Raw genomic sequence first — 121,896 nt, 5'->3', positions numbered from 1 at the left:
AGAGGAGGCATTTCTTTTTTTTTTTCTTCAAAGATTTTATTTATTTGTTCATGAGAGACACAGAAAGACAGAGAGAGGCAGAGAGAGAGGCAGGCTCCTCGCAGGGAGCCCAATGTGGGACTTGATCCCAGATTCTGGGATCACGTCCTGAGCTGAAGGCAGACACTCAACTGCTTAGCCAGCCAGGCGGCCCCCAGGAGGCATTTCTTTATTGTTGTGGGACTGACCAATCGGATGAGGAACGGCCTCTGCAACCTTCTGGAAGGCAAGGACACAGAGGGCCACTGGAAGCCTCTTGAGCGCAAGAGAGTTAAGATAATCTAAGTAAACTGCTAGCAAGGTGAAGCCATTTAAACCCCCCTCAGTTCATGAAGCCCCACCTGTCCTAGTATTGTGTTGGCTTCTGTAACTTTGGCTACATAGACAATCATCAAATCATTAAGTTTGCCCTTAAAAAGGACCAGGGTTCCTGTCATCTGATTTTCCATCTATACAATACTCCCCGGAGCACAGTTCTGATCACAGAATGAACTGGCCACACTAGATGCACCAGGGGAAAATTGAAACACCCCGTATTTCAGACAAGGGAGTTGTTCTGGTCTTCATCTCTCCAGGAGGGCTTGAGCCTTGCTGGGGGTTATGTTGTCTATAAAGGACCAAGTAAAACTTCAGTGGCATTTCTGGCATCTTCCTGATGCATCCTAAGGAGCTCCTCCCTACGTGGAGTGTTTTCTACTGCCCAGCAGGTGACACACAGGGTGAGGTGAGACCCAAGCCAGGTTGATAAGGAGGCGGACCCCAACCCCAGCCAGGGAGGGCCACCCCAAGTTCTTCTCTTGGAGTTGAGAAGACAAAACAATTATGGAGTGGGACGAGCTAAGGACAGCAGACCACAGAGCCACCCACATCCTCCACAGGCCAACGTTGGCTCTTTCAACTGCTTACCTCACCAATGTCCCCAGCTGCAACTGCATTTCTACACACTTTCAATCGTGATTATCCCACCCAGAGGGTTTTTTTCCTTTTTCTTTTCCTTTATGGTTTGTTTTAATAACACATTCCTCACAGTTACAAAAGTGATCCACCCTCATTGTAAAACAGAGAAATGTACGTTGTATACTAATATTGATCCACCCTGCCCACTAAAACACTATAATAAAAGATAGTTAATGGTAGGTGTGGTAAGGCCATGGAGACATTGCTGGTGGTTGGTACAGCTGCTTTGCAAAACAATTTCTAGAAAGGTTAAATGTGCAGTCATCGTATGACCCAACAATCCCGCTCTTAGGGATATACCTGGTAAAGGGGTATAAAAACGTATGTCCACACAGAGTTTATACACGAGTGTTCTTAGCAGAATTAGTCATAATAGCCAAAATGTGGAAGGACCTCAAATGTCCATCGATTGATGAAGAGACGAGAACATGATCTATCCATAAAATGGACATTAATCAGCAATAATAAGAAACGAAGTTCTGAGACACGTCACAACACGAATGGAGCTCGAAAATACTATGTGAAGTTATGTAGGTCCACTTTTATGAAATGCACAGAAGAAGCAAATCTATAGATAGAAAGTGGATTAGTGCTCGCCCACGGCTGAGGTGGATGGGATGGGAAGTGAGTACTAAGGGGTGTGGGGTTTCCTTGGGGGTTAAAAGAATGTTCTAAAATTGATTGTCGTAATGTCTGTATAACTATAAATATGCTAGGAATCATTGAGGTGTGCCCTTTAAATGAGCAAATTGTATGGTATATGAATTGTATCTCAATAAAACTTATAAAACAAACCATGTAAACTTATGTCCACACAAAACCCTGCACATGGATGTTTATAGCAGATTTATTAATTTATTTAAAGATTTTATTTACTTATTCATGAGAGACACAGAGAGAGAGGCAGAGACATAGGCAGAGGGAGAAGCAGGCTTCCTGTGGGGAGCCCAGGGCAGGACTCGATCCCAAGACCCCGGGATTACACCCCAAGCCAAAGGCAGACACTTAACCACTGAGCCACCCAGGCATCCCATATAGCAGCTTTATTTATAATTGCCAAAACATGGAAGGAGCCAAGATGTCCTTCAGGAGCTGAATGGGTAAACTGTGGTATGTCCAGACAATGGAATATTATTCTGCACTAACAAGAAAGGAGCTATCAGGCCATGAAAAGACTTGGAAGAAACTTAAATGCAGACGGCCAAGTGGAAGAAGCCAATCTGAGAAGGCCACATACTGTATGATTCTAACTAAATGACCTTCTGGAAAACACAAAATGATGAAGACAGTAAAAAGATCAGTGGTTGTCAGGGATTGGAGGGAAGTGGGAAGGAGAGATGAACAGAGTGAGCATAGAGGATTTTTAGGGCAATGAATCTATTCTGTATGATATTATAATGGTAGACACATATCATTATATATTTCTCCAAACCCATAGAATGTACAACACTAAGAGTGAACGCTCATATATCATGGACTCTGGGTGATAATGATGTGTCAGCGTGGGATCATTGATTGTGACAAATGTATCACTCTGTGGAGAATATTGTTGTTGGGGGAAGAGGACGTGGGGGCCAAGGGATATATGGGAACTCATATGGGAACTCATATGGGAACTCATTTCAATGGGAAAAATTGCCACACAATTTTTATGTGAATCTAAAACTCATCCTGAAAAATAAGGCCTAGGAGGCACCAGGGTAGCTCAGTCAGATGAGAGTCCGACTTGATTTTGGCTCAGGTCATGATTTCAGGGTCCTTGGATCCAGCCCCACTCAGCGCAGTCTGCTTGTCCTTCTCCTCTGCTCCTCCCCTCACTTGCGTGCTCTTGCCATCTCAGTAAACACTTTTTACACTAGTTTCATGTTATAGCATTTTAGCATTTTAGCCTGGTTTTCTTCATCTAACAATATACTATAAACTTTTTTCCATGTCAAAGAAGATTTTATTACATTATATGATATGTACATGGAAATCCATTGTGTAGATGAGCTACAATTGATTTAAACACTCCACATTCTCTTAATTTGTGCTGGTATAAATAACACTGTGATAAACATTGCATGTTCTTAGAAGAAATTCTTTTTTTTTTTAAAGATTTTATTTATTTATTTATTCATAGAGACACAGAGAGAATGAGAGGCAGAGACACAGGCAGAGGGAGAAGCAGGCTCCATGCAGGGAGCCTGACATGGGACTTGATCCCGAGTCTCCAGGATCACGCCCTGGGCTGCAGGCGGCGCTAAACCGCTGTGCCACCGGGGCTGCCCCAAGAAATTCTTAATGACAATGAAATAGTGAATATTTGATGGATGCTTCATAAGAGCCAGTGACTGTGTTGAGTGCTTCACAAATATCTGGATTAATGAACTCTCAGAGATCCTTAGGAAGCAGGTACTATAACTAATCCCATTTTATAGATAAAGTAACTGGTATTTGGAGATAGTAAATGCCTTGCCTGTGGAGAAACAGCTAGTAAATGGTCGAGGCTATACACTTAGGTTTATCTGATTCTATAACTTGAATAGTTAATCATTTCTGATGCCTAAACATACCAGATTAGTTTCTGTATCTTTTAATTCTTATGATACCTTTTGTTAAATAGCCCTCACGAAAATTAATGCTAATCGTCCCCACCAAAAATGCAGGAAAGTGTCATGACCCTCATCCACACTGATGTTATGGTTCTTCATAGTCTGCAAGCTAAAAATGGCCTCATGTTATTGTTTCACTTTGTAATTTTTAAGTTACTTGAGAGAATGCATACTTTTATATTTATTGGCTGTATGTGTTTATTTTCTCAAGAATCAATTTTTCATGTGCCTTTTTTCTCTTTCAATGGGCATTTCTTATTGATTTGCTTAGCAATATCCTAGCTGTCATATACTTTTCAAATATTTTTCACACTTCATGCTTTTTTGTGGTTATTATAACTTGACAATTTCCATTATTTCTTCATTGACTTTTAGGCTTTGACTTTGAAAGCGTTCCCTTGCTAACTCCTCCAGGCACACCTACGGAGGCAGTAGTTACACAGCCCAGAAAGCTGACACAGCCAGTCAGCCAGTGAGCCACCTCCTGAAATGCTTTAAAACCAATCTTTGCTCTTACTTTCTGATCAAATCCACAGTAAATATCCATAGTCTTGGCTCTCTGTCACAAAAGGTCAGGAGACATGTCAGATATAGAAGGCCAGTTGAAATTTGGTGTAAGATACAGAACAAATCATAGTAATGTTCTCCTTATACATTTGCTAATTGGTTAAAAAAATTTTATCAACGTTTTTCACAAACTACAAAATTCACTATTTAGAAGCGTAAAATTCAATGGCATTTTATTACAGTTCCAAGGTTGTACAACCATCCCCACTATCTAATTTTAGAAACTTGGGGGCACCTGGGTGGCCCAGTAGTTGAGCGTCTCCTTTGGCTCAGGTCGTGATCCCGGGGTCCTGGGATGAGTCCCCCATCGGGCTCCCTGCAAGGAGCCTGCTTCTCCCTCTGTCTGTGTCTCTGCCTCTCATGAATGAATAAATAAAATCTTTAAAAAGATTTTTCAGAAACTTTTCATCCCTCCAGAAAGGAACTCTATACCCATTAGCAGCCATTGCCTGTCCCCTCAAAGTCCAGCCCTGACAAACACTAATTGATTTTCTATCTCTCTGGATTAGCCCGTTCTGGACACCTCCTAGAAATGGAGCCATACATTGGGTCTGACTTCTTTCCCTGAGCATCATGTTTTGCAAAGCTCATCCATCCACGCCGTGGCACGCATCAGGGCTTCATTCCTTTCCAAAGCTGAATGACATTCCAGCATACGGAACCTTGCCTATCCATTTACTGTGGACGGACACTTGGTTGTTTCCAAATTTTGGCTATGTTGAATAATGCTGATATGAAAATCCATGTCCAAGCTTTTTATGCAGATCTATGTTTTCATTTCTCTTGGGTAGATGGCCAGGAGGGATGCTGCATCATTTGGTAGCTCTGTGGTTAATGCTTTGGGGGAACCGCTAGGCTGTTTTCCCAGCGCCTGTGCTACTTTTCATTCCCACCAGCAATGTGCAAGAGGTCCGATTTCCCCCACATCTCTGCTGGCACTTGTTAATTTTTAAGGTGTATTTATTTATTTTTATTATGGCCAGCCTCATGGGAGAGAGTTTTATACTGGGTGGACTCTGAGTCTAAAGTTTAAATAAAGACAAGCCTTTTGGAGCACCTGGGTGGCTCAGTCTGTTAGTGACTCTGGATTGCAGCTCAGGTTTTGATCTCAGATTTGTGAGTTTCAGCCCTGTGCTGGGCTCCACAACCAGTGTGGAACCCTAAAAACAAAATAACAAAAAACAAACGAACAACAACAACAAAAAAAAACCCCAAGCCTTTTGAGTGGGTCTTCAAGGGAACCAGAAGTCAGGTCAAAGATTGACAAGTCTTTGGGAATGATGTTTTGGAAGAATTTCAGTTCCCTTCTGTTCCATCCCGTACTGGAATGTGGACTTATTTTTCAAAGGCTCCTGCTGAGCTGGAGTGGAGGATGAGACCAGACCAAGTTAAAAACCAGAAATTATATTTTTATGCAAAATTCTCAGATTTTTAAAACACCCTTTGATGGTTCTAACTGAAAACACTTTTGGGTCAAAATCATCTGTGGGCCCCCATTAAAATCTTGGGCATCGGAAGAGGCGCAATAGGATGGTGCAGTAGAATGGGTTTTTCATTGTTTTAAAGCTGTAGAAAAATTTTGTCAGATAGAGTTCCATGTACCAAGGGACTTATGTAAAATATTTTACAATGCAAAGGCATAGGCACCTGCCCATCAGAACAGTCACAGGTCTTAGCTGTGCCAGGTGCTGCCCTTTGAGTGGCTGGATTGTGGGGAGATGGCAGGATGTCCAGGAGGGGGTTCCTCCAGGAGCAGCCTCCAGGGGACAGCTGCCACAGATTCACGGATAAAAGTGGAGCTTCTCTTGTTAAGTGGTGGTGGGAAAGGAGAAATTGCCTGCTGAGCCCTGCGGGGCCGCAGACCCTCCAGCTCAACATGCTGTGCCCTGATTCCCCTGACACCACCCTCTATACCCACCCACCCCCAATCCCTGGGCCTCCTCTGGGCCCCAAATTCCCTGTGACCCCATCCTCTGCGGTCTAGACTCTCTGACCCTCTTCTTCCTGGATCCCCCTTTTCCAGGATATCATGCACCACCTCTACCTCCTACCCTAGGGGGCCCCAGAGCTGTGGAGAGTTTAAAATGTCCCAATAAAGAATTGAGGCCAGCTGCCAGGCCTCCCTTGGTTTGAGCTTTTGGGTGTGTACCTCTCACTCTGTGGAGGGTGGGAAGCAGAAACTAGGGTGGCCTGCGGCATGGGGACGTGGCTCTAACACAAGGGTGGGGGCTCTCTGGGGTCTCCTCAATCCCAGCAAGGGTGGCTGCCCTTTCCTGGGGACCTGCAGGTGTGGTACTCCCACTGCTCCTCCAGGAAGGTCATGGGGCCCATGGGGCTGCTGGGGCTGCAGTGGGAACCTTCATTGCTGCAACCGCACCACTGCCATGGCTCCTGCAGGAGTGCTTCTGGGGGAGGAGTGTCTCCCTGGAGGGCCCACAATCTGTCTCCAGTCTCTCTTCGCAGTGCTCCAGCCGCACAAGTGATTCCACCCTCCTTGTGCACAAGATGCTGTCTTCCCCTGTTGTGTAGCCTGGCTTTGCTGAGTGCCCAGGTCTCCTGGATGGGTCCCTCTGAACCAGGTTCAGTCTCTGCTGGACAGAACTGGCTGACTTCCACGCTCCTGCCCCAGAAGGAAGCACCCCGGTCAATGCGAGCAGTGATTTTTCTTGGAAACAACCACGTCTCAACTCCCACAAGGAAGGCATATTCATCTGCTGGGTGTCTTGGACTCTGAGCCCTGAGAAACAAAAGCCTTGGCATTATTGAGGTTTTTACTCAGGAACCTCTGACTCCTGTCTGAGCCGGGTTTATACTGGGAGTCTCATCAGCTGACAACAGGCTCCTGGACTGTCTTATATGATTGGCACTGGTCCTGGCGGGATTGTTCTCTGCTGCCATTCTTCATTCGGCTTCAAGGGCAAGGGCTTTGATGTCAGCAAACTGGGTTCGATTGTCATTTCCACAGCTGCTGAGCAGTCTTAGGGGCTTGCCTGGCCTCTCTGGACCACAGACTCCTCAATCATGAAGGAGGAGGATCATAAGACTGTCTTCTTTGCTGGGAGGGTCAAGACAGGGCATGGCAAGTACCCAGCCTTCTCACCGGCTTGAGTAGGCCATCAACAAAAGTGGGCTTTATCTTCTGCACCCTTGATTGAATGAAGTCCATGCTGCCTGGAGAGGCCCATAGGAGGGTACGAGGCCCTGACCCTCCCTGCCCTGCCAGCCCTGTGTGCGCGTGGACAGCCCTGGGATCCAACTGGCAGACAGGCCCCAGCGCCGCAGGAAGGCTGCAGATGGAGCAGAGTGGCATCATGGTTCCCGGGGGGGTCTGAAGGCACACTGCCTGGGTTTGAATCCCCCTTCTGCCCCTTACCTAAGTGCTCCTTTGCACTTGCTGCTTTTCTGGTTAGTACTGTGCTAACTACTGTAGGTTAGCACCTACAGTACTTTAGTATCCAGATGTGGTAAGAAGCACCCAGAAACACAAACTAGTACTACCCGTCGTGACCCCTTGAGGCTGCCCTGAACATCTCACGAGACAACAGCATGTGGGCTCTCGGGGAGTTGTAAATGGCTATTTAAAATTAAGAGCTTGTCATTTGATCAAAACAACAGAGATGGAAAATGACCTCCTCCAGGATGGAACCCAGGGCTTGGGAGGCTGCCTTTGCGAGTCTAGACAGAGTTTGTGAGTGCCTGGAGAGACAATTCTAACTCCCAGTTGGGATCCTATTTCCACACTGAGATACAGCCTCAGCTTTTCAAATCGGGTCAATGGCTTGCTAGGGGGGATGATCTTGGTGCCTAATTAAATAGTTGGAAATAAAAGGACTTTTGCAAAGTGGAGGAGAGACTACATCACTATCAGGTCATCTATGTTAAAGTGACAGCTAATTAATGCCATTTTAATTAGGACATGACAGCAATTTAATTTGCAGTGACAGTAGGGTGCTCTCCCCAGGGTGTGGTGGGACACACCCAAAGCTGTGGGTCAGAGACCTGCGTTTGGGTGCCTCTGATCTCCATCGCCAGCTACGTGTGTCACCCAGAGCACGTCACCCAGTCTTTCCAGGGCTTGTTTTCCTTCACTGAAAGATGAGTATTCTTAAACCTACTTCAACCATTAAACCCGGTAATTGATGAGAACACAGTCTGGAAAGTATTAGGTCTAATCACATAGTGATCATTTCGCCCAGCTACCCAGGCTCTGGGAGCTCAGCTTTACCAGAGAGGGGAGATTTTTGTCTGTGTTCCTTAACCCTTTCCTGACCACCATTTTCCAACAAGGACTCAAAATAGCACATAGAAACACAGAGAGTACAGCATCATTCCAATAAATGCCCCAGCGAGTTTCAGGAGGCTGTTCATACAGGCTACGCAATGCTGTAACAGTAATTTTGGGGGGCCTCTTCTTCCCGCTTGATATGTTGAATGAATGAATGAGCAAATGGAAGATAATGAGTGGATATTAGCTTCAGGAAGATTCCTTTGCAGACCACAGCAGTAAAGTGAGTATCACAATAAAGCACGTCAAATTATTATTTTTTGCTTCCCAATGCATATAAAAGTTATATTTACACCATGCTGTGGTCTATGAAGGGTGCAATTGCATTATGTCTAAAAAATTTGTATACCTTAATTAAAAAATATTTTATTGCTAAAAAGTGCTATCATCTGAGCTTTTCAGTAAGTCATAATCACATCATCATAACAAATATAATAAATAATAATGAAAACATTTGAAATATTGTAAGGATTACCAAAATGTGACACACAGACAAAGCGAGCAGATGGTGTTAGAAGATGGTGCTGAGAGGATTGCTCGAGGCAGGGTTGCCACACACCTTCAATTAGTAACAACAACAAAAAAAAGAGTACCACAGTATCTGCGAAGCTCAGTAAAGCAAAGTGCAATAAGGTAAAGTATGTCTGTTCCAATTTTTGCAGGTTTGCAGGTCTGTGATAACCGATTGGATAATCTCTGCCATACAAGCATTAGCCAGTCACAAAGACATCATGGGAATGGGATCCCTTCTGTCCACCATCATCGGCTGTCGCCTTTATGACAAAGAAGCTGACATTCCAATTGACAGGAGCCAGGACTTTCACTGAAATAAGCGTCGGGATGTGGCGTGATCAGAGACCTGGTGAGACACGACTCCAACAGAATGGAGAAGAATCTCTGGTAAAGACGAAGACGCTTTATTTCTGAACACAAAGAAAACTGAGCAGAGCCCTGTTTGTGTGAGGCAGTTCTGCATCCAGTCAGGCTAGACAGCGTGGGATCATTTCATACCCAATTGCTGTGTCATCGCCTGTTGGGGCGACAGTGGTGGAGGGCAGTGCTGAGTGCAGTGTCCCAAAGGCTGGTCCACTTCATCAGAGGCTCCGTGCACCATGGTTCAAGACGCTGGGGGCCCATCGCAGATGCCTCCTGCTCTGCATGACACAGTTGTCCAAAGCCATTTAGGAAACATCCAGATGATGAGTTTAAAGAGAACCTCGAGGGAGCACTTAATGGCTGTATACATGAAAAGACATTAGGAAAATGTAGTCCATGTGAGAAAAAGTTTCCAAGTGCACCTGGGGAGTAGCCCTGAGTGGGGTCAGCCTGTTGTTGAAGAAGTGAATCCTGGGAAGAAAGGCTGCTAGGCACCTGAGCACCCCAGCCCAGGGATAACCTCCTCTGTTAAGGCCTGAATGTGTCTCCCACAAATTCAGATGTTAAAATCCTACCCCCCCACCCAAGTTGGGGCCTTTGGGAGGAAATTAGGTTATGAAGGTGGAGCCCTCATGAATGGGAAGAGTGCCTGGATTAGTGCCTAGATTCAAGGTTCTCCAGAAAGAGAGCCAATAGGAGATACATAGTTACCCACAAGAGGAGATCTACTAGGGGATTTGGCCCACACGGTAATGGAGAGCCGGAAGCCCCACAGTCTGGTCTGCAAGCTGGAGCACCAGGAGAGCTGAGTGTGTAATGCTGCCTGAGTCTGTGGCCGGAAGATGGAGGAGCTTGCTGGTTTTAAGTCCTGGGGGCTGAAGACCCAAGAACCAAGAGTTCCAGGCTTGAAGGGTAAGAGAACACAGACATCAAAACTTCTGGACAGAGAGAAGTCATGCTTCCTTCACCTTTTTGTTCCATGTGGGTTCTGCTTGGACTAGGTGATGCCCATCCACCCGTCTACTCAGCCCACCGAATCAAACGCTGTCTTCCAGGAACACTCACAGATAAATCCAGAAATAATGCTTTCCCAGCTACCTGAGTCCCTGAGCCCAGTCAAGTGGCCATGAGAAATGAACCATCACAGTTCCCTCATCAGCAAGCAGAGGCAGCAGAGAGCTTGCTCTCTCTCTCTCTCTCTCTCTCTCTCTCTCTGCTCTCCACCAGGCCAGGAGACAGGAAGCGGCCGTGGGAAAGCCAGGAAGGGGGTGCTCAGCAGATACCAGATGTGCCAACCTTCCAGCCTGCTGCACTCCACGCGGTGCTATGCTTGTTACAGCAGCCCACGGTAAGACAGTAAGGTGCTCCCCGAAGAGGCTCTCCTGGAGCCTGGCAGCCAAGGTCCTCCTTGGCAGGAGGGTTCAACCAGCTTTCCCAGCCAACTTCCTTCCACACATCCCGGAGCCCAGCTGACGTGGTGCCCGGCTCACACTCACTTGTCCTGCCCCTGACTTCACTCACCGGGGCTCTCTCAGTCTTCACCTGCCTACACCAGGCCCACCCTTTAAGGTCTGATGGTGACTCTTACGTGTCTGCCTGCTGTCTACCTCCCTTGTATTCTCTGCTAATGAACCCCTAACTTTGTTTGGGGCCAGTATGTTCAGACAACCGATGATGCTGGGTCTAAGCCACTATTTTTCAAACTATGGGACACAATCCATCACAAGATTATGGAAACAATTTAGTATGGTATGATCAGCATTTAAAAAATATAAACAGAAAATATTTGCAAAAATCAGAGTAAAGGTAGGCACTGTTTGGTAACAGTTTACTTTTTCAGACATATATGTGTGTGTCCATTGGAGTTTGATATAAAATATATATACTTCCTATTATGGGTCTCTATCCAAAATGTTGAAAAACACTGGTCTAGGGCAATCAGGAAGCTCCCAGGTCCCCATCCTCCTTCCCTACTTCCAGCTAACACTGAAAAAGAAAAATTAAAGATACAAGTATGCATGCCACTAAAATGAAAAATATCTAATAAATATATAGAAACATTTAATCACAGGCTTAAAAGTAGGTATCTTTTTTTTTTAATTTTTATTTATTTATGATAGTCACAGAGAGAGAGAGAGAGGCAGAGACATAGGCAGAGGGAGAAGCAGGCTCCATGCACCGGGAGCCTGATGTGGGATTCGATCCCGGGTCTCCAGGATCGCGCCCTGGGCCAAAGGCAGGCACCAAACCGCTGCACCACCCAGGGATCCCAGTAGGGATGTATCCTTTTTAAAACACTTGTAAAGTTGGCAAGGATTAGGACAGTCATTGACCCCAGGGCTGGTGAGACCATTCATATACTATGTGCCCCTGGAAGGTAATTTTGTGATAACACATCAGAAGTGATTTGGAGCCTTTGCCCAAGTAGTTCCAGTTCTAGGAATTTATCCTGAAGAAATAATCAGACAAATGTGCAACAAAAAGGAATTGGTTAAAGAAATTATGATATGGCCATATATGGAATTCTATGCAGGCATTCAAAATATTTTAAATTGTTGCATGGAAGCATTCCCACCAGATGTAAAGGAAATGAAGCAAGCTACAAATCAGCATGTAAAGTGTACTTGAAATATATTTACGTGTGGAATCCTATATCTGTGTGCATCTTTGCAGAAACAGTCTGAAAGAACATGCACCAAGTTAAATGGTAGCATTATAGGTATTCCTCTCTTCACCTCTTCTTTTTCTTAATAATGGCCTTCTGACATTCCAATAGTGAATGTGTATTACTTGAGGATTAAAACTAATAAAAAGCTTTTTAAAATGAGTGGTATCTGCCATTGCTGGAGCCAGGAAGGAGATGCTCCCCTCACTCCTTAGCAGGGGCCCGTAGTGCTGGGCACATTAGGACCATGTGGTTCACAAGTTCATGCCTGGTGCGTGGTGGGTGGTGGGGGGAAGGGGGGAGCGAAGGGGAAGGGGGTCTTCCTCAGTGGTCCAGGCACTGCATCCAAGTGCCTGGAAAATCAGGGCTCTGATTTCCTGGTTGACACGTGGACATCTCAATCGCTGTTGTATCCACCTTGCAGGGGTGAGTGAGAAGCTAAGGAGAGAAAACTTGAGAAGTACCAGCCATCACATAATCCACACTGTTATGTTTCATCATGATTCATCAGTAGGGAGAAATAAGGTGATTTTCTTTCTTTCTTCTTTTTCTTTCTTTCTTTCTTTCTTTCTTTCTTTCTTTCTTTCTTCTTTCTTTCTTCTTTTCTTTCTCTTCTTTCTTTCTCTTTTTCTTCTTTCTTTCTTTCTTTCTTTCTTTCTTTCTTTCTTTCTTTCTTTCTTCTTTCTTCTTTCTTTCTTTCTACTTTTTCCTTCCTTCCTTCCTTCCTTTTTCTTTCTTTCTTTCTTTCTTTCTTTCTTTCTTTCTTTCTTTCTTTCTTTCTTTCTTTCTTTCTTTTCTTTCTTCTTTCTCCTTCCTTCCTTCCTTCCTTTCTTTCTTTCTTTCTTTCTTTCTTTCTTTCTTTCTTTTTTCTTTCTTTCTTTCTTTCTTTCTTTCTTTCTTTCTTTCTTTCTTTCTCTTTCTTCTTTCTCCTTCCTTCCTTTCTTTCTTTCTTTCTTTCTTCTTTTCTTTCTCTTCTTTCTTTCTCTCTTTTTCTTCTTTCTTTCTTTCTTTCTTCTTTCTTCTTTCTTTCTACTTTTTCCTTCCTTCCTTCCTTCCTTCCTTCCTTCCTTCCTTCCTTCCTTTTTCTTTCTTTCTTTCTTTCTTTCTTTCTTTCTTTCTTTCTTTCTTTCTTCTTTCTTTCTTTCTTTCTCTTTCTTTCTTCTTTTTCCTTCCTTCCTTCCTTCCTTTTTCTTTCTTTCTTTCTTTCTTTCTTTCTTTTTTCTTTCTTTCTTTCTTTCTTTCTTTCTTTCTTTCTTTCTTTCTTTCTTTCTCTTTCTTCTTTCTCCTTTCTTTCTTTCTTTCTTTCTTTCTTTCTTTCTTTCTTTCTTTCTTTCTTTCTTCTTCTTCTCCTTCCTTCCTTCCTTCCTTCCTTCCTTCCTTCCTTCCTTCCTTCCTTCCTTCCTTCCTTTCTTTCTTTTCTTTCTTTCTTTCTTTCTTTCTTTCTTTCTTTCTTTCTTTCTTTCTTCTTTCTTTCTTCTTCTTTCTTTCTCTTTTACATTTATTTGAAAGGGGAAGAAAGAGCATGAGGTGGGGTTGGGGTGGGCAGAGGGAGATGGAGAAGCAGATTTCCCACCAAGCAGGGAGTCCCCAGTGGGGCTTGATCCCGGGACCCTGAGATGATGACCTGAGCCAAAATCAAGTCAGGTGCTTAACCAACTGAGCCGCCCAGGCCTTATTTTTTAAGTCAAGTTTCAGGTTCACATCAAAATTGTGTGGGAAGTACAGAGTTTCCATATATCCCCTGGCATCTTTTTAAAAAGACTGGATTAGGAATCATAGAATGTATATGCTCCTGAAGGGAGAATCACCTGCAATTATTATTTTTAACAAGCATGTTCTCATTTTGTTTTAGGTATGTCTGCATAAGAATGTAAACGCTGGGAAATTGCTATAATATCAAGGTTAACCAGATAAAATGAAATACAAAAAAATGCTACATATCTTGTAGGACTTGATTTATTTTTTAAGCCTTTATTTATTTATTTATTTGATTTTTATTTATTTATGATAGTCAGAGAGAGAGAAAGAGAGAGGCAGAGGCACAGGCTCCATGCACCGGGAGCCCGACGTGGGATTCGATCCCTGGTCTCCAGGATCGCGCCCTGGGTCAAAGGCAGGCACCAAACCGCTGCGCCACCCAGGGTTCCCCTAGGCCTTTATTTATTTGACAGAGAGAGCAAGAGAGCACAAGCAGAGGGCAGGGCAGAAGCAGGCTCCCCACGGAGCAGGGAGGCCGACACAGGGCTTGATCCCAGGACCTTGAGATCATGACCTGAGCTGAAGGCAGACACTTAACCTCCTGAGCCACCCAGGCACCCCAGAGAAGAGGTGGTTTTCAATAAGCAGAACTGGAACAATCCATTCATAATTGAAATCCTAAAATAGCACTCAGCAACGGCAGTCTAGGGAGGACTGGAATCATTCAAGACTCTGGAAAACGTGAACCAGAGGAGGTCAGAAGGAATCGAAGAGTGGTTATGCATACTTGTTAGAGAACTGCTCGACTAAGAGGCAGATCTCGGTTGTTGGGCAAAGCTGTCGCGCAGGGCTGCGCCGAGGTCCGAGCTCCCCCCACCCCCCCAGGTCTGAGCTCCGCGGATTGGGGAAGGGTCAAGGTTTTGCCGTCGCGGGGATGCGGCTTTGCATCTCGGCTCTGCTCCTCTCTAGCCGGGGACTGGAGGAGAGCGCGCCCTACCTCTGGCTTCCACATCTGTAAAATGGGGCCTTCGCAGGGCCATAGTGCAGAGTAAAGGGGGTATGAACTAAAAGGGCCTCATATGACGGTTTGTCGTGGATCCAGTCTAGGAAGTACTGCTTTTTTTTTTTTAAGATCTTATTTATTTATTCATGAGAGGGGCGGGGGCAGAGACAGAGGCAGAGGAAGAAGCGGGCCCCACGCAGGGAGCCCGATGGGGGACTCGATCTCGGAACCCCAGGATCACGCCCTTGGACCAGAGGCGGGCGCTAAACCGCTGAGCCCCCCAGGCGTCCCGTAGGTACTGCTTTTTAAGTCACTGCTATTACTATTATAGTTACTTCATGTCCCAGCTAGACGACGACATCTCAGGGGTGCGGGAGAAAGCAGCTTGGCCCTGGGGACAGGCCGGGTGCCCCGTGAGACCCCTTCCAGGCAGAGACGCGCCGGCCTGGCCGCGGGCCACCTCTGCACACGCGGTGTTTGAGGGCCGCAGGAACAGTGGCCACGTCCCTTATACTCACAAGGGAAAGTCATGTTCTTTCCAGCTGTTTCCATGCAAGGTGGACAGGATCTGCAGCCGCCTGGCTTTATTGCACCTGCCAGCGGCTTCGGCTTCTCCCCGCCCCAGGGCCAAGGCCGGAGAGCTGAGCCCCGCCGCCCAGCTGGGGGCCTGTGCGCCCCCCCACCCCCCCCACCCCGGCCATCCCGGCTCCGGGGCGGCCTCTGCGCGGCCGCGGCGCTGTCCAGCCCGCCCGGGGCGTCGTTGCCGCGGGGCAGCGGCCGAAGGCTGGTGGGCAGCGGGCGGCCTGGAGTCCGTGGAGCCCAGGCTGTCCCTCCAGGGGAGGCTTCGAGGTTCCTGCAGACGCGCCGGCGCTTCGCCCCCCGCAGGTGAAGGCCGCGAGGTGCCGGGGCCTGCGGCTGTGCCCTGCGCCGGCCTGAGCCAGGCCTGCCCGAGCCCGAGTTTCTCATCACCTTGTTTTCTCTAGAGTATCCGTTACCTTCTGCAAATACTCCGCTGTTCTCCTGTTTATTATCTGCTTTCCCCACAGGGATATTGGAATCTAAGCTTCCAAAGAGAAGGACCCTGCTTGCCCTGTCTGCTATGTCCCCAGCCCCTAGAGGAGTAGGGGTGCTCCCGAGAGCCAATCCGCCTCAGAAAGTCTGGAGCTCCGTTGCACCACGTAGTGGACTGTGCGTCTTTTCTTCCTCAGCTTTGGTGATTAAAGTGCTGGAGTCTCATGTGATACCTTGACCCTGTGCTTTATGATGTCTGCACGACTCATCTGTAAGATTCTAGTGCCAGGGGATGGGGGCAGAACCTTGAGGGTGTAATAGGCAGAAGAATGCCAAGTGAGGTTTGAGAAAGATCTAGAAGCCCCCGCGTCTAATCCCGCTCTCTTATCTGGCGGCCTGGCCTTAAGCAAGTGACATCAGTAAAATATAGATTTTAAATAAACTGTAGGTATATATGCTAAAGACCAAAATTCTGTTTTAACCTCTCCAATCTTTACCTTGGGAAATGCAGATGGTGTTGTTTGGGGCTCCATAATTCCGAGATCTAGATCCTAGAGAGTGATGGCTCTAGGCCTGGGTTCTCAAACTTAAGGAGCTTGTGAATCACCAGGAGAGCTGTAAAAACAGGTTGTTGGGCTGCAGCGTTTCTGTTCAGCAGGTCTGGGTGAGGGCAACATAATCTGCATTTCTAACATGTCCCCAGGTGATGGGATGCTGCTGGTGGGGAAGCACACTTCGAGGACCACTAATCTTGGCTGTGAGGCCTCGGGCAATGAGGGTCAACAACTTGGGTTTGCACAGTGCTATACCATTTACAGTTCCAGCGTCAGATGCACTTTTTTGGGAGGGGCAGGGGTGGAGGGAGAGAGAGAGAATCTTAAACAGACTCCATGCCCAGCGCAGAGCCCGACATGGGGCTCAATCTCAAAACCCTGAGATCATGACCTGAGCCAAAATCAAGAGTCGACGTTTAACCGACTGAGCAACCCAAGAACCCTGTCAGATGCACGCTTATTCCTCCCAACAACCCTGAGAAATGAGTATTATCAAGCCTGATCTACAGATTAGCAGCTTTGCAGTGTCACAGAGCAAGTCCCCATCTCCAGCCCCACACAGCCAGCTAGCCCTCCCTGAACTTCTCAAAGGGATAAACATCTTAGACACCCAACATCTGAAAAGTCACCATGCCCTACATCTGGTAAGTCCCATTCCTCTGGTGGGAATGGCCATGGTCTTGGGTCTCCTGGTCTCTTTCTCTCAAGAGCAGCACAGAGCACGGGCTTCCGAGTTACAGAAGAGATTTAGCTTTCCCCTCTGATATGTGCTGGCAAGTTACCTAACACTTGATAGTTTACAAGTAGCCTTTTAATTTTTTTTCCCATTTATCCTCTCATTTGATAGTTCCAATGATCCAATTTAAGATTCCATGTAAGCTCCCTCCATTGCCTGTAGGATCGAGTCCAAGATTCTTGTTAAGGCATTCAAAGTTCTCCAGATCCAGCTCCTGTCTCCTCCACCCTCCCTCTGGAGTGAAGCTCTTCCTTCTCGAATTCTCAGCATGATGGTTGGCACTCGGCAGGCATTCAGACATGTGAGGTCACGTGAGGTCACACGGTGCTTTCTTCCTTCGTCTGTGTCTGGCCCGCCCTTCCTTTCCTTCTTATCCATTTAATTCCTACTTTCTTTTCCAGGCAGTCCAAGTGCACTTTTCCCAAAATAGCCCCCATGTTTATTCATCCAGTAAGCATACATTGGCCACCTGCATGTGCCAGGAACTGTACCAGATAGATGCTGGGACCCCATCTGCGCCAGATGTTATGCTGCAACCGGTACCGTTTATGGCAGCACGTAGCTCACAGGACTGTAACTGCCAAGCCAGTTCAACCAACAGTCTGCCCACTAGGCCTTAGATAAGCTCTGTGAGCAAAGCAGGGCTTATTCACTTCAGTGCTTTCCATAGGGACTGCATACTTAATATTTGCTAAATCAAGCCCTACAAGGGGTGCCTGGGTGGCCCAGTCTGTTAAGTGTCAGCTCAGATCATGATCTCAAGGTCCTGGGATTGAGCCCCAGGTTGGGCTCCCTGCTTTGTGGGGAGCCCACTTCTTCCTCTCCCTCTGCCTCTCTTGTGCCCACTTGCTTGTCAAATAAAATCTTAAAAAAAAAATCAAGCCCTGCAAGATATGTTATGCATTTTTAAAAATTTCAGTTTATCTGGTTAGCCTGATATTATAGCAATTTCCCAGTGTTTACATTCTTATGCAGACATACCTAAAATGAAATGAGAATATGCTTATTAAAAATAATTGCAGGTGATTTACTCTTCAGGGGCATATATATTCTGTAATTTCCGATCCAATCTTTTATAAAAGGTGCCACCTGTACCCCAAGACCCCCTCCCTGCACCGCCCTTAACTTCCTCACCTGCCAAAAAGAAAGTTGAAAGCAAAATATATTGAGGATACTTAGCTTTTTCATTAAATATCAAACAACTTCCAATTCAGCTCTACTACACCATGCCAAAGTGTGCCTTTTACTAACTTGCCAATATGTTATCTTTTCTTATTGAAATTTAGAACAAGCAAGAGCTATTGAACATGAGCTGTTCCGTTAGCCAACTTTTCAGATCATTGAAACTCTCTTAGAATGCCAATTTCCTTAACAACTTCCTCCTCCATTGTAGACATGTCTCAATCAGATTAAACATGACCTAAACCATCCTAGATGTCTCAGGCACTCACCAATGCCACATATCATACTGAACACTAACACAGGGATATTTTGAGCAATCACTTGCTCAGAATCATTTGCCTCAATCTGGCCCCAGATGACTATATTTTTGCTGCTCTTTTGATGTATTAACTTCTTTGCTTCCACTTCTCTGTGCTCTTTGATTATATCCATGATCCACTCTTTCTGCACACAATTTCCTGAGCGATAAGGGGAAAGGCGCATCTGGTCAGCAGAGAACACGAACAAACATGACTTTGCCATTTATGAGCAAATTTAAGGTTCAGTTCAAGATGGCCAAGGGTGCTGGGAATCTGACCTCCGAATGAGTGGGACATAATCATCTTTATCTTTTCCTTACGAAGAGTACGTATGAGAATGGAGTGTTTTCACGAGTATGTTTTAGAGGTCAAACACCTCATTTATCTAAAGATCTCTAAGTAGACCCTTCCAGATTTCTTAGTGTATCAATTTGGGCTGTAATATAGACCCTCTAGATTTAGTAGCTATGATACAAAGGTGTTTATTCCTCTCTCATGTATAGTCTAAGCTGAGTGTCCCTCATCGATAGGCAACTCTGCTCGAGAGGCATTCAAGGACCCAGGATCCGCACCTCTGTGGCTCTGCCATCCTGTGGGCACAGCATTTACCTGCATGGTTGGGGCAAAGTCACACCTTCTTTGGGTTCCAGTTGGTGGGAAGGGAAGAGAGGGTGGAAGGGGATCCATAATGGCATATATCCTTCTGACTTCCATCCCTTGGTAGAAATGTCACTAGCCCAGAAGGAAGAGCAAGGACTCAGAGATGTAGTTCTGAACTGCCAAGGCAGCTTATGTGCTTGGCTGCAACTCTGTGTACAGAACAGAACAGAGTTTGGTGGACAACTGGCACTCTGTAGTGTAAAAAAAAAAAAAAAAAAAATCCTATTTCTATTTTATAGAAGTACTGTGAAACTGCTACATAATTCTTTTATTTTACAAAAATACAACCGCTGGGTGGCTCAGCGGTTGAGCGTCTGCCTTCAGCTCAGGGCCCGATCCTGGGGTCCTGGGATCGAGTCCCACACTGGGCTCCCTGCATGGAGCCTGCTTCTCCCTCTGCCTGTGTCTCTGCCTCTCTGTGTGTCTCTCATGAATAAATACATAAAATCTTCAAAAAAAAAAAAAAACACGGGAAAAAAGTAAGATTTCTATAAAATGTTAAAGAACCATATTTGTTTCAGACCAGGTTTTATGGTCATTAGGCAATGTGTCTGGAGGGGATGTTATTTCACTGAGTTGCTTACTGTTGGTCCTTCCAGAAGGGCTGGAGCTTGGTTCATTGCTGATTCCAGCATCTAGAAAAGCCCCAGACACATAAAATGATTCATAAATCCCTGTTGGAGGAATAGATATAAATCTGAAACATATCAAAATGTAGTGATTTTAAATTATTTTGTGAATTTATACCCTCCTCTGCTAGTTATCAGGAGTGGCAGAAATGTTTTGGGGATCTAACTACAACACGTTTCTTCCATGTATACATATAATGAATGTACAGTCTGAATGCTGGCCAAGGTACAGAAGTACAACGTACAAAGAAAATTTGGATAAACTCCTGAATGACCCTTGGGGTTTATACTGTTTAAATGATAAAGCAAATTAGAGTCTGACCTAAGTTGTGCCTTAATTTTAAAAAGCAGAGTACTGTCTTGAACTTGACTCTCAGATGTGAAAAACACACTGTGTGAGATTCAAAACACCTGTACATCCATTGGCTGATAGATATGAAATGTTCTATGATCAAGTACTAGCCTTTTCCACCCCAGGACAAAAATCCAACATTTTGCTACCATTAAGACTAAGAGAAGAAGTCATATTAAACAGTCTTGTCACTTGTAAATTAGAAGTAAAATTCTTATTACAGAGTGGGTATTTACTCCAGCAAATGTAACAGTAAACATTATTAAAATAAATTCAGTGACCTTTTTAAAAAAGATTACAAAATTGAATTTATTGAGTTTCACACAAGATGCACTTATAAAATTAGTACTGAATGCCATTTTAACAGAAGAAATGAACATCATTCCGAACTCCCAATAGGTTCTGCAAAGGAAATGAAATCTTCTGAAAATGACAGCACAATAACAACAGGATAATTCAAGCTGAATTGAAAGATAAACCCAAATCATATTCTTGCTCTGATCAGGGCTACGTTTGGCAAAGTTTTCCCCAAACTAGTCCATTCACGTGGATTCCGTTCCTTTTGGTGGCGAAGAGATGGATAGAAGAATAATTCTATGATGGGGCTTCATTGAAACATACACAAAACACAAATCTTTTCATTTTTAACTTAAAATACTTCCTGGTTTCACAAAAGCATTTAGGTAAGATTTCCTTTTACCCTAAGTGAACATTACCTTCAGATTTCTTTAGTTAGTGCAAAACGTTAAGATTTACTTCTGTACTTCTATGGAGGCCAAAGAAGCCAAAACATTAAAGCGTGCTTTGTATTTCACCCAGGAAAGAGATGAAGCCCCTAAAATTTACCTTTTGCATGTCATATACCCAAAGTATCAGCACAAGAGCCGAACTTCAACATGGAAACATCAAAGGAAATGACTGTTAACAGTAACATCTGCACATTTTGAAATGAGACACTGTAAAATTTTTATAAAAGTGCAGAAAGTTTTCTCAAGATAAAACTGTGATGGGAAATGACTTGTCCTATGATGCAGGCCACAAACTAGTAATTAAACAGAATAAATCTCAAAACCCAAAAGCACCTTTTCGTTCCTGTTCCCAGTGTCCATACACACATCTCCACACACACACCCCAGAGACACGGCCGCCTGTCCCCAGCTTGGGAACACCCCTGGACACTCCTGTCAGCAGGGCTCACGCCTTTTGCAAGCCCAAGCAAGACGCTGCCCAAATCGTTCAGAATATTTAAAGCTGTCACTTTAAAAACTCTGTTAAAGTTGACACCTTTGGATTTTGTACACCAACAAATTCTTCAGCCCCTTCAACACATCCTTTGAACTGCAACAATTTATGAAGCAATTAGTTTTAAAGCGAAACCCGTTAACTATACATTAAAAGTTAACACTGCTCTTTTTCAGTATAAAAGTGCCTTTTGTAAGGGTATTTCTATTTTATCCGTTGCAATTGAACAATACACAGCTCACATTTTGCTTTAAAGAGTAAACTGAAAAATTATGAAACATTTTCTCCGTGATGCATAACCACCTTCATTAAATGAATATTTTTTAAATAAACAAACCAGCTTAGGGGTTTTTTCCCTATAAAATGCTACTATTCATCATGAATTATTTTAGGTAGCCTTTTATTCTGATTAATTCAGACACATCTTCAAGGATTATTCTGGTGGTAAGAACATTTATCTTGACTTAAGTTTAATTACCATTTTTCTTTTTAATGCTTTGGCAGATGAAGTACAGTTTGAAAACTGTTTGTGGAAACAGTATGGGACTGGAAAGGTAATGTGGTAAAAGCTTCACAGTTTTCCAGGTACATCCTTGTACTGAGAGGCCTCGATGTTCCGGAAGCGCAGACGGACGAGCAGGGTGGTGCTGACGCTGCATCGCGGGCCTGGAAGTGACTGCTCCCGGCCACGCACGAGGGGCTCCTCCTGCCCGGCAGGTCCCCAGAGTCCAGGCTGGAGGCCGCCGAGGTTCTGTGACCCAACCTGCAGCCAGACTCCATCACTGGAAGAAAGATACTAAGATTCGCTTTCCATTAATAATTTAAGTTTTTAAATAAATATTTAAGTGCCATTTTCTGCACCTCCTGCCCGGGACCCGGCATCTTGGGCACGGGAGGCATGGAGTTCAGTCGATTCGGTTTCCACAGATTGTGAACCTGTCCACCTCTAACAAATCTTTCTTCGAGGATCTGTGCTTTAATTCAGAGCTCTCCTGCGTTATGTCCTTCTCATCGCCGTCTGGAGTCGTCAGAAACTGGTCAGAACTGCTCGCCACAAGGAACGGTACGACGCTTTCCTTGGGATGAACGGGCTGGCTGGTAACTGAAGCAGACAGGTTTTCTTCTGTGGAAAAGCAGATCCAGCTAATCAGAAAAGAATTTCCCCCCGACTTATAATAAGTTTACCAAAAGAGTGGGATGGAAAAAAGTGTCCATCATCCATCCTTTTAAGTAAAGCAAGTGACAACCAAAAAAGCACGCGGCATATAAGCGGCCATGGTTTATGTTGAAACTCAGTGGCTATGCCATTTGTTTGTTCAATTAAAATTTCATAGAAGGGCTGTTATGTGAACTGTGTCACATGGATAACACTACTACCTGATTTTGGAAAGATCAGGACTCCCATTTAACAAACTCCCTCCTACACGGCCAAGTCCAAACATGTCTGTGGCCTGAAAAATTAGCCTTGGCTCCTATACTCTGGACGGCAGGGACAAGCAGACTGTAGGGCATCCGACCTCTTCTGTGTAGTTGCCTGAGCAAGACTTAGCCTTTCACCTCTGGGAAGTCCAAAACAGAGGCAAAAACCAACCAACCAACAAAACCTGAATGTTTACTTTGGGTGCTGGGAATCCTGGAACCTGATCTGCGGGACAGCTGGGTTGGGGCCTGAACCGCACATTCTTCATCAGGGTAAAAATGACATCACGCCAAGTACACATACTTAAAATGAATCATCTGATGGGTGCTGACACATGTACACATCTGCAGAAACCACCCCCACGAGTGACAATGCACGCGGAGTCTCTTTTCCTGTGCCCTCACCCCGCTGCTGTCCTTTGCTTCTTCTAGAACATAACCAACACAATGCTGTTCTGAGAGCCGGCTCTTCTTTTCATCCTTGAATTGAACCTGAGCCACCTGACTTGCAAAACCTTCCTGATGGTGTCTGGTCTGTGGTCTCCTACCCTCCAGAACACCCTATACAGATACTCAGACACTCGCCCAAAATGCACTTAGTATGTGGCTCTGGATCCAATGGCCCTGAACTGAGACATGCACTTAAAGCTTTATCTCCCCGGCCCGTCAGACTGAAGGCTCCCCGACACCATGACAAACACGTACTCACGTGTTAAAGTGTCCAAGGGGCCTAGCTAGACAGAACACATGTGGACCACTATCCATCACCCAGTTGAAACGAAGGCAACCCCATATTACTAAGAGTATTTGCATGTTCTTTGTTATGAAAAAAACTATTTTCAAGTGGTCATACAAGACTTTTTACTCTTGGCTCTCTAGGAAGCACGCATGAGCGTGGCCCTCCCTTCAGTCTGGACTTGGCCCCTTCCCACAGCAAAAGTCACATCCAGAATACTGAGCTGCTACGTCCCTGGCTGCTTTTCAGGCCTCCAGATTCAGCTCATGCTGGTCCATTCCTGAAGTGTCCTCTCCCCCATCTTCACTGGGACCCACTTCTTCTGTTCTTTGAGATTCAGTTCAGACATCACCACCTCCAGGAAGGGGCCCTCTCCTGTCCTCTCCAAGCCTGTCTACAACTCACTCTCCTGTCTGGATTATCCACTTTTGCTATCTCCTCCGTCAGTCTGTGAGGCCCTGCAAGCACAATTTATTTACCTTTGTATCTCTAGCATCGAGTGTATTACCTGGCACACAGCAGCTCCACATATTTAAAATAAACCATTTAAATGAAAAGTCACGTGAACAGATAATCATGACAATAGGGAACTGCCATCTACTGACAAAAATGACATCAGTGTCCCACTTCTTCCTCCAAATCTTCCAGGCCAGCAGCTCTGGAATCATCCTTCACTTCTTGGGTCTCACACTGTAAAGCCTCATCAGCACACCCTGTGCTCTTCCAGGTCTCTCCGGAATCTGGCCAGCTCTCCTATTCACACCACTAAGCCCTGCTCTGAGCCAGGCAGCCTCCCCGCTGGCCCTTGCGCCTCTGCGCTCATTCCTCTTGAGTCCTCTTTCCACAAAGCTGGAGAATGATCCTTTTAAAATGTCAGCTGGGTCATGTCTCTGCTCCAAACCCTGAAACAGACCCCTCCCACACAGTGAAAGATAGTTCTCACGACAGGCAGCAGGGTGGCCTCTGATTCCTTCTCCAGTCCCTCTCCCATGGCACCTCTGCAGTCCCTCGACACACCCAGCAGGTTCCTCCCTCGGCCTTTGCATGTGCTGCTGGTGCTCCTCCTGGGAAGGTGCTGTCCCCTTGGCTGGGGGAGCTCCCGACTCCCAGTCACACTCCCCTTTTCAGATCCATCCGGCCTTAGTCTTCTCTACAGTATGACTGCCCCCTCACTTTCTCCACCCACCCTCCAAGTCAGAATCAGCACTGCCTTTCTTCCCTGTTGCTATACTCCTGGGTCTGTCATGTAATAGGTGTTCAACAATCATCTCCTGGACAATGAATAAATGTAAAAGCTCAGAGCACTGGGTTATGTGTCTCTGCAAGGAGATCTAAAATAAATATGCTAAAGACAACTCAGCAAAGTGAAACCAAATCTTGAAAGCATTGCTAAACATCCACCAGTGATTTTTTTTATCAGGTAGAATTTAGACCATTAACTCTTTGTTAAATGATTCACACAAGCGATGGGAGGAACCAAACATACCTTGAGAGGGTTTACATTTGTTCTGTGATTTATTAGGTGGTTTGCCTGGTGCACTGGCTGGAGGTGGATTAAATAGCTTCTCTTCCATCTTGGCCTCCTTCACATACTGGCATGATTTTCCCAACAGCACGATGCTATTAAGTACTTTCAGGGATATCAACCTACAAGCAGAAACAACCATGGTTGGGATTCATCTCCATCAATGCAAACGCTGTCTCCCCCGCTTCTTATAAGAGGGCCTGGGGCCAGGGGAGGTGCATGGCCCGGGAGCTAGAGGCCCCCGTTTTCTGGAATGGGCAAGTGTCCCGTGACGCTTCTTTACCACAAGGGAAAACGCTTGATCGATTCATTAGTTCTCATGACGAGAAGAAATTGTACCACTTAGAAATTTTACCTGGTACTAAATCATTTAACATTTATTCTTTCACCGCAAAACAAATATCTTTAGTAAATGTAGGTGAACAAGACAACTTATAATTCCATCCTCCAGCACTGCTCACTGTGACATGTGGTATACAATGTTTTGGTTGTTTTTGTGATGACTTTTATCGACTTTCCCACTGCTGGAAACGGGGTCTATTTTACAAAGCAGTAGGGGCTGGAGTTTGGGGCCAGGGCAGATTCTAGGCACCAAGTGTCTGGGTTCAAATCCTGACTCATCTCTTCGAACCTGTGTGGACCTGAGTGCACTTCTTAACCAGTAATCCAGAGATGACTCCAGTTGGTGCTCAGAACAGTTCTTGGCACACAGAGATGTCAACCAATTTTGCTATTAAATGCTATTGTTGTTTTACATAACTACGTATTATTATGAATATTTTCCTTACCAGTTAATGTTCCTCAAGGACGCTGTTATAACAAAGGCCCCCAAAGGCCTTAATTTCTGGATATTTGGGTTATTTCTAATATTTTGTTTCTATTTAAAAGTTTCTAATTCAGAAAACTTAGGCTAAATCTGTATTTCCTTAAGATAAATGCCTAGATAGCTACAGTTCCAGAAGTAGAATTTGTGGGAACCAAATGTATATATTTTAAGGTATTTGATACAAATATGGCAAAAAAATCCTGAAAAAATACTCTTCATGTTAGTATCTTCTCACAAAGGGAGGTCTTACAGGACAAAGCAGCAAGGACCTCACTGGCAGTGTTACAGTGAGTGCAGAGGCAGCTGCTGTCTTTATGGCTGAGATGAGATCTTGGCAATTACAGGAATCTGTGAGTCAGTGGGGGCGAGTCTGAGGAGGGGGTCAGGAAGAGGTCAAGCAAACAGGTCTCCTTCACTGTCCCCAGTTAAGAATGCAAACATCCAGGGAGGACCTCACCTGGATAACGGCCCAAGGATTCTCACGTGCAACCTCCTCCCCCAATTTACCCTCAGACCCAACTCTGCTTGCAACTCCTTACTCATACTTTGCCTTGCTTCCCCGACCTTGCACTGGGGATGGCTAATGGGATTTCAAATTTACTAAAGCCTGAACTCGATTCCAACGCAGCCTTGCAAAACAGAAAATTACACAAAATCACACCCGTGTGTGTTTCTTACAGGCTCCTCCATCATAATATGGCGATGCCACTACCCTAACTGCTTGGGTCCCAAACTCTGCAATCACACTTGATTCCTCTGGTTCCCTTACACCTCACATCCAGTCATTCACTGGCAAGTCCTGTCTGGCTCCCCTTTCAAAATATATACCAGATGACAAATTGTTAGCACTCCACTGCTACCACTAGAGTGGTGGCCATGGGCCTCTTTCCCAGGGAGGACCATAACCACTTCCTGACTTGGCCCAAGGTCTGCTTCTCCTCCTGCTACACTCCAGCCTATCCTTCACATAGCCGCCAGAGTGGTCCTGGCCAAGAGCCAGCTGGATCTTGGCCTTTTCGGCTTGGAAGCCTCCAGGGTTCCTCCTCCCCTCAGCTGGAACCTGAGCCCTTCCCGGGGTTGCAGGGTCCTCTTTGTGACGCTCTGTCTGGACTGCTGGACTCCAGCCTCCCAGGCTCCCCACTGTTGCTCCTGTCAGGCCTGTCCTGTGTTGCCTCTACTGCGCGTGCCATCCTCCCAGGCATCTGCGTGGCTCTCTCCCTCACTCCATCTGGTCTTCACCAAACACCAGCTCACCAGAGAGGCTCAGAGGCAGGCCCCTCTGTTGTTCGCCATCTCCTTCTACTACTCTATTTTTCTTCCTGAAGCTTACTGCCAACTGTCACTTTATGGAGATTTGCTTTTCTGGCTGTTGCCTATTTTTCCACTAGACTTGCAGGGCCACAAAGGCAGGGCCCCTGGTCCTGTACCCACGGGTGCTCACTGAGGAGGGCTGAACATATGAGGCGGGTGGAGGCTGCCAGCCACAGTAGGTCTGCAGGGAAAGAGGCTGAACTGGGCCATGGGGAAAAAGCACAGCACCAGGTACCAAGAGGCCCAACTGAGTTCTGACCTATCTGCACTGGAATGAGAGTCCTGGGCTGGGTGGGGTGAGAGAATAGAGACAGCTTCACTGACCAGGTGGTTTGGGTAAGATTCTCAAGAAGGGGACACTCGGGTACTACCCTGATTTGAGGCTCAGAGAGAGAAATTAGTCGAGTGGAAAGGTCAGTGAGCAGCTGTGCTTCTGTGGGCTACAGGGGGACCAGTGATGAGGTGTCGGGGTGGGGAGGCACGAATTTTCAGTCATTTAGATTAAAGCACGTCCACTGTGGTGAATTACACACACAACTATAACTAAACAAAGATTTTTCTAAGTTGCATATACATGCTTCACTTCCTAGTTTAAGTAAACACACACACACACACACACACACACAAGAATACTTTGTTAAACAAAGATGGAAGCGATTACAGCAACAGCCCTTGATGAACCAAGAACGTGGGAGCACTGTGTGAGCATCTGTACCACAGAAGGAGGGTCTTAGGTTTTTAAGGTCAAAACCCAAGGTCAGTCTATATGGTTCCTTGGGCTTTAGAATCTGTGAGTCAGTCCCCACAATATGAAGAAGGGGCAGGCTCTAGGAGAAATCAAGTCCTGGGCCCTCTGCCTCAACACAATTTCCTACGGGCCCAAACCAGAGCCACCAATCAAGGTACTGATGACATGGCTTGGGACACTGCAGGGACAGAGGCCTGATGGCTACGGGGGGCAGCCTAACTCCTAGAACCTGAGCAAAACCTTGGTGGGGAGAGCCCCATGGATCAACTCAGTTAAAGATGTTTTTAAACCCAGAAAAATGTCTGATTGTAATGGCAGATTTTACTGTGAAAGAAAAAGGAAAGCAACTGAAATCCTAAGCAGCAAGAGCTTTAACTGATTCTACTAAAGATTAAAATCAACCCTAAGGTGCCATTTACACTGGTACCAAAAAGCAGCATACATCACGGAGTCTCACCAAACTGCAAACCCACCTGGAGGTACGTGCTGTGAGGGGAGCCCTGGGACAGTAAGAAGGGGTGCAGGCTGACTTGGATGCTACTAGCTTCCATTACATCTTGCATATATGCTTTATGGTATAACCAAAAATATATTCAGGAACTGTTAATCTTACCCAAAATAGAAGAGTACGACACAGGCATAAGACAGAATTCCTTGCACTTTGATTGAGCTTGTTACGACTCTGATGAGCTAGCCAGAAACAAACAAAAACAACAAAAACACACAACCACAGAGTTATTAGTTAATATTTAAATATAAACTTCTCCATGCTGATTTCAACACTCTGGGCACACTCCTGTGGGCTTTGTCTAAATCCAAGTAGTTCTAGATTTGTCAATTCATATGAGAATATTTGGCTGCACGTGAAAACCTCTGTGTAGGCAAATCTAGGATGCCTATGGCTAATGCCCGGTTCAGCTGTCACTGACACTGAGGTCAGGCACTCTATCTGGGTTCGTGAATGACACGTGTAGTTGTACCTCACAGAGAGTCAAGTCAGCTGATTTTGAAAATGAAAAATCACTCTGGAAAATACAAATAGATTCATCTTGCTGCATCTGTCCCCACCAGAGCTAGCATTATGTGGTGGGCACTTCCCTTATTCTTGCTTTTTTTTTTTTGGTCTTTCCTTGACTCTTTTTAGGAACCCACAGTGACTAATGGGGAAGAGGGAAAAGGGAGCCTTAAGAGCTTTGTACTGTTTTAAAAAAACTAATATTACAAAATTCATTATTTAAAAGATGAAAATTTTCGGTCTCTTTGGTATAGTCATGGTTAAACACGTTTTCTTACTTATCTCACATAAATGTAGGAGGAACAGCACTGTCCTTGGAAGTGTGCTGAATAAATCTGGTGGGGCCTGTCACCGGAAAATATTTATACATCAGGTTCAGCTTAATAATGTACCCACACATCAGGGTCCAGGGGCTGCTACACAGAAATGCAAAGTCTGGGAAAATAAGGGGCCTTATCCAGCAAGGTTAGGTTATCATCAAGTGGAACTCTACTGAGGGGTCTTAAATAAATACCATAAGATACGTTTTAAACAACATTTTACAAATGCTTTTAGTGAAAGAATAACTAGGTGGAGAGAGAACTACTGTCTCGTGTTCAACAAAGGTCCCTATGAGAGGACTGACGTGGAAGTCCTCATCTCTGTCACATGCTGTACTGAGGAGACAACCTGCTGGACAAATGTTTGTGATGGATATTAACGTGGCCCTAGGATTTTACTGATTAATATGAAGGCAAGCCAGCTGCTGCATTCAAGGCTTAAATGATTTCACTTTTATCTAATATATTATTAGGGAATTTTAAAATACATATGTCTAAAGCGTAATTTCCATGAGACCTTAATGCATCATTTACTTTTCCTGGATATGAATTCATTTTAGGACATAAGGTAACATTTAGAGAGAAACACTGCCACTCATGGGCATTAAAGACTATTAATGGACTATTCCTCAAGACTCCTAGATGGCTGCCAAAGTTCAAGGTTACTTGAAGCTCTGAGAGAAGAGTGCTACAGGAGAAAACCCACTGGATCACTGTCTAACTGCAAGATCCCCTCTGAAAATGCAAGAGGTACTCCAGAAGCATTTCGTTAACCAATTACCAGTTAAGCTTAAATCTTTTGATAGAACAGCCATAAAAAGTCATTTCAGGAATAAAACAAAGGCTGGAGAAAATTTTAAAAATACTAAATTAAAAAAATCCATACTAATTACGAATAGAGTTTTCTGGCAAATAAATTACGAGACAGTCAATTACTTGGCAAAGCAGGGCCATATTTAAATCTAATCATTAACTAAACTTTTAAAAATAAAAAATCAGGCAACCTAGGTGTATCCTTACATTCTAAGTATCACATTTCCAGTTGTAGGAAACAAATGTAGAAATATTTAACATTTTATCAATCTCTTAAAAATAATTTACTCTTTAAAGTATTGTTTTCCCAAAACTTCTAGAAGCTCCTTTTCCCAAACAAAAGAAAGCCATATTATTATGTAACAAACAAGTTACTATAGAAAATATTTAGGATGTGGTTGTCTGGAGAGTCACAATGAAATTTACATAATATTAAATCTATTAATCTTCCGGTCTCTAAAAAAGGTCAGGCAAGCTGGTCTAGGATACAGCTGGCATCACTTACAATTTCTTTATACATCTCTTAGTTGACTTCATGACACTTTGCATCTACAGGAGAACTCTAGATGTCCACTGGCAAAAAGATGGTTGCATTTGTTTTGATGTGAGACTAGGTAGCCAACGAGGAACATAATCAAATACAGGTGCAGCCAGCAAATCTTAATTAACATTATTACAGCCCAATGTGGCTAGTAACTTTTTACAAGGCTGTTCCAAGCAATTCATTAAAATATTCAAAGTATATATATATTTTTTCTGAGCATAGCAGTAAAAATTTTCACTGTGAAAACTTTGGAAAAATTGTAAAAAGTAGTAACTATAATGGACAGAGACCATGTCTTCATTGGAGCACACCAAAATTTATTTAACCCATTTCATTTCTTTCCAAATTTTTATTATTATAAATGCCCCTGCAATGCATAATATTGCCTATAATTCATCATGTGCTTTTTATAACTATTTTCTTGGGATGAATTCCTAGAACTAGAATTACTACATCAAAGCATAATACTGTCAAACTAGAAATGTTGGATTGACTTCTTATACTTCCACTAATACATGCTTACATGATCACACCAATGCCTACCAGTAGCCATGTCTGTTCAAAAAGAAAAATCTTTGCCAAATGAATAAGCAAAAATGAGTACTCTCATGCTAGGAAAGCCATTACATAAAATGTTTGTTAAAATTACTTATCTATTAACAGCTCAAAATCCAAATGAATAATGACAAAATTTCCTTCCAAATTATTTACCTTTAGTTTTTAAAGTCTTTCTGAAATAAACTTCTTGATAATACATTTAATACTCTATCATGACAGCTATCTCACAGAAAAAAGCTATCTCATAGTAAAAAAGGAAAAAAAAGTATGAACTTACTAGAACAGCTAGTGGGAGAGGAATGAACCCCATCCTCCGTGCCACAGAGTCACTGTAATCAGTATATGCCTGCACAGAACAAGGAGAGAAGGATTTATGGCATTTAAAAAGTCTGCTTCCACTTATCACCAGCAAACATTCTCAATAGGTGGGGCTATGCATGAAAAGAAAACCTGGCAACTATTATGTAATTGAGTAAAATGATGTGGAAATCTACAGGTTCTTAAGAAGTCTTAAATAGAAAATTGTATAACTGTTACAATGCTACAGAAATCATATCTTATTTTAGTATTAAGTACTATCATTATTTTACTAAATTGTAAACAGTGTTGAGAACAGAGAAGTAGGAAGTTGAAGTTTATGGAACTTTCCCTTAACCAATATTCCATGCTAAATCAAATCACTGTTCAGGAGATTTCAGACTATGTCTTCGACACAATGCTCACATTTTTCTGTCGACTGCTAACAAGGTCAAAAGCAAGGCTGGCTCGATACTCACTGTAGACCTAAAGACAAACAAGTGAAATATTAAGTGATACAGTGCAAATATATAATGTGCAAAGATTTAATGGACTTTCTAGATGAAAACGTTTAATAATTAACCAGGAAAAAGGTGCTGCTAACCAAGCACACACCTGGGTAGTGTGCCTCTGTTTCCCTACATTAAGGGTAAGACAGCCTCAGCTCCAACTTTTAGGTTCACAAGCCTTTTACAGACTTCTCTTCAAAGAGATAGTCAATGGTTATGATCCTGAGAGTTCAGAATTTGGGGAAGAGTGGCTATTTTAAGTAGTATAATACATATAAAACATTTTTGAAATTTTAAATGCATAGTTTAAAAAATTATTAGTTTATATAAAGATAATGACACCTCATTTAAAAAATGGATGCTAAGCAAGATGCCAAATTGAGTTCCAGAACCTAAAGCTGCGAAGGCCCTATAAACTGTCATTTCACTACAAATTGCACTAAGTCCTTGAGGTAAGTTTATTTATTTTATTTTTTATTTTTTTAAAGATTTTATTTATTTATTTATGAGAGACACAGTGAGAGAGAGAGAGAGCGGCAGAGACACAGGCAGAGGGAGAAGGTTCCATGCAGGGAGCCCAATGTGGGACTTGATCCTAGGTCTCTAGGATCACACCCTGGGCTGAAGGCAGTGCTAAACCGCTGAGCCACCCGGGCTGCCCTTGAGGTAAGTTTATTAATTTTGACTTCAGATGCTGAGAAAATGACCCCATGAAAAGGAACCATTTTGCACTGAGGAAACCAGAAAGGAAAACGGTGAAATTACTTGATCGCTGCTTTACAAAAGAATGCAAAACCTTACTGTATTTAAGTACATTAAGGGGCAGCCCTGGTGGCTCAGCGGTTTAGTGCTGCCTTCAGCCCAGGGTGTGACCCTGGAGACCTGGGATCGAGTCCCAATCGGGCTCCCTGCATGGAGCCTGGTTCTCCCTCTGCCTGTGTCTCTGCCTCTCTTTCTGTATCTCCCATGAATAAATAAATAAAATCTTGGAAAAAAGAAAAAAAAGGAAATACAAAAAAAAAAGTATATTAAGGCATTCCGAAGCTCTTAATCAAATCATATTGTAGCAGTTGCAACCACATTAGATTTTAAATCTATGCCTTTTTAAAAAAGATTTTATTTATTTATTCATGAGAGACACAGAGAAAGAGAGAGAGAGAGAGAGGGAGAGGCAGAGAAACAGGCAGAGGAGAAGCAGGCTACATGCAGGGAGCCCGATGCGGGACTCGATCCCGGGTCTCCAGGACCACGCTCTGGGCCAAAGGCAGGCACTTAACCAGAGCCACCCAGGGATCCCCGATCTATGCCTTTTGAATAGTACCATGGTAAGACAAAGTACAACCCAAATAAAATCTAGGAAACTATCAAAATGAATATTCATTTTGGGGCTGAGGTAGGAATGTGGAAGGCACTCAGAACACCATGCTTTGTGGAGGATGAGCCTACAGCACATATCTATTTGCGGAAACTCCACAGAACAACTGGTTGAAACATAAAGCAAATCTGAATGCTTTCACCAAAAAATATAAGGCTTCTGTCTTGTAGGACTTTTCAGAAATCTATAATCATAGAAAAAAATCAATTTTTAAATATAAAATACTTTAAAAAAAAAACCTAGCCAGAGATAAAAGTTTTGATAGTCTGTGCTTAAATAGAAACAATGTGATTTTTAAAAGTTTAAGTAAATAGATTATGACAGTATTAACAGTTTATAATGATTCTGAGTTAGTGACACTCTGTTCTGACCTAAACTATTGGCCAATTTATACTGCTACCCAAAAGTATGAACCAGAACTGTTCAATATTGAAATAACATACTTTTTGTAGTACAATAATTTAAAATTTAAATTTAAATTATTTAGAAATTTAAAATAATATAATCTAACTTCAAAATAGTACTTTTAAGAAATAGAGTAAATCTAGGCTTATTTTACATCTTTATAATAATAAGCAGAAAACATTATTTTAGAAAATATCCTTTGTAATTATTTTTAAAATTTGAATTCAAGTTAGTTAACACATAGTGTAGTACCGGTTTCAGTAGAATTTAGTGATTTATCACTTACATATAACACCCAGTGCTCATCCCAACAAGTGCCCTCTTTAATACCCATTACTCATTTATCCCACCAGCCTCTGCTCACCTCCCCTCCAGCAACCCTCCATTTATTCCCTATAGTTAAGAGTCTCTTATGGTTTACTTCCCTCTTGGTTTTTATCTTGTTTTATTTTTCCTTTCCTTCTCCTATGTTCATCTGTTCTGTTTCTTAAATTCCACATGAGTGAAATCATATGGTATTTGTCTTTCTCTGACTTATCTCACTTAGAATAATATGTTCTAGTTCTATTCATGTGGTTCAAATGGCAAGATTTCATTCTTTGTGATGGTGGAGTAATATTCCCACGTGTACACACAAGAGCACATACATGCGCAACCCCCATCTTCTTTATCCATTCAAATGTCAATAGACATTTGCATTTTTTTCTAATTTGGCTATTATTGATGCTGCTGCTAAAAACATAAGGGTGCATGTGCCCCTTCGAATCAGTATTTCTGTATCCTTTGGATAAATACCTAATAGTGCAATTGCTGGGTCATAGGGTAGTTCTATTTTTAAGTTTTTGAGGAACCTCCATACTGTTTTCCAAAGTGGCTATACCAATTTGCAAAGAAGCCAACATTAAACACTGAATTGCTTATTAAAATACATACATCTGCAGTAATGTCATTGAACTTGGTGATAAAGGCGTGTTTTACAATATCCACAGCAGTTTCTGATGCAATCACCATACAGACATCTGGAAACAACACCCAGAGGTGATCTACAAAGTATAGGGAAAAAGAAACAATTAAATCTCTTAGTATGAATAGAATATCATATACTATAATATCATAGACTGCCACAAAAATCTGAAATCTCATGGAGGAGGGGCAAGATGGCGGAAGAGCAGGGTCCCCAAATCACCTGTCCCCACCAAATTACCTAGATAACCTTCAAATCATCCTGAAAATCTACAAATTCGCCCTGAGATTTAAAGAGAGAACAGCTGGAGTGCTACAGTGAGAAGAGTTCGCACTTCTATCAAGGTAGGAAGACGGGGGGGGGGGGGGGGGGGGGGGGGGGATAAACAAAAAACAAAAGGCATCCAAGGGGGAGGGGCCCCACGAGGAGCCGGGCTAAGGCCGGGGCGAGTGTCCCCAGGACAGGAGAGCCCCGTCCCAGAGAAGCAGGAGCTGCACCAACCTTCCCGGCGGAAAGGGGCCCGCAGGGAGTTAGAGCAGGTCCCCAGGAGGGCGGGGATGCCCTCAGGCTCCCTGGGACACTAACAGACACCTGCGCCCCGGGAGAGTGCGCCGAGCTCCCTAAGGGCTGCAGCGCGCACGGCGGGACCCAGAGCAGCTCGGAGGGGCTCGGGCTGCGGCTCCGCGGAGAGGCTGCTGTGCGGCCGGAGCGAGAATCCAACAGCGCAGGCCCCGGAGCACAGGGCGCCCAGGACACAGCCCAGGATCCGGCCTCCCCCCAAGGACAGGAAGAGGCCGGGAGGGCCCAGGACAGCAAGGACGCTCCTGCCCTGAGCTGAGCAGATCAGCGGCCCCGCCCCGGAGCCTCCAGGCCCTGCAGACGGAGAGCTCCGGAGTTACTGCGGGAGCTGAATCCAGGGCTCCAGAGCTGGCCCCACCACTGGGGTTGTTCCTCCTGGGGCCTCACCAGGTAAACAACCCCCACTGAGCCCTGCACCAGGCAGGGGGCAGAGCAGCTCCCCCAAGTGCTAACACCTGAAAATCAGCACAACAGGCCCCCCCCCCCCAGAAGACCAGCTAGACGGACCAGTTCCAGGGGAAGTCAAGGGACTTAAAGTATACAGAATCAGAAGATACTCCCCCGTGTTTTTTTTGTTTTGTTTTGTTTTTTTTTGCTTTTTGATTTCTGTTTGCTTCCCCCACCCCCCTTTTTTCCCCCTTTCTTTTTCTTTTTTTTCTTCCTTTTTTCTTTTTCTCTTTTCTTTCCTTCTTTCTCTCCTCTCTTTTTCTCCTTTTCCCAATACAACTTGTTTTTGGCCACTCTGCACTGAGCAAAATGACTAGAAGGAAAACCTCACCTCAAAAGAAAGAATCAGAAACAGTCCTCTCTCCCACAGTTACAAAATCTGGATTACAATTCAATGTCAGAAAGCCAATTCAGAAGCACTATTATACAGCTACTGGTGGCTCTAGAAAAAAGCATAAAGGACTCAAGAGACTTCATGACTGCAGAACTTAGATCTAATCAGGCAGACATTAAAAATCAATTGAATGAGATGCAATCCAAACTAGAAGTCCTAAGGACGAGGGTTAACGAGGTGGAAGAACGAGTGACATAGAAGACAAGTTGATGACAAAGAGGGAAACTGAGGAAAAAAGAGACAAACAATTAAAAGACCATGAGGATAGATTAAGGGAAATAAACGACAGCCTGAAGAAGAAAAACCTATGTTTAATTGGGGTTCCCGAGGGCGCCGAAAGGGACAGAGAGCCCGAATATGTAATTGAACAAATTCTAGCTGAAAACTTTCCTAATCTGGGAAGGGAAACAGGCATTCAGATCCAGGAAATAGAGACATCCCCCCCTAAAATCAATAAAAACCGTTCAACACCTCGACATTTAATAGTTAAGCTTGCAAATTCCAAAGATAAAGAGAAGATCCTTAAAGCAGCAAGAGACAAGAAATCCCTGACTTTTATGGGGAGGAGTATTTGGGTAACAGCAGACCTCTCCACAGAGACCTGGCAGGCCAGAAAGGGCTGGCAGGATATATTCAGGGTCCTAAATGAGAAGAACATGCAACCAAGAATACTTTATCCAGCAAGGCTCTCATTCAAAATGGAAGGAGAGATAAAGAGCTTCCAAGACAGGCAGGAACTGAAAGAATATGTGACCTCCAAACCAGCTCTGCAAGAAATTTTAAGGGGGACTCTTAAAATTCCCCTTTAAGAAGAAGTTCAGTGGAACAATCCAAAAAACAAGCACTGAATAGATATCATGATGACACTAAACTCATACCTTTCAATAGTAACTCTGAACGTGAACGGGCTTAAAAGGCGCAGGGTTTCAGACTGGATAAAAAAGCAAGACCCATCTATTTGCTGTCTACAAGAGACTCATTTTAGACAGAAGGACACCTACAACCTGAAAATAAAAGGTTGGAGAACCATTTACCATTCAAATGGTCTTCAAAAGAAAGCAGGGGTGGCCATCCTTGTATCAGATAAACTAAAATTTACCCCGAAGACTGTAGTGAGAGATGAAGAGGGACACTATATCATACTTAAAGGATCTATCCAACAAGAGGACTTAACAATCCTCAATATATATGCTCCGAATGTGGGAGCTGCCAAATATTTAAATCAATTAATAACCAAACTGAAGAAATACTTAGATAATAATACACTTATACTTGGTGACTTCAATGTAGCTCTTTCTATACTCGATAGGTCTTCTAAGCAAAACATCTCCAAAGAAACGAGAGCTTTAAATGATACACTGGACCAGATGGATTTCACAGATATCTACAGAACTTTACATCCAAACTCAACTGAATACACATTCTTCTCAAGCGCACATAGAACTTTCTCCAGAATAGACCACATACTGGGTCACAAATCAGGTCTGAACCAATACCAAAAGATTGGGATGGTCCCCTGCATATTCTCAGACCATAATGCCTTGAAATTAGAACTAAATCACAACAAGAAGTTTGGAAGGACCTCAAACACGTGGAGGTTAAGGACCATCCTGCTAAAAGATGAAAGGGTCAACCAGGAAATTAAGGAAGAATTAAAAAGATTCATGGAAACTAATGAGAATGAAGATACAACGGTTCAAAATCTTTGGAATGCAGCAAAAGCAGTCCTAAGAGGGAAATACATCGCAATACAAGCATCCATTCAAAAACTGGAAAGAACTCAAATACAAAAGCTAACCTTACACATAAAGGAGCTAGAGAAAAAACAGCAAATAGATCCTACACCCAGCAGAAGAAGAGAGTTAATTAAGATTCGAACAGAACTCAACGAAATCGAGACGAGAAGAACTGTGGAACAGATCAACAAAACCAGGAGTTGATTCTTTGAAAGAATTAATAAGATAGATAAACCATTAGCCAGCCTTATTAAAAAGAAGAGAGAGGGATCCCTGGGTGGCACAGCGGTTTAGCGCCTGCCTTTGGCCCAGGGCGCGATCCTGGAGACCCAGGATCGAATCCCACGTTGGGCTCCTGGTGCATGGAGCCTGCTTCTCCCTCTGCCTATGTCTCTGCCTCTCTCTCTCTCTCTCTCTCTCTGTGTGTGTGACTATCATAAATAAATAAAAATTTAAAAAAAATAAAATAAAATAAAAAGAAGAGAGAGCAGACTCAAATTAATAAAATCATGAATGAGAAAGGAGAGATCACTACCAACACCAAGGAAATACAAACGATTTTAAAAACATATTATGAACAGCATATGCCAATAAATTAGGCAATCTAGAAGAAATGGACGCATTCCGGGAAAGCCACAAACTACCAAAACTGGAACAGGAAGAAATAGAAAACCTGAACAGGCCAATAACCAGAGAGGAAATTGAAGCAGTCATCAAAAACCTCCCAAGACACAAAAGTCAGGGCCAGGTGGCTTCCCAGGGGAATTCTATCAAACGTTTAAAGAAGAAACCATACCTATTCTACTAAAGCTGTTTGGAAAGATAGAAAGAGATGGAGTACTTCCAAATTCGTTCTATGAGGCCATCATCACCTTAATTCCAAAACCAGACAAAGACCCCACCAAAAAGGAGAATTACAGACCAATATCCCTGATGAACATGGATGCAAAAATTCTCAACAAGATATTCGCCAATAGGATCCAACAGTACATTAAGAAAATTATTCACCATGACCAAGTAGGATTTATCCCCGGGACACAAGGCTGGTTCAACACTCGTAAAACAATCAATGTGATTCATCATATCAGCAAGAGAAAAACCAAGAACCATATGATCCTCTCATTAGATGCAGAGAAAGCATTTGACGAAATACAGCATCCATTCCTGATCAAAACTCTTCAGAGCGTAGGGATAGAGGGAACATTCCTCAACATCTTAAAAGCCATCTACGAAAAGCCCACAGCAAATATCATTCTCAATGGGGTAGCACTGGGAGCCTTTCCCCTAAGATCAGGAACAAGACAGGGATGTCCACTCTCACCACTGCTATTCAACATAGTACTGGAAGTCCTAGCCTCAGCAATCAGACAACAAAAAGACATTAAAGGCATTCAAATTGGCAAAGAAGAAGTCAAACTCTCCCTCTTCGCCGATGACATGATACTCTACATAGAAAACCCAAAAGCCTCCACCCCAAGATTGCTAGAACTCATACAGCAATTTGGCAGCATGGCAGGATACAAAATCAATGCCCAGAAATCAATGGCATTTCTATACACTAACAATGAGACTGAAGAAAGAGAAATTAAGGAGTCAATCCCATTTACAATTGCACCCAAAGGCATAAGATACCTAGGAATAAACCTAACCAAAGAGGTAAAGGATCTATACCCTAAAAACTATAGAACACTTCTGAAAGAAATTGAGGAAGACACAAAGAGATGGAAAAATATTCCATGCTCATGGATTGGCAGAATTAATATTGTGAAAATGTCAATGTTACCCAGGGCAATTTACACGTTTAATGCAATCCCTATCAAAATACCATGGACTTTCTTCAAAGAGTTAGAACAAATTATTTTAAGATTTGTGTGGAATCAGAAAAGACCCCGAATAGCCAGGGGAATTTTAAAAAAGAAAACCATATCTGGGGGCATCACAATGCCAGATTTCAGGTTGTACTACAAAGCTGTGGTCATCAAGACAGTGTGGTACTGGCACAAAAACAGACACATAGATCAATGGAACAGAATAGAGAACCCAGAAGTGGACCCTGAACTTTATGGTCAACTAATATTCGATAAGGGAGGAAAGACTACCCATTAGAAGAAAGACAGTCTCTTCAATAAATGGTGCTGGGAAAATTGGACATCCACATGCAGAAGAATGAAACTAGACCACTCTCTTTCACCATACACAAAGATAAACTCAAAATGGATGAAAGATCTAAATGTGAGACAAGATTCCATCAAAATCCTAGAGGAGAACACAGGCAACACCCTTTTTGAACTCAGCCACAGTAACTTCTTGCAAGATACATCCACGAAGGCAAAAGAAACAAAAGCAAAAATGAACTATTGGGACTTCATCAAGATAAGAAGCTTTTGCACAGCAAAGGATACAGTCAACAAAACTAAAAGACAATCTACAGAATGGGAAAAGATATTTGCAAATGACGTATCAGATAAAGGGCTAGTTTCCAAGATCTATAAAGAACTTATTAAACTCAACACCAAAGAAACAAACAATCCAATCATGAAATGGGCAAAAGACATGAAGAGAAATCTCATAGAGGAAGACACAGACATGGCCAACATGCACAGGAGAAAATGCTCTGCATCACCTGCCATCAGGGAAATACAAATCAAAACCACAATGAGATACCACCTCCCACCAGTGAGAATGGGGAAAATTAACAAGGCAGGAAACCACAAATGTTGGAGAGGATGCGGAGAAAAGGGAACCCTCCTGCACTGTTGGTGGGAATGTGAACTGGTGCAGCAGCCACTCTGGAGAACTGTGTGGAGGTTCCTCAAAGAGTTAAAAATAGACCTGCCCTACGACCCGGCAATTGCACTGTTGGGGATTTACTCCAAAGATACAGATGCAATGAAACGCCGGGACACCTGCACCCCGATGTTTCTAGCAGCAATGTCCACAATAGCCAAACTGTGGAAGGAGCCTCGGTGTCCATCGAAAGATGAATGGATAAAGAAGATGTGGTTTATGTATACAGTGGAATATTCCTCAGCCATTAGAAACGACAAATAGCCACCATTTGCTTCAACGTGGATGGAACTGGAGGGTATTATGCTGAGTGAAGTAAGTCAATCGGAGAAGGACAAACATTGTATGTTCTCATTCATTTAGGGAATATAAATAATATTGAAAGGGAATATAAGGGAAGGGAGAAGAAATGTGTGGGAAATATCAGAAAGGGAGACAGAACATGTGGGAAAGGAACTAGGGGTGGTGGAAGGGGAGGAGGGCGGGGGGTGGGGGTGAATGGGTGACGGGCACTGAGGGGGGTACTTGACGGGATGAGCACTGGGTGTTATTCTGTATGTTGGTAAATTGAACACCAATAAAAAATAAATTTATTATTAAAAAAAATAAGAAATCTGAAATCTCCACAAGGTTAAGCTACAATGTTGTCAATAAATGATAACAGACAAAACTAGCATTCAATTAATTATATAAAGAGCTATATTTTATCAAGTTAAATGATAATTCATTTAATAGGTATTTATTCTATACTTCTCTGTGTCAGACCCTTGAGGGGCAGGACACAGAGGTGAAGAGTCCCCGACTTCCTTCATGGAGCCAACACACTGGTAGGATGGCTAATTAAACAGGCTTATTATAAAATCCTTTAATTCTATAGCTGCCTAATGTGACAGTAAATAGCTAGTAGCGACATGTGCTGAAGTCAACTGAACAATGACTTCCCAAACTCTCTGATCAGTATGACTTAAAGATACTAATCATTTATTTCACTGTCACACAGACGCAATTTGTCAAATTTGCTCACCTTTAGATTTATTAAAATGTCAATTTGGTATCAAGCACCTGACAAAAAGATCGTGAAGAAAGATATAAGGGTGGGACAGAGAAAGAAAAGGATAGAAATGTTGACAAAGACCTAGGCAATTTGGGATCTGGAGACTGGATGAGGTGGACACAATATAGTTCAGGCTACCCATGCTGACAGTTTTAGTGGGTCTGGCATCCTGTTGAGTTTTGGGAATCAGGAAACTTCTTTCAATGTCAAACTGCAACTAACTGGCTCCATCACCTTGGGCAGGTTTCTTAATGACCTAAGCTCCAGTTTCCTCTTCTACAAAATAAAAAGTCTCTATACTTGACCATTATGAGAATTAAATAAGGAGGGAAAGTGCAGAACAATGTGCCTGGCACACAAAGTAGCTAGTATTATTTTTACGTTGCTCATGATCTTGGAAGCTTACAGGAAGCTTCCATAAATGGTATTTTGGTTTTTAAGAAAAGAAATGAAAAGAAGCTAAAGAGTGAAAGAATGATGAGTTCACCAACATTGTTCCTTTTATCACACTCTCTGCCATAACAGTAATAAAAAAGACCTAAGGTAATTAGCTGAAAATCACAGTACAAGTGAGAATAGGATTTCAAATATCGAGCAGTCAGCAGGCTTAAATTACTGTCCTTTGGTGCAATTGCCCTGCTTCAGGATTGCTGATCCCATGTGAGTCCTGCTGAGACCAGCCAGCCACACATGCCCACTATCCAGCCTCTCGTAGACACCATGTTAGGTGCCTTAGTTATAAACCAAGAATCCAGGTGCATAGAAAATCCCAGTGTGTGTAGGGGAGGGCTTTGCTGTCACAAGTGAGGCAGACTTTGGATCTATTCAAACAGGAACTCAAGTCACTGGAAAATATATCATTTGGTCTTATGCTTTCTACAAGAATATAACTTGTGGAAATATATTTCCAAGATCATATATCTCATTTACTATCTGTTTCTGGATTTTCACAGGTATCTGAAAAGTAGCAATGAATCAAAATAAGTGAACAAGAAGTTATTAAAAGCCTAGAACGTGCATGGCATGGCAATGAGGGTAACTAATAAAATGCAAAGTATAATCACAATCCATAAGAACTAAGCTGTATAAAAATATCAGACATAAAAAACTCTCACTTAAGACATGACCATTTCCCACCAACCTCACTTCAGCATTTCCAGACTGTGTTGTAATGACCTATTTCCACTATGAGCCTGGGTGTCCCACACAAACCTTGGTACTCTCTACGTATACCACAGTGCCTGGCTTTATGTAAATGTCTGCTAAGTGAGTGGATGATGAAAATTCATAGAATCTCAACAACTTCCTGTCAGTCTTGATTTAAAGATGCGTAAGTAACCAAATTTACTGCCTTACATTATATATTTTTTAATTTATCCGTATTCAAAATGCTAATTAAGAGGCAGTGAGTAAAAGACAAATGTTAAGAAAGAGCAAAGTTATTCTGGTGAACTGTGAAAATGAGAAATTGCTGACTATATTTAGATAACCCTAGCACACTACAGGTTAAATAAACAAAGAGGCCACACTGCTTAGCAGCGTCCACTCACCCACTGAATACACAGCTCTAGAGATGTTGTGAGGTTTACAGGAAATGAAGGGACAAAGACTACTTCCCATGGTGTGGTATCCCACCACACTCAGCAGAACATACTCAAATCCTTTTGCTGGAACAGGTGTTTCCAACACCCAAGTAGCAGAAGAGCTCAAGCTTTTGAAGTTCTCTGCAATATTCACTCTATTCCATGTAAAAGAATGATTTGTGGTTCAAGAGTAAAATTAGAAGGCACTGTATCTGTTAAAAGGTACATACCTGGATTCCAAGAAAACTGCTCCATGTTTCTTAAACATACTATTAGCAAAAGCACATAATTTGTGAATCGTTCCTTAATATCTGAAAAAAAAATTGAATACAAACTGTACTGTATATAAGTAACAATAATATATTGCATGTGTAACTTTCTTTTAGTCAGAACACAATGAGAGTATAATTACATACGAATGTCTGCAAAATAAATACACTATTTATACATAGGCTGGTGTTACACTGGTAAGGCATTTACATCTTTCACTGACATAATTCAAGTATGGAAATTCCAGTTTTGTACGTGGTTGAAAGTATCGGTGTTTTTTTCTGTTTTAATAGCTGTAGTGTTCCACAGTATGACTACACCACCATTTGTTTATCTGCTTTCTTCCTGACAAACATTGGGTTGTTTCCAGTTTTTGGCTACTATGAATAAGGCCGCCACATGTCTTGTACAAGTCTTTTGTGAACATGTATTCTCCCTGCTAAGTTACAGGATAGGCAAACATTTAACTGTATAAGAAACTGCCAGAAGGTTTTCCAGGGCAATTGTAATATTCTCCACTTACACCATCAAAGTACGACAACACCAGTCACTTCGCACCCCTGCTAACATTTATCGGTGGTAGACTACCGAAGCAGCCATCCTGGCGGGTGTGCAGCGATAGCTCATTAGGGTACTTCCACCTCCATTTCCCACCACAGTACAAATATCAACATGGTGAGAGATAAATTACGTCTTCATATTCTTAGGAAACAGTCTTGACTTTGTGAACTCCTTTCCAGGGATACCCCTCCAGGGTCCCATACGCTATATTTTGAGAACCAAGACACTATGCTGCTTTGATTTTTGTACCTATGAAAGATAATATTTCTAGGGATAGATGTTGTACTTTCACCTTAGGATAAGGAGGCAGTAAGCCATAACTGAAAAAGCTGAGCACAGAGAGATAATCTGAGGTTTACAGCCATAATTCTGCTCTTGGCATCTGTGTGGGTGACCTGGGGATGTCAAATTAGTTTCTCTGTGTGTTAGTTTCCACATCTATAACATGAAATATCATTTGCTACAAAGAAATTTCTGGATTAATAAGAAGTTCTGAAAGTATGGGATGGTGCTATGCAAATGCTCATTAGATTTTATCTTAAATGTCTTGAAATTACAATAACCAAGATAGTAAGAAAACCTGGCAAAGATGTTGAGGGAGTAAAAGAAAGCTAAGCTAAGTCAAAGCAGCAGCCCAGAGGAAATGTGACAGAGAGTTTCAGAATGAGTTGCAAAATAATACTGCATAAAGCTTCATGTAGAACCTAAGTGTACATACCGCTATTTGACATTTGAAAAAGATTATTCTTTTCAAACTTCTTGAAAACACTTCCTTTAATTTCAACAAACTGAAACAGTAAACAAAAAGATCACTATTATTATGAGCAGTTTAAAAATGGACATGCTACATGTAAAACTTTCTGGAGAGTAAATAACATTTAAAAAAATAATTTCATTCCATCTAGAATATTGCCATTAAAGTGTTCATAGAGCCTCAAAAATGTAAAATTAAATCTCATACTTACATTATTAGACATCATGATAGTAAGCAGTGACTTGTTGTGTGAATTAAAAGCCACATTGAGAGTTGTTGCTTGAACCATGATGAGAATTGCATGCAAAACTAGCAGTGAGTGATGTCAAGGAAAAAGCTTGTCTGTTTTCATGTTAATTAGTAGATAAAACTATACAATTTTGAAAGTAAATGGGAGGGGGGATGATTATGATCTCTAAATCCAGTCTTGCATTAGAGCTTTATTATCTTATTAGCTATAGTTGATACTAATTTGACAAGTAAAATGTATGGGACCCACATAAACAAAGCAGAAATGAGCCTCTGGGCATCCCTTCACTTAGACTGTGAGTCCTGGAAGATGGCAGTCTTGCTCTTTTTGAACTTCTGGCATTTGGCACAAGGCCTGGGAAACAGGTCCTTGAAAAAGTTAAATAAGTGGAACAAATTTTCTTTAATATTGAAAAAAGATATTTAACTTGCATTCTAAAATAGAAAAGAACACTAAGCAAAAGTCTGGAAGGAATTGGCTTCTATAGTTCTGTAGGGGATGAGGAATGTAAGAGTAAGAAATGTCTGATAATTGAGATTCTTCTTTACAATGTCATTTTTGAAGACACCCACAAGTTGCAGAATTATATTCATATTACACATGGAATATTTCATTTAAATGAGAATAGCAACTCTTTTACTCCACGTACTTGGAACTTTTACGCTTATAGAAACCTTCCCACTTAGTCCCTTAACTTTCCAAATAATAACCTCATTTTTTCATGTACCACTCTTTCAGAGACAGTATACGTATAGGACTTAAATACAGCTATGCATGTGCACGGGCAAATATATGTGTGGGTATATACACACACACATACATGCACACAGTTTATACAGTAAAGCTTTAATTCTTCAAAAGAAAAACTTTAAGGAGGGGTATAGGGAGCAGAGGAGATAAAACTTCTAAAATTCCTCCCCAATCAATCTCAAATTTTACCTCTGGATGAACCGTATACATTTTACGCCCTAGGTTTTAACAAAAAATTCATAGGCTTAAAGATAAATTACAAACAATTCCAGTATAGGTATGAAAGTTATATAGATCTCTATAAAGTATGTCTAAATATGAACCTTGCATTCTCAAGTCCTTCCATAAAATCAGTCACACCGAGACTAGAATTGTTTTCTACCAGTTAAATGGAGCAAACATACATGAGGCTCTTTAATTTACAATTACTTTAAAAGAAAGACATTTCATGTTAATCTTCAGGACACATACGCGCGCGCACACACACCCCTTTAAATCTGAGAAAGAGTTAACCAAATAAAATAATGTAGAATACGCACTGACTCGAAATTTCCAGTAAGTCTAAAGGATACAGACATAGAGAACAGCCATGAAAAAGTGAGGGATCACTCCAATATGGGCTCTTTTTCTTTCTTTAGGCTCTGTTGCTGTCCAATAGAGAGCATCTAATATATCTTGTCCAAAAGATGAAAACAGACGATCTGCTACCTAAGGAGAAAAATTATTGGAAAGGTGTTTCCTTTTTATTTTTTTTTCTGAAAAGTGTTTCTTAATATTCCACTTAAATATGTTACTAAACCTCAGATTTACTCAAATACTGGAGCTCTGACTTTTTAAATCCCACTAGAAGGCAAGCTACAAAAGAGCAGGGATCTCTTTATTCTCTGACAGTGAGTGCTGAAAATCTGTATTAATTTGAATTAGACTTTGTCTAATTAGCTATGTATTTATAAGGAGAGTCTTTTATAGTGGCAAAAATAAAAAGGGAGAGGGCACATCAAAATCATAGTTCCTCTGGTTTTGATTTTTAAAATTCAGATTCAGAATCTGAACTTAAATCCTTTAGGACAAATACATCATTTGACCCACTGTATTTGTACCTAATATTTGTAGACAATGGTAGCTGTAATTTGTTTGGATTAATCACAGAGTATGTAATATGCAGGTTTACTTCCTAAAGACACTTTCAGGTAGCAATCTCTATGGAGTTATGATGAATAAAAATAAGCACATAAGCAAGAAAGGAGGGCATATATCATTCAGGCTTCAGCTGGAATGGTTGCATCCACACCCAGACCATCAATCTCTGGCTCCCACGGTCTCTAATCCATCCCCTGTTCTTTTTCATCATGGTATTTATCATTTCCGAATACCTCCTGATTTATGGTCTCTTTTCCACCTGCAGAATATAAGCTCCATAAGATCAGGCTCTGCTTGCCTCTGATCTTCAAGGTCTAAGACAGTGCTTGGCATACAGTAATGGTCAATTAAATATTTGCCAAATGCAGGTGTAATAGCTACCTGCTGTTTAGGGAACACTCAACACATGTCTGGCATCGTGCTAAACCCTGTCTATGCGCTGCCTCATTGAATGCTCGTAATTCCCCTAGCACCTGAGGTTCATGAGATGAGCTAAGAATTAGAGACACTCAGCAACCAGAAGCTGTGTCCAGGGCACCGAGGCTGGGAAGGGGAAGAAGTAGGGTTCAGTCAAAGATGGTTTATCTCTAGATGAGAGCCGGGACGCTTGTCTACTATGCTGAAAGCACATTATCAAGTATAGTTTGCAAAGTGAATACGCCATTCTGATCAGCAGTTCATGGACCCTTTCCACCTGAGGCCTGTCCTCTAGTAACAGTGTTGAGGCCACCCTGTAGAGGGCTTTGTAAATTAGGGGGCACACCCATTATGTGTGAGGGTAGGAAGAAGCCCTCATCACCTGCAATCCCCCAAGAGGGAAGGCAGTGAGGGAGACTAGTAGGCCACTGGCGGCAGGAAGAGCCACTCACAAAGCAGACGGAACAAGATAAGCCCAAGCTTCTCTCTCTGTGACAGGGATGCGAGGGCAGGATGACTACTCTGCCTCACAAACTTCATCCACACCATCTGTATCCAGTACAGATGGTACTTGGTGTGGCTGAGCAAGAGCATATGCAATGAGTCTAGAATCAGGAAGCTGGGGTGTGGTTTTAAATCATGTTGGTCAATGAATTTAGGAGTAACCGTGACGGTCAGAGTTCCATGGCTTCTGTGAAGAGATGGAAAGACCTCATCCAATGGAGCCTCAGAGCAGAAAAGCCAGGAGCACCCACACCTCTCCATCTGTCCACTAGTTAGGAAAAATCCTTTCCCAGTTAATTTAAAAGATAAGTATACCTTACTTGTATTCCTAAAAAGTACAGGAAAATGCACTTGTATCTCAAAAGTTTTATTATATAACCTAGGGTAGCTTACTATTTTAAGAACTGATCAAAATTCTACTTTGTTTTATAGCAAAACATGTTTTTTTGCTTTGTGTAGCTGCTTGATTTACTTTTTGCATGTAAGTAGATTTTCACATGCTGCCTGCCCTCAAGTGAAATATACTGTATTAAAAGTATTATGTAGAGAAATTTGCAAACTTTTGTTTCCCTGCTGTATGTAAAAATTACAAAGCACTTTAAGTGTAAATCTATTATAGCAAATACATATATAATCCTAATATTTTTTCATAATGCTTCAAGTTTTAGTAAGATGTATACATGGGTTTCCAATGAATGTTTAAACAAATTTCCCTACCATTTGACAATTTACATTCTCAAGGGGGTACTTACTAAAAAGTCTCTAGGTAGCAGGTACCCTTCTCTCCCATGTGAGGACATGTCATACCCTAGGGACCAAGGACCAGCACTGGGCACCATCTGGTAAGGATGAGATTCTTCAGCCTCAGCCCAGAACTACTTAATCAGAATCTGCATTTTAACAAGGTCTCCGGTGACTGTATAAACATCAAGGCCAGGAGTCCCAATACTAGAGTTGGTAGATGAGAATTCTGTATCAGAGGGCTCCAAGTCTGGACATTCATCAAGCCCGTGCAGCTTCGGAGGCTAGGCTAACCATGTGGGTACAGGAGGGCCCTCACTCACCTCGAGCATATTGTAGATGATGTAGAGCTTGATGACTGACTGTCCCCTTATCAGGTGATACATCATGGAGTAGTCAACATAGTGCATCATAAAATAGCAGATTACCAAAATGACACCCTTCAGGATGTCACACACCTGAGCAGGCTGAAGCAAACGTCTGTCCCTGAAATACATAAGACGTAATAAAAACATGAATTTTACCTTACATGCTCTTGGAATTATCTTTACTGGACATACACTGGCATACAGAGATGATAATGAGAGTTAATACGCTCTTTTAAGAACTAACAAGTTATGCTGACTACTCAATCGTGTGAAGTTTTCTACCCAAGTACAAAAAAATAAAGATGTTAAACCACTATTATAGGTAAGCCCTCTTAACAAGTGAACGCAGAGGGTGGGTGTCTGCTGATAACATGCTTTGGAGCCATGGATTTCCACGATTTTGTCCTAAGCCTTTCACCTTATCTTGAAGTACTACAGCCTGCTGGATCAGCCCTTTCCACACACTGGAAGAGCTCTGGACTTTTTATTTACCAGCAGAGCAGGTTTCTTCATGTCACTTCACAAGTTCTATTTCTGTGATGGCGTCACGGTCCGGTGTGTGGATGCACCATAATTGATGCAACACTGCTGGCAGATGGCCAGTCTTCTGCGGCTACAAATGTGCATGTCATGCCTCATATTTGACAATATATCTGTAGGATGAATTCCTACAATTGGAGGGTATGTTCCCTCAACAGAAGCAGCAAACTGACCTCTCTGGTGGCTGTGCCCATGTTCACATCCACTAGCAGCTCGCAAGGAAGGCTGCAGCACACATGCAGCAATCTAGGATTCCACCAACTGTTGGATCTCTGCCAATCCCACTGCTGAAAAACAGCATCTACTGTAGTTTTAGTTAATTTTTCCCATGAGGAAAACGGCATTTCTCTATATATTTTCTTTATATTTTCTGTGAATTCTTCCCTTTTCTTTTTGGCTTTATAGGAATTGAAAATGCTTTTTCCTAATTACTAGCAGCAGAATAATTGCTTACTTCAGAGAGATTCAAGGCAATCCACTTCAAAATATGCCAACATGGCATCTTATTTTGAATTTAAGTTATTTAAGAAACAGCTGGTGCAAGGAGGACACTCTGACCTTCTCGGATCCCTTGAAAGTGGGAGATAAATTCTCCATTGAATGTACCCTCCCTGCACCTGGGCACAGAAGGTATCCTTATCACCAGAGATAAGAAATTCAGGGCTGAGAAGGTTGTAGAAACAACCCTTGTTACTTTTACATTAATCTGCTATCCCAAGCCCAGACTTTTTCATCTTGTTAATGCTTCACAAATTTATTGTTTCTTTGTCTTAAAGGTATATAAAAGCAAACTGCCTGGTCACTTCTTTCAGTTGCATATTTTTTATGAGTTCTTGTATGTACAAAATTTTTCTCCTGTTAATCTGTTTTATGACCATTTAATTATTGAACCATCAACAGCATTATTTTACAAATGAGGCTTGAAATAGCTCTGTGAGCAGGTGATACAGAACCTCATCCTTGTTTTCTACAATGCACACCCCACACACGGTTTTCAGTCAGATATGAATTTGATCTGTTCACAGAAAGAATATGAGATACTGCAAAAGTCCTGAAAAGAGGTAAATTCTGTGAGAACTAAGTCCACAAAGGTTTATTAGTAGGTGGGAAGACACTGGGCTGAACCAGTGAGGCTAAATGGGGAGACAAGTCAGAATTTGTCTGTGTCAGATCGTATGTCTTGAGACCAGCACTATAAGCTGATAAACCAAGTCAAATTATTCTTAGCAGCTGAAGTTTTGGGCAAAATTGCTTCAAGGACAAAGCCAATCAATCCCTATCACTATCTCCCTGTTTCCCTGACTCTTTTCTTCTCTCCCAAGTGGGCTCTGGCCTGTTCTCCTCATAGAATCAGAGAAGATCTCTTCACCTCCCATCTCCCAAACATGCAGCCCAGAACACAGATATCTCTGCCAAGGGCTATTCCATCATCAAGGAATTCCCTGCTTCCAACCCCATGAGATTAAAAACAGAAGAGGTATTATAGTTGTTGAGAGTGGGAACTAAACATGTCTTTCATTCAAGCAATGCAAAGAGGAGATATTTTGAACACTCCTGGGCTCCTGGCCCATGTGTGACCATCTCCTCTGGGACAGCCAGGGAATGAATAGGCATCGGTACAGAGTATGGTGCCCACCTCTTCTTCTAAAGTGTAGGAGAGGCTCAGCATATACTGAATACCACAAATCACTGAAAGTCATGGGCTTTTGTATTTGGGAACTATAGGTCATGCTTTATGAATTAAAGAAAATGATAGGTACCATAAGTAGGGTAGTATTAATTAATTTGCATTAATTACCAAGGTGACTTTGATAACTAATTAAAGAAACTATACTTAGAGCTTTTCATACTAGATTGGCATCTACTTAAGTGATCTCGGCCAAAGTAATTTTATTTAAGAGAAAAAGAGCATACACACACACACACACACACACACGTATATGTGTATATACACACACATATATATCTCCAGTCCTATGTCTTTAATGTCTTTATAAACATTTATAAAAAAGGACCAATGTATTAGTATATCTATAAAGAAATGTTGTATTAATTACAAGTGATTGTTGCAAATTAGAGGCACCAAACATTAGAAATATATATCCCAAAATAGCACAACATGACACATTTTGAACTAAGATGATAAAAATTTAAAATCAAGCATAAACAACTTTAATTTAGCTTTATCTTGCCTAGGATCAAACCAGCTTGTAAAACCATAGAAGGTTGTACAAATATCTTATGCTACAATTCAGTTCCCACGTGGCAGGCATTGTTCTAGGCACCAGGAATACATTCATTGCAGTTTTCACTATAATCCAGCAAGAGCAAGGTACTATTGTGACTATCTCAGTTTTACAGATGAGGCAGAAAGCACAGTCAGGAATGTGCCCACAGCCGGATAGTTAATTAAGAGTAGAGGAGGAGGGATATGAACCTTGGCAGTCTAGCTCCAGAAGGCATGTTCTTTACTACCATCTCTCATTCTAGACTTTTCTTTAAAAGAACTTTTAAATCAACAACTCAGTACCCTTTCACTTTCAGCATAATTTAATAGAATATAACTTAACACTGTACTGACAGCTTATCTGGAAAAATTTTGTGCTAAAAAGCAAACACACCCATCATTTTTGTTCTTTATTTCTAAAAAAGACAGGACCATATTTCACCGGATCTACTGCTTCCTGTGTGCTCCCTACTCTGGTGAAAATCTATTGCTAACGTCCTAAGTGGTTGCTCCAAAGACTCTGATATTCAAAATTAAGGAGCATTATTCAAATAAAGAATAAAAGTCGAAGAATTCCTAAGAAACAGTTTTGTTTTCATATAAAAGTCCTCGTTAATAAGAAGGAAAGCTACAAAAATAAAAATTATTTCTAAGATGCCACCTTAAAAGACATCTGTATGTATCACAGCACCTCTGAGTATGGAAAGACCTGACCTCAAAATAAGTTCACAGGATTAAAAGAACTTGAACCAGTCCCAGTATTTGTTTCCTTCTCTGTCAGGATATTTTTAGATGACTATCTGGTAAGCATTTCCAACTCCGTAAGAAGCTTATCCACAGCCTTGCCAATCAACTTGGAATTGGCTTTCAAACAATACTTTCAGGTTCAAGTTCTTTCTTATAAAGATCCTTTAAACCATAGTTACTAGCAATTCACTTCGCAAATGCTGAAAATCTCACATAAACACATAAATAAATGGAGCAAGCCGTTGGACAAAGTGAAAAACCCACTAATCTAATTCACAGGTTAGGCTGTAAGTTACTGCAAGAGAAGTTAACTTTAAACAAGATATTCAACAGAACTTAAGATATTTTTTAAAATTTTCATGTTAAGCCACTCATACAGAAACCACATTTTCTCATTTCTAAGTTTCATCTTTTACTCATTCAAATACTTCCACTGGATATGTGCCATTGTCAATTAAAGCACTGCCGTTGTTTCTAAGGGCTTGTGGATTCATGGGAACAGAACAATGCAATGGAAAAGGTGATCTACGTAAGCTTCTTCCTCCTGCTCAGTAGCAGAAGGTAACACACGAAGATTAAGGCAAAAACTAGCAGCATATAGAAAGATCAGGAAAAAAAGAAAAGGCAACACAAATGAGCAAGAAAAATGGCATAATCCCTGCCTGGCTGATTTTCAAATTGGTGTAGATATGTGTCAAGCTATCGGCATGAGATATTTCATTATAAAATACATAGACTGAATCTTTCTTTCTTTCTTTCTCTCTTTCTCTTTTAACATTTTTAGCCATTTGTAGTATACCTGAAAGAGTGTAAAATAAAGTAATATATTCAATATGGTTCCCATTTTTAAAAGAGAAGTTCCTTTATAATTTTGAAGTAAATTCAAATAAAGTATTGAGATTAAGATATTTTCCTTAATTAGAAAATAGTATTTTAAATCTTATGTTTTCCTGCCATACAATAGAAAAATAATTACGAAGTGTTAAAACCGAATGATTAAAGTCTTTCCTTCGGCTTTAAAATAATTTCAAACTATACTAGGAAAAAACCCAACCAGTTTAATAAAGCTATGGAGTAATGCAAAATAAAAATTGCTTATATGGAAGGAACTTATTATAAGCTCAGTTGACTGCTGTGGCATTGGGTTAAAAGTACTTGCTATCAAGGTCTAAGGCAACAAGTGTAATTAAATATCATTTGATGGAGTGATTTTCCTACGTTAGGTGAGATCATGGTCAAATATTGCAAAAATGTGGACAACGCTTTAGGACCAAGCAAGGATAGAGACCATGTTTTCCTCAGGCATCCATCCTCAAGTGGTTATGTCTGCCTATGCTCTTTTTGTTGTTTCCATTTTAATTAATATCTGTTTGCACTGATGTCAATTTGGCCAAGAGTAGAGAAGGAAAAATCAGGGTTTACTCACCACAAGGAGTCCCTGTGACACCACATTCCATTCTATAAAGGAAGTGAAAGTGCTCCTCCCTTCGGTCTGATTCACGAGAGAGAAAGAAAGAGAGAAGGTTGTAATGTTGCTACGCTACTTAGAGTGCCATGGTGAGGAAACAGGGGACAACAAAACCTGATTTATGAAGACTCTCTAATAAAACAAATATATCGCTCTCTACGTATCAGCCACGCAGATCAACCCTGGTAAGAGGAAATCACAAACATACTTGTTTCCCCAGAGAAAGCCATCAAGAGCTCTACCTTCATGTGCTACAGGGTGATATTAAACCAGTTAGGGCACAATTGAGTCTTATGTTTCAGAAGAGGAGAAGTGTGTGTGAGTGTGTGTGTGTGTGTGTGTGAGGTAAATTTTGGGTAAATTATCTTGAAGAAGGTAAGGCATACAGAGGAAATCCAACAGGTTAAGAAACTCTCAAGCATTTGAAATTCATCAGGAGATCAAAGTCTTCTAAATTCATAGGAGATAAAAGCCTATGGGGTAAACTCTCAGAGGAAAAAGACACTATTGCCTCTTAAACACAAAAAAGTCCGTGAAGCCTCAAGTAAGAGTTCTCTTGCCTAAAACCAAAGTGCGATCAGGAAATTTGCTTGCACAGATTTTATTTGCTCTGATAGTACAAGAAAAACACTCTACACTCTGGCATTTATTACCTAAGCCTACTCTACACTTATTACTGACTAAAATGTTTTAGGAAAGTTTTCAAAAATAACTCAGTCCTTGGCACCAGATAGCACCATTTTTCTCTATAATCTCTCTCACCATTCTTCAAATTTTATGGAGAATTCTAAAACACAAAATTAAGTCACAAGTTTGAGCAGGAAAGAGGATTCACAGAAATGCCAGGTAAGTCAAAAATACCTCCACAATTGGTTATTCGTTTATTCTACAGTAAATTTGGAAAAATGAGGTCTGATAACCTCTTTAGCATAATCCAGAGCACTCTACTTTTCTAAAAAATGAAATATTTTCATTCTTCCAAAAAACATAGGTACCTCAAATAATAAACCAAAATTTAATTCTGATTTCCTCGTCATCATTAAAAAATTATTCTAATTCAAGAAGTTTCTCAAATGTCTTTCTAAAATGATACTACCCTATATATGGAAGAGGGAAGACACACAAGGATCCACTTTTAAACAATCTGGATATATCTCTTTATTTATTTTAGTCTCCACCAAAATATCTGGGAGTGAAGACTTTTCAAGACTGTCAATTCATTAGCAAAAAGTATCCAAATAAGTATTTCTGAGATCACTAAGCTTTTTATGGAAGCAGTATATCCTTTGTAGGCAACATAAACACACCTACCAAGTCAAAATAATTACCCTGCCAACTTCTCAAATGAACAATATTTTAACAGGATCAAAAGCTGGCAAAATGCCTGCCAGTGGAGCAATCACAATGAAGGCTGGGTTTTCTTACAAGCATGCTGAAGTGCACTGGTCCTTAGCTGTAGTGAAAGGCAGCGTCCTTGTGTACTTAGGTGTCAAAAGTGGCAAAAACCCAAGCCCAAAACAAAAACCACGGCCAGTTTACAGAATATTTAGAAACCGGCCCAAAGAATAAATTTTAAAGTAGAAAATCTGAGAGGCTGTCAGTTTTCCAAAGCCTCTGACAAATACTGTACCAGATACAACTTGCACACAGAGGCGGCAAGCACAGTAATCACAAATACAGAAAGAAGGCAACAACCTAACACAATCATTGCTGTGATATTCCAACAGACAAGACTGGAGATGGAAAAGTCACTGTTTGCATGTCAGCATCTTGATTACTCTGACGAATATCCTTGCCCCTCCTTTGGGGGAACAATTAAAAAGAACTAAGAGTAGGAAGATGGCGACTTTCTCCTAGAAAAAAGACATAATAAGAATGTAAGGATAAGGGAACAGTTAGGAAAAAAAAAACACAATCCACTTCTTTATTGGTCTTTTTAATTTCTTTCTATCCCTTTGGAAAAATAAAAGTCAGACTGAAGGAAAGAGCACTTTTTTGCTTGCTGAAAAAGATGGAACACAACACAGCTACGGGTGAGACAACCTTTACTGAAAGTAGAGAATGTTGAAAGAAAAGGTATAAGGCAGAATTTGGCTACTTCTAAATAATAATTTTGTTCAAATATATTTTTATAGTCCTAAAATATTGAAAAGGTCTTAGACATAATATTAATAATAGCTTTGTTAATATAATTTTTCTCATCATAGTTCAAGTTTTAAACATTTCAAATTTTGTGCTTTTAAAAATAATGCTCAAAGACACTGCTTTCTAAATTGCTCCAAGAAAAAATAAATTACAACATATGCTACTGTAAGCACAAATCCCTCAGTTTTGATAGAGCAACTTAACATACTAAGACCTAAGACAGTAGGGCCGCATTCTCACGTTCTGTGTAATCTGGCCTATGCTCGCACAGAATACTCAAAGTCGCAGAAGTTCTGTCATGTAATCTTAACTGCATTTAACATTTTATGTGCACACATCATATATTTATTAGTGACAGCATAAAACAATTTTTTTCAGTTGGTCTAAGATACAGAAATAGCAAGAATGGTTTGGCTTGTGTAGGACAGGGGAACAGTCTTGCATATGAGGTGACATACTGCCCTCTGGTGTCATTTTAGTTCTAGAATCTTGACAATGGAACACATTTTGTTTTGAAAAGTTACTCAAATTAATTTAGACTGAAAGTATTTTAAAGTAATATACAAAAGCAGCCATCTCTACTTTATATCTAAAAAAAAAAAAAAAGAAAAGAAAAAAAAAGAGAAAATCTTAAAATACCTAGAGACGTTTGGCTCCCAGGATCATCGGCCACTCAGAAAAACAAACAAACAAAACGGAGGAGAGGGCTGAAGATCTGCCAGTTCTCTCTGCAACACCTCTTTTAGTTTTCAGAACACTTCCCTCATGCTATCTGGGTACTCTGCTTCCCCCAAATGACAAGGAACACTAGAAATGACACAGTTCTAGATGCCTGTGCAGTAAGATGGGTCTTCAAATAGAACCTAAAAATAACAAGGGCTTTGGGCACACTGACAAATCGCCACAGTCACCCACTCAGTGAGCAGCCACTTATGTCTGTGTGCTAACACACCCAAGGAGGGACCCACTCTAGGAGGAAGAGTTTTTAGGATATATTTCCCTATAATGTTTAATCTCATCAAGCGAACAGCCATATGGAACACCCTATGTCTTTGAAAGCCATTCACTTAGAAATGGCTGGAGCACAAACTTGCCTCACATTACTGATCAAAGAATAACTAAGAAGTTAATTTAGTTCATAATACAAACGTGAACAGTTCTACATGGCCTTAGTTATTTTATGTCAGGTAGCCTCACCTGGCTCTACCCAAATTTCTATGTGTCTATCCATGCTATGCAGTCCACATGAAGATTTATATTTAGTAATGTTCTATTAGATATTTTTTTCTGGTCTTCCGAAAATTGAAATAACCCTAATTTTATTTGGTCCCCCAATAGTAAAAAAAGAAAAAAATATATACGAGATTAGGCTTTGCTAATGTTAAAGTACCATGCTACAAATGTCTTTTTTTTTTTTTTTTTTAAAGATTTTATTTATTCAAGAGAGACACAGAGAAAGGCAGAGACACAGGCAGAGGGAGAAGCAGGCTCCATGCAGGAAGCCTGACGTGGGACTCGATCCTGGTTCTCCAGGATCACGCCCAGGGCCAAAGGTGGTGCTAAACCGCCAAGCCACCCGGGCTGCCCACAAATGTCTTTTTTTTTTTTTTTTTTAAGTTTGCTACTAAGAATAAAGCATTAAAAATTCTCCCAAAGGTATAAAGAATGTACTTGAATTAAAGCTAATGATTAGATTCCTAAGAAGAGTCTTCTACTTGACTAACATATAATTAATAAAATATGTAACATAATTCTCTCATTCAGATAGGTTACAGCATGTCTGGTATCACATATAACAGTGATGTGATCTTAATTCTTGTCATTGTTTTACTCCTTGTAATCTGGCAAATAATTTTTCTCTTTTCACAATATGATCTTCATGACTAATGAATTCTTCCAGTTATTACTGGAAGGATTTCTTCCTTATGAAATTGGTTAAGGTTTATTTCTAAATGGACTTTATGTATTATTCAGTGCTTCTTAAGTATGAAGTGTATACCCATTTACTATTTTAAAAGAAAACTTTCCAAGAGTTTAGTCATTAAAAAAAAATCAACGCATAATTCTGAATATTGACTATTAATTTGTACCTCAGTTTCCATGGTTAAGTTATTACCATAATTACATTAATTATATTTTTATATACCATAGAATGGTCGCCTACTTTACAGTTAAATGAAGTTTAATATTATTGTCCATTTCAGCATTTTAAAATTTTTTCATAATGAAATGTGTCTAAAGAAGTGATCCATGTGAGAAATGTCACTTGGGCAACTATGCTAAGAACTGCATAATATTCTAGAGAATGACTCCATAGAATGGAGACATGTTGACATATCAGTACAAAAAAAGAAAACTGTAAACTCCAAACCTCTAACCTAAAGACCAATAAAGCATTAAGATTCATGCAAGCTTAATATTTTTGTCTTCCTGTTCCTAGTTTTGGTAGAGACGGAAGGAAGGAAACTAATATTTGTTCTGGTCTACTGTGAACCAAGGCACCATGCTGGGTATTCTTTTTACACTTCCCATCTTTGTGGTAGAAGATGCCGGACTCTCAACATCCCCTTTTTCTGTGATGTGGAAACAGGCCTAGAGAACAGAGAAGTTAGGCAGCTGCCCACACCTGACCAGCTAACCAATGTGAGCCTTCCCACAAGGACAATGGTCTTCAAGAGTTTTCTGCTCTCACAAATCGTGGAGAGTTGTATCGGGAACCAGTAACTAAGGCTCCCCAGGTCACTAAGACAATGATTCTTAAATGAGAGGAAGAGTCCTTAGGAGATTCTTGATAACTCCAGGCCCAGAACCCCGTTTTCACTATACAGATGATGCCTCAGAGGTCAATGGACTTTAAGAACATGAAGGTACTGGGTGAGCAGCACAGTGGCCACCAGGTCCTTGGTTCTCAATCCCCAAGCCTCCCCACTCTTTCTTCTGTGTGGTCATCTGCATTATTAATATTATTGTACTGGCTGGCGAAAGCAAAGTCTTGGTTCAAAACCATTTGGAAAAAAAGAATGCGCAAGGAAAAAGTACAAATATTATAAAAACACATAATATTCATTAAAAAGAAAAAGAACATTAGTTCATGCATTAAGGGCCAAAGAATGAATGGAACTATGTGAATGATCCCTATTCTACAAAATCTATCTAATGGATTACTGACTTTAACGACTACATGTAGTAAAATACTTTTACGAGTAGCAAAAATAATGTGAACATTTGAAACAGCTCATGATCTTAAACTTACCTTAAGCCATAGCAAGGCAAAGTGAAGAGCCTGAAGAGTGCTAGGAAGACTCTTAGAGGAAGCAACGTGAACACATACAGAAATGCATCCAGGCACAGAAAGATTCCAAAAACCATGAGCTGGATTTTAAAAGGAGAGAAGAAAACAAAAAACAAAACGTAAAAGAAATATTCTCTGAATAACTGCAGATGAAAATTTCAAAAGCGGAATTTCTAAACTGCTGGAGATTCGTTTCTCACAGCTCAGCTGAGTAACAAGTCAGTAGCTGTACTTTTGTACATGTGTCAATTTAATGAAAAATCCTTTTCAAAGCACAAGTCTGTAGTTCTTCTCCCGGAGCTTTTGGTTTACCACCTAGAAAAGTCAATTACTCAAAATGTAATCTCCCTCAGACCATGGCTATGAAACACTGGATGTGGACTTCCTCAAACTTTATAAAGATATTGTAGAAAATCTTTCAGATAGAATCTTTAACTCTAGTCTTCATGATTTCTCAGACTCCTACTTATCAGAGTGCTTCCTGGACAGGAAAGACTAGGACATACATTGAGTTAAAACACTGTCTTTATATCACAAATGTGTAAAAGTAATTACTAATTTTAACAGAATTTCACGTGTGCTCAAACTGGCTGTATTCAGAAGGCATTATTATTTTTTATATATGTTTTTTTATTGGAGTTTGATTTGCCAACACACAGTATAACACCCAGTGCTCAACCCGCCAAGTGGCCCCCTCAGTGCCCATCACCCAATCACCCCATCCCCCCACCTACCTCCCCTTCCACTACCCTTTGTTCATTTCCCAGAGTTAGGAGTCTCTCATGTTTGGTCACCCTCTCTGATTATTCCCACTCATTTTCTCTCCTTTCTCCTATGAAAGAAGGCATTATTCTTCATCGAGGGGTAGCTGCTGATGTTTGCACCTCTTCCCCTATCTTGTGCCCTTGTCCCATCCTTCCTATTTTTCTGTAATGCTATACATTTGTCCTGTTAAATACAGGACTATATTTCACAGGAGGGTGGAGTCTTTTGATGGCTTGAAGTGGCCACGCCCAGGCCACACTCTGCTATTGCAGGAGTAGTGACTTTCCGTATGTCTGTACACAAACATGCTACCATCTATATACCCTCACACACAACAGTCCATGTAACTTCAGGCAGTGAATTGTCCTATGTGAATATATTGCGCAGTTAAAATCCACAATGTTATTGGCAGAATTATGTCCTCCCAAAATTCATGTTGAAATCCTAGCCACCAGGACCTCAGAATGTGACCATGTTTGGATATAGGTTCTTGAAAGAGCTAATTAAGTTAAAATGAAGTCATTAGAGTGAGTCCTAATCCAATGTGACTGGTGTCCTTATCAGATGAGGAAATCTGGACATAAACACGGATGGGGGAAAGATGATAGAAAGATGCGGGGAGGGATCCCTGGGTGGCGCAGCGGTTTGGCGCCTGCCTTTGGCCCAGGGCGCGATCCTGGAGACCCGGGATCGAATCCCACATCGGGCTCCCGGTGCATGGAGCCTGCTCCTCCCTCTGCCTGTGTCTCTGCCTCTCTCTCTCTCTCTCTCTCTCTCTCTGTGACTATCATAAATAAATGAAAAAAAAAAAAAAAAAGAAAGATGCGGGGAGAAGACACCATCTATAAGCCAACAAGAGAGGCCTCAGAAGATATCAACACTGTTGACATCTGATCTCCATTTCCAGCCTCCAGAACTGTGAGAAAATTAAGTTTCTGTGGTTTAAGCCACCTGGTCTAAGGTACTTTGTGACAGCAACCCTAGCAAATCTTTAAGAGAAAGGACGCATTTTATTAACTTTTTGCAAGAATGTCTTAAAAGAATATATATACATATATGGGCCAGATTTCTTGATCAGTATGTAGAGACCCTAAAAGTTTGTTTGTTTGCTTATTTATTTATTTAAATAATTTAGACTCGCTATGAACACCAACAAAAGTACCAAGTCTTGTACTGCATGCCAACCACTTTCCAGTCTTCCCTCCACGGCAGCTGGTCAGCCAGGCATCCTGTGTGTCGCCAGCACAGCCACGGTCCTCCATCTGTTTGTTTTACATACAGAGGAGTGTTGGAGAAGACAGCATGGTCCACATAAAGCTGGTGGCCTGTAGTTATTACTCTCCCATCACCAGGAAGCCTTTCCCTGTTTCCTGGTGGACTGCAGGCTCTACTCCAAAGGCAAAAACTACTAGAAGCCTGCACAACCCAGAAGGTATCTCGGTGTGTGTGCAACAGGAGATAGCATATTAGGAAGAGTGAGTGGTTGTCTTTCTCGTGACCTTACACTGAATGAGCACAGTACTCATTCACCCAACAGCTACTAGGCTGCGAATATGTGCCAAGTAACACGCTCAGCCCAGCAGGCACAAAGCCAGGCAGGACACCAGGATGGGGTTTCCACCCTCACTAAGCTTATTCACATTTTAGCACTGAGACTGCTGCTGCAATAGAACTAAGTCTACAAGGTACAAGGGAGCCCTAGAGAAAGAATGGCCAAACCAATTTGGGGAGATTAAGAAAAAGCTCCAGAGGAGGCCCTTAAAGACATCGGAGAAAATGAGGAATATTGCCACACGGAGAGGGCAGATTGACAGAAGACGGGCTGGGGGGACGGAAAGGGGAAGACATTTCCAGAGGGGGAGGCAGAGCAAGAGCACAGAGGAGGAAAGAAATTGTGAAGAGTAAAACCTACTCTTGAAGAAAGCAGTAGAGCCACCTTTCTTTGGCTTAGAGGAATTTGTATTTGCATCATTCATGATGAACAGTAACAGAAGTCTACCGGGCCTTTCTCTTCACATTTTAAACCAGCCCTGCAAAACTAATTGGGCAAGCAATAATCATCTCACACAGTATGGTAAACGTGGACTGCCTGAAGCTGGCAAGGTAATAGACTGCAACATAGAAGTGGAAGGAAATCAAGTGTCTGTGGTCTGGGGAAATGTCAGCTGGTTGGAGAGAAAGCACTCATGTAGTGAGAACACAGGATGCACAAGAAGAGCAACAGAAATGGCTTTCAGGGTTTGGAAATGTGGGAACATGGACTCAATTACTGCCTGCTACTCGGATGGTGCGCTTTCTCATAAGGCACCAGCTCTTGTAAATTCCTTACAAATGAAAACGAGAAAATTTCCTAAAAAAGTAAACAAGATATAACCATAAAAACATTCATTCTTGAGGGAGGTAAGGAAGCCATGCCAGGTGCTGGATGTGCCCCAAAGGACACTGCATGGAAATCTCTCTGTTAATTCACACCCCTAACCCCAGCCCCCAGAGTTTGGACGGTCCAGGCAGCAGTGTTTTCTAGGCAAAGTGGTAAGAGCCTGCTACTTACTACTCCCAACAGCTTTTTTTTTTCTTTTTTTTCCAACAGCTCTTTGAGATAGTTATTACCAACCCTACTTGACACTTGAGGAAACCACAGCTCTGGAAGCTGAATGCCTGCCCAAGGCTGGGGGTCAGAGTAAAGGAACTGGCATTGGAGCCTGAGTTGGCCTGACCCAAGACCCTACATACTCTCTCTGAAGCAGTTTGAACACAGCAAAAGATCCCTATTTTTATTAGGCATGGGGGTTAACATCATTTTCTTTGTGCTAACTCTTGCTAATTTGCCTAGTATCGTAAGAAATGCAAATAGACATTTAATGATTCGAACTTATAAAAGGCAAATTTCATATATTTAGACTTACTGCTAACTTTAAAATATGTTACTAAGAATTAAAAGCTTTGAGTATATATTATCATGAGAATAATACGTACTTTCACACCTTCAATTACTTTGCATAGCACCTTGATAAAATAGGCAATTCCTATCTCCTTTTTATTTGGACCAAATAACCATAAGGTATTCAAGCAGTCTTAAGCAATGTCTAATGAAAATACCTCAGAATTATCCAAAGTGTGGCTAGAATGGAATCGGTGTCACATGCCACTCTCTGTTGCCCTTCTGAGAAACACAAAAATCTGCTGTCTTCTAAATGCCACTTAGAGTTTCAAAATGAATACGAGGTCATGAATAACATTAATGAGGCATAACGCTTTTGGAATGTGCCTCTTTACAGCACAGGTGAAAATCTGTCCTAATAGGTAGCAATCATCCGTTGTGCCCAATACCGCCACTCCAGAGCTGCTGCGCTCTACATCCTGTAGGATGTAGATCTCACTTTATACCTATCTCACGGCTATAGGGCAGACCTTTTAATGAATATGTCATCTCTAAACTGGCCACTACATAATATGGCAAAGAACCAAAAGAACCAAAGCATGATGAAAATATTTCAAAAAGACATCATATACTGGAGTTTAGGGCTTTTGCTTTTCCGTTCTATGCATTTTCCCAGGGATGGAAGACACGATCTATCTATATACATGGTTTTACGTGAAACCTTCCCTGGACTAACACTGAGTTGTTCCTCCTTCTCTCTTAATCAAACAAATATTGTACAGCTCTCATGTGGCAGAGACTGCAATAGCTAGATAAAATATATGACCACTATTTTAAGAAGGTCAAAGTCTTAAAAAAGAAAAAAACAAAGTTAAAGTTGGGGCATCTGGGTGACTCACTGGTTGAGCATCTGCCATTGGCTCAGGTCAGGATCCCAGGGTCCTGGCATTGAGTCCTGCATCAGGCTCCCTGCAGGGAGCGTGCTTCTCCCTCTGTCTCTCTCTGCCTCCCTGTTTCCTTGTCTCTTTATGAATAAATAAAATCTTTTAAAGAAAAGTTAAAGTCTTGTTAAGGAGCAAACTGCCCAAAGAAAAGGATTCAAACTCTAACCATGATCCACTGTGAGAAAAATCACTCTAATTCACTACACACACACATTTACATACATTCAAACCCCCCCAAAAAATTTTCACCAAAATAAGGTTAATTTTTACTCCGTGGAATAAAGGTTGATATTTTCTACTTCTCTTTTTATAAAGCAATTCTGGTCTCACTAAATTCACAACCCACAAAAGAGTGGTAGTAACTCACTGTCTGAAAAACAGGTCCCCAGAGAGGCAGGCTGGTTGGAACTCAGTTCCCTTCACCGGCAGACACAGGGGCAGCGAAGACAGTTCCAAGTGGCTACTCAGCTTTGCAGAGTTTTGGAGTTAAGAACACACTGAGAAGTTCTTTGTACAAAAATCAATGAAAAGCACCAAAACGCAAATTGCGGATATTAAAATTGGGAATATTTCTCTTAAAAATTTATTCCCAGAGTAGGGACTTATTAAAATTTACAGGGGCAAATAATTCTTTCAGAATAATCTGCTTAATTAATGAGATAGCTCTTGCTAATCTTCAGAATGAAAGAACCCTAAGTAGGAATATCAAAAGGGCAGAAATGTAAGCTGGCCTGTCTCACAGGAGCTCTCCTGTTAAGGGACTTCAGAAGTCTTCTCCAGGCACCGTGCAGAGCAGCCGGGCATGTGCCCATTCCACAGTCCATCTTCCCCTCTACACTGAGAGGCAAGAAGCACCCTCCCACCCCTGCTCTGCAGTGAGACTAAAGAGTTTGCCTGATTTCCAAACAGCAGAGGCAGGGCCAGACTTCAGTATGCACAAGACACAACTCTGAAAATGGAAGCACTGTTTCTATTATGACACCTGTTTCTCATCCTTCCAGCCTCAACCTTGCTACTGGATTTGGCCTTCTACATGGTTTTTGTTTTTTTTTAAGATTTAACATAGCTTTTGACATCTGAACTTCAATGTAAAGAAAACTAAAATGGCACTGATTCTGTGACACTGGTTAACAAAACTTCAAAGGCTGGTGAAAATTTCCACAAGTGGCTCTTCCCACATTCATTTTGAACCTGCTACTATTGCTCTTCATTTGAAAAATACTCACCTCAAAAGAAATAAATAAAAATGCCAACCTCTCTTCATGGAGAATGGAGGTTTCTTAACCTTTTTGAAATCTGTCCCCTTTTGACAAAAATCTCCTGCCTTCCTCTTGAAATTTCAAAATAAGTAAAATTTTAGGCCTAAAATTAAATAGCACAATTCTGGAATACACCTCTCTGAATTATGCAAACCAACTTCTGGCAATTCTGAATACCATCTCCTCCACCACAACCCCAAACAGCACCTACACTGGTAGAGGGTGGCTGGCCTGGAGTGTTAGCTGGAAAGAAGGAAAGCAGGAAGCAGTGTTTCCCTTTTCCCTGGTCTCACAATTTATAAAGCTCTGAGTCTCTTCCCAAAAGAGCAGAGACCATATTTGGCTCAATTCTATACACTGAGGGATCAAAGGTCATTAGGGAGGACATCTTCCCCAGGGAATTTATAATCTAGTGAGCTACACATGAGCATATAGTAAGTGCTGGTGAATGATGTGCTCTGGAAACGCTGGAGAAGAAATAAGGTCTGGGCAGGGTGGAAGAAGTGGAGGGGTGGCAATGGGATATGCGTACCCAGCGGAGGAGGAACAGAGTTAGCAAGTATCCCCCACAGAGGAGACAAGATGGGAACTAGGTTTTGGCACGCATGCCCAGGCGTAACGTGAGTGGGAGAATGCAATCATTATAGAAGAGAAGTAGACACTATCTTCAGTAATTACTAAGGAACTTTATCCTGTATTTCAGGAGTTCTCAACAAATCCACATGCAGAGATTTATCATTAGGAGAATGGATTATCATTCTTAAGAGATTAAGTTATCAGTTTAAAAAGTCTACATATGACTGACTTTGAAAGCAACTGCTCTTCAAGGTCATCCCTACAATAATTTTTATTCACTTGAATTCAAAAATTCATACTCCCAGGAAGTCTGCACTCTAGGAGAAGGCAAACAATGGGATTATCGTGACCCAGGGACCTTTATAAGAAGCACGTTGCATATACATATGCAATGGCTGAAAACAAAGCAATGTTGATGAAAGCCTTCACAATAATCACAATCTACACTTGACATATATTTTAACACAAAGAATACATTTCTTAAGAGGTAAAGAAATAAATTGAGAATTTTAATTTGTAAAAAGATTACACACACACACACACACAGAGAGAGAAGGGTCCTGGATTTTCCTGTTTTCCTGTTTCTTTTAAAGCAATGTTGAATATTGATATACTCTGAGTACTTGACCCACATTAATTTCTTGAATCCTCCCAACAACCCTTGAAGCAGAGACCCTTACTTGGCAACAAACAGTGCTGTAACTCATGGCGCTGAGTGTGTCCTTCAAATCCTACGGCACATCTGAGAGTCACCCTAAGGAACAAAGGTGTTAGCTGCTGCTGCCTGCCACGATCACACCATCTTACCATTTCTCGGCTCAAATCTACTTTTTTAGGGAGTGATTGGCACACTACAGCAGGCTGAGTAAGCAGAGAGGATAGTGAAGGAGAACAATCGTCCGAATGAGAGATCACAATGGCCTGATATAGCACAATGGAAAGAGAGAGGAAGAGGGAGATTTAAAATTGTTTCCAAAGCTAATATGACAGAAATAAATTACCGATTCAAAAAGATAAACATAGGCCCACAGTTAACTATATCAGTAAATGGGGTAGAGCCTGAAGTCTCTGGCTGGTTGCTGTAGAGCTTCAAATGGGTCCTATATGCCCCACAGGTAGTAGGGCCTCCATCACACTATGAGGCCCTGGATGTCGGGTGGCTCCTGTATCACCTCCAAGCTCCACTTCTGGAGGGGGCTGCTGGTGCTGCTGCCAAACTGACCCTGTCCTCCAAGAGAGTTAAGAAAGGTTAAGACTGTTGCAGAGGCATGAAGAAGCTGCTGCCACCACCACTCCAAGCATGGGGCAACAAGCCTCAGAGAGAATGGGAGGAATGCCAGCCTAAGCTGCCCCGATGCTGGATTCTGAGAAATGTGGAACCCCATTGCTTTCCTGCTTCTGAGCAGCCTTGTGGTGGGATATCTGCATGAGGGTATGTCACAGATAAGAGCTGCAACATGAGAAGAACTTAAAGGGATGATTCCCCAAACACACTTCCTTGAAATTAGCAACTGAGCAGGATGCCCAAGAAACTGCTGCCATACACATGGGTCTTGGTAAGTACTCAATACAGGTTCACCATGAGTCCCAGGACTGTTTTCCTGAAATAAGGGTGAAACGATGGCCGTGACTACATTTTGTTAACACACACTCACATGAGAAACAATGAAAAGGCTTTCTGTGATATTTTCAGCTCATTGTTTTGAAAACAATTTACTGAATTATTTTTTCCAAATGTTACATCCTCTACCCCCACCCTGGACTCAAAAAGCAGAAGTTCCTCCCCTACATTAAGTAGTTTCCCTTTCTGTGAAGCTTTCCATTTGTTCCTGTTCCCTCTGCTCCTCGAACGCAAGCTCATTCAGTCACGGACCATCAGCTTTCTCAAGATGCCCAAGTCCAACCCCCTAATCTATAACAAAGAAAGTCAAAGCCTTAGGTTCAACACCTTGATCAAGCCATTTGTCTATCACCTGTAGACCTGAGAAGAAAAGTTAACATTTCTAAATCTTGACTTTCAATTTTCCCATGTCACAGTAATCTTTGTCCCTTTCAATAATAGCAATAGTCTATGGAGAAAAATAACAATATTCTGTACCCATAGCAATGTTTACACCTTCAACATTTAAAGCTTGGGGAAATTTACTAGATTCTTAAAGGCAACTGAGCAGCTCCATTAAAGGCTAAGCAATTGGGTTCCATCTTTGAAAAAATGTATTAAACTATGATAACAATGAAAAAATTCCCAAAAAGCATAGAATTACAAGGTAAAGAAAAGTCAAAAGCATATTTATGCTTTAGTTCTACCTTTTATAATAAACAGTTACATAAATATGTGAAAGTAATGGAAAGGCTTTGTAATAATCACAACCTACACCTGACATGTATTTAACACATATATTTCTTAAGAGATAAAATAAATAAATTTAATTTGAAGAAATATTAGGCACATGGAAAGATCTTGAGCTCTTCTCTTACTGCTAATCCATGTTGAATATTGCTGTACGAACTTTTCAGAGGCAGAGCTCTGAGGGGTGGCTAACCCAATCACCATTCTCAGTCTGCCTCTCCCTTCATTGGAAAAGTATCACATCCACTGTCCTTAGTCTCCCAGGCAGTGGCAGATGGCTGTGGAACTCACTCCCACCAATAAGACACACAGAAGGAAGTGCGCCGGGGCACTTCTGGGAAAGCTTTACATTCTTTATAAAAGGGACATTCGAATGATGGCACTGTCTGTTTCCTCTTCTCTTGGGTGATAATGCAGAGGTATTGCCTGAGGTCGCAGCTGTCATCCTTCTATTAAAAGGCAGCAAGCAAGAGGACCAAAAGCCAATTTGTCAATGATGCCAAAATGGAAACATTAAAAGGAGTCCAAGTCCATGCTGGCTTCATTTATCAGCTGGAGCAAAAGAGATCTCCATCCTCTGACTAGTCAAAAAAAATTGCAAACTTGTTTAAGCCACTGTTAGGTAGTCTGTGACCTACATAGGAAAAAGCATTCCTAAAAATCCTCCCATAGCTAGTCTCCACTGCTTGGTGTGACCACTCACAGTTACCTGGATCTGGCCTCTCCTCTCAGGGTACCTGTCCTTTCTTGTCCCAAACAATTTCCCACCTCTGGCTCTTCCTAGCATACCCACTCACAATGCCAAGCCCTAAAACACAGGTGCAAAATCAACCTCCCTTTCTCGTCACCTGGCAATGTATTACCTTGCCAGTCTGGGGCTGAGCTCTGTACATGCACACTGTCAAAGTGCCTAGAATATAGACAGTACTCAAAAAAGCCTGAGCAAAATCAATAAATAAGTGAACGAGTGACCTGTATCTCTCTAAATTAGCATTTAAATATATTAGGGAATTTGAAAGAATACTTTGGTGAGCATTTCTTGTTTCCTATAATTTGGGATTCACACAGGTGAATTCACACAGACAGCCTCTGTCAAGAGTTAATTTTGTATGGGGTACAGGATACACTGTTCCCACAGGGTCCATATGCAGCACAAACACCAAGAGGACCGCCAGGTCTGGGAAGATAGAGAACATGTATCCCGTGAGGCAGTGGGTGACACTGAATGCTAACTCATTTCTAGTGCCTGGGACAGTGCCTGGTTCCTAATCCTTATGTGGTAACTGCTATTCATTTTATCAACACAGAAATAGCTGCCAGGGGTAGGATAAGCGGCCAATCAATGGGGGCTACGGAGCAGTGAGCACTTACTCACCAGGAAGTTCCTAAGAAACTGGTGATCCTGCCCCGATTTCACAAGGCTTCTAGTTAAAGTGTTGGTTGTCTGACCTAACCATCAGCTCCAAGTTCTGTGCCTGCTGAGAACAGACTCTAGAAGGCCTGACAGAAAACGTCAGGGTGACAGGGTGTGCTATCTCTTTTGACCATCAGCTAAATCCTTCATGAAAGAGACATGTTTTACTCGAAGACAGCCTAATTACAAAGACAGAGGGAAGAAAACAGTTTTACCCCAAAGCTTCTTTCTGCCTGTGGTCAGCAATCAGAGAAGGCAGAGTCAGAAAATCATGTCCCTTACTGGGCTAGAAAAGTCAAATTTAGCAGCAAGTTAAACAGGAAGGTTAGATTCTAACATGAGATCAAATGGGACATGGGGGAGACATGGAAACCAGACTCCTCCTGGTCACCTCCTGCTGTGCAGGGAGCCCTCCAGATGACAGCCACCCCTCCTGCAAGGAGACATCCCCTGGAATGCAACCTGGAGACAAGAAACCTTCCCAAATTTTTCTTGTCCTCCTAGGGCAGGGCATTCCTCAAGTTGCTGAGGTGAGGACTATGATGTATTTTAAAACAGTGATATAGGGCTCATCCCACAATTAATATACAGATGAGAAAACTGAGGCAAATGGACAGAAGTAAATGACTCAAGGCCCCGCAGCTGATAAATAGTGGAATGGAGATGCAAATACAGGCAGGCTGGCTTTAGAGCTCATGCTCTTGACCACTGCACTATCCTGTCTCTCAGTTTAGAATGCAGAGAAGTACAGTTCAGTATTCTCTGCTGTACAAAGAAAACACCAGAGCCCCCAAACGGATCACACACAGTGAGCAACAGACCTAGGACAAGAACCCAAGGGGTGTGTAGTTGCAGGCCAAAAGAGATTTGTGGCAGAAAAAAAAGAAATGCTGTCTAAAGCCAACACAACACTCCAAAATTTCATCCCCTTTCATTAGAATGAGAAGTTCAAATATGAAAAAAGTGCCAGCCACTGGAAATACTATTTTGAGTGTATAAACAATTTACGTGTTTTGAATGTCAAGTATAATGTGTTTTTCCACTGAGAAGATTACACAAAAGTTCTGGAATTTTTTTTACATTAGTAAACAAGTTCAATAAGATATACTGAATTGACGACTCTCTTAATTTGAAAGTATAAACATTAACTACATGTTTTATGGCATGTGCCACCCTTGTAGAAGCATTAATTGTCAAATTTTTCCTCCTGAAAAGGCTACATGAAAATATCATAGCATTTACCAAAAAACAAGAAAAAAAGATGAATAAGGTGTTATATATATTAGAAGTATTCTATATTCTATATCAGGGAAAGGTATTATATATTATGTATTACCAATTAGACAATAAGTTTACCAATGCAAATGTCTAGACAGCCCCTCAACTCTTGTAATAAAAGCCTGGTGAAACCCTACTCCTAACATCAAGGCCTGGGAGACACTAGAGAAGAACCTACCCTGTTATAAGGTATTTATGCCAGTGATTCAACTGAAACTGAACTGTTTTGTTTTGGTTTTTTTAAAGATTTTATTTATTCATTCATTCATGAGAGACACAGAGCGAGAGAGAGAGAGACACAGGCAGAGAGGGAGAAGCAGACTCCTCACAGGGACCCTGATGCAGGACTCGATCCCCAGACCCGGGATCACACCCTGAGCCAAAGCAAAGGCAGGGATCACACCCTGAGCCCAACCACTGAGCCACCCAGGTGTCCCTGAACTCTGCTTTCCTCTACATTTCACTTACTCTGAGAAGTTAAGAAGAAATTGCTCTAAATTGAAAAATGTGACACCTTTTGTACATTTTAAGCAATAAAGCTTCTGGAGTGTTGTTCTAAGAAACTAAATCAAATGTTCCTAAATAGGCCTAAAGCCAAAGCCTCATAATAGGAAACAGGATTAGAAAATAATTACAATCGTGCATGAGCAGTGTTAATTCAACTTTTCTGACATTACACTTCTTATATACACACAAATAAAACCAAAGTTTCATGACAAGATATTTACCTTCCTACAGGCAATGCCATTCTGATTAACTTTTCTTTAAAAAAAAAAATTCCTAACTGATTGTAACCTACCTCATGGGTTACTCATCCCATCAGTGGTCCCTTAATGCACCATGGTTTGAAAAAAGCTCTGGTTTATAGTGAAGGCTTATCAAGACCTGTGTGCGGTTCCCCCAGAAGACAAGACTCACAATGACACCAGGAAATGCTCGCAAGTTTCTGTGAGGGATCTACCAAGAAACTGCTTGGCATGTCAGTGCTGCCCGAGAGAAGAGAAGAGGATGTGTGTACCAACCCTGACTCTGATGAGCTCACCATCACAAGGGCATAGCCGCTGCTCATCATTTCTGCCACGTGAGGGGTAATAAAAGGGGCCAGACACACACTTCTTGCTTTGAGGCAATCCCCTGGGTGCGTCTGTAGTTTGGCTGTGGATTGCAGGCAAACTTCTGTGTTTTCCCCAGATAAAAAGGGAATCCACAACTATCCAGACAGGGGACAGCAGGTGGGTAAAACCTGACTGTGGCTGGCACTGCCCTGTACAAGGACCTAGGCCCCAACTTCCCTCCAATTCCCTCTGCAGTATATCCTCATGCTTCCCAGTCTTGGCTTATCATTGGAAGGAAAAAGTGAGCTCTGAAAATAATGTGTTCAAGAAAGAAAGACATAAGAACTAATTTTATTATTGTTGTTGTTATTATTATTGGCAAGCCAAAGAAACATTACCCCCCATCCCTGGCCAAAATCTTAAATAAATTCCAATGTACAGAATCAAGGCACTGCCGCACTAAGGCAGCAGGTGCAGACAGCGCCCCACACTTCTCCATCTCCCCTACCAGGCACCGACTCTTTCATGGAACCCGAGACTCCCTAGAAAAGCAGCCATGTAATCATACCCTAAGCACAGTTAATGATCCTGACCACAGGCAACAACCGTCTCATTTTCATGACTGTTCTCCCTCCAGCCTGCGCTTGCTCCCACCCCTCCCTACCTTAACAAAGAACTCCCCAAAAGTTCAGCATGCAATCTGCCACCAAGAGCCCATGTGAAGCAATACTTCTCAAAGTGTCACTGGACAGCTGACTCCTTTCCCTCTACCATACCGATGCACTGACTGTCAGAAGTAAAAGACCAGCAGCCAAAACAGCTGGGTCCTCAATCCTGTCTACTGCTCCTCCAGTTCTAGAACACTCTGACTGAGCTAACCAGCAAAATTCCTCTGACAGCCACTCCAAAAGAAAGTGTGATTCTAAGGAAGCAAATTATTACAAGTTTTATGTGACTATAGAAGTATGAAACTGTGTTCTAGTACAGCCAAAACTGAATTATTTCTTAATTCTTCCTTTCTAGTAAGAAATCTTGGAATTGCTTAGACTTACCAGCTGCAAGAATGCAAAGGGAAAAGAGCGGCCTTGCTGTCATATCTGAGTGTCATATCTTAAGACACAACCAAGGGAATACGGCTTGCACAGATTCAGTGGCTATGCTTGTGGCTACACTCACCCTGGGATGTGAGGTTTTCTAGGACAAAGATGCAATGAATCGTCTTTTTCTTTGAAGAGACTGTCATTAATGTTTTTAAATACAAGGGCTTTCTGGGAAACAAACCTTCAAAAGGGCTGACAATTCAGTAATTTGTCATACTGAGAAAAAAATACTGCTCTTAGCCCAAGAGAACTGATGAGAATTAAGGGAGTAGGTAGAGATTAACTCCTTGGAAAAAGTGACTTGGATGGTACACAAGTGGGAATATGGTAAGTTTAATACATAGCAAAGTTAAGAAACACTTACACTAAAAATACAAGGTTAAAACCTCTTCCTGTATGGGAATTCCTATTCCCAATATATTTAGTTACCTATAATCATATTACTTTCAATATTTTAAAAACTCAACTCGAGGTGTTCACAATTTATTTTTGTATAATTAACATGTTGACATAACTTTCAAAATGATGTCTGGTAATAGAAAAAAAAAATAGTACCTTTTCCAATTCTCTTGGTATTCGCATACAAGTGTATACTCTTTCTCTTCTTTCTGTATACTTGGCCTCATTATGTTCAAGGAAGTACCCTCTTGTTAGTTCAGCACTGAGGAACCTCAACAATGAAAGCTCTACAGGAAAAGAAAATGACACAAAACAAAAAGAACAGTATTTATCAAGAAACTTACATGCTAGCTGGGGCCATAGATAATACATATATAACACAAGAAGAGAATAAAACAAAGCAAACTATAATTCTGTGCCCAGAACTGAACAGCTACACACAAATGATCAGCAAAAATTATTGACAAAATTGCTACTCTGTGTGGTATAAAGAGAAAATGCCACAGGAATATAAAAGGAATGATTACTATGAGCCAGAACAGTTAGAAAAGGGTCTGCAAGAACCCAGTCCTGGGTCTTATAAGTGATATAGGACCTGGACTGATAGACAGAAGAGGGGTAAAAAGAGTAGAGATCAAGTATATGTAATATGAATATTATATGCTGATAGATACATATACGTATATCCATACATCTACACCTATGAATGATTCTATATGCTAAGAGGGAGCCAAGTCACCTAAACAGGCATTGCTCAGGTCCAAAAACCATCCTGGGTGAACTACACTGATACCAGTGCAACTTCTTCCTTCTTCAGTCTCAGAGAGCCTGCAAAACTATCTAAAAAATGCCAGTCCCCTAGGTGAAGGCTTACCAACAAAATAATCATACTAAGTCATACAAAGTAGAACCTCAACAAGATCTGAAAGACTTCCCTTTCCTTGGATTTATCCACCGGCTCTCTCTGTTCCTCCAGAACAAATTCACCCAGAATCATTCCATCTCAAATGAAAGTAAGGCCAAAGGAAGTTGAGTACTTTCCCCTTGGCTCTAACTGGAGTCTCTGAGATAAGAATCTAAGGTTGCGCGTGCTTCCCTGACAACCCATCATCTCACTGACTTTTCTGGACCCCTAACTCACATTACCTTACTATTCTTACCACCCATGAGGCCAAGCCCTCTTCCAGAAGTCAGGACACCAAAAGTTTCCATCTGTCCTCTTTGCTCTGAGCTGGCCCTTGTAGTCCTTTTACCAAATGCAGTGTTGGTGTTCCCTCCAAAAAAATGACAAAGAGGGAAGGTGGATTTCATTTATAAGGACTGACTCAGGGAATTGCATCTTATGTGAGTGCTAGGATGTAAAGTCTGTAGGTATACGGAAGATCCTGTGGTCAAAAACACCCTTGAGAAGCCCTCAGGAAGACCCAGACGGAGACTTACTACCTCTCAGTGGGCCTAAGACAGCTTACTTCCTCCAGCACTGAACAGATGGCTAGTTCTCTGAGTACCAGGTCAAATGGCTTGTTCGTGTACCGAGGTCACAGTACAGAGAAAATACACACATGCATGCACACATTTCTTTAAATTCCAGATTCATCATCTCTCTGGAGGGTTGGTGATACCACGAGAGAGATCTGGGGATTGAAACAGACGGAGAGAAGAGCAGACTTCCACCCACTCCTGCCGTGCACAGGGCAGGCCGAATCGTCAAATGCACTGCCAGCATCATGCTTTTGGGACGTTTACAGTTGAAGCCATGGACGCCAGAGGTGAACTGTATCGCTCACATATTAATAGATGTTCAGATTAGAAGGCCTTGGTATCACCAAATCCATGCAGAGTAAAATTTTTGATCGGGAACTTTCTAATATACTGTAGGCTGGCTAGATACAGAATGTGATCTGCTGTTTGAAGCGGAGAAAAAGAGCCTTTTGAGCTGCAAACAAGAACAGCCAAACCAGTGAAAGATAAAAATTATACTCTTGGGGCACCTGGGTGGCTGCGACCGAGCCCCATATCATTGGGCTCCCTGCTCAGTGGGGAGTCTGCTTCTCCTTCTCTCCCCCTCTGCCTGTCCTCTTCCTTGTGCTCTGTGTCTTTCTCAAATAAAATTTTAAATATATATATGCATATATATTCAGTTTCCAATTAGAAAGCAAAGGATGTTCTGCTTAGCTGATATATATCAATAAATGTCATAAATACTAATCCTTTCATGTAAAAACAGGCCTCTCCAAAGGCAGGAGAGATTGTACTTGCACTACCTTTCGCTGATACCAGTGAGCCCCAAAGGTCATGTCATCATGATTCCCGTCCCCTCTCCTGCCACCCTCCACCCTCAAGCGCTCCCCTCTCAAATGGCCCAACTTTTTGGAACTGGGTGTCTTGGGTGGCTTCTCCCCTCCACCTGACTGTAAGCGTTTGCAGGTTCAGTGTTCCAGTCACTGTGTCCTAACAAAGCACCAGTAACAGTAAAATGTCAGCCATTCTTTACGGCTATATTCCCTGGAGTGTCTTCTTCTTTTCTCTTTTTCCTATATATATATTCTCCTTGGACAATCTAAGGTTAAAGCCATCATTTGAATCCTAAAGTCACCGTATCTGACCCCAGGAACCTGTACGTGTATTCCCAGCTGCCTTTGGGCCACTCTACCTGGAGCTCCCCCACAGCCCCACCTTTAAACCTGCAAATGGAGCTCAAGATCTTGCCCTTCAATCCACCCTCTCCTGCAGCCCTGGCTTTAGCTCGTGCACTGCCAGTGACACAGTGTATGTCGGAAACTCGATGCTACTGGCCCTCTCTCCTCACTAAGTCTCATTGATTCGTTCTCTGGCACATTGATTAACTTAGCCCTCCCTCCCCCGTCTCTATCTGTCACCTGAGTTTGGTCCTTTTCATCTCCCTACAGTTCCCACCTAAGCTTCCTGACTGATGCCCTCCTTCCATCTCTTCTCCCATCAGTCCTGGCCCCGCCAGGCAGCCAGAGCCACATGCTCACAGGCCAGCAGCAGCCCAGCCCCCCTTCAGTGCTGCCACCTGTGGGCCAGGCCCTCCACCTCAGCAGTGGGGACACTGGATCCTTTACAACTTGGCTCCCTGCTAGGTTTTCAGTTGTGCCTCACACCTGCCTCCGCTGAGTCTCTTAGGTCAGAGTTCTCTAGTTACACTACTTCTCATGTCTTGCAAACAGGGCAGTCAGTTCACAAGGTCTGTTGTCCCAAGAATTCGCTTCCAGTTTCCCACAGGTGAAAACGCACAGGCGCCTGCTCTGGGAAGCCATCCCCAGGTCTTCCAAACGGAATGCAGCCTTTCTCCACTGGCTTGGCACAGCGTCTATCCTACCCTGTGCTTCCCTCCACCCATACCATACTAGGTTTTGGGGTTGGTTTTGTCCTTCACTTGGCATCGTTGGGGTACAGCACGTCACAGGTGTTCAACAAATACTTGCTGAAAGACTATGAGAGGAGAAGGAGGGGAAAAAAAAACACAAGGAAGAGTGTGGCAGAGAGAGAACAAAAACAGAATCAGAAATCAGAAGTGGCAAAAGCAGAGAACACCAGATTCTTGAGAAAACAGCCTGTGACTGAGACAGAATTTTCTGAGACGGGAGAGTGAGAGGGGAAAGAATGACAAGATCTGGCACCTCACTGGATGCAGCAGCCACTGAAGATAAGGAGTGTCTATGTCGTGTATATGTGTGTCTAAGTGAATGTAAAGTAACCTAGCACATATCTGAACCTCTGCCCTAAAAGGACAGGGTGCCATGGTGGCAGGCACAGCCATGGAGTGCCCTGGGGTATGGGACAAGGATGCTTGCATTATTCACAGTAAGGGAAGGGAGGGAAGCTGGCCAGCCTGCTAGTATGTCAGCTGTGTAAGGAAATACAGAAACAGGTTATTACAGAATTTTACATTTAAAACAGAAAATTAAATCAAAAGAGATAGCTCTACCTTATGTACTTAGAAAATTATCCTCCACAGTGGCGTCTTCCGTGATGACGCAGTTGACCGAGTTTTACCATAATAAGAGTTTTGTTATGATCCACAAGAAAAGCAGGGATTAGCGATCAAAAGGGGCTTCTGGCATCCTATCACACATGAGTCCTGTGACCCTGCTCAAGTCATAAAGTTCAATTTCACAGAACAGAAAACTAAGGCTTGGAGCAGTTTTAGAACCTGCCTGCCATCCACACAGGATGGCCAAAGGACTGAGAGGATTTGATGAAAGCACATGACAAGTGCAGAGCATGACACAAGGTCTTGAACTCTTCACTAGTAATTTCACAGGACCTGACATATTACCCAATTCTGGTCTGGTGGTTCCCTAATGTTTACTGGTGCTGCTTCTGCAATTCTGTTTTCAAGGATAAAAGGTATGTTGCAAATAAGTATATTTAACAAACTAACCTAGTAACTAATTTTCTATAAACAAGTCACACAGCATATACCTACAAAAGTGTCTTAACTATATTATAAATTGAAAAAAAAAAAAATAAATAAATTGAAGTGACATGTCAGGATTCTACTTCTAGAAATTCAAGAATCTTAGTCATAAACACCAATTTAAATTCCACAATGGAAAAATTTAAAGTATGTACTTAAAAAAATCAAAATGATAAAAACATGTTTTTACTGCACAGCTCTCACAACTATGAGGCATATTCTTCTGTTACATCCAGTTTGCAGATGAAGAAACCAAGGGATAGGGAGGTTAAGGAGGTTTCCAGGGTCATAAAGGAAGAAAGTGGTCGAGCCAGAATTCAAAATCAGGCATTCTATTCTCAAAGTATGTGCTTTTTGGCATGAGATTGCTATTATTTTTTAATTTAAATTCAATTTAGTTAACATTTATGTATTTTTAGTTTCTGGGGTAGAATTTAGTGATTCATCAGTTGTATATAACACCCTGTACTCATAACATCAAGTGCCCTCCTTAATGCCCATCACCAGTTACCCCATCTCCCATCTCCTCCCCTCCAGCAACCCTCAGTTTGTTTCCTAGAGTTAAGAGTCTCTTATGGTTTGCCTCTCCCTCTGTTTTCATCTTATTTTTCCTTTCCTTCCCCTATGTTCATCTGTTTTGTTTCTTAAATTCTACATATGAGTGAAATCATATGGTATTTCTCTTCCTCTGACTTATTTCTCTTAGAATAATACCCTCTAGTTCTGTCCACATTGTTGCAAATGGCAAAATTTCATTCTTTTTTATTGCTGAGCAATACACACACACACACACACACACACACCACATCTTCTTTATCCATTCATCTCTTGATGGAAATCTGGGCTCTTTCCGTACTTTGGGTAATGTGGACATTGCTACTATGAACATGGGGTGCAGGTGGTACTAGATTATTTTGCCTATCACTGTCTTAAGTAATTTTTGTAGACGGGTCACTGTGTACTTTCTAGAAAACTGGGACCACCACTCCTGTCCTCTTCTTTCTCTGTGTTTCATATACAGCACCCTGGGTTTACTTTTATGAAGTTACAGTGTTAACTAGTTGGCTCCCTTACCAGCTCATGAGCTGTCTGAAAGCAGGCACCACGAATCCTGATCTTCCCAATGTCCAGCCCCCAGTGAGTTCTGAGTCTGGGGGAAGTGCCTGCATACAATTAACACCATTGCTGATGGGCTAGGGAATGGTTTGTAAAGATACATTAAAGCAATACTGACAAAAGAACCAAGCTTCATGGGGTGAACTATTTTGGAAGCTTCATCTTACCTTCTTCTCTCCCACTCCTGGAAAACTTGTCCTGCTTAAGGGATTAGGATCCTCCCACTTTATGCCAAGAGGCAGTTTACAAAGGTCTAGCACCCAGTATTTCATAAAATTCTCACAACAATTCTGAGCGCTAAGGAGAGCAGAGAATGTGTTTATGTTTTACAAATGAAGAAACTGAGGATCCTGGAGGTTAAGACACTTGTCCAAAGTCACTGAGAGGCTGAGATGTAAATTGGGAATAGGATCTGGATCTCTGACCAGGAGGTCAGAGTGCTTTCTCCTCTATGCCATAATTTAGTATCCATCTATGGACAATCACACAAGAGAAGATAACCTAGCCCTAACCTGGCTTCAACCAGCCAGAAAGAGCCCTTTGATCTTTACCAAAAGAGAAGGGGCTTACTTTTCCCTGCAGCCTGAGCTAGTAAGTTAGCCTTGCTGCTCGGTCGGCTGCACCCACCTTCTCTAGCCATAGATATACTTTGTAGGATGCTACTTAATCTTCTGTTCCGAAGTGGTTCAGCTTTTGTTCTTGTTATTTCAAACACTGTTCTCTAGCATTCTACAGATTTGCCTGAACTCACTTGTCCTGTGATACTGGGTATAGCTGCCTAGCTAATTATCTAAAAAGACTGTTATTCCTTCAACTTGCAGGTACCACCCCTCAAGAATTCTGCTAAGTCCACCGTAACTTCTTCCATACTGTGGTGCCATGTTATTCCTTCTCAGCAAAAGTCACTCTCATTTGTCATGCCAAACATCTGTTTTTATATTTTAAGAACAAGTTATTTTCCAAAATAAAAATAACCCAAATGTTTATTTTCCAAACACTGACTTAACTTTTTAGATTCAACCGATTTTAGTTCATTTATCTAGCTCTCACAAAGAAGAAACGTCAGCACGTCTTTTTAAAATATTTATTTATAATATAAACAAGTGCTTCTACATTAGAAGAACTAAGCTTTGCCACCCAATCATAAGTCCAAATCAGTTCCTCCAGAGTATTTTTAATCAACATTCATCTTTTACTGCAGAAATGCTCTGTGTTCTGGTATCTTAAATTGAGAAAAAGCATAGTATAAGTTGCTTCTTCCTCATCCCTAAAAGAAGATTATGTTTAATTATCTTCTGGGATAGTTCATTTTAGAAATAAGAACCCAGGAAACAGAAGTATTAATTAAACGTAATGCGTAATCATAAATATATTTAAATGGTAAGTAATATGTCTAAATATATTTTCCTTAAAATACCACTGACCATCAAAAAACTGGAAAGTAATACTGGTTGTTAAGAAAATATTATAGGGCAGCCCTGGTGGCGCAGCAGTATGGCGCCGCCTGTAGCCCGGGGCGTGATCCTGGAGACCTGGGATCGAGTCCCACTTCGGGCTCCTTGCATTGAGCCTGCTTCTCCCTCTGCCTGTGTCTCTGCTTCTCTCTCTGTCTCTGTCTGTGTGTTGCTCATGAATAAATAAATAAAACCTTTAAAAAAAATTTTTTTAAAGAAAATATTATAAAACATGCAAATCTCCATAGTGTTAAATAATGTAAAATAGTAATAAACTTTACTAAGGTTATATGAAAATGTTACACGTAAGTTTGTTACACAAACACAGAGGTATGCCGTTGTACAAGGCGAATTCAAAATCAATACATCAGTGATTCTATCTTCCTAAGTTAAATAAAAGTAAAGGTACCCTTCAAGTTTTTAAGATCCTGAAACTGCTCACAAATAGTCTCATTTAGGGAAGAAAAGAATAGGTAGGATATTCATAAACTTATACATTTATATGGAAAAAGGGACACGAACAGCAGCGACTTTTTCAAAGGTCACAAGGTCACAGGGCTAAGGACTAAAAATGGGATCAGAATGTCACTAATTTGACAGTCAATGCTCAGTCTTTCCAAAGACCTGATTCATGCAAGCATTCCTCAAACTGGGCCACAAATGAGCAGCCAGGGCTGAACTGTGAAGGGTAAACTAGGATGGAGTTACACATTTTGAAAAGCCAGGATACTGAACTGACCAAAATGAATAACTTTTCATTGCTCAATTTACACGTACTAGTTCAATAAAGTGAGAGTTTTAAAAAAGCAGAGCAACAGTGTGTCAGAGAGAAGCTAATTTTACTTAACCTATCTCAGGGTTGTGGTTACTCCGAGTAACTTCCCAGTTTTATAGTCATCATTACTTCCCTTTGTAAGTGAGAAATGGACTAGAATACAATTTCAGAATAACAACCTTTAATATCCATCCTTAGAATAAGTTTGGGGTCATGGGGATAACCATGTAACACATTCTATGGAGGAGAAGGATCGATAAATGAAATGGTATTTTAGTTAAAATAAATTAATTGTAATAAGAATTTAAATTTTCAATTTACAAATAATAGGGCATAGAGAATTTGACCAGTTAAAACCTTTGTCCCACGTGAAGTCTTTTGTGGGAACTGTGAAAAGGAGCTCAGTTGGGCTTTTTGGGGTTTAGGCTTTCTTCCCACCTCTGCTCATTCCCTCATGGAGGTAAAGCAAGAGGACTAAAATGGGTAAAGAAAGAGAAAAGCAGCAAAAGAGACGGAAAACAAGCATTAAGCTCTAGATGTGGAGAGTCACCATTGAAACAAAAGGAAAAACATGGGCCCCACAGCACTACTGAAGTGAGACACGATACTATCCACCCTAACCTTACTTTAAGCTCTTCTGTTTTACAAGCAACACCTCACCCTATGCATATTCTTACACCTGCATCATATAGGTATTGTTTCGTCCTCACCAGTAGGTATGAGGCTTAATTTACACCAATTCTTCCACTGTTAAGTCTCCATGGGCACTAGAGCCAACTCAGGTACTTCAGATACTGAACTATTTAGTAGTGGAGCCATGAAACAGAGCCAAAAGAATTAGGCAAGCAGTCTAAGCAAGCACACAGTCTAAAAGCAACTTGACAACCAAACCAAGCCAAGAATAGATTGCCTAATTCTTAGTCCAAAGTTGACTTGCTGGGCCTAGATTCCTAAATGGGAACATGGTAATACAGAAATTCTCCCCCTCAGGACTTTTACAGATGAGTAAGTTGGGGAATAATACAAAACTATGGTAATAGGTACTTATTATCTGAGCTTAAGTCAAAAAAGGATAATAGAAGTTGGCAGTACTTTTAAGAGTAGGGACAAAAGAAAACAGAAGAGATGAATCTGTAGCTTTGCACTATACCGAGTCCAAGAACAGTGACCATACACTGCCCATACACAAATAAATATCAAGTATATTTTCTAAACATAAAAATGGACAAAGATAGATATAAAGCAAAGATTTAACCTCAAGTACTATGTCTTGAATTATTTTACTTAGATAGGGAGGGTGTTGATAAGCATCTAGTCTGTATGTTCATTCACGAAATCCTACGTTGTTGGGAAAGGCCAACAAACATTCAAAAGACTCTTAAATTCCTTGGGAGATTTAACAAAGAGAATTTTGGAGCTAACTGATGGTTAGGCCACTGAGACACTAAGATTATGACTTTCAAAGGGAAAAACAAAGGTTGCCCTAAACTGGAGAGGAGGACTAGAGTATCAGAGGCAGTGCGAGAATAAAAAGAGTAGACAAGTATGTGTGGTGAAGATGGTAGCTATACTTGTGAGCACAGAAAAACCTATAGGGATGTTGAATCACTCTGCTGTACACCTGAAACGAATGCAACATTGTGTGTCAACTATACTAAAAAAAAAAAAAAAATTAATGGACAAGTAACACCTTAGGTATAAAGACAGAGGCTTGGAAGACATTTGATTCAGGGAGAAATGCTTCCCACATGACACTAGGTGGTGCACTCAAAGGCCCTCTGGCCAGGCCAGCACCTAGGGAACAGTTTTCTCAACTCTGCACTAGAGAGGGAAAGGTTACAGAGCAGTAGAAAGGGGCGATGCCAAAACAGCAAGGTGAAGCCAAGCCGCTTAGCCTAGGTGTTTAAGAACGGCTGAAAGAATTCTAATCTCCTGGGTGTGCCTGGAACCAATGCGGCATCAGAGTCGATGCTAGCAGGGGCAAGAGCTGTGTGACTAGCAGAGCAGAGACAGACACTTGGGGGAAAGAATTAGAGGCCCCCATGGAATAACACTGGCTTATAACCCCCAGCCGAAAATAGTCCTGGGATTCTTAGACCTAAGTCTTGATCTTGGACAGTTGCCACTATCATCTCTCCTCAAACAAAACTGATGGAATTAGGGAAACCATGAGGGCTATCCCAACAACTAGCGCTGGAAGTGTCTCCCAGATAAAGACTTTCTGCAATTATGGGTTAAAAGTCCAATTTTCAACAATGTTAACTATACCACGCTCGGAAACTCACGTTGATGAAGAATGCGAGTGTGAAGTCTCAGGAAGCCCCTGGTACCAGGTATTCAGACCCGGCTTGGGAAGGGCCAGGGAAGGGGTGTTAGGGGTTACTCCAAAAGTCTAACATCTGTGCTCATCAAAAGACTTCTGACAACTTCATTTTCTATGCATGCAAACAACAAAAATGGCTTTTGTAATATTGGCTTTCCTGAAAACTCAGAAATATGTTAAAGACATTGTTGTGAAACCTGGCCACTCTTGTTTCCATTTGCATCAGAGAGTCTTTAAGATTGAAGTCTAAGTCAGTAAACAAACAGCTGAGAGATTTAATACCCTTACTTACTTCCTGCCCGTTGAGAAAGTAAATACTCTTGAAAGCAAGTATTTAACGGACAACTAAACCAAACAGAATCGAGAATTTTTTTTATGTGGTTAATAGGAAAAGACGGAACGAGGCGGTCTGTACTCAGTATTTCAAAGACCCAGACCTCTTCAAAATCTAACCTGCGCCTGGTTCTGAAAACTGGCAAATTCAACAAGGATCTCACCTGATCAACCTTCTGGGATCTGAGTGCTGCTATATTTTCAATACCCAAGTACAATCAATGATGCAGTCAGCTTTAGGACTTAACATTCATTTGCAGGAACTGATGGCAATAAGGGCTAATGGAGCCCCGACTGCCCACCAGAAGCAAAAAAAAAAAAAATTTTTTTTTTTTCTGGAAGAAATTTAATGGCTCAGCGGCTGTTTTAAAACTTAGAGTCATGTAAAAAACGTAAATGTTGTGATCACTCTACTCACCGAAAGACGTATCTCAGAATCCCATTTTAAGCCTAACACGCAACTATAACATGAAATACAAATGCAACCTAAACTAAAAAACAAACAAAACAAACAAAAAAAATCAGAATCCCACTGCTTACAAAATAATATTCTAACAACATGCTTCAAAGCGGTCGTCGAATAAAGGATTTACAAAGGCGTCTTTTCCCTATACGGCCAACTTTGTCTTTTTTTTAATTTTCTTTTTTTTTTTTAAAAAAGAGGCTTAAGTTTCGGTTTAGGAAAAGTTCACAGGTAAGTAACATTTTGAAGAGAGCTGACGGTATTTCCGTTCTGGGCAAAAGTACTGAAGTTCACGGTCCTCGCCGCGCCGCCAGCTGCCGGCGGGGAGCACGCATTTGGAGCGCGAGGGAACAGGTTCCTACGGCTCAAGTTCGCTTAAGATACACTACGAGAAAGTCACCTTGGCACGGGAAGCGGGAACAGAGCCGCCGGGAGCGTCTGGGTTCGGGGCTCCGCGGGCGGCGGGCGCCAGCGGGGGCGCGCCCCGGGGTCTCCCCGCAGAGCCGCGTCCGGAGCCGGCGGTGCCGCGCGCCGCCCCCGCCCGACGGGCTGTCAGCGGCCGCCGACCCCGCGCGCCCGCGCCCCGGGCCGCCCCGGGGGCAGCTGCGGCCGCGGCGATGCCCCCCCCCCCCCCACGCCCGCGGCGCGGCCTAGCGCCTCCGCCCGCCCGCCCGCCCGCCTCACCTGCCCGGCTGCGGCGCCGCTCCCGCCGCCGGTCGCTCTCGTAGAAGCCCAGCGTCTCCGTGAGCTGGGGCGCCGGCGAGGGCCCGTGGCCGCCGCCGCCGCCGCCTCCCGGCTGCTCCGCCTCGCCGCGGCCGTCCGCGCCGCCACCGCCGCCTTCTCCCGGGGCGGCCGCATCGCCGACGCCCGCCATGTTCCGAGCACAACAAACTGTCCCCGCCGCCTCCCTCCAGCCTCCCGCCCGGCCTCCGCCTCCGGCCGGCCCCCTCCCGGCCTCGCCCCGCCCCTCGCCGGAGCCCGGGCCGCCGCCGCCGCCGCCGCCGCCATCCGCGGCTCGCCGGCCGGCGCGCGCTGTTTGCGTCAGCGGCGCGTGGGAGGCCGCCGCCGCCGCCGCGGCCGCCGCCGCCGCCACGGCCGCCGCCATCTTCTTCCGGCCCTCGGCGTGGCGCGCGGGGGCTTCCCGAGGCGCGGCGGCCTCGGCCGTCCGGGACCCCGCGCCGGGCTCCATGTCGCCGGGCCGCGCGGCCGGGGAGGGCGGCCGCCTCCGGGGCTCGGGGCGGAGGCTCGGCGGCGGCGGGGCGGCGGAGGGGCCCCGGGGCGGCGCTCGCTGCGGACGCTGCCCGCCGTCTGCGAGGTGCGCGGCCGCCCGCGCGGGGCCCTTTTTGCAGGCTGGGTGCCCGGAGTGCGCCGGCGCCGCCCGCCCCGTCCTGGCACCGCCCGCGCCGCCCCGGCCGCCAGGGCCCGGCCCCAGATCCCCGACCCCCGCGAGCCCCGGCTGCTCCGGCGTCCGCCGTTGGGACTCCATCTCTTCTGCATATTTATGGTCGCCCGTCACATTTCCCTAGCCTCTGGGCTCCCGTGGACGGTCCGAAACCCTCGGGCAGGGCGGGGGGGGGGAGCCCGAGGAGCCCGCGGGCGCCCTGGACCCTTCCTCCGGATGAGGGCTGGGGTCGGGCTCCTGGCGGCCGCCGTGCCCCCGCTCCATCACCTGGGCGGCCGCTCTCCCTGCACCGGCCCTCGCGGCTCCGGCCTGGGCCTGAGACCGCGCACCCGCCGCAGGGATGGCGCCGGCGAAGATGCTCCAGGGAAGGGCCCGGGGGGCCTTTGCACCTGCCCCCACGTGGTTGCCGCGTGCTCTGCTTAGGACGACCGCGGCCGGCCGAGCTGCCAACTTCAGAACCTTCCCGCGCCTGTTGCCCTTTTGGTTAGCAAGCGTGAAGTCGTAATTGTTCCCCCAGCAGTAAGCTCTCCGCAGCCTTGCCTAGACCCAAACCCGACAGCCAGATGTAAACGGGTAGGAATAGAGCAAAGCCGGGCTCCTGTTGATCCTTCAGAGAACCCTGGGGGTTCCGGGGCCGCTGGTTAGTGCCCTTAGGAGTTGGCGAATTTGCAGACCCAGCAGATTTAACAGCGGGTAGGTGGGGGCAGTGTGCCGGCAAGGGAGAGCCCTAGTGGGGGACCAGGATGGACGGGGAAGGCCCCGAAGCCGGGACCTGCCCCTCACCCGCCCCGGAAACAAGGGGAACCAATCCCTGGAACGTCCTTAGGCTCCTTCGTAAAATAGAAGAGTGCACAGGAGTACAGTTGTGAACCTTAGGGTGACCATCCTCCGTGTGGTGTTGTTGTGTTACACTTCGTCAAAACCGAGCCTTAATCAAAAACAAGTGCTCAGGACGAATCCTCACAATCATTCTGAAAATCAAAGGCCCTGAAAATTTTACGGCGTTTGAGATACAGCTCGAATTCTATGATCTTTCATAGTTTAATACCATCCTCATCCCGTGGTTTTCCGATGTCAAGAAGGAAGTAGACTGTTGTTTCTGGTTTATGTCAGTTCTTATTTACTGCCCCTCCGTATTTATTGGCTTATTGCCCCGGCCTTTTAACTCAACAGAAGCTGGAAGGAAAGGAATCTGAAATTCTGTTTCCTAAGGTAGCCGGTCGTAGGAATGGGTTTCTCTCATTTTCAATATCAGGCCTGAGGAAAAACACTGTTCCAAAGGCTACCTATCCTTTTAGATAACAAAGAGGAAGGGAACATCTGTGGGCAGTCTAGGTATGAAGGTGTCAAGATGGGAAGACAGGGACTTGGAGCTTCTCATCAGTTGGGTCTTTTCACTGGAGCTGTTTTATCTAATACTTTGTGAAATTGCACCAGTTCAAACCCATTATGAACTCAACATTACTAAAAAGCATTTTGAAAACTATAAAGAAAACTTTTTTTTCATTTAACACTATTCTTCGTTTGGATAGGTTTTGATGGTTAGATAACAAATATCCCACTGTAATACAAAAATTTATTTTCTTTGGGTTAATTCAACCTTCTGCAACTTAATTCAGCATCCAGGAAAGGGTGTTTTCATATGCGTATTCTAAATCTTCAAAATACTAACTTACAAATAATCTCAAGTGAGAAATAGTTACACGGCACAGAAGAGCCAGTTCCCTGAGGGAAGAAAATAGCAGTTGAGATATAATGGTTTTTTTATATATATATCTGTTGTAAAAAGAAAGATGTAGGCCTAGATTTGTAATACCACCATTAGAAAACAGTAAGAATATTTTAAAAACATGACAACTCTCACTGTTAAAGAGACCTCAGATGACATTCTGAGTTAAGGTAGAAGGGAAAAACAATTTGGATGACAATGAGCTACAGTAACTTAAACCAGCAAGCAGTGAGCTGGTGTGCTGTTTACATGTCACTGTCCTAGCTGCTGATCAAAGAAATAACTTTATTCATGGGTAATACTTCTAATAGAGGAAAGTGAAGAACATGAGTAAGAAGTCGGGGAGAGTCTTCCATGTAAACAAGAGAGGGGAAAAATTCAATAAGCTAAAAAACCTTTCTTAAATAAGAAATGAATTTATATATTCAAAGCTACATTTTAATATACATGAATAATTGATATAAATTTAAGAGTATAAAATTGCACATATTTTTAATTGTGTATTCTTGTACTTTCTGGTTGCAATATCTGTCATGTGGCTATTGTATTTTGAAAATAGCAAGCACAAAATATCATTTTTAAGAAGAATGGAAATTTATACACGATTTTATTCTATTTTTTAAAGATGTATGAGAGGGAGGAAGGGCAGAGGAAGAGGGAGGCAGAAACTCAAGCAGGCTCCCTACTGAGCATGGAGACAGAGGAAGGGGCAGGGGCTCAATCCCACAACCCATGAGATCATGACCTGAACAGAAACCAAGAGTCAGACCCTCAACTGACTGAGCCACTCAGGTGCCCCAATATACACAACTTAAAAAAAAAATACATTGCATAACTCCATATTCTAATAAAGATTTAATAATTGTGATTTTGTGACCAAACAAAACAAATTGAACCCATTCTGCATGAACCATGGATTCAAGCTACAGAAAACTGTCTTATGAAGTCTATATTACTGGTTCTTTCATTGGTAAATAGGGCAATACCCACCTATTTTATAGTAGGAGGTGAAAAAAAATACAATTTCCCCTTTTCTTTCTCTTTAGTGATACCTGTGACTGTTTCCTTTAAACTTAGTAGGTTTTACTTTTCAACTACAAAGCATTTTAGCTCAATAGCGTTTTATATATACGTGTCCATAACTATGTTTGAAATTAGTGCCAAAATATCAAGTACTTTGATGATTTGCAAGGATCCTGAATCAAGAGAAAGCCTGTACTCTCTCTAACTCTCCAGTTAAAAGAGTCTTTTGACCTAAGGGTAACACATGTGACCTCTCTTTGCTTCATTTTTCCTGTTGTAGCATATTGGACTAGATTTCCCTCATGGCCACTTCCAAAATGTCAGGATAAAATCCTTGCAAACCCTTTTTTAGATTCTCGGGCTCTTGGGTTAAAAATAGCTCGATATGCCTATACTCTGAAGATTTGTAGAAAAGTATGAAATCCTTAATTACAGAATGACTTTGTAATGTGGTCTAAAATCTGAATGCAGGGAATTAAAATACGGTAACTTTACTCTTAACACATTGGAGACGTTTAGTCTTTAACATAACTTTATGATCTGTGCATTAGTTCTGCATGCCATTATGAGAACCAACCAATAGGCTCTCACTGACCTTTCCGGTCTACACTACAGGCCTCAGGGTAGAAACCCACTTTAAACAAGTTTCCCATATTGTACCTGTGCATACCTAAGTCTAAGAACACTGGTTTAAGGTGGCATTTAACGGCAACTGAAACGGTATTTGAGATGATTACTGTTGGACAGTTAATTTTGGTAGTATAAATTCAACCACTGGACAGATACAGGTTTAAATTAATTTTGTATTTCTCAGTCAAAAATTTATTTCAGTAGTACATGACTTTTTCCAAACCATAAATGCCATGTGTTGAATTTGCAAACTGTCTTGCTGAATTTAATTAATCATTTTGTCTTCAAAGAGAAAAGTTAAGAGTTGATGTTTTTTAAAAATCAGAACAGCTTTGCAAGTGATATTCTAAAGGAATAAAATAAAGCGCTGGACCCAGAGCAAGGCTTGCAGCAAATTTATCTGAGTTTATTGAATCTCTGAGTTTGAGTACTAGTATTTTCTATCATTCAGCAGTCATTTTTGGACTGCTACTCATTACGTTTTATACTGTCTGGGCTTTATTCCATGCATTTCTAAAGGACACCAATGTAGTTTGTTTCCAGAAGATGGAGCACAAATTGAATAACGTACTTTTGATTCTAATGTACCTGTTACAATTTAACTAAAACAGTCATGAGCAAAATCTTATTTCTAAAAGCATTTATGCAGCAGGAGAATATAGAAAAACATTTGAAATGGACTCTATTGAAAAGGTTATTTTGTTAAAAGGGATGTTTTATTAAAAAAAAAAAATTCTGTTCTGAAGACCTAAAGATAGTTATGTTTATGTCCTAAGAGTGTATGAACACAAACCCATATTATATTGGCTAATAGGACTTTAGGACCTTTTCGTGATCAGATAAAAGGTTTAGATTTTAAATTTCTGGAAAATTCCAAAATACCGATGAAAAGGGACCATGGTGATGACTTGGCAAGCTTTCCATTCCAGATTTCTCTTTATGTAGAGAAAGAACATTGTTCATTTTTCATTATACCCATTAAAAAAAAGCAGACATGTCATGTTTATAATGGTTTTAATCGTTTAGTCAGTTAATTAAAAAATCTATTTGCAGAATGAACTCAGACATTCCAAAAAAAATTTTTGATAACCGTTAAAATTCTTCTTTATCACTCCAGCTAACAAAGCCTTTATTTTTAGAATTCACCCAGTAAAGGTGATTTTATTTATCATTGAGTTCCTGTTGGATTTTGCCTTTCAGAATTTTTATTGTACTGTTTTTATTGTTCCCTGGTGATGAGCTATTTATTGCTTCTTTTGGCCACTTATCAAATAGTTGTTGGTAATCAGAAGATTTTACAAGATATTTAGGATAAATTTTTACATTTTTCTAGTGTTTCTGGTTGAATTCTCATGGATCAAGATAAGAGTAATTTGTTCTCTTTCCTTGCATATCTATTAAGTTTCTTGGGGCTGCGATCATGCACTCCTTCTCATTCTGTTCATTCATCATTGTTTCCATCCTAATATTTTTTTTCTATTCCTTTCTCCTTCCTCTTTCTAAGATAGTTAAAAGTAAATGGATTTTCTGGGTTTCATAAGCATTTATTTTTAAAATTTTATCTCTTCTTATGCAAAGCTAAATTTCTATTTTGTCTTTGTGACCAAAATGTCTTATAAATGCAGAATAGATTTTCAGAGTCTCAAAACTTCTCCCTTAAGAGTTTCTGCCTTCCAGATTTTAGAAATGTGTTTATCGGAGTTCAAGGCCTTGGATTTCAGATTGCTCTTTTATATGCCTCTACTATAATAACCTTTTCAATATTCTAGTTTTTGTTTCAATATTCTAGTTTTTGTTTATGTGCAAACTCCTGTTGTTTCTGACATTTTCTAATTTAGTATCAATTTCAAACAATGAACAGCTTTTACTCTTTATCTTCCCTATGGATGCTATAGCTTAGGTGCACAGTTTTAAAGGGGAACAGTAATGCAGCTAATTTTTCAAAATAGCAATAAAAAGAAAACATATATTGTGGCTTTAGCACATTATTTTCTTGGGATAGCGCTGTCCTCCTAATTATGCTTTGTCTAAGCTGGTACTAACATTAATTCGCATTCCCCTGAGCATATGCACACTAATGACAGATATATGGCGCAGTTAAAAATTGGCATGCATAATTCATACATAAATATTTGATTGCTGAGAAAAGTGAGGCTAAATCAGGCACTGGTCATTATTTATCATCTCTTTATTTTCACTCTGATCCTTCATCCATATACTTAGAAATGTCATCACACCAATTGTATAAATACAAATTCATGTCTAGTACTTTGAATTATTTTTAAATATTCAATTTTAATGTTCATTATGCTGGAATTTATGGTCTGACATGTTAGATATCCTTTTTCTAAACTATCAAGTTTCATGCAATTTGATTTTAGTTTAACAAGCTTTATATGCTCTTTCACAGTTTCTAGTTAATCTTAACAAAGATAATAAAATCAGTCTCCTGTTAAATAATTAAAGGTACAAAAATAAATTAATGCCATTGATTTTAGGCAACTTAATGTCCACTCTAAATCCTCTGCTAATATTTTAATCATGTTTTGCAGAGAAAGCCTAATTGGTGTGATCTCTTCACTGGTGTTTTATAGACAGTGTTCTGTTTTATGGAAAGTGTAAGTAGCTTCTCTCTTGAAAGCTAATACTTTTTTTCATATTAAGGGTATATATTTTTAAAATAAGATATCAACAAAGATTTTTCTTCTGAGTCTATCATTTTTTAAACCAAGTATTCATAGGCAGTGTCTGTTAATCCTTCAGGGACCCATAGAAACACACAGGTGGATTCACCCATGCAAACATTGGTTTCTAGCTAACGGTTTTCTCAAAATAATCAGTTTTTTGTGTGTGTCTGCACCAAAGTAGGTAAAATTTTCGTCTGGGACTAGACCCTAGAATTTAGTCTCAACTGATGGCATTAGACTAGCAAAGGTCTTCAGTAGAGAGACAGAGGAATAAAATGGAGAAAGCGGTCAACTTGGAGTTGAGAGGCCTGCGTTAGGATTCTGGGCTGCTGCTTACTAGCAGGAAACCTGAGATGAGATCCAGGTCTTAGTTTCTTGATCCATATAGCAGACAGTCGGTTAGATTGCCTCAAAGTTTCCTTTCAGTTCTAAGATGATGAGATTTTAGGTACCTTGTTATTTTAGGCTGAAGTTAAATGTGGACTTGGCATAAATTTGTAATGTTTTTATTCCGATGAACTCCAGAACCCTGTTCTAAATTGCAGTCTTAAAAAAAAAAAAAATTTAAAATAAATAAATAAATTGCGGTCTTTACCCAAAATTGCTTACCTTTAATTAACATACTTTATTACAGCTTATTCAACAAATATTTGTTGAATGTTTTTGTATATGCCAAGTACTGTGCAAAGCCTTAGAGTAGTAAAGATAAGTGAGATGTGTTTCCCCTCCACAAGTAACAATATTGCGGTGTATTAAGGACCGTAGTAGACAAATGAATGAAGCGCCATGGTAGTTAAGAGAAGAGACTGGGTAATTCTGCTTTGGGGAGAACCAGGACAGCTTAGAAAGTATCTTTGAATGGGTTTTGGGAGATGTGTTTGCCCGGTAGGAAATGGGACTGAGGGAGGTAACAAAAGGGCCTCACAGATGGAGGAGCATATACAGAGTGAAGACGTGGGAGGATTCGTAGTGTTTGAATGGAAACTCCAGATTTATTTCAGTTTTCAGGGCTAAATCAAAGGGAACAAATCGGGGTGGGGAGGGTTGATGAATAGAAGAATGAACAGGAATGGTTGAGGTGAAATGAGGAATTAGGAGATTAAAAGGTTGATATCAGTACCTCTGGGCCTTCTTGAAGAATAACTCAAAAACAGTTTTTTTTTTTTTTTAGCGTGATGTATAGTGAGATTTGCTTGCCCTACTGCTCATAATTGTTGAGTAGAATAATTAGAACATTAGTCCATGTCTATTGGGCATTTACTGTGTATTAAGTCTTATTCACAATGTCCAACTCCAATATCTAGTTAAGAAGTAGTATCAACATAATTTTTTTCCGAAAATTGATCTTAGTCGTAACATTTGCAGAACATTTTTTAAAAGATTTTATTCATTTATTTATTTGAGAAAGAAAGAGCAAATGAGCAGGGGTGGGTAGGGGCAGAAAGAGAGGGAAAGAAAGAATCTCAAGCAGACTCCCCCCTGAGCAGGGGCCCTCACGGGGCTCAATCTCATGATGCTGAGATCAGAACTTGAACCAAAACCAAGAATCAGATGCTTAACTGACTGAGCTACCCAGGTGCCCCACAGAACAAATATTTTTTAAAAAATTTGTTTTGAACAAACATTTTTAAAAAATTTGTTGTGTTTGGGAAAGGAATCTATTTTGGTTTTGTGGGGGTGGGGGTTTGCATAGGGAATTGCAGATACACTGTAATAATAAACGTCATATTCTTTCCTATAGAACATCACATTTCACCTCAAAATTCCAGATTAAGTCATTTCAGTGTATTGAAGGGATAAGATGGGATGATGGCTTCTATAAACTTTAAGCTATAGATTGTTTGAATAATTATAAATGGCAGAAAGAACGTACTATTGATTAAATCTTATGTCTGAGTCTCATCCCTCTCCCCGCACAATTATGGGTTGGAGTAAGAACTATATGTCAACTTGGAATCAGACTCTGTTTTGAGCCATTTAATTTAGACACTTATTATTTTAATGTAAGCGCTTTTACTTTGGCAGGCAGCATACAATTTTAATTAGCACTTGGAACACAGCAGAATAGGTTGATGAGGTACAAGACATGGAGAAATACGTTCATAATGGCCTGCCCGAGGACTCTGGCAGGAGAGACGCTTACAGCATCATGCTCAATGCTTCTGAGAAATCATCTCTTAAACTCTTATACATTTAATCATTTTAGTGTTTTGAAATGTTGAAATATTCGCATTAGTAGCTTTGTCATCTATACTACATGCAAAAAGAATATTAATTTTTTAAGCTTATTCAATATAGCAACTGATGTCTAAAAAAACTGAACTCATTCTCTACATCTGCCCAGAATTCACTTTCCAGCTTTGCCAGTCAAGCTCCGACTTATCCTTTAAACCCTAGTTCTAATACCCCCTCAATGTCTTTCCTAACCCTCCCTTTCACCTTTGGTCATTCTTTTATTATTTTTTTTAATTTTTATTTATTTATGATAGTCACAGAGAGAGAGAGAGAGAGAGAGAGAGAGAGGCAGAGACATAGACAGAGGGAGAAGCAGGCTCCATGCACCGGGAGCCTGATGTGGGATTTGATCCCAGGTCTCCAGGATCGCACCCTGGGCCAAAGGCAGGCGCCAAACCGCTGCGCCACCCAGGGATCCCGGGTGAAGAGAATTCTTTTTCTTTATGTACCCATAGTCCATACATCTAAAACCCACCCTGTTCCAGTGATTTTTTTTTTAATGCGTTATTCTCCCCTGTTGACTCTCAATACCATGTTTGTAGGAACTGTGTCTTCATATCTGTATTTTGGTTGCATACAATTAAAAAGCACTGCATTGTGGAATAGAGAGAATATGTACTTTATAGCTAAACTCGTGGGTGAAGTCTTTACTGCTTCTTACTTGCTGTAGAACTTGGACAAGTTATTTAACTTCTTTGAGCTTCTTTAAATAAAGGTAGTAATGCCTGCTGTGCAGGATTGTTGTGCAGATTAAATAAGATCCATCCATCAGTTCAGCAGATACATAGAGAGGCCCTATTACATGTCAGTCTCTGTACTTGGTAACTAAGAATATAATGATGAATAAGGCATGATCCTGCCCTGAGAACTTTATAATTTAGGGAAGAGACAGACAAGAAAACAGACAATTGCAATTTAATTCTTGAAAGATGAATAGAAATTCACTAGCAAAGGGATTCTAGGGGTTGGGGTGAAGGTAGCAGGATCCGAGGTGGAAGAGAAAGCATATGCGTTGCCTTTGAGCCAGAGAGAGGCTGGCAAGTCAAGACACAGAGAGAAGCTTAATATAGTAGCAGCTGTGAGGCTGAGGCTGGAGATGTACATGCCATGAGGAGCCTTGCAAGCTAGGCACAGGGCAGAGGGAACCTATAAAGAACCTATGATCAGATTTGCCTTTCTGAAAGACCTCCCTCCTTGGCAGTGTGTGGAGTGCTTTGAGGTCGTTCAGGAAATTAGTATGACCAGTTAAGAAGCTCTTGCCTGGCTGAGATGATGGCATCCACAGCAGGAATTAGAGTGGAAATTAGAGTGGAGATAGAATATATTGAGAGATCTGTAGGAGCCAGAAAAGGCAGGATGTGGTCAGATGTGTTAGGAGAAAGGTGGTAAGAAAGGGAGAGGAATCAGGGAGAGGAAACAAGAGGAGTGATGTGGAGTGTATGAGGAAGGCAAAGTGAGTCCAGTTTGGAAACTGGGGTTTGAAGTACCCATGGGGAGTGTGGGACATTTTGGCTTCATCATTTTGAGCTTGTATATGTTTTTGACCCTGCCTGGTTTTTACTCTTGAGCATAAACATTTCTGTTAGGATGATATCAACAACTGATGAATTTTGTGGCAAAGATTTATTCCAGGATGCATTCCATTAAGGCAATTTAGCTCCTTGGTCCATTTTCTATATAGCATATTTAAACTGTTTCCACTTTGATTTTTATTTTACCAATATTATTTCCATCAGGATATAATCTTTCTTATGTACAATTTACAAGGAAGTTTATTTTTCAACTTTTTCATTATCTTTGTGAAATTTGTACCAATTATAGCTTTTCCATGGTAAATTTTCTTTTATTTCTACTATTTTTACCATGTCAGATTTTACACATGTAAGCTTTTATCAAATCTTTTTAATTTTTCATTAATTTGTGAGCAATAATTTTTACCATTTACTGATTTTGCTCTTCTCAGCTGTAGTTTACGTTTTTTTTTAATCAAGCCTAAAATTATCCCGAAGTAAATTTTGCAATTTTTAAGTTTACCAAACTCAAGTAAGCTTTTCATCTATAACAAATTTTGCTGTGTATCATTTGGGCCCATGTCAGTTTCATTTGGTTCTTAATATCAAGTTGCCTCAAAATGGCATACTTCAGTCCATGGATAGCCAAGGGGAGATGTCTAGGAAATAGGATATACCCATACAGCTATGGTGATGTGGAGAGAAATCCAAAGTCAAATATAAACTTGAGAGTCATTTTCATCCGGGTGTTGAAATGAAGGGAATAGGTGACATCTCACAAGAAGGGTGCAGAGCATGAGAGAAGAGCAGCCAGGAAATCTTGGAGGAACATGAACATTTGGGAAAAAAAATGGCCAGATGGGTAGTCCATGAAGGAGAGGCAGGAGATAGGAAGAAGCTCTCAGGAGGCATGGCCATGGAAGTCATGTCAAGGAACAGGAGTAGTAGATAATGGATGCTGCAGAGGGCATGTTGGGTACATACTGAAACATGTCCTTTGAATATAGCATCAGCAACACCATCACTGTCCTCAGTGAGAACCACCTCATGAGTAGAGAAAGAAATACCTAACTGGATGTACTCAAAGAGGACTGAGAAGGAGGTGAAGAAGAGGAGACAATAGCATAGACAACGTTGACTGTAAGAAGGGAAGTTTGTTTGCTTATTTGGTGACTGGCACTGATTGTTGCAGGGAGAAGATGAATATACACAAGAATGGGAATGGGATCCCCAAAGAGCACATTAGGCCTGTCATGTTTTCTGGGGATAGGATCTGACATCAGGCTTGCTGCCTAAAGCTCCATATCCACTGAGTCATCAGCTGTCATGTGCCCCCACAAGATGTAGCCATCATAAATCTGCCTATCCAATTGGACTTCTACTTGTGGTGTCCTAATTAATCCTGATTCCCAACTGGGAGCTCTACCCTGAACTATTAACTATTTGCTTACCACTTAGAGTCCTCAGTCAAGAGGATCTTAAGTATTGTCCCTAAATCCACAATACTATCATCTGCCCTGACCTTTGGATATTACTACTTTTGAGAATATCCTACTGCTGCATATTGCCCATAACATCAGATATACTGTGATATCCTTGCTCTACAGTTGTGAGGTGTTTTTTTGTTTCTTCGTTTTTGTTTTTTTTAACCACATCTACTTAGATCTGTCGCTCACAGGGCAGATGAAACTGAAAGACAACTCTCTACAATGCCCCCCCTCCCCCGCCCATTCCCAGCTCCTTCCATTTGTCTGCACATGTTATGGCAAAACTTGGGCCACCTCCTAAATCATGGGGCTGTAGCCAATGCACACACCACCTGTCTATCCATTGAGCTCCCACCTTGCCATCCATACACCTCTTCACTTCTCATTTGTTACGCACTTAATAGCACCAGGCACTGTGGTAAGCAGTGAGGTTCAGATATGAAGAGATGGTGTCCCAGCACTCTCAGAGCTCACATTCTAGCAGGTGAGCTTGTCATTGTTGCAATACTGTGTGAAAGGTGGGCAAAATAAAGAACTAGTTTATCTAGGTAAGCAGGGACTAGTAGAGTGCCTTAATATTTTTTTTTGGTAGAATCTATAACAATCTTACGAAGTCAGTTGGACATATAAAATATGCACTTCTTGTCCTAATGCAATTGTTTCACCTGCCGATTCACACAGCTCCAAAGGTTAAATTTGTTTTTGAAGGTGGATGGTTTCCAAACCTGTGATTACCGTAAAAGAAAACTAGTCTCCTTATGTAGCAACCACGATCAGCTACTGAATTTCCAGGACATTAAAGAAAAGGCATTCTCTGTGAATCTTTTTATATTTTTAGCTAGTACCTCTTCCACCCTGTCCCCATTCTCCTGTTCTGGCTCCTTTTTTCTATTGCTGTTTGCTTTCAGGACAAAGTGCAGGACAATTTTGTTGGCTGTTCTCGAGTCAAATGTATTTGACCTCTGTGGAATTTAGTTCTGGGGACATGAATTAAATAAAGGTGGACTGAGCGTTCATGATCTGCATCCCTCCCTGACAAGTTCTCCAAGCTCTTGACTTTGCTTGCTTTGCTGTTTCCTGATCACGCTGACATGCCGCTGCCTCTGGGTCTCAGCACTGGCACCCTGAGTGTGGATGGGATAGCTGGGATCTGGGGGAACTCCAGGAAAGCCAGAGATACCCTGCTTTTGTTTCTGTGCACCAAGCTGCTATTCCTGTGGGGGGGGTGTAAGCATGTCTAATTAGGTGGAGAAAGAATCAGAGGTTTTGGGTATATATTTTGTCCCCCAAATTGAAGTGTGTAATAAACACTCCAGTAAAATAATCTGTAAACCAATTTAATACTAACTTTACATTCACATTATGGCAGAGTGTTGGAAAAAGAAAACAGGGGGAAACCCTTACTTCATCAGTCCCAGGGCTCACACTCTCTCTCTCTCTCTCTCTCTGTCTCTCTCTGATGTATGTCACAGTTCCTGGATCATGTCCCCTGCCAAAGAATGTGTGGGGGCCCACTTAATCTTTGTTCACCGTCCCTGAGGGTCTGTCTGTACGGCCCTTCACCCATGATGGGTCTGGCTCTGTTTCCTTGTCTTGCCTGGAGCACAGGACTCAGGCTGGGCTGCCCCTGATGCCCTCTGCCCAGAGGGTCCCAGCCATATAACCATTCCTGGCACGCGTTCCCCTCCCTGCCTGTAACGATAGATGGCTCTTCTCCTTCTCAGAACCCCAGATGTCATTTCCCCCTTCCTCACCCTTGCCGAGGCCTGGGGGTGGGGAGGGGTGGGGCAGCAAACGTTAGCCGACAGCCTCTTATCTCCTACTCCTCCACTTCTGCTCTGGTGCCAGTGAGCGCACAGCTGCCTCCTGCTCCAGTTGGGGCGGGGACGAGGAGAGAGGGAGGAACACACCCACCCGTCGAGGAAAAAGACACAAATCAGCGTCCTGCCACACAAGCAAAACTGCTAAATAGCCTCCTGTAAATATTTCGAATAAAATATTTTTAACTTAAGCCAAAAAGTATGGGTGAACAACAAAGATTTCAGGCGAGACTGGGGGAGGAAATTTTGCAAACTGAGGGAGAGTTGCTTGGGGGAGGTGATGTCTCTACCATTTCTCCGTTCCTGTTCTCTTGTTCCTTCCCTCTTGGCCATTCTCATCCTGAGCCATACTGTGTCTCTTTCTCTATCCATTCCCTATCTCTTCCCTGCCAGTGTCCTTCACTCTCATCAGACACCCATAAAGGAAAAGCCAGTTAGTTGTACACAGGGCCCTCTAGCTTCCATGCTTATGCCCTCCACCCTGTTTGCCTCAGCTGTCTACAGGGAATTAATTTTGTTTCTGGTTTATTCTTCCAGGATTTCTTTTTGCAAGTATAAGAATATATATATGAAAGGTGGCGTATGACTTAGCAGTTTGTGAATTAATTTTGTTTCTGGTTTATTCTTCCAGGATTTCTTTTTGCAAGTACAAGAATATATATATGAAAGGTGGCGTATGACTTAGCAGTTTGTGAATTAATTTTGTTTCTGGTTTATTCTTCCAGGATTTCTTTTTGCAAGTACAGGAATATATATATGAAAGGTGGCATATGACTTAGCAGTTTGTACCTTGCATTTGCATGAAATAATTCATCTTTGTATCCACAGATAGGTACATAGGAAACTTCCTCATGTCTTCAAGACTGACTATACAGAATCGTGGGAACGTGTCATAGTTTATAAGTCTCCTATTAATAAACATTTGGATTCTTTCTAACCTGCTATTATAAATAATGGCACAATGAATAGTCTTCTGTCACTGACTTTGTTTTAATAAAAACTAATAGGAGTGCAGGCAGGAGGAGGGCACGGTGGAGAGGGTGAGAGAGAGAGAGAAAGAGAGAGAGATGCTTGACACTCAACTGACTGAGTCACCCAGGTTCCCCTCCTTTTGGGTTTTTTTGGAGACTTCATTACATAGGCACAATTGATGAAACCATTGGCCATTAGTGACTGACTCAACCTTTAGCCCCTCTCCCCTCCCTCGGGGTGGGTGGGAGTGGGACTGGAAGTTCCAGCCCTCTAATGATGTGGTTGGTTCCCCTCCCAACCAACCCCCCATCTTTAGGTACTTTCCAAAAGACACCTAATTCACACATAAAAAGCACCTTTAACATTTTTATCACTTAGGAAATTACAACGGTTTTAGGAACTCTGTGCCAGGAGCCAGGATGAAGACCAAACACATATATCTTCTGAAATCACGATATTGTCCACTTCTCAAGGAAGTGGGCACTTCCTTGAGAAGACACTTCACAGAGCAGAGGACAGAGCAGGCATGGTGAGGCCCAGTTGCAGAATATGGAGGGGATATCTTACTGCACAGGGAGGAAGCAGAGACTGGGAGTGTGTCACATGTTTCCCAACGGTTCACCAGGATGTCTCCCAAGCTCTGCAAACGTAGTAACACCTTCACTCCTGAAGCTGTTGCACCCTTTCTTATGAATTCCTATTCCCTTCCTTGGTTCACTAGAACTAGAGCTTGGTTATTTGGACTTATCTCTTTGCCTCACCTGTATTCCCCCTGCAGACATCCTTTTTTTTGTCTCCCAACTATCCTAGCTACTATTGCCCTGGAGAGTCCTTCCACGTATCTTGCCTGGATGATTTCAGCAGAGTGGGGAAGAAAGGGCTGTGGACTCTGGAGTCAGACTCCCTGGGTTTCCTTCAGGGCTCTGTACTTACTAGCTTTGACCCCCCTGGCAACTTACTTAACTTTTTATGCTTCAGTTTTCTCCTGTCACTTGAGATGCACAATAGCATTTGTGACCCTCAGTCATAGCCAGGATTAAGTGAAATCAAATATGGAAAATGCTTGGAAGAATGCCTAGCACTTCACAAATACACAATAAACCCTAGAGACATTTCAAAAGCCTCCTAACTGGTTTCACTACCTTCTCATTTCTCTATGTCTCTGTCTCTGTCTCTCAATTTCTCTATTCCCCCACATGCTGGGCAGATTGGTCTCTATAATACATATGAACAAGGCACCTCCCACTGAACACTTTTCCTGATGCTTTGGGTCTCCTCAAGCTGATGCCAGGCTATCTGCCCAGTGTCATCTCCTGCCATGTCTCTGTAGCACTCTGGGCTCACTGGGTCCTAGCATTGCCATCTGCGGTCCCATCTCTGTCCCTTGGGAGACTCTTTCCCTGGGATTTCCTTCTTTCTTCTTTCCTCCTTGGTCATCTACCTCCCATCCTTCCAGGCACAGATCAGATGTCATATATTCTATAAAAACTTTCCTGACCTCCCCCTCCTCATCACCAAGTAATGTTGGTTGTTTCATTTTCTGTAGTCCCATGGCAATTTGTACATCCCTCCAACTTAACCTAGCCTCTGCCGCAGTGGGAACATGTACGCCATGCCACCTGTGCCCTACGGAGGGAGATGTCATCGCATCCTGCATATCTTGGCTTCCACAGAATTCTCTATATACCTGTTAACAAAAAAGAGACAACAGGCCCCTAATGGAGTTATTTGTACTAGGCCTAATGTCAGCAAATCAAGACTCAACACCTACCGTAATTGCAATTTCAGCTCCTCCCAGGAATGTGATCCTTACCCAGTCAACCTAGAATTACCTGGTTAGCCTTAGTGAGGTGATCTGCACAATAGACCCCTCTCCCCCAAAGGTAACTTGCCCGAAATCGAAATAGTCCAATCTATTAAAACTTGCTTTTCTACCTCCTTCTGCCTGTAAAGGTCTTCCATTTTGTACATTTTCTCAGAGCTCCTTTTCACTTGCTAGATGGGATGCCACATTGATTCATGAATTGCTGAATAAAGCCAATTTGATCTTCAAATTTATTCAGTTGCATTTCATTTTTTAACATGCCTTCCCTCACAGCATCACACATTCCCATTTGCGGCCCTTGTTATGGCCCCTTAAAGAATTGAGGGAAGGGTTCTTCAGTTTATGGGTGAAAGTGCTTGAGAAAGAAAATGAGAAAAATGAGTTGCGGGAAGGGCAGATTTTTCAAGAGTTGAATTATCTGGTTCCTGTGCTTTGTTTTTGCTTCAAGAGCTTTCAGAAACATTTTAAATAATACGATTGTCAAACTCTGGGAGCTCCCTGAACCCAGGCCTTGCTGTCCTTTCTTTTAGTGTTCATTTCCTTTTCTGGGAGGCAATTAAGAGAGGACAGAATAAAGTCCTGTAAAACCACAAAACAGATATAATATTGTCCTATCGCCCTGTATAGAAAAGAGGGCAACATACCCTGCAGTTGTCCACTTTGATGCTGCTTGTTTTAGCAAAGAGCACTGAATTCAAACCTAAATCATTGCTTTTCTATATTGGGTCATTATTCTCCTTCAAGAGGAAACCTAAACCCAACTGTATCAGGTTGGGTTGCCTAGAAGCAGAGCCTGAGACAGGGATTGCTCTGACTGTGATGTATTGAGGAAGTGCTCTCAGGAGAGAGGAGTGAGAGTAGACATGGACATCCCAACATGGGTATGGTCTCATCAGGGACTAACTTGGGACTGATTCCCTGGAGAGGTCTGGAGCATGAATTGCACAATAGAGCTGGTCCCCTTTTGAGACAAGTGTTGTGGTTTTCTAAACTCATGTCAGTGACTCATCACCCCTAGTCTTCTCTGAAAGAGGAATGGTAGAAACTTAATCTCCTGAATAAAGTAATTCCCCGTGGTTGAGCACTGATAGCATCCATGACACCAACAATCTTGGGGCAGAGGAGTGGGGACAGAGAATAGCTCAGAGGATTCATTAAGCACCAGAAAGACCTCACTGGGGTACTTTGGAGAGAGTGACACAGGGATGGGGAAAGTGTGTGCATATTGTGTCTATACATGCATGCCTGTGTCAGGGGAGGGTGGTCACAGAGTTTCCCAAGGTATATGGTATTGGGGCCTAGACAGTGTTATCAGGATCTTTAAGGAATGATGACCTCAGAAGACACAAGGACTTGGCTGAAAACAAGTAGAAGTTATTTGTTTTTGATAATCCAGGGACTATTTAAAAGGCCATACCTATTCTATGTTCGTATATTGATCTAGCAGTGATTGACTATGGCTGCATGTTGTGCCTTCTACCTAATTTAATTGTTTTATTTGGAATTTCCACCCTGGTTTTATAAAGTTTAACCCATATAAATTAGGCTATTCCAAAAGGGAAGTGGGAAGTTACTAAAGGAAGCTCTGAATCAAGCTCTGCCTTCTGTATAAGTGAGACAAAAATGGAGTGTTGGGTTAGAAAGTTTTTATTATTTGAAAAAGAAAAAAAAAGAGAACTATAATGTAAAGAAAGACACAAAGTTTTAATAATCTCTCCCAGTAATCTCAAACTACACAAGGGAGACTCCTTGTATAACTTGAGTGGCTCCAGATGCAACTCTTTGCTCCTCCCAGAGGTTCTAGAGCTCCTTAAGTAAGTTCCTTTTAAGAATAAATGACCCCAGAAAGCTGGAGAACTTGAAGACATATATGTGGCCAATTTTGTATTTTTATGTATTTAAGGGTTTTAGAAGAGCACAGCTTGTTAGTTGACTGGATATCTGGGTCCCGCAGATATTTGTACTGCCTTCAGAGGGTCCAGTATTATGTTTCTACAGTGTTCTCCTATCTGGTCTTCAGTGGAAAGTCCTATCTCTGCAGTCATCATTTTCTAGATGCCTGAGTAAGATCTTCCAAGAGTAGGGTTATACATGGTGGAAGGGCTTGCATGGGCCAAACTTAAACACTTTTCCCCCTAAAAAGTCTTTAGGTCTTAAGAACTAGGTATATTTTTAGGGATCCCTGGGTGGCGCAGTGGTTTAGTGCCTGCCTTTGGCCCAGGGCACAATCCTGGAGACCCGGGATTGAATCCCACGTCGGGCTCCCACGTCGGGCTCCCGGTGCATGGAGCCTGCTTCTCCCTCTGCCTATGTCTCTGCCTCTCTCTCTCTCTTACTGTGTGGCTATCATAAGTAAATAAAATAAAATTAAAAATTAAAAAAAAGAACTAGATATATTTTTATGTGCACATGTATGGTTGAAGTCTATAGATTCATAAGCTGTTTCAACAGCTCCTTAAAATGGTCTCTGATAAATCTGTAACTGTTAGCTTCTCTCCTACTTTCAGATTTTAGAAATCTGGCACAGAAGAAATAATAAAACAGTTAATTCAGAGGGTTCATTCATTTGGCTCTGGTTAAAGTTATAGAACTCTCTAATCTTAGCGCTATTGACTCCAGGAAATGATCTGTTAGACCACCTATAAAACAGCAATAGTATTATTTAAAAGTATTAGCCAGGAAAGTGATTTTTAAAGCAGAGATATAATTATTTAATATATATGTGTGCACTTATACCTATAGAGTTGAATTTTATATAAATCCAATTATATATGTGTGATACGGTACCTGGTGTGGTAGAATTTTTTATTGAAAAGTGAACATTGAAAGTCATATTGGAGCTGCATCCTTCATCCAAATATAAGAATTGAGGCATGTCTTGACTTTGGAAAATGGTATGCAATAAACTTAAAAAAAAAAAATCTGTTGCAAAAGACTTCTCAGTTTACAGAAGTTTAGCAAGGGAGTGGTTGTATCTGCATAGGATTCTAAAAGCCTCCTGAAAGGGAAGAAAGGAAGTCAACAATCCATTCAACCAAATGCTAAAATTAGGAAAACCTGCCACAGTGAACTGTAGTCATCCTCACCAAGGTGACAAAAGAGAACACTAAATTTCCCCAGAGGGAAATGCATCACAAGAGAAAGTGAAGGTCTGGCAGTGACATGATCTCCACACAATAACCCATAGTCAGGGGGAAGAGCTCTATCTGGCATATTATGAAACTGAATTCAGAAGATCCACAGGTAGGATCAAGGAAACCAATAATATTGAATGCCGTGACAAAGTTTAAGCATTCTATGTTACTCTAAGGGCCACCAAAGAGTTTTTAAGCAAGGCAATGGCTTGGTTTTTGTAGTAGAGAGCTCATTTCAGTGACCAATGAGGAGGACATATTTAAGAAAAGCAAGAACAGAATCTGAGAGGCTGTTGACATGGTTCAAAGGAAAAGAACAGGGCCTGGATGAGCTAGTGATAAAAGGAAAAGATTCAAGTAGGAGGAGGTAAAGCTGTCATGACTTGGTAATTGATTGGCTCAGAGGGAGCAGTGCTTAATTTGTTTGCTATTTGTGCTCTTTATTACTATTAGAAAAAGCAGGGATTGGAATAAATGGCAAATTATTCTTCCTGATCATTTGTTTCAGTTGTTGGTCTCTAAAAAGAAAATTATGAAGATGGGGCTTTGATTAGTTCCACTTACTTTCATTATGACTGCGGTTATCATTTCCAGTTTATTGAATGGAGTCATTGTTTTAATTTGCATAAGTGGCATTTATGCAAAAATCCAATTACATTAAAAGCTAGATATCAATTGATGTAGGAGAACAATTATCTAGATATGGCCATGACATTCAAGGGAACAAATGTCTAACTCGAGAGTTTGCCAACATTTCCATTGAGTTAATGCTGGCTGCCAAAGACTGATGGGTGGAAAATATAAAGAAAAATATGGATGATCTTAGCCAAATGGTACTTCTACAGATTATAAGGACCAAGGGGATATCTTTTTTGTCTTTTTTTTTTTAAACAAAATGTTTAAAATTAGAAAACCAACAAGTCTTTTGTTATAAAACAAGAACAATAACCTAAAACAACAAAATGGTGTATACTGTAAAAATTAAAAAACGAAAACATCTTTCACCACAACCTCCTACTGTCCAGGACCTGGGTAGGTAACTACTGTTAATAGATAGGTGGGTATTCTTCCTATTAGAAAGTGTCCTTAAAGACATTCTGGAGCCAAGAATATACAATGGGAAAGGACAATCTCTTTAAAAAATGGTGACAGCCACATGCAAAAGAATGAAATTAGACTACTGTCTTATACTACACACAAAAAATCAAAGTGGATTAAAGACATGAATGAAGACCTGAAACCATAAAACTCTTAAGAACACACCAGCGGTAAGCTCCTGGCCAGTCTTGGTGATGATTTTTTTGGCTCTGACTCCAAAAGCAAAGGTAACAAAAATCAACATCCAACTAAAAAGCTTCCACACAGCAAAGGAGATCATCAATAAAATGAAAAGATAACTTACTGAGTGGGAGAAAATATTTTCAAATATTATATATATGATAAAGGGTCAATATCCAAAATATATTTTTTAAAAAGCTCATAGAATTCAATAGCAAAAACCCAAAGAATTCAATTAAAAAATGGGCAGAAGATCTGAATAGATATTTTTTCCAAAGAAGGCATACAGGTGACCAACAGGTACATGAAAAGAAGCTCAACATCACTTATCACGGAAATACTGATCAAAACCACAATGAGATACCACTTCACACCTGTGAAAATGGCTATTAAGAAGATAAGAGATAACAAGAGCTGATGAGAACATGGAGACAGGGAAACCTTGTGCACTGTTGGTGGGAATCTAAATTGGTACAGCCACTTATGGAAAACAGTAAGGAGATTTCTCAAAGAATTAAAAGTAGACCTACCATATGATCCAGCAGTTCCACTTTCAAGTATTTATCCAAAGAAAATGAAAATATTGGGCAGCCTGGGTGGCTCAGCCGTTTAGCGCTGCCTTCAGCCCAGGGCTTGATCCTGGAGACCCCGGATTGAGTCCCACGTCAGGCTCCCTGCATGAAACCTGCTTCTCCTCTGCCTGTGTCTCTGCCTCTCTCTCTCTCTCTCTCTGTATCTCATGAATAAATAAATAAAATCTTTTTTAAAAAAAGAAAATGAAAACATTAATTTGAAAAGATATATACCCCTCATGTTCATATTAGCATTATTTATAAGCCAAGTTATGGAAACAACGTAAGTGTCCATCAATGGATGAATGGATAAAAAAGACATGATGCACGTGCACACACACACACACACACATACACACATTATTCAGCCCTAAAAAAAGAATTAAATCTTGCCATTTGCAACAATGTGGATGGCACTACAGGGTATTATGCTAAGTGAAATAAGTCAGGCTGAGAAAGACGAATACCATATGATCTCATTTATATGTGGAAATAAAAACAACAACAACAAGACCCCAACCTCATAGATACAGAAAACAGATTGGAGATTGCCAGAGGCTGGGAGTAGGGGGTGGGCAGAAATGGATGAAGGGGGTCAAAGTTACAGATTTCCAGTTATAAAATAAATAAGTCCTGGGGATGAACGTACAGCATGGTGACTATAGTTAATAATACTGTATTACATGTTTGAAAGTTGCTAGAAGAGTAGGTCTTAAAAATCCTCATCACAAGAAAAAAATTTTTAGGTTAACTCTATCGAGTGGTGAATGTTAACTAGACTTATTATACTCATTTCATAATATATACAAAGATGGAATCATTATATTGTAGAGCTGGCATTAATATAATGTTGGTCAGTTATACTTCAATTTAAAACATTAAATAAATAAAAATCGAACATTCAAATTGACCAAATAAGGGGAAAAAGCATATAGTCATTTCAGCAGATTGAGGAAATCAATGGGCAAAAAACACCACCCATTCATTCGGAATGAGCAAACAGGCAAAACAAAATAGGAAGAGAGATTCTGTTTTTGCAGACTCTAAGACAGCACATCCTTCATCAAGATAACCTTTGACCTATTTCCTTATCTGATAAAGTGTACTTGGGATTCAGGTCCTAACTTGCCTGATGGCTGAATGCTAGAATTGCCGCTAGCAAGAGATGCCATCACACTGGGAGAGTTGACAGTGAGAATAAGAGAGACAGGACCGAAAGCCAGGAGAAAAGGGTCACATGAAGGTTGAGTACAAAAGGCAGATGCCAGGCACGAAAATAGGACTGGCTTGGGCACAGAGGCTTGGAAGTCCACTTTCTCTGCCTTCACTGTCACTGTACTCCTTGTCACTCCAACCTCTGCTTCTGAGTTTTACCTCCTGCCTTCTATTTATTCTCCTAAAGGTCACCAAGGGATCATTTGGTCACCATGTTTGATGACCTTTTCTCCATTTTCACCCTCCTTAACCTTGCTCAGTGCTGGACCCTGCCACCCAGAGGCCTTCATGAATCTTTCCCTTTCCTTGGCTACAGTGACAGGGTGCTCCTCCAGTTTTTAACTGTCCCTGACTTCCATCCTGATGCCTCCTCCTCTTCCAGTCCTTGAACTGTGGGCCTTACCTACAACTCTCTTCTTTTCCTTTTCCTTCCTCTGCACTGTCTACATCATGATACCTGAATCTGCATCTGTGGCTTCAAAGATCACTCCTATGAGGGACACTTTAAGATATGATTGATACAGATAGATATAAGAATATTAATCTGGCCCTCATTTTCCCTGGAGTTTTGATCTTCTGTTTTCTGCTACCTTCTAGACATGTGCCATTTATATCTCAAACGCAGCATCTCTAAAATAGAACTTCTCTTCTACTTATCTAACAACTCCCTTAGCATGGTCCAGAGGGGTTTTATAATCTGTCTCTGCCTACTTTTCTATCTCATCTCCTGCTGCTCTCCCACAAGCCCCTTCTTTTCTGGTCCTACCCATAGAACTGCCATTGCACAGATGTGTCATGCTACCACACACCTCTATGCTGTTAACTATGTTCCCTCCACCTGAAACATCCTTCTCCCACGTCCTGGATTTTTCTCCCCAGACAGCTCTCAAAACTTCTCTCAGGTATTATCTTCTTTAGAAAGACTTGCCGGACTTGTTGGATTCAGTGCCCCATTGCTGTCTCCCACAATATCCCCAGGAAGCTTATGCCACTACACTGTATTTGGTTTTTCCTTGCTTGTAAGTGGTGAAACCTATGCAAAGGAAGACTGTGTCTTTGGGCTTTGTATCCACAAGGCCTAAAAAAGTGTTTCACACATACTAAGTACTTAATAAATACTGGATAAATATATGAACCACCTACCTGGCTTTTCTATTTTTGATGATGGTAAAGCCATCTCAAATTTATATCTCTAACCCTGACTCCTTCCTCTAACTCCAGAATCATATTTCCTTTTACATCTCCAGGTTTATCACAGACAACAGGCTCTAAGCAAAGCTCTTGTCTCCTTTGCCCACAATTCCCCTTCTCAGCTATTTATTCAACTGTTCAGGACACAAACCTTGGAAGCGTCCTTATTTTTTTTTCCACTCCACATCAAATCCAGTGAAGAGTCCTATAACCCTTATCTTATCGTAAACAGATTCTGGCTGTTTTTCATCTCTAACAATATCACATTAGTCCAAGTGACCATCATCTCTCGCCTGGACTCCTGCAAGTTCACACTTGCCCCTCTACAAATGATTCTGCACAATGGCCAAAGGTCCTTAGCCTGGCTTACAAAACCCTTTGGGATTTGGCCTTTGGCTCTCTCTCTCTCTAGACTCATTTACTACCACCTGCACTTTGTGGTCTCTGCTTTGCGCACAGGCTTCCTTGCTGCTCCTCAAACATATCAGATGGATGACTACTTTGAGGATTTTCCTTTACCGTTCTTGCTGCATCAAGTATTCTTCTTCCAGAACTTTGTGTGTATCTCCAACCCACTCCTGTCCAGTCTTTTCCCAGAAGTCACTTTCAGAAAAAGACTTCTCTGATAGCATTATCTATAAAGTACCTGCCTGACCCTCTATCCTCTTACCCTGATTTTTCCCCTTTCCTCACTGAAATTTTATGTTTCTTTACATATCTCTTGATTATTTCTTTTCCCTTCTATATAAGCTCCTTGAGGATAAGCTATTTGTCTATCAGTTTCCTTGGTATAGCCTGGCATCTGGAACAATTCCTGGCATTATAATAGGACTTCAGTAAATACTCAATGAATAAATTATTTACCCTAGTTCTTGGGGCTTTGGGTCGTCTTTAACTGCTCACTTGCCTTCCTTCTTATTTATAGTTACCAAGTCCTTTAGAATCTTCCTTGAGCTTATTTGTTTAATATTTATTAATGATGCAAAGTGTCTGTCTTAGGGTGTGTCTATCATTGAGTTACTTATTTTTCACAGTTGCTGTATGACACAAGGTAATTAATGCAACAAGAACTTCGTAAACTCTAAAGCACTACACAAGCAATTTGCCTTCCAGTCACACTGTGATGATACTAATTAACGTTACTTCCACTTCCAACCTGTACAGGAATGTCTGACTGATCTTTCTGCTTCCAAACACTCCCCAGATAATATATTCTGAACCCTGCTGCCCACTTAATCTTCTGAAAGCATTGCTATAATTATGTTTCTCTCTTACTCAAAAACTTTGACTGCTTTCCAATTCCTGACCAAATAAAAGACAACTCTCTGGCTTGTAACCAAGATCCTCTACAACCTGGCTCCAGATGGCCTCTTCACTTCACTTTCTGCCTCTAGTCCCCATCAAAGTTTTGGTTTCCAAGTCAGTCTAGAATACTCACTTTCCCTAGGCACCTCTGCCTTTCCTCTCATCTCCACTCACGCTTCCCCACACAGGAATATTGCCTGCAAAACTTCCCCCCCCCAAAATTCATACCTGGAGGTCGCGGAGCAAATGAACATCATGATGCTGTCCTCCTTGGGTTTTTCCAGTTCCAGGGAATCTTTCTCAACTCTTTGCATGTTCACAGCACTTAGCTCTTTCATTTACCTATTGAAGGTCCATTTTTATCCCTCCTCCTACTTTTCCTTAAAGGAGGAAGGAAGGAAAATGTGGAAGGAACACTTGTACCTTTCTCCTCTTTTACCACCCTAATTTGGAAGTCAAGGAGGGTCTGATCTCCACTAGTCCAAGCTTCTGTGATTGTTTGTCCCTCCCTTCAAAACAGGCCACGTGATTCCCTCTCTGGGATCTGCCTGCCAACAGTAAGCATGCATTCGTGGCTCCTGCCTGCAGATGGTAGGGTTCTAAAGACAGGTTGTCATCTTGCTTTTTTGAGTAAGGCGAGGGTGAAGGGAGTCTTGGGAAGCCTACATTTGCTACAGGATAAACGACATTCTCCAATATAGCCTTTTGAATTATAAGGCATATATTTTGGTCTCCATGTATCTGACTTCTTAATTAGCTCTGAACTTTGAGAAGAAGGAGCAATTAATTATCACCCTCCCTTAAACTCAAACATCAACCAGATGACCCTTTTTATGAACTCCTATGTAGTACAGATAGTTTTAATGTCTCATTCAGATTTGTAACCCAGTATCATAAGCATATGGAAAGGCAGTATTATATGCTATTATTCTTCCTAAATCTCTTGCAACTTCAGATTCATGAGCCAGTATTTATTTGCATGGGGGTCATAATGAGGTAATAAATTTGATACTAAAAAAATAAAACTAAAGCATAAATTATGAGAAATGGATGTTTCCTGTTGGAATTTTGGCTGATGACCAAAGCTAGTTATAATGTATGACAAATTCCCTGCATTAAAAAGACTAACACTGGACACATTTCTGGAGAACTGACTTTGATATGAACAAGCAGGTCCTCTGACTATGAGCTCTATCAACCCATCTTCAACTATATAAGGAAAAGGTTGGGAAGATCTTTAAATGGGATTCATACATGTAAGAGTATCATGGCCTTTCCCTGATCTTCTCAACTCTGGGTGAAGGGAGAAGGGCTTGTTTCCTGAAGCCTATTTAGGATGGTCCTCAAAGCAAACCTACAAAGGGGGACTATCTTCCTGCAGGGAATCTTGACATCTCATCCCTGAGATTGGTGCTTTCTTCTTGTCTAAATAACTGTGAGTATGTGGGGGTGGCCAAAGCTACCTGAAATGGCAGAGAAGGACTGAGGGCAGCAGTGGGGCTGGTCAGGACTTCTAGAATTTGATAGAGCAAGCCCGTCCAAGTGACCCCACTGGAAGCCCTCAGACTTGAGTTGTCTTAGTACAGTCATATCCAGAATGAGTGTGAAGGCTGTTGTGGGGGGAAAAAATCACATTAACACTCATGGAGTGTTTGTCCAGGATTAGGGAGGGTACAAGGATTATATTACTCATCCTTGCAATGGCCCTAAGAAGTGAGACTTTCATTCCCATTTTACAGATAAGAAAATTGAGGCATGAAGAAGTTATTTGCTCAAGACCATAGCATTAGCATTGTTTCTAACTGGTGTTTAAAGAGACAAATTCTTGTATATATTACTTTGGTTTTGATTTCATCTATTGACAATACCCAAATTTATTACTCCCAGCTCTGTGCATGCTCTCTCTCTTTCTCCCTTGGACCCAAGTCTTGTATATCCAACTCTTACTAGATATCCCCACCTGGGTCTTTAATAGGCAATAGAAAGCTAATATATACAAAGTAAAAATTCTTGATTGTAACCTGTTCCTCTTTTACTCTTCCCTATCTCTGTTGCTTAATCCAGATTGTCCCTATCCAATACACCCAGTTCATGTAGGCCTCCAACCCATTGACTTCTTTCCATTTCTACTGCTACCTTCTCTGTCCATGGCTCCATTACCTCTTTGCCTTTATTTTTCCCTCTTTAGTCCTCTCTGTGGTAGACATAAAATTCTTTTTTATTCCCCTCCATTGGTCTTGCATTTCTCTGAAAATAAAAGACAAACTTGGTACTATGAATCCTTGCAAGGCTTGCCTTCTCCTCCCCACCCCCAGTTCTCTCCACATTTCTCACTGGTCCTAAGCAGGACCAGCCTCCTTTCTGTTCCTCAAGAGCCCTAGCATTTACTCTTCTCTCTGCCTAGAATGCTCTTTTCCACCATTTTGCATGGTGACATCATTCTCATCCTTTAGATCTCTGCTCAAGGTCATCTTTTCATTGCTACTTTTCGTTTCTTCATCTCTTCCCTTCTTGATTCTTTTTCGTAGCCCTTCATACAATTGATAAGTATTCTGTGTATTATTTTTTGAGTTGTTTTTGGATGGATTCATTTCCACTTCTTTCCCCAACTAGAGCATAAGCTCCCCAAGAAAAGGAACTCACTTTCTTGTGAGTCACTGTATTCCCAGAATCGAGCACATTGCCTGATATATAACAGGCATTCAACAAATATTTGCTAAATAAATGAATGAATATTTCAGTGGTGCTTGTTGTATGAAAGAATGGAGAGAGAACCAGGTGTCAGATGTGACATACTGGATATGGTGACTTTTTAACCTGAGGGGGTTGGAAAGTATATTGTGGGAAGTATGATAGTCATCATAACTTAGGGGGTTGCCTCTTTTAGAGAGGCATAAAGGCACTATCTATCACCCATAGTTATGGCAATGCTTTCTATTTTCTTGTTCTAAGCACTAGGTTAATGACTGGGGATAAAATGAAATCGGCACAGGCCCTGTCCCAAAGCTTTGTGAAGCATTCTCCTCTGGACAGGAGAGAGGAAAAGTGGGTTGGGGGCAGTAAACTCAAATCAAAAGCAACAAATCTCCAGTAACCCCTCTGCTGTACAATATCCCTGGGAAGGTGAAGTCTCCATTTTTTTTAATCTTAAATACAATGTATAATAAAGGCACAGAAAGAGTCTTTGAGGGATAGCAAAATGCCCGTCCTTTAGAGATAAGAATGACCAATGAGAAATTGGAGCAGAGTTTCATCTAGAGATCAGTTAGCTGTTCAATGCTAATTTTTCTGATGTGAAATGTGTAAGTTGTCAATGCTAAAGCTGAAATTTAGAGCTTAATACACTTTTAGCCATTTAGAAATTACAATAGCACCGTTATGCAATACTTCTGCCAATATCAACTTGTAATGATGCAAAGGGACATTCAAGAATGGAGGACACAGTGTGGTTGGAAAGCCTTGATGAGCGTCCTTGCTCTGTTCCTACCAGCTCCTTAGCCTTGAGGATGTTACTTAATCTTTTCAGTGCCAATTGACTCATCCAGATATAGGGAATAAAAAAAGCACATATCTCATGACATTGTTGTAGATTAAATTAGCTAAACCATGTAAAATGTTTAGCATAGTGCCTGCTATTTAGCATATGGAATAATATTAGCTAATATTAATATGATTGGGGAAGACATCAAAGCACCTACATCACAAGGTTGTCATGAGGAGTAAATGATGTTTGTGTGTATGTATGTATGAATATCTATCATGGTGCTTGGAACAGTAGGAATCAATCAAGAGTTGTTTAATAAACTAATGTATTGGAAAAGCTACAAAGTATAGATCACTGTAAAAATGCTTTTGCTTCTTATTTTATTATTTATTTTTCAACAAAAATAGATTTGTTAAAAATCTTTGTATGAAAAAAAAAAAAGGATGCTCAAAACTTTCCCTACCAACCAGGTGTGATATTTAGCACATTAACCAATCAGTAGGGCATGAATACTGACCAATAAGAAGAGATGCCAACAGTAGCTCCAAAGTAGGGTTCTGAGGACCTCCACTCTACTGAGGCATTATCCCTTTACTTAGAAATTATGGGAAGGCCTCAGAGTAACCCCAAGCAGGGACCAGAGAAGGAGAAGAGGTGGTATGGGGAGGAGGGATTTGCAGAGGGTAGCAAGTATTTTCCGGAAGGTACAAAGCAATTTTGCTATCTTAAAATCTAGGTTGACTGTTGCCTGTGATCTGGAGCAGCTCTGTCCCCAAACTAAACCCTTCATAAACTAGATTTGAAAGGAGAGAGAGAATATAGCCTGGGTATACTGTTCTCCTGTTCACTTCTCATCCTAACCAAGGGTTGTTTGCTTGAAAGTAATGTTGTCGGTGAACTGGGTCAAAGAGAAGACCCAGAGAGTTCCACATTAGAAGGGTGATAATATTACATCATAGATCTAAACAAGGCAGTCTGTTTTTGGAAATACGTGGGTGACTTGCCAATTGCATCAGCCTTAGCTGTTGCTGCTTTTGATAATACATTATTAGTCATCTTTTTTTCCAACAGAATCCTCACCATTCTCTCCAGAATTGATGCTGAATTTCAAATCCACTTTGGTAAAAATATAACTGGTAGGTTAGAGACCCTGCATTATTTGAATAAAAGCAACTTATTTAAAGATTGGAGGAAAAGTTGGGGAATAAACAAGTTCCTGGTAACTAATGATTTTTTTTCTTTACAAATGCTATAAATGAATTGAGACTTAGCATGCTTCTATGTAACTCTTTTAAAATCTATATTGACATACTGAATATCATGAAAATTCAGGGGGATGCTGGGGGTTTTGGAGTTTGGAAATTAATGAAGAGAAATGGAGGAGGGATCACAAATATTTATGTCCCTTTGCAGGTGAAAGAAGTTTATAAAGGATATATAAGTTGACTGACACAAATGACTTTCAGAATCCACCTACTGCATAGCTTATGTGAAAGCACTTTTCATCAAACATATTAGTCAAGGTTTCCAGGGAAATAGAACCAATGAGATGTCTCTGCCTCTATCTATGTCTCTATCTCTATCATCCGCATCTCTCTAATCTTTAGATCTATCTTTAAATCTATTTATTTAAAATACATCTATGATGAATGAAGAATTCATTGCATCTATGAGAGAATGAAGAATCCGCTCATATAATTGTGGAGGCTAGTGGACCCCAACTCTGCTGGGGTAGGCCAGCAGTCTGGAGACCGAGGGAAGAGCTGCAGTTTGAATTCAAAGATAATCTGTTGCCAGAATTCCTTCTTGCTTTGGTGAGGTCAGTCTTTTCTTTTAAGGCTTTCAACTGATTGGATGTGGCCCACTCACATTAAGGGGGGCATCTGCTTTACTCAGAGCCCTCTGATTTAAATGTTAATCTTTCCCCCCAAAAAATCCCTCCTAGAAACACGGAGAATAATGTTTGACCAAATATCTGGTCACTGTGGCCCAGCCAGGTTAACACATAAAATTAATCATCACAAAAAGTAGTGTAAGGAAGTAACAATTCCTGTTGTTAGTTATCTGCTTCCAAGGAAAAGCTGCCAAGGTGGCAACATGACTGCTAGCTGAGGAATAATTGCAGGTTGAGATGTTAAACTAGAAAGGAGAAAACTTAGGGACAAATTGTAACATAGATCGTAACAGCTCGGTATTCTCACCAGCTGCAGATATATAATGTGTGTGTAAGGTACACATTTTCAAAATGCTCACATGCCTGCGTGTGAAAGGGGGAGAGAAGAGCCAGGACTCTTGGAGGAGATAAATTTTGCCTCAAGACCTGATTAGAACCATCAAGAGCCATGACTTCTGGCCACTGCTGGTCCTGGGCAGACCTGTAACTGCTGTTCTCTGGTGAGCTTGCTTCCAGTTCCTCACAGGGGCCCATTGTAAACTTTTCTCTTTTTCCTTGAGCCCCATCCAAGCCCTGCCCATGTTACCTCCTGCATGCAGAGACGAAAGACCACTAATTCTGTAGCATCCCCTCCAAACACCTCTATGCTCAGCCCTTCTTCTTCCCTCTTTTCTATGAGTTGGTTTCCTGGATATTTCCCAAGGCCAGTTTCCCCGATGCTTTCCACCTTCTCTAGATCCTCGCTCATTTGGTGAAAATAAATCCGTGGTATCCTCTGCATTTACTGTTGTATGGAAATTTGACTTCTTAGTCCCAGTGTCTGCTATGGTAAGCTTATGGCTGACAGGATTTTTATGTAAATCAGATGGGTATCTATGTATTTATGAAAAGCTACATTGTGTGTTCAGATTGGTGCAGCCATTAGGCGACAGAAAGAAAAGCAGATGAACAAAACTGAGAACAAAAGATTAAAATGTGAAGCACTGTAGATAGACTGAAAGTTCTTTGCTATTTGTATTAAATCCATATAGATCATATGCATTTTATATTTGTTACATATTTATATTTATTACACATATTTATAATTATATATATTTATTTATAAATATAAAATCTCTCATCTCTGTATATATACTGGTTCTGTTTCTCTGGCAGAGATAAACAGTTATTACCCTAACTAATACAGATCATCTCTGGGTTACCTCTTAATCCTCTGAATTTTCAGCTCTTCCAGCAATTCTGTAATCAGTTCCCTATATTCAATTCCTTCTGTATGGAAGAGTGGGTTTTCTTCCCCTGCTGGGCCCTCACTGGTACAGCATATTTGAAAGAAGATTTTTGAAGGACATTGGTTAGAGACTATGCCAGTATTACCTTTAAAAATGATGCGTGTGGGGCGCCTGGGTGATGCAGTTGTTTAAGTGTCTGCCTTCAGCTCAGGGCACATCTCAGGGTCCTGGGGCTGAGCCCCACATCGGGCTCCTTGCTCAGCAGGGAATCTGCTTCTCCCTCTGCCTCTGCCCTTCCCTCCTTGCTCGTGCTCTGTCTCTGTCTCAAATAAATAAAAAAAATAAAACCTTTGAAAAATATTGATGTGTGTAAATAATTAACTCTTGAAGAGGATTTTACAATTTGTAAAGTACTAATACAAATTCTATCATGTTACCATCTCTCCCTATTTTACCCCAGGGAGCTGTATATTCATTGAAGTACTGCATTTCATTGAAGACAGTGTTACTCAGAGAAGTTAAATAATTCAACCCATGTCATGTATCTGGGAGGTAGAGGAGTCGTAGTTTGAGTCCTGGTTCCTGACACCAAAATAGGTACAATTTCCAACACCTGTTGTGGCCATATGAATGGCCACAGAGTGTGGTATTTGAGAACACAGACCATCTGTGTGAATGTGGGCAAATTACTTACATTATCTGTGCCTAGTTTTCATACCTTTAAAATAACAGAATCCACTTCATGAGTAGATTTTGAGGACTAGAGGAGATAATGTGTACTAGAAAAATCCTTGACAGTGGCACATAATAATCCCACAAGAAAAGTTAGTTATTACAGCCTTAGCAATATTTGTAATTTGATACTACATATGATTTGCACTGAAAATTTGTTTGACAAAAGGTCACTGTCAGCTTTGTGTGGTCAGTGGAGTGGTGGCTGCCCACGAACAGTTGGTTACCAGTCTTTAACAAGATAAAATTTAGAAACTTTTATATCAACTTAATGTCATGTCAACATCCAACAACATAATCAGTGAGCTCATTTTATTTCAATTGTATTATTTGGAATTACAAAAGTATCAGTCTGCGGTAGATTGAGGGAAGAAAGTTTCTTCACCACAAGATAGTTTAGGAAGCACTGCTGCAGGGAAACTCCTCTTAAGGGAACCCCTGAGGTTTAAGCTACTAAAGTCAAAAGGAAAGGGAGAAGAGCCAAGAGCCAAGAATCACATGGGATGCATTTTGAGAGGCACTCAGAGGTTTTCAGTGGAGATAGGTTGTCAGAAGATGCATTCAATCTGAGGTTCAATTCCTTTCAGGTTTGAGGACTGGAACTCCCCAAATGGCTGGATGGGTAGCATAAATGAAACAAGAAGCCTGAATCTAAAAATAGTACATTCTGTTTTCGTTTGAAACACACAGACATATTTTTCTTGGGTTTTTGTTTTTTTTCAAACTGTATGGACTTTCCTTTGACCATTTTCTCAATTTTTAAAAGAAGTGTTTGCATAGAAATTGTTCAATTTCCTTCAAACTCTATTCCTAAAAACTCTATTTCCTTTAAACTCTATTCTGAAAGAGTTTATGTTGAAGAGTGAACGACAAACTGGCTCTAGGCCACGCGCAGTAGATAGAATTCTGGTTTCTGCCTCGTGTTACACGGCCTGGATAGCCTCTGGGACTGTAAATGTGACAGGTCATCCGTCTCACGATTAGGTTATGTCATACAGCACATCTGACTCTAAGAAAGGGAGAGGAACCTGGGTACCCTGAGCTGAGTGGGTGAGCCCTTAAGGGGCTGGGCTGCCTCTGGAGAGAGATGGGAGGCACGAGTGGGAGTTGGTGTGTGCCAAGGTCTCGGTCGCTGGCTCTGAAGAGGAAGGGAATCATGCGGTGAGAGATGCGATGGGAAATGAGAGTCTCCCTCTCAGAACCAGGAAGGAAATGGGGAGCTCAGGCCCACAACCACAAAGAAATAAATTCTGTCACAACCATATGCTTGGAAGAGGATTCTAAGTTCCAGACGGGAATGCAGCCTGGCTGACACATTGATGCTGGCTTTGTAAGACCCTGCGCAGAAACTACAGTCATGCCAGGTCTGGAACTGTGAGACCCACAGAACTGTGAGCTCATACATGGGTGTTGTTTTAAGCTTCCAAGTTTGTGGTGATTTGTTACATGGGAATAGAAAACAAATATAACTAGAAAATAGATAACAGAGTCCAAAGAAATGAGAAAAAACTGAAGGGCTCTTGCTTGGTCAAAAAGGAGTAGCCACCACTTGATTCCAGCCTCAGGTTGTGTGTGAAAATACGGATTCGGTGTTGACAGATCTTCTGTGTGCACCAGATAACCCAGGGATCTGGATTTTTATAGGGAAAAGCATGAATCTGAGTATGGGCAGTTCTTGAAACACACACACACACACACACACACACACACACACTCACACAGACATACTTCAGGCCAAGCAAAACACGTTCATGCCCTGAATTTGTAGAATGACAGTTTTGCTAGATAAATTTTTCAGTTGTGTTGGTATGTTTCCCTAAAGTTTCAAGTTTCTTTTCTAGATCATTAATTGCCAAATAAAATTCAAGATCTGACTTTGAGAAAGGCTTTATTATAACTGGTTCTTGGTAACGGTTGAAAGCCTTCTTGGCTAGGAGATCAGTTTTCATTTCCTTTAGTTTAAACGTAAATGAAGAAAAGATGTCTCAGAGAATCCAACCCTTCTATCCATATTATATTTTAGACTCAAGAATTAGTACTTAAAATAGAATGTGCGAATGTGTGGAGTAAAATAATGCCTCTAATAGATCCACGGTACTTTAAAGTTAAGCTGAAAATCACTCGAGTTCTTTACATTGTTTAAGAGTCTGTGTGAGGCTGACATTTGTTATTAAAATAGCTTTTTACTTCATTACTTTGTAATACCATTATTTGTTAGAACATGCTGCCCTCTAGTGAAATAGCAAAAGCACTGTGCTGGCGATTTCAGATTTTATGCTTTTTGAATCTGAATTTTGGTTAAGTATTAGGATTCTCCTAAATTATATAAAACTTTAGGCACCTGGGTGGCTCAGTGTTGAGCATCTGCCTTTGGCTTAGGTCATGATCCTGGGGTCTTGGGATAGAGTTGTGCACTAAGCTCCCCGCAGCAAGTCTGCTTCTCCCTCTGTCTGTGTCTCTGCCTCCCTGTCTGTGTCTCTCATGAGTTAATACATAAAACCCTCTTTTTAAAAAAAGCTTTAGACTAAAAGCACTGATATAGGAAAGATTTCCTACAAATAGAGAGTCTATATAGTAGGCATTGTTAAGTCTTTTTTTTTTTTTTAACAGACAGAAAGTTACTTTGTTAGATTTTTGGAGAACTAAAATAAAACTCAAAAGCATGTTATATATTTTTAAATGTTTTATACTTACACATAGCTTGCTTTGTTTTGAAAATTGGCATGTTTCATTTGTTAGATATATGGAAGTTTCGAAAAAAGGGGAATTTCCTAGAAAAAAGTCATCATTAGTTTGAGTGTTTGTTGAAGTCCTGCTCCACCAGGCTCCACCGTAAAATTTTCTTTTTTTTTTTAAAAGATTTTATTTATTTATTCGTGATAGTTACACAGAGAGAGACAGAGAGGCAGATACACAGGCAGAGGGAGAAGCAGGCTCCATGCAGGGAGCCCGACGTGGGATTCGATCCCAGGCCTCCAGGATCGTGCCCCGAGCCAAAGGCAGGCGCCAAACCGCTGCGCCACCCAGGGATCCCAAAATTTTCTAATATCCATACCCTTACCAACCTTCTTGTCTCAGTTCTGGGGATTTTTTTGTTTACTCAGCAAAGTACTTAGGATTTGAAATTCCCAACACAAGCGGCAGGTTGCCTATTGCAATTAGATTCATAGCACTTCCCTCAGCTAGAAAAGACCTCAGATTTTTTAAAAAAATGTACCTCCTTCACTTTATAGAATAAACATATATCCAAATGGGCTATGTGGTTTCCCCTGGTCACCAGGCTTCTTTACAGCTGAGCTGAGCTGAGCTGAAGTCTCTTGATGGCCATTGAGCATCCTAGACACTAGGATGTGTTTCTTGTCCTGGAGAAGAGAGCTTGATAAGGCTAAGCTGGGATGAAAAAGAGATGCAGTGCAATAGCAGAAGCGACATGACCCTGATCAGAAGAGGAGACCTTAGCTCTGCAGCATCTGGAATGGTCTGGGGCCAACAAAGGAGTGTTTATTGGCAACATCTTATTTACTCATCTTGCAAGTCTCATCCTTATCTGTACCCAGGGCATGCAGGGAAAGGAGAGAATTTCCTGAAATTACGGGGAATGTATCTGCTATCCCTCACAAGTGAGGCTGGCCCAAGCAGAGGGATACTGAGCTCACGGACTGACAACTTGCTTGAATGGGGTTAAGCCCAAACCACCCTCCTGGACTCCTGAAACACCCTATTCCATAAAAGCCAATTTAAAAAAAAAAAAGTAGTTAAGAGCAATTTAATATTGGCCTACTTGTTACCAGTAATTATGAATTATTAATATATGATTCAGATATATTAATAATTGATATTAGCTTTTTCACAGCAGTAAAATCACTGTAAGAGATTTTTAAAAAGGTCATCAGAGGCCAATAAATTAAGCAATTCTCTAGGAAATGAAAATAGCTCTGAACTCATCTGCATCTACCAGCATCATTTTCAAAATATTTAAGCCAATATTGAAAGAATTTCAAGGAGAAAGATGAAATTCTTACTAATCATGAGAGAGTTTCACATATCTCTTTTTAGAATCTGATAAATAAGACAGACAGAATTTTTTTAAGGATTCAGGAGATTTGGATAATACGATAGAGTAGGCATAATAAAACCACCCTGA

General features: G+C 41.5%; 1 protein-coding gene across 2 annotated transcripts; it reads right to left on the bottom strand.

The window, feature by feature from the left end:
• Positions 1-20,389: 20,389 nt before the first annotated feature.
• TAPT1 (transmembrane anterior posterior transformation 1) lies at positions 20,390-85,286 on the bottom strand. 2 transcript variants are annotated; one of them, XM_077877012.1, is made up of 14 exons: positions 85,082-85,286; positions 73,646-73,776; positions 59,430-59,548; positions 49,005-49,167; positions 46,452-46,587; positions 45,091-45,188; positions 44,844-44,913; positions 43,525-43,605; positions 34,684-34,793; positions 31,888-31,947; positions 31,442-31,510; positions 28,528-28,604; positions 24,991-25,151; positions 20,390-22,472 (listed from the first exon to the last, which is right to left on the bottom strand). In XM_077877012.1, the coding sequence occupies exons 1-14, from the start codon at positions 85,269-85,271 to the stop codon at positions 22,255-22,257; spliced, it is 1,683 nt and encodes a 560-aa protein (XP_077733138.1). In that variant the 5' UTR covers positions 85,272-85,286; the 3' UTR covers positions 20,390-22,254. The 2 variants fall into 2 exon arrangements, with proteins under 2 accessions (XP_077733138.1, XP_077733143.1); XM_077877017.1 differs by lacking the exon at positions 73,646-73,776 and having other exon boundaries at positions 85,082-85,270.
• Positions 85,287-121,896: the final 36,610 nt, after the last annotated feature.

This window comes from Canis aureus, chromosome 2 (assembly GCF_053574225.1).
Source record: "Canis aureus isolate CA01 chromosome 2, VMU_Caureus_v.1.0, whole genome shotgun sequence".
In the NCBI taxonomy this organism is placed as follows: domain Eukaryota; kingdom Metazoa; phylum Chordata; class Mammalia; order Carnivora; family Canidae; genus Canis; species Canis aureus.
This window is presented reverse-complemented; position numbering and strand designations above follow the sequence as displayed.

Bases quoted from the DNA above. Each gene is read 5' to 3' on its own strand.
- TAPT1 (XM_077877012.1), bottom strand. From the start codon at position 85,271: ATGGCGGGCGTCGGCGATGCGGCCGCCCCGGGAGAAGGCGGCGGTGGC. The intron at 45,189-46,451 runs GTATCCTTTAGA...ACTCACTGCTAG, and splicing joins CATGGCTGTTCTCTATGTCT to TTTTGCATGCAATTCTCATC. The intron at 25,152-28,527 runs GTAAGATTAACA...TTCTGCTTGTAG, and splicing joins GTCGTACTCTTCTATTTTGG to GTTGATATCCCTGAAAGTAC.